At 36.2% G+C, this 101,571-nt stretch overlaps 3 protein-coding genes across 4 annotated transcripts; 2 read left to right on the top strand and 1 right to left on the bottom strand.

The window, feature by feature from the left end:
• Window positions 1-18,558: 18,558 nt before the first annotated feature.
• On the top strand, window positions 18,559-21,629 carry LOC127796881 (protein MIZU-KUSSEI 1-like). Its single transcript, XM_052329285.1, has 2 exons — window positions 18,559-18,620; window positions 20,707-21,629. Exons 1-2 carry the CDS (start codon window positions 18,559-18,561, stop codon window positions 21,482-21,484), a joined length of 840 nt encoding a protein of 279 aa, XP_052185245.1. The 3' UTR covers window positions 21,485-21,629.
• Window positions 21,630-25,428: 3,799 nt separating this feature from the next.
• On the bottom strand, window positions 25,429-26,084 carry LOC127796880 (peroxidase 12-like). Its single transcript, XM_052329284.1, has 3 exons — window positions 25,811-26,084; window positions 25,658-25,757; window positions 25,429-25,612 (listed from the first exon to the last, which is right to left on the bottom strand). Exons 1-3 carry the CDS (start codon window positions 26,082-26,084, stop codon window positions 25,429-25,431), a joined length of 558 nt encoding a protein of 185 aa, XP_052185244.1.
• An 8,745-nt stretch (window positions 26,085-34,829) lies between these two features.
• Window positions 34,830-100,265, top strand: LOC127797114 (phosphoenolpyruvate carboxylase 4). Of its 2 annotated transcripts, none has more exons than XM_052329673.1 (20): window positions 34,830-35,185; window positions 36,034-36,197; window positions 51,740-51,854; window positions 51,986-52,063; window positions 52,174-52,242; window positions 52,326-52,404; window positions 52,481-52,557; window positions 52,648-52,743; window positions 55,332-55,473; window positions 56,461-56,592; window positions 62,061-62,134; window positions 62,297-62,554; window positions 76,886-77,011; window positions 77,130-77,231; window positions 77,306-77,452; window positions 90,756-90,854; window positions 91,010-91,098; window positions 98,148-98,274; window positions 98,361-98,567; window positions 99,203-100,265. In XM_052329673.1, the coding sequence occupies exons 1-20, from the start codon at window positions 35,030-35,032 to the stop codon at window positions 100,025-100,027; spliced, it is 3,162 nt and encodes a 1,053-aa protein (XP_052185633.1). In that variant the 5' UTR covers window positions 34,830-35,029; the 3' UTR covers window positions 100,028-100,265. The 2 variants fall into 2 exon arrangements, with proteins under 2 accessions (XP_052185633.1, XP_052185634.1); XM_052329674.1 differs by lacking the exon at window positions 34,830-35,185 and adding an exon at window positions 44,682-44,726 and having other exon boundaries at window positions 36,050-36,197.
• The last annotated feature ends 1,306 nt before the right edge of the window (window positions 100,266-101,571 follow it).

Genomic DNA, 101,571 nt, shown 5'->3' with positions numbered 1-101,571 from the left:
GGCTTTTGGTTTTGGCGGTGGTTCGATTGTGCCTTCCCATTGGTTTTAGGGTATTTACTTGTTTCCTGTGCTTTTTGATGATGTTGACACCTGTTAGTGCAGATACCCCCGCAGCGATTGATGATCTTCGAAGCTACCAGACCGAACAATTTCCCTCATCAGGTGAGTGTTTTCCTGCCACAAGTGTAGTTTATAAATTTTTAGGGATGCTAGTCCTATTTGATGCGCTTTATTATTTTTTATTTTCTTTGTATCCATCCATCCATCACTCACATATCTAGAGACTAGCAAGAGTGCTACCCCATTGGGGAAGGGAACTACAAATGTTTAGGATAATGATATGTTTAAAACGATGAAGCATGCCGAACCAATTCCCCCATTAGGCAGAAGTACAAGTTTTTTTTATTTTATTTCTTTTCACCTGCAACACCACCTCCTCCAATTAGTTGCCACTCCACCTGTGGGGCCCACAGTGGGGTTTCAATCATCGTTGACACCGCACCCCCACTGGTGATAGAAGAACCTAAGAGCTCTCTAATCTCGGCCAAAAAGATTTAGAAACATGTATTGACAACTTGAGGATGTATATGCAAGGGTAATTAAGTGTATTTCCGACGGACATGATTAGTTAAGCTTATTTGACCAGGGAACAATCCATTAATCTCGAACTTGATAATCTGAGAATCTAAGTGCTTACAAAAACTTGTCAACTGACCCAACTCATAGACAAAATGATGCATTTTGCCACGGTACGACACCACCACCCTGCTCGTTTGATTTTGCGGGCGCGCCAAATATTGTGTCAATCTTATCTGAACGCAGTTGTTTTCCTTTCTTTAAATGCCAATGCTACCAACTCAGAGACAAAATGATGCAGTTGTTTTCCTTTCTTTCATTGGTTGGTGGATTGAGTTAATCCCAACAACAATTTAACTCAAATGGTCTCATTATTTATGTAGCTTTCTCTTTTAATCGGTATCGGCAATCGCTTTTGTAGGGGTGGGGCCGACTTGCTCGAAGAGGAGAAGAGAAGGGAAGCGTTGCGGTTCTCTCTCTCTCTCAACCACCACCTACCACCATTAATTAATTGTCAAAGTTGTTTTTCAGTACAATGAATTTATGATATGAAAAAAAAAAAATCTCCCGTTTCCCCCACACAAATAACTAACTATGTGAAGTTATTTAGATGGACCATGCTAGTGGTCCCCTTTGGGCAATTTTTTGGACTACAAAATGTATGTTAAATGATAAAAATACTTCTTGCGCTTATCGTTTCAATGTCTTAAATGAGAGGTGTTTAGTCATGCGCCTCGTTTCTCCTCATCGCCTCACATCACCGCATTAGTCCAAGGGTATTTTTATCATTTGATACATATTTGGTAGCCCAAGGGCTAGCTATAGCATTTTCCTATGTAGATATACACTATGCACCAACACCACCTTATTAAATTAAGAAGAACAAAGTCTTCTCCAAAACCCTAGCCTGGGCGTGCTTGTCTGTTGTCTCCTGGCTGCCTTAATGTTAATTGCCACCTTCTGATCATTCTTCCAAACCCATGTTCCATTCATGGCTCAATATTCTCATTCTTTGTTCTCCTCTTCCTTGGTTCGAGCATTGCGGCTCAACCAGCGGGCATGGTCATGGTGATGGCGATGGTGATGCCCGATGCTGCTGCTGCTTCCATCAGGTCAGGGACGAGAAGCCGCAATGCTCTCCCTAAATTTGAAAACTAAACGTTTGCTGCTAATGCATCATTTTTAGGTGAACGTTATTAGTTCTTGCTCCTCTTTGCTCTGCTTCTCTTTTTAGTGTAAATGGATGATCAAACTCAAAGTCAAAGAATATATATATATATATATATATAGAGAGAGAGAGAGAGAGAGAGAGAGAGAAGATAAAAGTTTAACTAAGATGACTTTAATGATATTGATACAGGAGGATTCCTCTTTTTGTTCTTTTTAATCTTCTAGCAATAGCAACAAACAGAATCAACTCATTATATATGTAAGTAAATTAATCATTATCTATCTTAATTAGGTATGAGTTGATGGTTGCACTATATAAAAATTGAAAAAGTTAATCTAATTGACCATAAAAGTAAAGAATTTAAGAAAATGTTATTTGGACAGTTACATTTAATTGTGACACTTTTAATAACATTCGTTTATTAATATATATATATTATATTTATATTAATGTGACATAAATCTAATATATTAATACATAAATATTACAAATAAGTATTTAAATAATATTTTTTAAATAAAACAATGTATATATATATATATATAAGTACTGAGATTATAGTAGTGGTAAGTGATAATGTCCATAAATTTGAGATATTAACTTTGAGTCTTATAAGTCGTATTTGTTATTTTACTAAATTTTAAGCGATGTATTATTTTCTTTAATAAAAAAAGGAAAGATGTGTATATGATTGTTGGTTTAATATGGTGGGCGAGGGAAGGGCTCCCACCAAGCTTGGCACTTCTTATGGAAGAAGTCCATTGAACCCTATGATTGAGGTGACACTGCCACGTCAAGGGACTACTACAATTTTTCTTTTTATTAAAATTATTTTGATGACACCTTGCAAAACATAAAATTTGTCACGTATTAGCAACAAACGGTAAATAAAAATAAAGCAAAATTTTAAAGTACATGTAGTTATTTAAATATATGATCTTGATTTTGATAATATTTGATAAAATGAGTAAGATAAAATTATATTTAAATAAAATTAAAATATTTTTTGGATCTAGATACGAAATAATCAAGATAAAATTGAGAAGTTTTTTAAAATTTTTATTAAACTATTTGTTAAATATTTTAGAATATATTAGAGATATATGAGTTATTTTTTATTTATAAAATAAAAATAAATTTATTTAAAGAAAAGAAAAATAAATTTATTTAAATAATTTAAAAAAAATAACGTCACTTCTTTTTTAATAATAAAAATTCTCTCTTTTTGCTTTATTGTCATGGAGAAGTCCCAGGCGTGCACTTCTTCACTTCTCCATCTCTTACACTTGGGCGGCCAGAAATAGTTAAAATTTGATTGAAGTTACCCATCACTTCAAATTTTCTTTTACCAATTTATGAATTTTTATTTGAAAAGTTATCAGAGAAAATTTGAGTTGTGATGAAATCAAATCTTAACCTCTTTAATATATATATATATATATAAGCTCACTAATTATAGATGAACCAGATACACGAATCTCTTCTTGACAAATACTTTTCCTTTTTTTGACCCCCCCCCTCTTAACATCTCAATTTGCCTAACTTTTCTGTTTCCCCTGCACGAACACCTCTCTCTCTCTCTCTCTCTCTCTATATATATATATATATATAAACCAACTGCAACTCTATTGAAACACAATTGTTGTAGCAATTAGTGGCTTTCTTCAATTCCCTAGCCTCACTTGCATGCTAATTATCTCATGGCTTCCTTAATATTATTGTCACCTTCTGCTTCTTCCAAACCCATGTTCCATTCATGGCTCAATAGTCTCATTCTTATGCTGTTCTTGCTTCTCCTTGCTTCAAGCACTGCAGCTCTATCAGTCGGCGGCATGGTGATGCGGCCGGACGATGGTAATTCGATAAAGACGAGGTTTTATGGCCGGAAACTGGAACCAAGTTTCCGGCGGCGCAAAGTCACGTTTCTAAGGATGTCTTTAAAAGGAGTCCCTGTCCCTCCTTCGGGTCCGTCCCATAGGCACAACTTGGTTGTGGACTCTTCACCCTGAAATTTGGAAACTAAGAACTAAAACGACGACGTCTGCCACTATCATTTACAGCTGATCTGTCTTATGTAGTTTTTCCTCCTCTTTTGTTTCTCTCTTTAATTTGAGGTTAATTAATGGACGATCAAACTCGAAGAATTAATATTTGCAGTACTACGTATCTGTCATATTGAGATTGTTCAAATGTAAGCTCGATGTGATCTTTTTGTATTTGATGATTTTGGGATTGATTCTTAGTTAGTTATATGATGATATTTACGTGTATTTATACATACATACATAAATATATATATGTATAAGAAAACTTAGTGTACTTAGTTATAATTTTGTAGAAGCTGTGTGTGTGTGCTAGAGAGATTTTTCTTTCGTACACTCCCGAATAAGAGAAGTACAAACAGAGAAACAGCCCTCCAAACATACCAAACCAAGGGATCCATAAACATACAATAAAAGCACCTAGACAAGAGATCATATGAGGCTTTTGGATGACCTAAAAGGACTATTGTAGTCTGTAAGGCTCAGCAATTCATAGAAATGTTCTTTTTCTTTGTTTCATGAATTGGCTTTCGGAAGGTTGGAAGCTACTGTTTGGCCTACCCTTTTTGATTATTCTTTTCGATCCAAGTTTATCTTCTATTAGGTATTATTAGTTAAGGATCATGGATATTGCCTTATAAGTTAATATAAAGTAGTGACTTGAAGTTGTGCTAAGATTTGTTATTTTTTGAATGATCCCCCCCCCCCCCACACACACACATATATATATATATATGAGTCACAATTGGGAGAATTGATGATAATACTTAAAAATAGTCCCTAATAGATTGAGTATTATAATTAAGTATGATCAAGGTGCACTAGGGTCCCTTCATACCCTTGACAAGATCACCAATAGATCCCTTAATTCATACCCCTTTTATTATTTAAAAAAAAATAAAAAACTAATAATTTATTTGACTAAGATGATATCTATTTGGGGGTAATTATAATACTTCCTTTAGGAAATTGTAAGAATATTTAATACTGATGGGTTAAATAAATGTGTTGTGGTTGAAAGACAATTGAAATAGTTAATTATGTTAATGTTTAAGCATTAAAGTAAGTGCAATGATTGAAATGTTGACCCAATACATTCGGTTATATATGCCGACCCATCATTAATGTTTAATGTTGATATTGGTCTTGATCTTGTTGAGTTTTTCTTTTTCTTTTTGTGTTTTCTCATCTGTCTTGAATTAGGATTTTGATGCCACCAATAACGCAATATACCTCCAACCATTTCCCATCAAATTGATCTCCTATATATTAATTCATAAATAGGTAAATAAGTAATGTTTTCTAATTTTTTAGGAAATGCTACATGAATATATATATATATTTTTTATTACTGTTCGTCATTATTTTTAGAATATATGCACAAGTAAATTTATTGGGGACACACCAAGTAATTAATTTAGGCAATGTGTAGACAGACACTCTCATCTTCAAAGATAAGTAAATTCTGATAATATATATAAGATGTAAACTTCTTAATTACTAAGCACTAAGCCATCCTAAAGTCCTTAGTCCTTAAACGCTATTGAACACAACAAATAAGTATTAAAAGATTTAACAGTAATGTCTTAGAAAAATTCAAAGAAAATTGGTGACATCTTGATCTTATCCTAATTGGGTGTAAAGTATTAATAATCTCGAACTTATTGTTTGCCATCAACATGGGTTATGTGTTTTAAATGGTGGTATATATATATATTCTCAAGTTTGCTAAAACTAGTAACTATAAATAGAAATTCCAATAAACTACCCTTTCTTCCATATATATATATATATATAGTCTCAATATAGAACACTTGAGAGATGAGACATGATGAATTTTATCAAACAGGTAGCATAAATAACTGAAGGAAAGCATGCAATGCACTTGTCACTATATATGCCATGTTCCTTATAAAATAGACAAACTAAACTATTTTAACTCATTCCCATTATTAACTTATACCTAAAACTAAGAAACTTGTATGTTTTGACTCTCTTTCAAATTACGATTCCGTAGAGATTGAAACTCCTAGCTGAAACTCAATTTGATTGACTTTAATTTTAAAGTTGTTGGGTAGAAATGACCTCTTAATTCAGTTATTGATAAGTCATAATAAATTAATTGTTTGAGAAATAATAATAATAATATAGCCTAATTATTTAATTTGTGTGTCTAGAATATGTATCCTGATCATCAATAACTAAATTTCTTAGAATGTTAATTATTTGGAGTTGTGAGGTTTAAGATAGTTTATAGCTCTATTTTTATAAAAATTATGTCTTTTAAGGGGGTTTTATATATAACTTCACTGCACAAAATTGTATAAATTGAGTGGATTTATTCCATATATTAGTGAACATAAGGACCAACCATATTAATTAAATTTTTGATGTTCTTTTGTCTCCTAATTAATTTTCTGCATGTGATGTGTAAAATCTAATTCTATATAAGAATTAGTAGCATAATTTTGATTACATTGTAACGCTAATTAATGTAAAAACAATTAATGATCGATTATATTAAATTCGTTTTTTATTTTCATTAATTATGGTTTTGGTCTATATATATATATATATATATATCATTGCTGGCCTCTGATAACTGTGGGAGAGAGACAAGGGTTGTTTGTTTTGGTGGACTTTCATGCTTAGCTTCTTGGTCTCTGTCTATTTGTCTCTTACTCTGTGTTATAACATTAATTTTACATTTTTAAAAGTCATAGCATTCATTTCTAGAAAATTTAGAAAACATAAAAACTGATATTTTTTAATTCATCTTATAAAGTAAAAAAATTAGAAAACTAAAAAAAAAAAAAAAAATTTCTATAACCCCTAAGTTATTTGTTTTCTAATTAAAGATTGAATCATTTAATTAAAGATTAAAATTAAAACATCTGAGGAGACTCATGGGCCCTGTTTATTTGTGAAAAGCTAGAGTAGTTTTTTAGAAAGTATCTTTATAGATATAGAAAATTGGAAATTATATTCAAAAAAAAAAAATTTAAAATTATACTAGACTTTACAAAATATTTTTAAAAAGTTCTCTATAAAATTTTTACTCTTTTGCTTCTCTTTCTTCCCACAGCCCTCTTTCCTTCATCTTATTTGTTCCCAGATTCACAGCCCTTGTTCATTCCTCCTAGATTCACAGCTCTCGCCCCTTTTATCTCTTTCAATATTCCTAGACTACAGTAATCAATAGCCCTCTTCATCTCCTTCGTTCCTAACTAAATTCATAGCCCTCTTCATCTCATCATTTGTTCCTATATATTGTCTGTCTCTCTGCTCCGATCATCCTCTCCAATTCATCATCTCCTCTTTAAATCAACCAGGTAAGTTTTACCAAATTTCTTCTTGCATACTACTAGATCTATCTGTCTCTTGAAGAATTTACTTATAATGGCTTAAATACTAGACCTATACTCTCTGGTATCAACAAGAAATCACTAAAAGTCTATTATACTAATATATCGGATAGAACAAGCAGTATTGGTACTTATCTCTGTCTTTTTTTTTACTAAGATATTTGTATTAACAAGTTTTATCTGACAGTCTTACTTGTTACTAAAAAAAAAAAAAAAAAATGATTTTAAAGATAGAATTTTAGAGAAGGAATTTTTTTCTGGACGGATTTGAAAAAATAATTTTAGAGATGGATTTAGAGATAGAAGTCAACCACTTCTGATTTAGGGACAAAATCAGCTCTACATGTTTTTTTCAACTAGAGATGAAATTTTTTTGTCTCTAATTTCAAAAATAAAACTAATTCTGTCTCTGCTCTCAACTTAGAAATATAATTGATTTCGTCTCTATTTGTACAAAATTAAAAAAAGATAAAATAAAAATAATTAAAAGTGAAAATAATTGGTGTTTTAGAACATAAAACATGCACACAATAATAATTGGTATTTTAGAATATAAAATAATTATTGTTTATATTTTAAAATATAAATATAAATAATATTTATATTTTAGCATATGAGTTCAGAGACAAAAAAAATTTTCATCTCTAAACTCTATATTAAGGATGTGTTTGGTACAGGAGAAATTTTAAAATTTTTGGGAATGTTAGGTTGAGAATCTATATTCCTATATTTGGTACAACTTTTTCATAAAAAGAATTCTGAAAAATAGGATTCTTAATAATGATTTTTAAGCAACTTTCCCGCAAAATTTTTTTTTTCATGGAGGGGATTGGGAATCCAAGTTTTTCATGAATTTGAAAATGTTTTTAACAAAGAAAAACACTAAAACATCCATTACTCTTTTATAATCCCATATAAACATATTATATATATGTAATATATTATTTATTTATTATAAAATATTATATATATATATATATATTAAAGTAGATATTCATACAAACATATATATATATACATAATGTGTAAAAAATAGCATTTTTTTGACTTCTTAAAGATGTTGTGAGTCTTAATATTTTATATAGTAGAAGGAATTTATTATTTTTAAATAAAAAAATCAAATAAGGGTAATTTTGAAGAAAGAACATGAATTCCCAATAATGATGCATTTAAACCAAACATAGGAATGTAAGATTTCCAGAAAAGAATACTTAATATTCTTGAAAATGTTTAAACCTAACCAAATATAGAATTGTATAAATTCTGCAAATCAAAAATTTCTAAGAGCATTCCTAAGAATCATGAATCATAGGAATTTAAAATTTATCTCGTACCAAATGTCCCCTAAAAGTTTTTTATTTTATAATAAAATATTTGATATTTTTCAAATGCAATAATTTAATTGATCGTTGGTAGAACCAAAGAGTCAAACGAGAAGTTGAGCTTTTATTATAGAGAGCATGAAATAATAGTTTAAATATAAGTTATAGTGAATAAAAAATTGACCGACTCTATAGCCCTATGGCCAAGCAAACCACGTTAAGGCCTTTAGTCACACTAGGATTTAGGTTCGAGTTGTAGGAGAAGCACCGTTTTTCAAGAAAAAAAGAGAAGTCATGCGCGCGAGGCGAGGGTGAGCCTCACCTCGTGTCTAGTGCGCTTGTGTCGCACGTGCCCAACCCATTGGGCGTCAGATGCCCCTTACTTTTGTTATTGCACATGTTATTAGTAATATAATTTTTTCGTGTTTAAGGCTTTTTTTTTCAAAGAAATTTTTAACTTTAGAGACGGATTAAAATTTGTTGCTAATTCCATCACTGAAAACCAATTTTTTTTATAATGTGTTGTTGATAAAGATATTAGAGGTACTATATAAATATATAGAACCGGCCCGCTCCATCTTGTTTGCTTTTTGTTATCTGTGAGTTTATTGTTTTTGGTTTTGGTTGCTGAATTAATGTATAAGTTATATCTTTAGGTTTTAATTACAAATATTTTTCTATATTTGATGAAAGGGAATACCTTTTGCCCATTTTGTTAACACACATATATATATATATATATTTATTTTTCTCTTAGTTGAGAGAGTATATCAAAATTCTGTGCAATTAAATTTTAGTTTGAACTTAATATCTTTATTTTGTATTTGAATCGTACCCCTAGTTTTAAGATGATAGACTGCTGGCAAGAAATTAATGGATGAAGAAGTATTTTTAAAAACGGGGGTGAGATATATATATAATATAATCGTCTTTGAAGAAAGCATCATGATTTATCTGAGTTACCTATGAGATAACTATAAACACAATGTTTGTACGTTGTTGAAACTACATATGGTAGCATTTATATATATATATATATGCGATATGCTATCTTATGTGTACAGTCTTTAGATATTTTAAAAAATAGCCTACTTTATATATTTGACATATGTTTTACTTTGTTTCACAAAGAAGTAAAAATTTCAAGGTATCTAAAAGGTCAAATTACAAGAATTAATTTTGAGCTATAAATTTGGTCAAGTTTTTGGAAAGTCAACAATTAGAGGACACCTTCATCATCGTTCTACTCAACCACCTCCAAAAACTTAGATGAGAAATGAGAGAATGAAGAGGAATTTTTTTTTGTGTTGGGAGTTCCAAAAAAAAAAGAGAAAATAAAGACGAAGGAAAAAATATCTTAAAATAACGAAATAACAAGTTCTATATCTAACTCATATTCTATTATGGCATGCATGGACAAATTGGAGAGCATGAATGATGTTTTTGATGCATCATACAACAAAGATATTGCAATATTTACATCATTAGAATAGAGATAAATTTTCATATCAACGTTAAATGTTAGGAGAAAAGCTTATCTTAATTAAGAGCTTGGAGTGAATCATTTTTATGATTGTTTTATCTTTATGTGTTGAAACTTGTTTGTTTTGAACGTTTATGTGATTTCATTATGGAGTGTTTATTTATTAAATTAATTGTATAACTTGTTCGAACTATTTGGACATGCATGAATTACTTTCTTTATGTGATGTGTATTTCTTTTTAGTGTCTTTGTAATATCTCAAAATTTAGAGATAAATAATAATTATTAATTTTAGTATTTGAAGTTATTAGGGAATATTTGTGGAATTAAGAGAAAATGTTTATTTATGTTATTTTGAGGAAATTGGTAATTAAGGTAATTAATTATTTTATTTGAGATTACTTATGGAAATAGTAAAATAAATTAATTTAGTGAATTTTTAAAAATTTGGGGTGCAAGTGAAATTAGCGAAAAATAGGAGTTTTGGGGTGTATATAGGATTTTCTGAAGCTTTGGGGTGCTGGTGCAATTTTACAATTTTGAGAAATAGGCAGAAGAATGGTTTAAAATTAATGAGAGAGGTATGTATGTTGAGGGAAGCTGTTGGCGCGGATGGGCGTGGGATCCGAGACCATGGAGAAGCAAGCATGCGAGAGGAAGTTTTAGCTGATTTTAATCAGCCCTTGGAGCTCGAAACGACACCGTTTTGATAAGGCGGTGGGGGCGACACGACTGCAGCTGGGCACGCCATGTGACGCGTTGTGGGCCGCCCATCTGCCTTGCTCGCCAAGCCTCTATTTCTGCTTCAAATATAAGGCCAATTTGGCCATTTTAAGGCCGATTTTGGCCATTCTTGCAACGTGAAATAGAAGAAGAAATGGAAGGAAGAAGGGGGAGAAGAAATGGGGCGCAACAGCTGGGAAAATGGGAGGAAAAGTGAGGGAAATAAGAGAGTTTTGAGATTATTTCGCGATTAAAGTGGTCAAGTAAATGGGTAAAATCAGTATAAATGTTATATGTTTAGATTATAAATTTTATACGGTTAGATTATACCGTTTACGCGGTTAGAATTAATTAATGTAAGTCATGATTGTATTAATTATTATGAAATATTTTACTTTGCAACGAGAGCACAAAAAAAGCAGAAATTAGTTGATTACAAACAAGCTCCTAACTCTCTCCTCGTGTTCTTTATTTTCCATGAAAGTCTCCGTAGTTTTTCGTATTTTATTCCCTCCCTTATCATGACTCGGTTCCACGTATTAATAATAATAATCCGTGTGACAACCACCCTATGATTTATATTTTTTTGATCCCTCAAGGTATGACCACTCAAGAGGGGGGATGAATTAAGTAATTAAAATTTTTCTCAATTTTAACGAATATTCTTGATTAATGATTTTATTGAAAAATATATATTTAATAAATATAATAAATTATATTTGAGATTAATAATAAATGTAAGTCACAAGATATAACAAAAATAAATACAATAAGGCACAATACAATTTATAGTGGTTCAGTGTCTTCACACACACCTAGTCTACTCTTCCAAGGTCTAACCACCTTTGGAGTTCCACTAAATCAAAATCACCAAGGTTTCCACACTAGCTCACATTAGAAACTAGATACACACCTAGATTACAATGGATTCTAGGCAACCACTACATCAATGTTTTCTCCCTACCTTAACTTGGAAACTAGATTCACCTAGATTTTAACGGATCTAGAAAACCTATACAATCCTCAATAATAATTTAAATATTACAAATAATTTGCCCACACTTGGACACAAATAAGCGATTAAGAACAAATTATACAAGGTAATAATATTTAAATAAATAAATAAATTTGTAACCTCAAATGGAGAAGTTTGGATTTGTCGTAGAAGACTTGAAGAACTTTTCTCCTTTTGCCTTGTGGCTCTTCGGTAGATGAACAATGAATTTTTGAGAGTTTTGGAATGCTTGAAAATTAGGTTGAGAGCTTTGAATGTGCAGTATGTACAATGGATATTCAAAAAATGAGTTTGGGGGGTATTTATGAGCATTTTATCCACTAAAGAAATGATTAATATGAAATTTGAAATTCAAAAAATATTTAGACTTTATCGAACAATAAGAAAATATGTCTTACCTTTAATTCAAAATAAATTTACTTTTTGCATAAGAAATCAAGATTTGAAAATTCAAATATAAGTTTTTGAGACATAGATGATTAAAACAAGAAAACATGTCTAAAAATAATCTCCTTTAATTCAAAATAAATTTACTTTTGGCATGAATAAGAGAAAACATGTCTAAAACCAGTTCTCTTTAATTCAAAATAAATTTACTTTTTGTATGAGAAAGACAAAACATGTCTAAAAGTAATTCTTTTTTAATTCAAAATAAATATACTTTTTGCATAAGTAATAAAAGCATTTATCAATAAATAAAAATTCAAACATAAACTTTTGATACACAAATGATCAAAAGTAGAAAACATGTGTAAAAATAATTCACTTTTAATTCAAAATAAATTTACTCTTTGTACCCACTTTTAATTCAAAATAAATTTATTTTTTTATATGAGAAAGAAATACATTTATATCATAAAAATATTTTTGTTAATCATCAAAACTTAATTAATATGAGTAAGTTGGCTCAACATATTTTATTAATGAAGTTATTGTTAATGGAATGAGTTAAGCAATGATATCTTGATGTCGTTCATTTCGACCGTTATGAAGCTTCGTGTCGCTCCGCTTTCTTTGGAAATGATGTCGTACCCGTTGGGTTAGGTTCTTAGAAAAGTTGATTATGATTTAATGGGGTTATATTAATAATTTATTATGAATGTGGAGATGGTTTAATGGGATGGGAAAGTGAATGTCATAATGGAGTCTATGTTGACATGGGTTAAGTGTGCAAAATGATAAGCTTAAGTGATTAAGTTTAATGTCGTCTTTGGGTGTCTATGTGTGTCTAAGGGTATGGGGTACAAAGCCACTAACTGTTGATCGTGGGTCGTGGCAGTTGATGGCTGGATGTATGGACGCTAGTCATCGGCTGTTACGATAAGCGCTAAATGAGTCAGAAGAGCTAGTATTGCCAGATTCTTGTCTTGTTTTCTGCATATCATGATGTGTGTGCTGCATAGGGACTGAGTTGCATTCATTTGGGGACATGGTTTGTGTGTGATGAGATGTGTGAGTATTTGCATGACCCGGTTGGTCTAAGAGCTAACTTGGCTTATCTAGATGAGTTGGTGCATTTAGAGCATTTCGCATGTGTGTATTCCTATATGGGCATAGCATGGCCTGATGCTTGGTTTATGGGGGCCTTATCATCACGTTTATGTTGCAAAAATCGTTACATTTCCTAATCGTTGCATTGCATAGTGAGAATGTGTGGTTATAGGTGATGAGTATGGGTGATAAGTGGTGCCCACCATGGAATGTAGGCCGTGGAAGTGGGCCATGAAAAGACCTTGCGAGTGAGACCCACGACGATAGAAAGACCTTGGGAGTGAGACCCACGGTGGCAAAAAGACCTTGGGTGGGTCTCGGCAACAGTAAGACCGGTAAGACCCTAGGGTGAGACCCACGGCAACAGTAAGACCTTGGGGTGAGACCCACAGCAACATATTATGTTGAGAGTGACAGGAAGGGACGCATAAGGGAAATGGTATGGTGGTAGCCTATAAAAGACTGCTAACATGTTTGTATGTTGGACTTGAGCGTCAATGTGTGTTTGATGTGTGCCCTAAGGACCGTTTATGTGGAGTTTACCATATATTTATGCATCTAGGGATAAGGCAGATATTGGGCATGGCATGGTATGACATTGCATTGACATGAATTACATGGGGTGTTACGAGAAGAGTTCTGTCTGTAGCTTACAACCTTTCTTTCTAGAACTTGCTGAGTCTTGTGACTCACGTTTGCTTTCCATCATTCCAGGTAAAAGTATCCTGAGATTGCAGGTGTGTACAATGGATTTGGGTCTAGATCGTCGAGTCAGGATAGTAAGTGCAAAGTGTTATGATTTAATAAAATGAAGGCATAAACGAAAAGGTTACCTCTTGGATGAAATCTTATTTCACTGTTAGATTTCCCGCCGTGTAATCCTCCAAATGTAGGATGCCGAGTCGGTCCACCCAAAATCATTTCTATTCAAGAATATCAAAGAGAAAGATAAGTAGAATAAATTTTTTACAAAAATTTCTAACTTACCTCTTGGATTCAAGAACAATTCTTTCAAAATTCTCTCAACTCTCAAAATGATCCAAGTGCATCTTATGAGAGAAATTAAGGGCTCGGAGCTATTTATAGTTCCAATTAAAAAACCCTTCTCCATTAAATAGGTTGGGCTTCTCAAGCCCATTCCATTTAATGCAATTGGGTCAAGTCCAATCTGATGGAATTTATTTAAATCCAATAGTGCCATTGGGTCAAGCCTAATGTGCTAGCAAAAGGCCCAACCCAATTAATAATCAAATAATTATATTCATAATATAATTATTTAATTATTCTTATTTATCCAATAAATAAATGCACTATTATTAGTAATTATAAAATTACTAATTTATTTATTTTCTCTTTGAAAGTGATTTCTTTTGGGTGAGACTTTTTGGGTTCACAAATAAATCGGCAACAAGAATAATCAATAATTAATTCTTGTAAATCACGAGTGACATCTAGCAATATGTCATGATTACCCAATTTATTGTGAAGCGGGCATTGTGAACCTTTTACTATGTTACCATACAATACGGTCCTTTTATCATCTTATATCTCGACAAGATATGAGATCGTGGTTAGCAGGTCGAATCTCTTAATCTCGTCATATGCCAAATCCAAAATCAATCTTGACTAATTATGACACAACCTTTATGGTACAAATTCCATCGTCATATTACCTCGGCCAAGGATTTATCGTCAAGTGATTACTGGATCACATAGGATATCTTCTTCATAAATCTTGAGGTGATAGATTCCATGTCTGGTGCACACATACCTCATGTATCACTGAATCAGGCACATAGATACGTATGATTATTCTTGATTAGAACAACCACATAATATCGCTGATATCTTAATCCACCAATACACAGATATCCATGTTATCTCAGGTTTAAGGACTAATTACAAAATCGCAGTTAACATTAAATCATTAACCCGTGAGAAATAACCCATGTGATTTAATGTTAACAGTCCCGTTCAGTGAACTCGTTCTTGTAACAAGCATCTACTCATCTTCTTTCTATACCTCATACAGAATGGCACGAGACTCACCAACCTTATCTTTCAGTATCTCATACTAAATAAGGAAGAAGACGATGTGCTGGCCTATACGAGTTGCTATTATCCATATTAGGAATTCTATGGTCAGGAACATGTTTATAGTATAACGAATTGTGAATTATCCGTAACTCGTATTCTTAACACTTAAGAATTGTATCCACTCCTTATTATACTAATGGATATATATTTTATAATTTAAACCATATTACAATTTAAATAAAAACATAAACTTCTTCTTTAAATAATATTTAAAGAATTACAAGATCGAGTCCATTTGTGTCACTAGAATTGGTCTTTAGGGCTCATATCTAACATAGAGTCCTCCCGAGACTAGGTCCTGGGTGTTGTTGTACTTGTGATAGAGTAATGTTTTATATTTTTGGGATAGGTGTATTCTATGAAAGCTAGGTGGGCTCATGCTGTGAAAGATTTTGTAATGATGGCTATTAAATGCTTTGTGATAAAGATTTATGGTTTCTAAAAGGGTTGGGTGTGAATTTTAGTTTATGTTATTGTTCGATATCACTCAAATAATGACCCTTTCACGGATTTTCTATGCTCACGGAGGCTTCAGGAGGCGGCCCGTTACAATCTTATTCATTTTTTGTTAACTTATTAATTATGCAAGTGGTATTATCACCCAATTTGATTACTAGTTCAATATGTTCCTCGTCAAGCATTGAAGTTTCTAGATCTAATGATGATGAGGAGGAAAAATTATTAAATTTTATGATGGTAAGTTATTTAATGGAAAATGAAAAAATATTTGTTGATGGAATTCCTTGTAGGACTTCTATGCTTAGGGCCAAGGAATACATACTTGAAATCTTCTTAGGAAATCCTACAAGATGCTATAAAGGATTTTATAAGAAACCTATCTATTTAGAAATTAGCATGACAGATTAGTAATTTTGTGTCATGGGACTATATAGAGAATTGTAGGTAAAAGGTTTCAACATTCACCTCGTACGGTATATAAATGGTATAAAAAAAGTGATAAGAGCATTTGCATCTTTAGTAATTGATTTAATAAAACATGTTAATAGGGGTGTTGTTCAACAAGAAATTCAAAGCAATCTAAAGTGATTTTTTGTATTTTGAGGTATGAAGTTTTATATTAATGTATGGACTACTATATTTTTACCTATGTTGTTATCTAATACAAAATTACATGTTATAGAAATGCATAAGTGCTATAGATGGTTACTCACATGGCAGCATAGGCCCTAACCTTAAAACATAAAATTTTTCATGATAGAAAAGCAGTATTAGTTACACAAAATGTTATAGTCGTTTATTGTCATATATAATATGATGTTTACTTTTATATTTTGGGAAGGGACTGCTAATGATTTTCGTGTGTGTTTTAGATGCTTTAACAAAAGAAGCAAATAATTTTTTTATTTTCAAATGACGGTACGTAAGAGTTAATATCATATAATATTAGTTGTTGTTTGTTTTTTTTTTTTCTTGCAAAATATGACATTAATAGTATATGTTTATTTTACAGGTTATTATTATATCATTGATTTAAGTTATCCAAATATTCTAGGACTTTTATCTTCATAATAAGAGATACCACTTAAAATGATTTTCGAAGTCGAGAGAAAAAATTCGTGAAAGAAATGAATTATTTAACTATTGACATTCATATTTATATAATGTTATCGAAATAGCCTTTGGTATGTCATTATCAAATTACTACTAGTTAAGGCAACAAAAATTGATTTGTGTTGCATGTTGTGCATTTCATAATTTAATTCGATAAGAATATAGTGTAGACAATTTATTTAGATTTTATGAAAAAAAAAAGATTTGGATATAGTTGATAAGATGGACTATGAAATAGTAAAAGATTTTCTATTTTTCTGATCCATAGAGTGATTGTTGTTATTTTTTTCTTAATTTTTGGTGGTTCGAGATATGCTTTAGTCTTCGTTTATATTCGTTTCGACGTTAGTTTTGTTTTATAAAATTCTTACTTAAAAAAAATAGTACAAGAAGGTTTTTTTTTTTTTTATGGATATGTGCCAACAACAACAAATGAGGATTGCTAGAAAGACCATTGGGGCCAATTATGGAATGATCACAATAATCTGACAACTAAGTAGTCTTAATATTATTTAGTTAAGAAATGCAATTTTTTGAATGACATACTTTATATCATGATGTCTATAATTATGTTATATTTTAATTACCAAATTTTATAATATTTCTTTAATTTTAGAGTTATTATTTACTTAATAAAAATACAATAACTAGTTTTGAAAAATAGACAAGAAAATAAAAATTAAGGATAAATTAATGTTTGTTTATTTTCAATTTTTGTTCAAATTGAAAATAACGTGTTTTCAAACATATTCTCTCATTTTTTAAATTACAAAATTGGTTTCATTTTTAATAAAAATGAATGTGTTTTCTATTTTTTTTAATTTACTGTAGAAATGAAAATCGAGTTGAAAATTAAAGATGAAAAATAAAAAATATTCTCTACCAATAAAACGACTCTTGAATTTTAAATTTTCTCTTTTTCTCGTTATCTCTCCCATCTTGTTTTATTTCTTTATTTTCCTCTTTTGGTATGGTAGTTTTTACAAAAGGCCAAAATAAGACTTTATATAATATAATATATATTATATTATTATCACAATTTTATTTCACAAAGTTAAATAAGCAGCTCAAATTATTAATAATTTATACTTTATTTGGTAAAAAGGATCAAATGTCAAAATTTTCTTAATTAATTAATTTTTTTTTGTAATTTTCTAATAGGTGGGTCAATTAAATATTTATTTTTTATTTTTCAGGTTCAAATTATAATTAATCTCAAATTTTGCATCTATATATATATATATAGTAAAGCAAAAAAAGAAAAAAGAAAATTGCTATGAATTCAATAACCCAACTCGATGTTATTAACTTGGGTTCTCATCATGTAGGTACTGGAAAGCTATATACATATATTATTAATTAATTATAATTAATTCAATAACCCAAATTATAATTAATTCTACGTCCAAAACAAATGATGGTGGGTTTATTTAGGACTACGTTACTTGTTTCGTCTTTCCTCATCCCCTCCAACTCCAAGCTCACCACCTAACCTGACATAGTAGTAATCTGAGTTGTGTTAAATTATTAATTAACTCCTATTTTAATTGTTTTAATTAATTAACCACATTCACATTTACTTCCGAGGTTATTTAAAATTGGATTGCGGTACATGTACTGACATGATGATAGGTCTGATGATCGAATCGAATTTCTAGATTAGATTTCATCATCAATCAGCAAGGCGTTGCGAACGAGAGAATGCCGGTCTTCATGAAGCTCGGGGCTTCATCTAGAAGTGACAACAACGAGGCAATAAGATGGTGCAGCGACGATCGGTGCAAGAATTGCGGCTAGACGATGATATGATACAATAACGATCACGTGAGGTGCCACAGTAGGGCAACGACAGGATGTAACAACTATCGCGACGTTACAACAGGACAATGAGATGATGCACCAACGATCAACGGGATAGCAATAAAGCAAGGCTAGGCAGAGGTTGTTGGAGGCGACCATGGCAAAGGAGAGATGAGACGGCCAAGAGTAGAGGTGATGAATTTAAAAATTAGGTGAGAATATTTTTATCATTTAGCGTCATTAATTATTCTTTAGATAACTTAATTATTTGTATAACTAGCCTTTTCTTTTAAAATTTAAACACTACCCTTAGTTAATTAAGGTAGCTGGGTTTGGGTTCGTTGTCTGGTTGGTGGGGCTGCTCAACCTCTTTTGTCACCTTTCTGCTGTCGGACCCCTCCCCCCAGTCCCACACGCTGACAAAATTCGCCATTACCCAACAATAAATCACCACACAATTACTATATTACAACTACACTAAACCCAATTCCAATCCCAAATCCCAAATCATCTCATCATCTTCCAAACTAGCTAGTTGTCTCCCCGCTAGCTCTCTCGGCTCGGCTACCTAATTTTTTCTTGGATTTTCCCCCCCAGAGACGATGAAGACCATGACTGACAAGCAGGGCCGGTCCTGGGTTTAATAAGGCCCAGGGCAAAATTTATCAAGTGTGCCCTTTTATATAAATTAAATAAAAAATAATAAAATTAATTAATTAATTAATTTTATTAAAGTTATTAAAATTTATAAAAGACAAAGAAGAATACTTTGGGGCCTCATTAAATTTTTTTTTGAGAAAAATTCAATGGGACAAAATTTCAAACGAAAGAAAAAGAGTACCTCGCATTGTAAACAATACATTATTAAACGAAAATTATATATTTGAGTCTACATTCATTTTCATCTAGATTAATATTTATTTTCATCTGTAGGAAAGGTTCATCAATATTTTCATTTTCATCTACATCACCAATTTCTTCATTCACTTCATTCTCATTTTTGACTAATTCTTCAAATTGAATTAGTTATTCACATTCATTTGGTAAATCTTCATCTAAATTTTCAAGTGAAGTATTAGTTTATTTAACAAAATATTTATTCAAATATCCACTTAAACTTTGAGCAATTTCTTCTTCTTTTTTCTTTCTTTGTCTTTTAAGATTTTCGGAAAGTTGTTTCTTAAGAAATATTTTTTTTATTTTTATAATAAACACAATACAATAAAAAAAATAAAACTAATTAACAAAGAACAATAAAACTTGAATTTTTTATATATTTTCTTTCACTTGAAACTTCCAATTATAAAGAATAAGAATCCCAATTAAGTTTTCAGTTGAATCAAATAATAAATAAGAAAAAGTTAATAAAGATATGTATTACAATTTACAAATTTTCAGGGCAAAAAATTCATAAAACAAGAAAAAAATGACAAATTTCTTAATTTGACATAACAGTGTAATATGACTAGAATCCATTATACCCTCAGTATTGTTTTTTATGTAATTGATGTCCCTAACAGTCTAATATAATAGTACATAATTAAAACTTGAAACATATATTATGGATCTGTATTGAAAATTAAAAATAATTACTGAAAATTTTAAAAAACTTACCTTTTTATAGATCGAGACCACTTTCACGGTGAAAATGCGATCAAATCGAAGATCAAACAGTTAGATTTTACAAAATTAATTGTTTATTGATATATTGTTGAGAGAAAATTAAAGGAAGAGAAATAGAGAGAATGAGTTGGGTTTCAAATTTTTGCCGTGAAGGAGAGGGGAAGAGAGAATAGTGAGGGAATAAATAGATTAATTTTGTGAAAGTGGAGGAGGTAGTTAGAGATAAAATATAAAGTATAGGGGACAACTTTTGAGGGGGTTGAGAGAATAGGGGGGCAAAAATAAATATATTATATATTTTATTAAATTTTTTCTGATTATGAAGGATAAAAATAAAAATAATATATATTTTATTAATTTTTTTCTAACTTTTGTGCCCCCCTCAGTTATGGGCCCAGGGCTGTAGCCCTGGCAGCCCTGGGCCAGGGCCGGCTCTGCTGACAAGTCCTCTCAAGACTCTTCCTTCTCCTTCTCCAGGAGATACTTCCACTGGAAGAAGAAAGTGGAGGGCGAAGACGATGATCAGGAACAGGAAGAGATCTTAACCTTCTCCTCCTCCTCCTCCTCTCATCATGATCTCGATATTGTCCCCACTTCGCTTAGGGAACCCTGGAAGAAGCTCCCCGTTGTGGCGGTTTCGAAACTGAAATCGGCTTTTACTGGGTTTGGAAAGAGCAAATCGAGCTTGAACCGACGCCTCGGCACCAAGGTGGTGGGCACCCTGTTTGGCTACAGGCGCGGCCACGTCCACTTCGCGTTCCAGGAGGATCCCAAGCTGAATCCGGCGTTTCTGGTTGAGCTCGCGACGCCGACCAGCGTCCTGGTCAGGGAGATGGCGTCCGGGGTGGTGAGAATCGCGCTGGAATGCGAGAAGGCGGCGGAGAAGAAGAAGAAAGGGCTGAAGCTGCTGGAGGAGCCGCTGTGGAGGACGTACTGTAACGGGAAGAAATATGGGTACGCGACGCGGCGGCGGTGCGCGGAGGAGGACTGGGCGGTGCTGGACGCCGTGGGGCCGGTGACGATGGGGGCGGGAGTGTTGCCGGGAGATGGCGGCGGTGAGGGGGTTGGGGCGGAGGGTGAGGTGATGTATATGAGGGCCAGGTTTGAGAGGGCGGTGGGATCAAAGGACTCGGAGGCTTTCTACATGATGAATCCCGACGGGCATGGGGGCCCTGAACTTAGCATTTATCTGCTCAGAGTTTGATGCCTTTTATCTTTTCGGTTTGGGAACTGTTTCTTAGCTTCATGTTTAGATTGTAGTTCTTACTTAGAACTCAATAGAAGTTTAAGAAATCAATTAAGATTGATAATTATATATCCAGCTTACTAATAATTAATTAAGCTCCTAATTATTGGGTTTTGTGAAATTTTTATTTGTTAGTCGCAATAATATTGGCTTTTAATTTATGAAATCGATACCAAATTAAGTGTAAATCAAAATGCTAAAATTTTAAAAGAGATGAACATTTTCGATGAGCCCAACAACTCTAATTCAAAGGAGTAAATACTTAATATATGCATATTTACCAAAAACATTAGGTATTAATGTAATACTCATAAACTTTCTTCATCATAAATTTAAGGATATAGTATAATTTATGCCAATTAAACAATCTCATGTGTAATAAAATGTAATTGCAAGGCGTTGGTGCACTGAACGAAATTAGAGATCATATACATATTAAACTGAAAATATTAGGTATATGTGCAATAATGCAAATATTTTAGGGTAGAATTGTCACCTATGAAAATTAAAAAGTTCCAAAAAAAATTTCTCTGGCCTCCTCATTCTCCTTCGATATGTCACTTATTGCCTAGCCAAAGCCTTGACCAGCCTTTGACCGCTGTTGCTGTTGCTTGAAACCATCGTCGGCCACCCCTAAGCCGTCGCAAAGCATCAAAGCGCTGCCACTACTAATTTGACATGGAAAAACATCAAAAATCATAGGAATTGCTTAAGTTTCATATAATTTTTTTTTTGTCCTCAAGACATCATACAAGTGATAAATTTCTCAAATTTTCTTAAAAATAAGAGAGTATTAACTTTTGATGGAGATAAAAATATCCTATTAAATAGAGACTGATCGCGTGTCCACTTGAGAGTGTATAAACTTGCGATCATATCATTTATCTAGAAACCGAATCAAGGAAGAATGTTAGTTTCCTCTAAGTTTAGATGGGTAAAACCCGAATATCTACATTATTATTGTTATTATTATTATTATTATTTTTTAACTCTTCTCATTATTTCTCAGTTGTGATCTCAAAACTAAAAGGAAATGACTTGTTATAGGAGATAGTTGGCAACCCAAACACACAATAGTCACTTTGCTAGTCACCTCATCAGTCACTTCCGACAACAACAATGTTTTCCTCCTATCATATCTAGTTTTCAAATTTGTGTACGTGAGTTGCGTGTGCCCATTTTCCCACAACTTTTTGCCAAATTCAGCCGGTTTTCTTAGTATTTTGCAAGATTTTTATTTTATTTCAAGTTTTAGACCGGCCATGAATGATTCCAAGAGATTTTCAAATCAAACATGCCAATTTCTTGAATTGGCTACTGGATTCATTACTCTCCTCTAATTTTCTTCAATCTTGTTTGGTAAATTTTCCATTTTGATATCTTACTCTTCTATAATCAATTTTTTTTTTTGTTGAAATTATTTGTTTGAATTCTTAGCTCAAAGTGATTTACCCAAATTGTTATTGTGTCTTTGATAACTTTTTTGATAATCTTTTGAGCTTGATTATTTTCAATTCAAAGGTCGATTGTGAAATTTTATTATATATTGTGTTTTCAATTATTCTTATTTTGATTCTGATCTTTTAGTTCACTTGAATCTATACTTGTTCGGGTTTTATTTGGGTTCAAAATAAGTTATCTAGCTAACTTATTGTGCACTTTAATCAATTTTGGGCTCGATTAATTTTTAGTTAGTTAGTTAGTTAATTTTTAACAAACTTGCGTCCCATAAATCTATCATAATCTTGTCTACAAGGCCCAATATTAAATTCAATCTAATTTGATTTGGTTTGATTTAATTTTGTGCTAAAACATGTTCTTTAACTTGACAAAATTAACCCAATTTATAATTTTTAACCAATTTCACTTGAGCCAAATTAATGTTAGGCTCCCCTGGATCCCTCCCAAGGCTTGATAATTAGAAAAAATTATCACTAAGCCCTATTTTGAAACATTCATTTCTAAGGAAAATCATTAGAATGGGTTTGATTGACAGGTAATTTAAAAAGTAGGATACTAGTGTAATTATCAACTTTTTTAAGATTATGGGGTATTATTTTTGAAAAAAAAATCATTAAATGGAAATTCTAATAGTTTATTTGAAAATCTAGATATAATTGCTAAAATTCTAAGGAATATTAGAGAATTAATTTTCAAAACAAATGTTCAAAATATGTTTAATTCACAATTACTCAAAACTTTTCAAGTATAATATAATTATTTAAATTATTGGACCATGAAAAATGACATGTAAATTAAAATTTAATTTTCAATCATCGTCACATATTACTTATGTAACACTTGCTTCATTACCACAAGGTGAAACATTGGTCCTTGTTAGGATGAGCCACATAAAGATGACAACCACATGGGGCGGTGGCCTTTTGCCTTTCTGAGTTCTTTCGATCAGAAGTTGTTGGTCCTTTTCTTGCATCCAAACTATTTAAGTTAGTAAAGCGTAACGTCTCGATATTTTGAGAAAAAATAATTTCTATAATTTAGATGTCTTATGTATGAATTATTGGTGATTGATGAATTGAGAATTTAAGTGGAGAAATTAAAAATTTATTGTGAAAAGGAATTAATTGTGATTTGTGAAAATTTTGAAAATTAAGTATAATTTATAATAATAAAGTTAAAACAAGTGGAATTGAGGAGGCATATATAATATATAATATTATTAAAACTTTAAGGAGAAGGAAGTGGAGAAGGCATATATATATACTAGGGATAACCCGTGCCTGAAGGCACGGTACAATTAAAAAAAAATCGAACGTGAAATAATTAAACACTGAACATGGTTATCAAATAATGCATAACACCTCACTTACTTTACAATAAAAAAATTAAAATTAAAATGTACATCAATTAGTGCTACTGACATCAAATTATAACTACATAAGAAAAAAAAAATATCATATTATCATACACCAAAAAGAGTGGGTTAAAACTTTACAAAAAATGGGTTAAATTATAACACCTCACTCAAACTTTAACCCATTTTTTGTAAAATTTTAACCCACTCTTTTTGGTGTATGATAATATGATATTTTTTTTTTCTTATGTAGTTATAATTTGATGTCAGTAGCACTAATTGATGTACATTTTAATTTTAATTTTTTTATTGTAAAGTAAGTGAGGTGTTATGCATTATTTGATAACCATGTTCAGTGTTTAATTATTTCACGTTCGATTTTTTTTTAATTGTACCGTGCCTTCAGGCACGGGTTATCCCTAGTACATAAATATACACACATAATATACACACACAAAACACACACATATACATAATATAAACACACACCCACTGCCATTGCCAAGGTTATATAGATATATACACACACGAAACGCACATATACACATAATATAAACACACACACACACATCATATAAACACACCCACTGCCACACTCTCTCTCTCTCACACCCCCATTTTGACCGTGACACAGAACACACACATATACATAATATAAACACACACACATCATATAAACACGCACCCACTGCCATTGTCAAGGTCGGCCGCCGACCCACCGCCACACACACACACTCTCTCTCTATGTGCGCCTTTAGACACACCCATATTCACACACACACCCATTTTGACCGTCACATAATACAACACACATATACATAATATATACACACAACACACACACCGCACTTGATATTTATAGAACAGACACATATACAAAAATTATGTTAAAGGAAGAATTTGTTTTTTTTTTCTTTGGCTAAATTACAAATTAAGTGGAATATTTCATTATTTATTTTATTTTTTCTTGATTTATGAGTGAATTAATGTATGATTTGATCCTAACTTGAATTTACTTCAATTAATTAATATTGAAGATAGCGTAAGAACTAAGAACTTCATTTTTTTCATCTCCAAGTTAACCCCGTCATGTTTGGAAGAAATTGACCAGGTAAACGGCGTCGCGAGCAGCGAAGGCAGTGATGTCGGCGCAGGAGACGACTTGGCCGCACTTCTTGTGGACGCGCTCTCGAAGATCGTTGATGATCTTGAACGCCTCTGCTCTTAGGCTCAGGTTCGGAGGAGTGTCCTGCTCAGTCTTGGCCCACTGGCTGATCCATCAAGCAATACTGAACCATCGCATCCCTACATCACACAGAGGAAAAGGCAAAGCAAAATTAAGCTTCACAATTATTGTCCTGATGATCCATGCCGAAATCAATGATCCGAAATCAGATCTGCAAAGCGAAGTGAAATCTGAAAGCAGTAGGCAAAGACGCATGAAGCTAGCTAAGAAAATGTGGATGTACAGACCAGAACAAAGCAATCATGGAAGTGGAGGCGGAGGATGCCGGCAGCTTGGCCGATGTCATCATCGAAGACATTATTGAGGCGTTTCTGGATGATGTCTTCGAGCTTAGGACAGCTGGACTCATAGAAGGTCCAGGAAAAGCCGCTCACGATTTGAGCCGAGGACTGAGCTTCTGAAAAGTGCAAGCGAGAGCACACAAGCAGGAGAAAAAGCATGGAGGTGAAGAAGACCGCGAGAGAGCTGAATGAAGCAGCATTCATTTTCCAGGCCATGGCTGGTGGTGAGTTTTAGTAGTTGCAGCAGAAGCCCACACTGCACGCTACTATGAAGTTGTAAAACTATGGAGTTTTAGTAGGTAGGCAGCCAACCTACAGCCTATAGGTGAGCTCATCGCCTCAGCCATAAATTTATACAGATAATTGATTACAAATGACATGAAAGAGCTACACTACTGTGAAGTTGTAAAACCAAATAATGTTAATGTTAAGAGCTACACTACCATCGGACGCGCCTCAACCGCCGCACCCAGCGGCTGCATCGTCCGCCACCGCGAGCCCACCCCGCTCGCTGCTTCAGGCTCCATTGCTTATATATATACAAAGAGAGAAAGGGGGGGACTGGAGACGGGGATGGATTGGTGGGTGGGTGGGAGGGAGAGAGAGAAAGACAGAGGGAGAGGGACACTCAGATGGCTGCTGTGGGCGGGAAAATTTATAATCTGAGCCATCAAATATATTAGAAATGATCTGAGCCATTGAAATGTCTCACTTTTGAGACATTTTCAAAAACAGTTCTGTTTTATTATATAGATGTAGGGATTGGCATGAAGATTGGGGATTGAAAATGGACGCAGTGAGTGCCACTGATGCGCCACTTGTCAGCAAATTAGAAACTCTTACGCTAAACTCATGTGAAAGTTGTGAAGCATTAAATATAGTATTAATTAAATAGATAAGGCAGTACATGGAGAAGAGTAGAATTAAGATGAGATTATACAACAATTGAAGGTAAATTAGAGCCATATAGCCAACAAATGGAATAAAGTCTAAAAGAATTGAGAGATTAAGCAATTAATTGATTAGATGGAGCAAACAGGATAAATGATGATAGTATCTCAAATATCTGACCTAATAGATTTTAAGTATGGGCACAAATGAAGGAAGGATTATAAATATGAGGAGGTGAAAAATAAATCAGAATGTGCAAAAGTGGTAGTTGGGAGAGGCAAACAGTAAACGTGATTAAGGATTCAGGTAGGTGTGAAATAAATTAAAATTTGATGAAAATTGATTTCAATTTATTTATTTAAATAATTTTTTTATTAGATTTATTATAGAAGAATTTTTAGGACATGCCATCGGTGTTATTAACACTTTGAAGAAATACGTTAATTTGAAGAGGCATATTAAGATATTAACAACAAATGGTAAGGGTCAATATATATTTGATATGCAAATTTTGTGGTCATAGCTTGCATGTCAGAATAGGAAAGTGCCTAGGTATGAGGCTATAAATTGTGGAGACTAAACATAGCTCGTGTTAGGGTCCATGAGAATATTATATGGGGCCACCAAGAGTCTAAGATGGATAAGGTGGAAGAGCCTGCATGCATGCATCACTTTATGTTTTATTTTTCATGTTTGTTATGAATTATGATTTGTTATTTTATATATATTGTCTTTACTGGGTCTTAGAACTCACCCCCTTCCCCAACCAACCATACAGATAACTCGGGGTCTATCAAAGGAAATGTGGTGTTGGTGGAGGAATCACCATTGGGAACAAGTGACGAGCCATGAGGAGTTTCTTATTTATTTATTTATAAATTATTTTAAATTACAAATTTTGTGTGATTGTATTAAAATTATGGGACAAATGATATTTTGGGTATTTATTTATTTAGTCATTTGAATGTATGGTTATATTTTCTTACAATTGAAAAAAAATGAGTTTATTTGAACATCCAAATTAATTTCGAGCCCCGGAAGAGGGGCGTCGCAAGGTGGTATATTTTCTAGGTGAAGGATGAGGTCACAGGTGCCAGAATTGTAACCATAAGTTTAGTAGATTGAGTAGACTTGGAATTCGAGAGTTTATAAAAATTCATGATAGAAATTGTGATTTGCATGCATATGTCAAAATAAGTCATAACCATGGATGACATGTTTCTCTGTGTAGGCATGTGTTGTATGGGCTTGCTTACAATGTTTATGTCTTGTAAAAAACAAGTAATGGGACGTGTATCTCCCAAATGTGTTGTTGGTTACTGACTTGGTTCTTGACATTGTATGCAAATTTAGATACCAAATGGATCCCAGTGGATCAAATCATAGTGCATTGATCCTGAATGTAGGCATGGGTGCAACACTAGACTTATTATGGCATGCATGGGAACAAGGATTGAACCATAGCTTGAGAGGGAGACAACAAGATGAAGAGGAAGTAATGAGTTACCTCTATAGGGTAAACTAGGTCTTTCGATTGACTATAGATGATCACATATGGGGCCTTTCGGAAAGACTTGTTCTTTTTGCTAGAAAATATATGAACAGTTTTTGGAGACATTTTACTAATGTGATGATAGAAGATGTTAGTTTTAGGTATCATTATGGGAATTTCAGTAAGGCAATAGAGCAGCAAGCCAAGTTCTGGGAACCCCACTGCATGACAAGAAATGACCCTATAGGAATTAAAAACTTTCCTAGGGAACTACCAGCAAAGGCAACCATATGGAGACTAAATAGTCCAAGAGAGAAGTTACCCAATCCCACCTCCAGTATAGGAGAAAATGAGAACCTAACATACCTAACAAATGAGGCCATATCCCAAGCCAAAGGGGATGAGATTAGTGTTTCTTAAAATATGGTATACTAGGTTTGAAAGTGTCGTCTATGATATATGTACATGTAACTTTAAACTTGTAGTATAATAAATAATGTTGTAAATAAAAATGTGAGTTTTCTTTTCCAAGTGTTAATTTGTGTGAATGATATATACGTGGGAAAATTTATTTTATCATGTATGAAATGAATGGTATGCATATGGCATCACATAACTAGGTACCATGCACTTCTAGAATAGAAGAGATTGATCAAAGCCATTAGGTAGGAGAAGAAATACCGCCCTTACAACGATCAGATATTGAGGCAGCCAATTGGCTTAAAAATTTTATGGATCTACGACCTCCAACATTCAAAGGACAATTGGAGGCTGATCCGAGTGTCACAGAATTTTGGTTAGAAGACATCCACCAGTTATTAGAATACATGGACTATCCAGAAGAGCAGTGGGTGAGGTGTGCCACTTTTTTCCTAACAGAACAAGCTAGACTCTGATGGAAAACAACGGCAAAGATGCTGAGAGAACAAAACTCCCAATTAACAGGGCTTGCAGAACGACCACTCCCGATTGGATGGAATCAATTCAAGGAAGCTTTCAATGAAAAATATTATCCCCATGATTGGCAACTTTAGAAAAAATGAGAGCTCATGGAATTGCGACAATCACCTTATATGACGGTATCACAATACGAAGATAAGTTTATAAAACTACTGAAATGTATTCCAACTTATATGTTAACTGAAACAGACAAGATGGAGAAATTTATTCAGGGATTATGCCCGGAAGTCCATAAGGATTTAATATGTTAGGATTTTTTTATTTTTATATACATCAAACATAAACTGGCAATAAATCCTCAACATAACCTTTATTTAATAACACTCTCAAACATAGTAAAGGAATGATATAATTTAAACATAAACGGAAGTAAGATCAGAACCTGCATGAAACCTCGAAAACATAATTTGGGTTCATAAACATCATTTACCCAACACATTTATTTAAAATCTAAATAATACAGTCGAATGAAATATATGGCCTAGCCCTACATGGGACCCACAAAATTTTTGTCGCGATCAGGCCTCGATCATCTCCTTGCCCTTCTGGCCGCTTGCCTCGCTTGGAATGTGGAATATTTCAGGGACGTAGTCCAATATTAGAAGATGAAATCTTCTAAGTGAGTGTTAAATAAGTATAAATGAATGATGCATGGACATTTATAAACAGATATCCTAGTGTAACTTCCCTGATCCACCAGCTCGACACGGAACCTTAGGCAAAATCCCGAACTTCTATAGGATAACCCTAACGTTGTTCTATTAATTGCCCTAGGGGAATTACAGTTACACTCTTAGGGTGACATCTCAATACCATGCACGAGTTTCAATATGACAGTAATATTATGTCATGCAATTATCACGACTTTCCATACAATATGACAAAATGAACATTGCATTCATAAGTAACATGCATATATAATAATCATATCATAAATATAAGTTCTTGTGAGAAAATCACTCACCTTTCACAAAAATCGAGATACCTCAAAAAGCGCGCAACTATCTTGATTTGCGTGCTAACTTTGAAATTCGTACCAAATGTTTCACCTCAAGTACAAAAGCACCATGGCAAGATATTTATTTAAAAAAAATCAATAAAAACCTATTTTTCTTTAATTTTCTTATCTTTTTCTCTATTTTTCTTTAATTATTTCTCTATAATAAACCAAAATAAATACCTATCTCACTTTTTTTCCAAATCTTTTTTCACAAAAAATCTTAAAATAATTTTCCAAGAATATAAAAAAAAATTCAAAAATTAACAAGGTCCCACGTGCTCTCACGCGCTAGTGCGTGATAGGGTGAGTGAGACTAGCGCGTGAGCTTCACGTGTCGGTCATCTTTCCCGGCGACGGTACACCGAAAAATTGAGATTTTTGTATCTCGATGAAGCCCAAACCAAGTCGATCGTAATGGTACTTGAGATGGCTTGAAAGGAGGTCGGGAAGTGCCTCAACTTGCAGCTCGAATTCTTAGCCAGCGGACCGCTTAGGGTTCCGGTGAAGCTTCGATTCTCCTTCGTTTCTATTCCGTTGCTCACCAAATTCTCAAAAAATGCTCTTTAGCTTATGGGCAACAAAATCCCTTTATCCTTGCCTCTCAATTCGTTTAAAAATGGCTTCGATTTGAGCTTTCATTTTCTAAAAAATTCGGCCATCATTGAGCTCTATTTATAGGCGATGTTGAAGCTCCAAATGGCCTTGGCCGCCTTGCTCATTGCCTTAAGCGTTCACACCACCCCTAGATTGATCTAAAAGCATCGAAGATCGACTGCAAAAGCTAGTTGTAGGGTTCGATTTTTTGACTAGCTTTCTTGGCCAATTTTTTCAAAAATTAGGCCATTCCGGTGGCCCTTGTCGGCTCATTATCACTTCTTGGCCCTCCCTGACCATTGCCCATGCAACCCCAGAAGCTTTCGGCGACTCCTCGTGACTTGGTTGGATTCCATGGCCAAGGTTTTCATTGTTTTGCACTTTGGCCCAAACTATTTTGGTTTTCTCAATTTACCCCTCTTTCTCACAACCTTGGACTTTCCTTAATTGCTATTGAGTCCCTCAAGTTCAAATCTTTCAATTTTTCTTTTGAAATTTTTGAAAAAAATGACATTTTGACCCCTCTCAGGCAATTTTGAAAAATTATACTTAAGCCTATTTCTTCGTTTTGACCCTAACCCTATTCGTTTCTTCCTGAAACCACTGAAGGGTTGTTTTTTATGAAAAACCGAAACCTTCTCAAGCTTCCGTTGACTTCCCGAAAATCTCCTTTAAAGATTCGGTTCTTGTAGCCTAAATGGCAGCTGCATTTTTACTGCACCCGTTGACTTTTCGGAAGTCTCCTTTAAAGATTCGATTCTTGCAACCTAAATGACAGTTACATTTTTACTATACCGAAAATCGTTCCCAATTCGATTTCTTTTGGTCTTAAAAATCCTGCCTCGATATGCTCGTTAAAGGCGTTCATTTTTCCTTACATATTTAAGCTTCAGGGTTCTCCCTTCGGCTGATTCGATAAATTTTTTTGGACTTTTCAGATACTTATTTTTTTCAAATTTTCATTTTTCCTTTAAAATAACACCTCAAACATCTTGAGTATTACAGGGCATCACATAAAGTGTGTTGACGTGTTTGATACAACAGAAAATTTCATTTAGCCCAATTGTTGAAAGAGTTTTTTGTTGGTAAGAAATGGGAATCCCATCGTGATAGTACCATTTGCTTATTGTAATGGCATCACACTCATAGGGAAATAATACGATCACCAATAAGGTTTCCTATTGGCCTAGTCTCTTTAGCTTGATTGTGGTGGCAACAACAGTCGTCTTCTTCGATAATAATGACAATAATGATACAGGTTGTAGGTCAATCTTATCTTTTCCTCTCTCCAATTGAAAATCTATAGTTAGAACTCAATGATTTGGGTTCATCTCCTGAACCTAAGTAGTTGAGCGATTGACGATTGGACACCATTGCTGGCTGCTATCAATTTTTTATTTTTGTTTTTTATTTCATTAAGTTTGGAAGAGATTAGAGAGAACGAGAGGAGTGGGGAGAAAGAACAAAAGAATATTTTAGTTATTATTTCTTATTTTTAAATATTATTATTTTTAAAATATGAGAGATAGTTTCTATAATTAAAGTTAACCTTAAGGTAAGTTTTAAAACAAAGTTGTTCTTACTTTTTAATAAACTATTATTTTTTTATTCTTCTTGAAAAAACCTAACGATAATTCAAAAAAAATCTCAAATAAAACAAACAAAACGCAGTTACACAAGCTAGTTAGACCCATAAACCCAATTTTCTTCCCTCGTTAATGGTAACCTACATTTAATATATATGTGTTTTTAAATCGGAAAAAAACTTATAAATTCCTTTATCAAGAAAAGAAAAATAAAAAATAAAAATATTACTCAAATATTTAAAAATAACACACTTGACATGACACTTTTATATTAATGTATTATATTATATTTTTAATTAATACAAATATATAATATTTTTATATAAAATTGTGCCCCTTTTTAAGGGTTTGGAAATAACATTTTCAAAATAAAATAATAGTAAATTAAAGAAGAACCCAAGATTTATGGGAAGAATGATGGATGGTTGATTAATTAATTGTCGATTCCCATCCATTCAATGTCAATTTCAATTGGGTTGGTTAGCCTTTATTGCATCTTTGCAATCAATCAATCAATGGTTGCATCTTTTTTTATGTATATGTATATATATATAATTTTGATTTTTTCAAATAATATTAGTTAATTTATATTAAATTATTTTAAAATAATAATTTAAATATAATTATTATTTAAATTATCATATTATATTAAATAATGTTACAGATTAAAATTCTATACGTATATATTTATAATTTTAATATTTTTAACTCAACTCAAATTTACTCTTTTATTAAATATTAGTCTCATCACGTGAGGTAGAAATAAAAAATCACCTGATTGAAAATGATGGGCCGCTCTGTACTGAGAAGGCGGAAGGCCTCACCGGTAACCGGTCACCGGTCACCGCGCAATTGCAATTGGCATATCCATAAATAATGGCCAATGGCCACTTTCACTTGTCATTTCTCAATTTTTTTATCATTTGGGATGCATCATCTTCGTGATCACATCATTAGTAAATTCACAGTTTTAACTTATCTTCCTTAGTATTGGTCACTGATTGAGACTCCTCTTTATATTATTTGATTGAGAAGCTGAGTCTATGAGTGGAGTCACTTTAGGAGGGAGTAAAATCCCCTTCATACCCCCCACCTATTTGTCATCCCGGTTATTAATTAGAAAAATATATATTTTTCACTTATGTAGTGTTTGATTGTTATTTTTTTTCAAATAATTCATTTTCTCATTTATGCTCACGTGATGGATTTTTCTTTCAAATCAAGAAAACGAAATTTCTTAGAAGGAGATCTAAGTTTTTAAGCAATTGAAACAGCCAAACACACTGTGCTTGGCGTCTTCACAGTGACGAAACGAGAGAGTGAAAGAGAGAGAACGAGCGAGAAAGACTCATAGTGACGGTGATGCAGCAGCATTAGCGGTGGTGAGGACCTCGTCATTGACGACAACAAACGGAGATGAGCATGTCGAGGTAATAGGCGGCAATGTTGCGACGGTGGCGTTGGAAGAACTAATGGCGAGAATTTAGTTGTTGAGCACGCTGACGATGACGGAGATGTTGGTCTTGGACAAGGCCTTGAGAATCTCATCGTCTGCGTCGTAGAGCTGGACATGGTCGATCTTCTGCACCTTCAAAAATGCCAAGCAACTGCGGTGGCGGGAGGGAGACAGAGAGGGTGAGAGAGTGGGTTTGGGTTCGCGTTTATTTTTATTTTATTGTTATTCTTCATTACAAATTAATAAACAGAGAGTGTTTATTGTTATTTTTAATTTTTTGTGATAAATACAAATGTATAGAAATCAAAAAATTTAAAAATTATAAATCATGTATAAATTAATAAATTTAGAAAATAAAAAAAATTAATTTTATGACTTCATTTTTTTGAGAAAATGATTTAATTAACATAAAATACGTTATTATTTTGATTTTTTTATATAAGATTTAGTGTTTTTTTAATATATTTTCATTATTAAATTTCATGAAAAATGATATATTTTTTATGAAAAATAATGTCTATTAAACACAAAATATCAAAAAAATAATTAAATTCTATAAAAATATTAACAATTAAATATTAAAAAATAAAAAATAACATCATTTTTTAAGTAAAAAATTATACTAATCAAACAGTTTAAATTTTTAATTTTTAAAAATATATTTTTTGTGTAATTTAATTTTTTAAAATTTATTTTTTTTTTCACTCAAATTTTATCCATACAACCAAACACAGTTTTAAAATAAAATGTATTGGTGTGGCAACTGCCAACTGGCAGGAAGTGAGAGTGACACATTACGAGATTACGGGGTCAACCGGTCACCCCCCGCTTCTCCACGTGTCCCACCCAAGGCCAAGCCCCGACCCTTTCATCCCGATGTAACCGCCACGTTTCAGTCTCTCGATGGCTACTTCAACGGTAAATATCCGCCCCACTGCCCCAACAGAAAATATTCTTTCTCTCTCTTTCTCTCTCTCTCTCTCTCTCTCCCACCATATATTTTAATTTCACCGCCTCCAACAGAAAATATTCTCTCTCTATCTCTCCTCCGTTAGCTCCTCTTCGTTCTCCCTTGTCTCTTCCCCTTCCAAACCCACATTCTTTCCTTCTCTTTCTCTCTAACGCACCGAACTTGTTAAGACTGTGTCGTGATACTCTGGTTGGTGCACTCCTTGGGTGAAAATGACGGACATAACGGACGACATAGCAGAGGAAATCTCGTTCCAGAGCTTCGAAGATGACTGTAGGCTTCTGGGAAGCCTTCTCAAAGACGTTTTGCAGAGAGAAGTTGGGTCCCAGTTCATGGAGAAACTCGAGAGAAATCGGGTCCTCGCTCAGGTCTCTTCACCCCTTGGTTCTCGGATTTTTTTTCGCCCGTTTGATGCCTTTTCCAAGGACTTGGTTCTCCCAATCCACTGGCTCTTATACTTCTCTGGGTCCCACTTTAATTTTGTTTTGTGTTGTTTTTGTTTTTTTTCAGGTTCTTGTTGAATCTGGGTTTGTTGATTTGCCAATTGGGTTTTCTTCACTCTGTTTCTATGAGCGAAATGTAATATGTTTTAGTTTTCTAGACTTGCGCATACATGCAATGAATATACACTTACATGAATGTACATGTAAGCCATTCTTCTGCTTGTCGCTTGTTTCTTCCCCTGTTTCTTGCTTCTTGTGAAGGTTACTATCCAATCCCCTGACTCTTATATACCCATGGGATATAGGGTTATGGATATAGATGATTAATGAGTTAAAATTCATGTAGTCAACAGCGCTCTGGCTAGTGGATCAAACCTGCTTGTTCTTGTTTACGGTTCCCTGCTTTTGGAATTTTTTTGTTTGCCTAAAATCTGTTGTTTGTTTGCTATTGCTTTTTCTTGATCACTATTTCCGTGATATGATGGTTTTCTGCACTCGAATTTACATGAAATGAAGTGTTTGGAGGGATCAAGCAAATTGCATTTCGCTAGATTATCACATTCTGATTCTGGTTGATACTGATCTTCCACACAATCGTTTTGTTACATCAAAACTTATGTGCATATTGGTGTGGCATATTATGGTAGAGCGTTTTGGTTTTGATTATCTGGTTTGGCTTCTTAAGGCAAGTGTTTCTCCATATCTTCCTGCACATGCGCTTGTGTAGCCGAAGTAGCTCAGGGAGCATTTTTGATGGGGTTTTGTCGTTTCAGAGTGCTTCTACCATGAGGCTAGCAGGCATAGAGGACACAGCTGAGCTGCTGGAGAATCAGCTCGCATCGGAAATGTCTAAAATGACATTAGAAGAGGCCCAGACGCTTGCTCGAGCATTCAGTCAGTATCTCAATTTGATGAGTATTGCTGAGACCCATCATAGGTAATTCAAATTTACTTGTCTTGTTTGAAATCTTTCCAACTTTATTTTTTAGTGTTTCTTATTTCATTTGGTTGTCAGTTTAGAATTTCTTATTTTTATATGTATTTTACTGTATCTTGTAGCTGACCCCACTTAGTGGGATAAAGGTTTAATATTTTGTTTTTATTTATTTTATTGCACCTCAGGTTCATGTGGTACTGAACAAAAAACAACCTGAGATTGAAATAGAAGTGCTCGGGTACCTGTAAATGTTATACCTGAGAGATTAGAAAAAGTAAGGAGGAAACTTGAATAAAATGAGGACTATTTTCCTGCCATTCATTGATCTCAAGTGGGGTATTTATACATGAGTACATCTTAATCTCTTCCTAAAATACAAGAATACATGATAAATGAAATCAAACAACTTTTAACTTGATTTTTTCTGATAGGATTATCTGTGTAATCTCCTCTTTTCTTGGTGCTTTATCTTCTCATCTCTTTATCTCTTTTAACTTGAAACTTTATCCTCAACAACTTGTTCTCAAACGAAGTTTTATCTTCTTATCTGTTATCTCTTTTAACTTGAAATACCCTAAAAACCCTACCTCTTAATTTTTGGCCATTAAGGACTCATTTTCTCAATTTTTTCAATACTCCCCCTCAAACTGGTGAATAGACATCAATCATTTCCACCTTGCCAACTAAGAACTCAATGCTGGTTTGGATAGGGCCTTGGTAAGAATGTCAGCTTCTTGATCTTTTGTAGAGACATAGGATAGGTCCAACTCATGTTTGATGAAATGTCTGTCAATACGCACATACTTCATCTAATCATATTGTATAGGGTTGTGAACTATGTTTATTGCCGATTTGCTATCACTATATAGCTTCATAGGATCTGTTCTAGGTATATTTAGATCCCTTAGAAATCTCTCAATCCAAATGAACTCACACAAGTCTTGAGCAATTGCTTGTTATTTTGCTTCAACATTGCTTCTAGACACAACTGATTGCTTCTTGCTCCTCCATGCCACAAGATTCCCCCATAACTTGGTGCAGTACCCAGTTGTAGATTTGCTATCTTCCATTGAGTCAGCCCAATTTGCATTTGCATACCTTCTATATCTCTATTGTCACTCTTCTTGAACAAAATTTCCTCATCTGGAGCTCCTTTGAGATACTTTAAAATGCGGCTAGCTACTTCTAGATGTTGCTTTGTAGGCATGCATAAATTGGCTAATAACATTTGCATTAAAAGTAATATCAGGCCTTGTGAGAGATAGATATATTAGCTTACCTACTAGCCATTGGTATTGTTCACGGTTTACTGGTGGATCATTCTCAGTGGCCCTCTACTTCCAATTTCTCTCCAAAGGAGTGCTGGCTAGTTTGCATCCAAGTTTCCTCGTTTCTTTTAGCAAATTTAGTACATACTTCCTTTGAGTAACAAATATTCCATGTTTGCTTCAAGCTATTTCCATATTGAGAAAATATGTAAGAGTACCAAGATCTTTAACTTGAAATTCATCTTTCAAGTGAGCCTTTAATGTTGTAATTTCTTGATAATCATAACCTATAATTACAATGTTATCCAAGTATACAATTAGGATATGTGAACTTAGTAAAAGAGAGAGAGAGGGAGAGAGAAAACCCTAGTTGGAGAAAATTTAAGTCTATTAAACTAATAGACAATACACCTATATATACAAATACTAAACGGGCCATGGTCTTCGGGCCCTGTCATAAAGTTAACCCTAGGTGTAATATACTAACACAACAATCATCTCCATATACAACTCAACACTCCCCCTTAAGCTGGAACATGTATATCATATGCACCAAGCTTGTTACAAATATACCCAATTCGAGAACCCCTGAGAGATTTAGTAAAGATATCCGTAACTGGTCATTTGAATTGACAAAATCAATGGTAATACAGCCAAATATAATCTTCTCTCAGATGAAGTGACAATCTATCTTGATATGTTTGGTGCTCTCATGAAAGACTGGATTGGAGGCAATATGTAACGCATCTTGATTATCGCAAATTAACCTCATCTATGATTTCTCTCCAAACTTGAGCTCCTGAAGTAATTGTTTAACCAGATAAATTCACATGTTGCCAAGGCCATAACATGATATTTTGTTTCTGCTCTCGACTTTGCAGCAACATCCCACTATCTACTTTTCCAAAATACTAGGTTTCCTCCAACCAGAACACAGTATCCTGAAGTAGATCGTCTATCAAATCGAAAACCTGCCCAATCAGCGTTAGAATATCCAACTACTTGAGTATGACCTCTGTCCTCATCTAATAGACCTCTACCTGGAGCTCCCTTAATATACCTGAGAATTCGAACAACTGTATCCCAATGGCTATCACAAGGAGATTGTAAAAACTGATTGACAATATTAACTGAGAAAGAAATGTCAAGCCGAGTGATAGTGAGATAATTAAGTTTTCCAACCAGCTTGTAGTATTTCCCGGATCTACAAGAGGCTTCCCATACTTTCTCTGAGAGATAACTACACCAGAACCAGACTGAACAACTTCTATGCTAAGAAAGTACTTAAGCAACCCTAAGTCCTTAGTTTGAAAATGATGGAAAGATGTTTCTTCAGCTGAACAATACCATCTTTATCATCACCTGTAATGACAATATCATTAACATAAACAACCAATTATATATACCTCCCCTGTAATGTGTGTTTGTAGAAAACCGAATGATCACTCACTGCGAGTTGTATCAAATTCTTAAATAACAGCACTGAAGCGACCGAACCAAGCTCACGAAGACTGTTTCAACCCATATAGTGAGTGATGGAGTCTACAAACCAAACCAGACTCCCTTTGAGCAACGAACCTAGGAGGTTGCTCTATATAAATCTACTCCTGAAGCTCACCATGTAAAATTGCATTCTTAATGTCCAACTGATACAATGATCAGTGGCGATAGAGAGAAACAAATGCACAAAAGACATTTTAGCCATAGGGGAAAAAGTGTCACCATAGTCAAGACCATAAACCTGGGTGTACCCTTTTGCAATCAAACGGGCCTTAAGCTGATCAACCTACCCATTAGGACCAACCTTGATAGTATAGATCTATCGAAAACCGACAAGATTTTCCTGGGGGGTAATGGAACCAAATCCCAAGTACCATTGGAATGCAAAGTAGTCATCTCATCTACCATTACTTGTTGCCACCTCGGATAAAAAAGTGCCTCACTAACAGTCTTGGGAACAGAAATAAAGGATAAGGAAGAAACAAACGCACTAAAAGGGGAAGACAGGCGGTGAAAATTAAGAAAATTACAAATGGGATGAGGATTGCGAGTATAATGGGTACCTTTCCGAATTGCAATGGGAAATTGATCCTCAGGAGATAGGGTCACAATAGATGGAGATGTTGGAGCAAGATGTGAGTCAGTAGGTGTTGTAGGTGCAACAGGAGGAGCTAGAGAATGCTCAGTAACAATGTCAAGACCAGCATGAGACTGAGTTTGAGAGCGTCAATGATAAACCTATAATGGGGCAGAAGAGGGAACAGGTAGAACAGGAACAAGGGGACTATATGGAATAGGTAAGGCCTCGGAAATGGGATGACACTTGGAATGGAGCAAAGAGTAGAAAGGAGATGACTCAAAGAATGTAACATTACCAGAAAGAAAGTAGTGTCGGGTGTCAGGAGAGTAACACTTATAACCTTTTTGAAGCCAGGAGTAACCAAGAAAAATGCACTTGGTGGATTGAGTAGACAATTTATTTGACTAGGAGACATGTTATGGACAAAGCATGTGCAACCAAAGACATAGGGAGAAAGAGCATTATTAGGAAACAAGAGAGAGTGAGGAATCTTGTGCTGGAGAACAGAGGAAGGCATCCTATTAATGAGATATCAAGCAGTGAGGACAACATCAACTCAAAAATGAAAGGGAATGATGGTGAAAAAGAAGGGTGAGAGCAGTTTCAATCAAATGTTTGTTTTTACGCTCAACAACCACATTCTGTTGTGGTGTATAGGCATAAGACGACTAATGTAAGATCCCTTAAGAAGACATAAATGTAGTAAATGGGGCAGAAAAATATTCAAGGGTATTATCACTGCGCAATACTTGAACAGATGTATGAAATTGCGTTTTGATTTCTGCACAAAAAGATTCAAAAATTGAGAATAACTCATAACGATTTTCATTAAATATAACTAAGTGCAACGAGAATAATCATCGATGAATGTTATAAAGTATTGAAAACCCAAAATAGACACGACACGACTAGGACCCCAGGCATCGGAATGAGCTAAAGCAAACGGGGACATAGCCCGATTATTGACACACTTTGGAAAAGAAGTTCTAGACTGCTTTTTAAGGTTGACAAGACTCACAATGAAAAGACGACAAACTAGAGAGATTGGCTAAACTAAGATGTCCCAAATGGTTGTGGAGAAGAGGAGGAGACTCTGTCATTGAGAAAGCAACAGGAGAAGCAGGAATGTTGAGGTGATAGAAACCCTGTGACTCACATTTGACGCCAATCATTTGTCCCGTACTGCGATCCTGGATAGTAACAGAATTGTCATCAAAGGTGATAGAACAATTTAAGGAATGCATAAGTTTACTGACAGATATAAGATTTAAAAGACAATGAGGAAGATAAAGGACAAAATCTAAAGCAAAGAAGGTATGAGTTTGGCAGTGCTGACAACTTTAGCAACCGCTTTGGAACCATTGGCTAAAGTGAGAGAACAACTTTAGAAGGTAAAGATGTAGAACTAGTAAAATGAGAGAACATATGGGGATTTCCAGATATATGGTTAGAAGTACCTGAGTCAAGGACTCACAATCCTAAGGAGGATGATCGAGTGAGACAGGGAGTAGAGTCATTAGAGTGGGCGATAGAGGCAACTATGGATGAAGACTGATGGGATGTCTTATAGTTGAGATACTCTTCGTAGTTAGCCCTAGTGAGAAGTAAAGAGTTCTATGGTTGTCCATCAGAAGACTCAGACCAAGAACCATCAGCAGGAGCAACATTAGCACGAGGAGGGCAGCCATGTGGCTTATAACATTGTTACTTAGTATACCCCCACCTATGACAATAGTTACACTTGGGGCATTTTTCCTGATTACTATCATGATCTCCTCCTTGTTCTCCATTACTCTGAACTTGCGAAGCCATGACTGAATTATCACCTTTGGAAGAGGCAACCACTGTAGGAATAAAGGAAACCCTTTCACTTGCTGGTAAGACTGTTGCAGATGACCTTTCTCATAGAGATAAGTTTTTCATGGTTTGTACTCTTGCTACTATTGGTCTTGAGCTTGATCCTATTCATGACCAGATCCTTACCATTCCCAATGGCGGACGACAAAAGTATCGAGATTGGGATGGAATGAGTGAGATGAGTAGTCCAACGGTAGTGATGGTGTTGTGATCGGAGCACCAGGGAGAGAGGTTGGAGCAAAAAACATCTTGGCGAACTGTTCTAACTAGGGGAGAGTGGCGGCGGGGCTTTGGGGTTGGGCCGATCGGAGGCTAGCGGACACAACAACGGCAGCAGTGGCTGAAGGAGGAGTATCAGAAGCAAAACGGTGTCGATGAGGAGATTTGAAATCGGTCGCAACGAAAGGAGAAACTAGCGGCTATGTAAGCAGACAAAGTGACGAGCAACAACGACGACAACTGGAACTAGGGTTGGGTTAGGGTCATGTGAACTTAGAGAGAGAGAGAGAGAGAGAGAGAGAACCCTAGTTGGAGAAAATTGTTGTCTATTAAACTAATAGACAATACACCTATTTATACAAATATTAAATGGGCCATGGGCCTTAGGTCCTGACATAAAGCTAACCCTAGGTGTAATATACAAACATAGCAATCATCTTTATATAGAACTCAATAGGATAGTTCTTTCCCCATTTGCTAATTGTTTTGTGAACAATGTGTGATCAACTTATCACTGAATATATCCAAAGCCCCTTAATGTAGTGCTGAATCTAGTAAACCATGCTCTAGGAGATTGTTTTAATCCAAAGAATGATTTCTTAAGTTTGCATACCTTGTTATCACCTTTTTCAAATCCAGGGGGCATTCTCTAAAACACTTCTTCCGCTAGGTTTCCATTTAGAAATGCATTCTTGATGGCTATTTGATAAAGTTTCCCAGTTTAGATTAACTGCAAGAGATAAAAGTACCTTAATTGAAATCATCTTGGCTATCGGTGCGAACATTTCTTCATAATCAATCCTATATGTTTGGGTGTATCCTTGAGCTACTAATCTTGCTTTGTATCTCTGAATCTCCCCATCAAGCTTGAACTTTACAGAGAATATTCATTTACAACTCACAATTTTCTTTCCTTGGGGAAAATCAACCACTTCCCGTGTTTTGTTTTCCGAAAGTGTTCTCATCTCTTCATAGCTGCTTTCCACTTGGGATCTTGTAGGGCTTCCTGAATATCCTTTGGAATCTCCACACCATCCATAACTTGCAACAAATGCCCTGTATTGATTAGACATTTTAGTGTAGGTCAAATGATTTGATACAGGATATTGAGTGCATGACCTTACTCATTTCCTAAGAGCAATAGGAAGGTTTAAGTCTTCAACCATCATATCCTTATTTGTGGGTTCTGGACTACGCCCTGGTTCAAACGATTGTATAGCTTCGGGATCTTTTGGTCTCCTCGGATAAACCTTGGTTGGTTTATCAGTACCAGGTTCTCCCCCTCTAGTCAATTCCTAATCATGTGTTAAAACTTCAGAAGTTGGGCCATGGGAAGGTGAAGGTGAACATTGAGGAGGAGGAGAATTTTAGCAGGGAGAAGAGTGAGATGGAAGTGAAATGGGTAGAGATATAGAAGGATCCCAATAGTTATCTTCACTTACGTTCTCCCCTGAAGAGAACTATGGGGAAAAAAGGTTTAGTTTACACAAAAGGTAACATCATATGTAACATAGAATTTGTGTAAGAAAGGGTTGTAGCATTTGTACCCTTTGGTAGTTGGTGAATATCCCATAAACACATTTAACGGCTCTAGGATCAAATTTGCCCTTCTGAGGCTGCTAGTTATAAACATAGACAGTACAACCAAAAATACATGGAGATAATGAGTTATGTAATCGGATGTGAGGGAAGGTATCAAGTAGGCAGCTAAGAGGAGTAGTACGGCGGTTAAGGGTTTTTGAGGGTAATTGGTTGATAAGATAGGCCGTGGTTAGAATTACTTCCCCCCAACATGAATTAGGTACATGGCTAGCAAACATAAGGGATTTGGCTACTTCTAGTAGGTTTCTATTCTTACTTTCAGCCACACCGTTTTGTTGGGGTGTGTGAGGGCAAGAGCTTTGATGAAACATACATTGATCAATAAGGTATTGGTTCAAGTCATTTGTAAAATATTCTCTCCCATTGTCAAGATTTGGATGTTGGTTTGAAAGACATTGATAACATGTTTATGAAATTGCTTGACAATTGTGCTAGCCTCAGATTTTTCTTTGATAAGGTACACCCAACATATACGAGTGTGGTTATCAATAAAGATAATAAACCATTTAGAACTTGTTAGGGATGAAGAACGAGAAGGACCCAAATGTCACTATGTATGAGATGAAATGGTTTTGACATGTAATATGGATGAGAAGGATCTTTATTGCTAAACAACATTGGATACAATGATTTAAGGCAAACAAAATTAGGATGGCCTAGGCATTTGTGTGAAAACATTATTTTTGAATGCGAAGAAACTGACAAGGAAGTGTTTTCAGGTAATGGAATAGAGGTAGAACCAACACCATTGAGAATGTAGAGACTATTTTTCTCTCTCATTGCCAATCATTTGTCTCGAAGATAGGGTCCTAAAACACACAAAGAGAAGGAAAGAAGATTATTGCACAATTTTGGTCACTTGAGAGCTTACTAATAGATACAAGGTTGCAATTCAATTCTGGAAGATAAAGGACGAAATTTAATCTTAAGCCAAATACATCAATTAAACCTCAGCCCACTGCTTTTGAAATTGTGCCATCCGCCACTGTGATTTCAAAATCAGCATCACATTTCTCATAGGATAACAAATTAGTTTGGTTTCCTGTCATATGATCTGATACACCAATATCAATAATCCACCCTTCATCAACATAACCATTTGTAAGACACGAAATTCTGGTGTTACCTTTATGAGCAACTGTTGCCATGGAGGATGCAACATCTACTTCTTTAAGTAGCTGTTGATTGTTCAATAGTGTCTGTAAAACTTTTATCTGTTTAGTAGATAAATTTAGATTACTGGATTTCTCTTTGTTATTGGTTGATTCGGTGGTAAGGGCACGATTGGGCTCACTATTTGTCTCCCATTGGTTACGTGGTTTCTAGTTAGTTGGTTTTCCATGTAGTTTCCAACATGTCTCCTTGATATGGTTGGGCTTATTACAATGACTGCACCATTGTTGTTCCTTTCCAGCCTTCTAATTGTGTTGATGTGATATTGGTGGCCTGTTTTGATAGGTTGTCAAGGCAGATAAAGAGGAGTCCAATTTAGTAGAGGAGTTGGTAAGCATCACTCTTTTCCTACTCTCCTCTCTTCTTACCTTTGCAATGACTTCACGAATACTAGGAAATGGCTTAGTACTTAATAACCTGCCATGTACCTCGTCCAAGTCTTTGTTTAATTCGAGAAGGAATTCTAAAATCCGCTATTTTTCAAGCAGTTGCGTGAACTTATCACCATATTCAGGACAATTCCAATCCATATTGTAAAACAAGTCCATCTCCTGCCATAATTTTGTAAATGAATTATAGTATTCAGTGACTAATTTGTGGCCTTCCATTGTGAAGTGTTTTTCAAGTCGGAGTAGATCTCTTGGACAACCTCCCATGTCTTTGGCTGTTTTGTAAAATAAGTAGGTTCTCTCGATCTTAGGTTCTATGGAGTTGATCAACCATGCCATCACAATGGAATTTTCTACATCCCAAGCCGTCAAAGCTGTTGAGGCAGGCTTTGGAATGGCACCAGTGACATACTTGGCCTTGCCTTTCCCATTGAGCATATGGAAAACAGACTGGAACCATTATTTGAAATTGGTTCCATTGAACTTGTGTTGAGTGACTTGGAGGGAATGATTATCAAGAGAGGAGGGCTGGACAGAGTTTGGAATGGATGAAGGGTTTTCCTCGTGAGATGTGGATGAAGAGGAGTTGGTCACACCAAGATTGGTCGCAACCATTGCCTGCACTGATACCATGAACAAAAACAACATGAGGTTGAAAAAGAAGTGCTCGGGTACCTATAAATGTTATACCTAAGAGCTTAGAAAGAGTACGGAGGAAACTTGAATAAAATGAGGACTGTTTTCTTGCCATTCCTTGATCTCAAGTGGGGTATTTATACATGAGTACATCTTAATCTCTTCCTAAAATACAGGAATACATGATAAATGAAATCAAATAACTTTTTACTTGATTTTTTTTGTTAGGATTATCTGTGTAATCTCCTCATTTCTTAGTGCTTTATCTTCTCATCCCTCATCTCTTTTAACTTTGAACTTTATCCTTAACAACCTAATCCAAATCAAGCTTTATCTTCCCATCTTTTATCTCTTTTAACTTGAAATACCCTAACAACCCTATCTCTTAATTTTCAGCCATCAAGGACTCATTTTCTTGATCTTTCCAAAAGGTACCTTGCCGGAGACAAATCTTCATCCCATACCTTTTAATTGTTCTAATCAAGTATCATGGTTAATGTAATCTTGAATTGGCGCTTATCATTCTCATCATCACAGGCCTTAATCCCTCTAGGTGGGATGGGCTAAATGGAGTTTTCCTCTTCAATCATCCCTATCCATGGCCATCTCTTTTTTAAGGCCATTATATCTCCTATTTTGTCTAAGATGTTTTCACTAAGTTTATTTTTGGTCTTCCTCTACTTATTTTTGCTCTTATTTTTATATATCAAAATTATTTTAATATCTCACACATCTTATTTTCTCAATACGCAGTGCTGTAATCTTATTACAATTAATGCCATTTCTAATTTTTGTTATGCTTGTATTTTGCATATTATCTTAGTTATGCTCGTATCTTGTATGTTAGTACTAATTGTTTAGCATTTTGTGCCATATAAAAAGTTAGTCTTATAGTTGTATGATAAAACTTCCCTTTAGGCATGAAAAGGATTTTATGATTACATGAAATGATAAAGCTTTTATCCATGTTAACTATCTTATTTTAATTTTGTGAGCAACATCTTCAACACTCTTCAATTTTTTGAACAATTGATCTTGAATTACTTTTTCTTTTTTTATTATTGTGAATTGTTAACTGCCATCTCATCTAAAAACTTAAGTTGTTATATAGAGGGTTAACGTTTTTGTTGAGTTGTATGGTTATGTTTATATAATACACCTAGGGTTAATCTTATGTTAGAGCTCGTGGCCCATTGCTAGGGTTTGAATATACCCACAGCTAGGGTTCTCTTTATCTCTAAGTTTCACATGGTATCAAAGCCAAAATACAAACCCTATCCGCCGCCATACAAACCCTAGTCGCTGCCCACCGCATTCCTACTGTTGATCGCAGTGGTTCTCCACTGTTAGACCACCAATCACGCGCACAGCTGCCGCTGTTGCATTTGTTGGCCTTTGATTTGTTAACCCCCGGAGGCTCGTCGTCGTTTCCGCCTCTCTTACACTATTCACGGAGATGTTTTTGCTCTGATCTCTCTCTCTAGTGCTCTGATCGCATCGCCGTCTTCACCGTTGGACTCGCCTCCTTCTGTCTATCCCAGTCTCGGTGGTTTCTTTGCCATCCGTCGCCATCGGTCGTTGGCCTTCGTTATCTGCTGTCGCTCCAGTGCGCCTTTGCTGCTTCATTCTTTGTGCTATTTCTGGATCATCCAGCCTTTCTTTTTGGCTTATTTAACCCCTTTTGTCTTAGATCTATTGATCTTATAGGGCTCCCTTTCATCGAACATGGCTAGTACAAGTAAATCTGGCTCCTTCTCTAGTATTATGTCTCCCTCTCCAACCATTGCAACTAAGAAGTTAATGGGCTGTTCCAATTATATCTCCTGGTTTAAGGCAGTTGAAATATGGTGTATGGGTCAAGGTTTGTTGGATCATCTGACTACCAAGACTGAGAATGTGACCACAGACAAAATTGAGTGGCAGAGAGTTGATGCTCTGTTGTGTAGTCTCCTGTGGTAGTCAATTGATCATTCTCTTCATCTGATCTATACTAACTATACCACGTGCTGTGAATTGTGGACTCAGGCCAAGGCGCTATATACAAATGACATTCAACGCTTGTATTCAGTGGTGTCTAATCTGCTTAGTTTATGACAACAGGGTCTGACTCTGCCTAGTTTTTTTAGTCAGATGGCCTCTATTAAAGCTGAATTTAACTCCTTGTTACCTGCTGGTAAGATTGCTATAAAGGATCTAGTTGAGTGCAAAAAGTTCTTCATGGTGTGTACTCTTGTTGCCATTGGTCCTGAGCTTGCTCCTGTTCGTGATCAAATTCTTAATAGTCCTACTATACCTATTATGGATGAAGTGTATTCTCGTCTTTTTCGAGTTTCATCTGTTTCTCTGCCTTTAGATTCTATCATTTATCTTCCTCCTTGTCCCTTTAATCCTGTCTTTGTTAGTAAACTTACGTGTGCCTTAAATTGTTCTATCACCTTTGATGACTATTCTGTTATTATCCAGGATCACGGTATGGGATAGATGATTAGCTTCAGATGTGAGTCGAAGGTTCTTTATCATCTCAACCTTCCTGCATCTCCTGTTGCTTGCTCGGTAACTGGGTCTCCTTCTCTTCTCCACAATCGTTTGGGACATCCTAGTTTGGCTAAGTTTCAGAAGATGGTCCCCAGTTTGTCTAGTTTGTCATCTTTTTACTATGAGTCTTGTCAACTTGGGAAACAGTCTCGCACTTCTTTTCCAAAGCGTGTCAATAATTGGGCTGTGTCCCCTTTTGCTTTAGTTCATTTCGATGTCTAGGGTTCTAGTCGTGTCGTGTCTATTTTGGGTTTTCAATATTTTGTAACATTCATCGACGATTATTCTCGTTGCACATGGTTACATTTAATGAAAAATCGTTTTGAGTTATTCTCAATTTTTGAATCCTTTTGTTTGAAATCAAAATGCAATTTCATACCTCTGTTCAAGTATTGCAGAATGACAATGCTCCTGAGTATTTTTCTATTCCCTTTACTACCTTTATGTCTTCTCAAGGGATCTTGCATCAGTCGTCTTATGCCTATGCCTATACATCACAACAGAATGGGGTTGCTGAGCGTAAAAATAAACATTTGATTGAAACTGCTCGCACTCTTCTTCTACATCATCATGTCCCCTTTCGCTTTTGGGTTGATGTTGTCCTCAGTGCTTGCTATCTCATTAACAGGTTGCCCTCCTCGATTCTTCAGCACCAGATTCCTCACTCTCTCTTGTTTCCTGATTGACCATTATATGTTTTTCCTCCCCGTGTCTTTGGTTGCACCTGCTTTGTCCATAACTTGTCTCCTGGTCAGGATAAATTGTCTGTTCGGTCCATCAAGTGCATTTTTCTTGGTTACTCTCAGCTTAAGAAGGGTTATCAGTGTTATTCTTCTGACATCTGCTTCTATTTTCTTTCGGCTAATGTTACCTTCTTTGAGTTGTCTTATTTCTACTCTTAGCCTCATTCCGAGTGTCAACCCATTTCTGAGGCAATCCTCTTCCCTCGAGTCCTTCTGCTCCTATTCTCCCTATTCCTTCTTCTACCCCATTGTAGGTTTATCATTGGCGTCATCAGCCTCGTTCTCATCCCGGTGGAGATGTTGTTACTGAGCCTTTTCCAGTGTCTCCTACTACTTCAGCGACTCTTGCTGCCTCACATCCTGCTCCAGTCTCTCCACCTGCTGAGACCTTGTCTTATGAGGATCCACTTCCTATTGCCCTTCGGAAAGATACTCGTTCTTCTCATAATCCTCACCCCATTTATAATTTTTTTAGCTATCATCGTCTCTCGTGTCCTTTTTGTGCTTTTGTGTCTTCTTTATCCTATGTTCCTGTACCTAAGACTGTTAGTGATGCACTTTATGATCCGAGGTGGTGACAAGCAATGGTTGATGAGATGATTGCTTTGCATTCCAATGGTACTTGGGATTTGGTTCCTTTATCCCAGGGAAATCTCTTTTCGGATGTCAGTGGATCTATACTGTCAAGGTGGGTCCTAATGGACAGCTTGATAGCCTTAGGGCCCATTTGGTTGCCAAGGGGTATACTCAGGTTTATAGTCTTGACTATGGTGACACTTTTTCCCCTGTTGCTAAGATGTCCTTTGTGCGTTTGTTTCTCTCTATAGCAACTATGCACCATTGGCCGTTGTATTAGTTGGACATTAAGAATGCCTTCTTACATGGTGAGCTTTAGGAGGAGATTTATATGGAGCAACCTTCCGGGTTTGTTGCTCAGGGGGAGTCTGGGCTGGTTTGTAAACTTCGTCGCTCACTATATGGGTTGAAACAGTCTCCTTGATCCTGGTTTGGTCTCTTCAGTGCTGTCATTTAGGACTTTGGTATGACTAGTAGTGAATCTGATCATTCGATTTTTTATAAACACACATAACAGGGGAGGTGTATATACTTGGTTGTCTATATGGATGATATTGTTATTACAGGTCATGATCAGGATGATACTGTTCAGTTGAAGAAACATCTTTTTCATCATTTTCAGACTAAGGACTTGGGGTTACTTAAGTACTTTATTGGCAAAGAAGTTGTTCAGTCCAGTTCTGGTGTTGTTATCTCTTAGTGAAAGTATGTGTTAAACATTCTGGAAGAAACTGGGATGTTTGATTGTAAACCTATAAATTCTCCTATGGACCCTAATATAAAGCTCTTACCAGGACAGGGGGAGCCTCTTGCAAATCCCATGAGATACTGCAGGTTAGTTGGAAAACTTAATTATTTCACTATCACTCGACCTGATATTTCTTTCTTAGTCAATGTTGTCAGTCAGTTTTTACAGTCTCCTTGCAATAGCTATTGGGATGCGGTAGTTCGGATTCTCAGGTATATTAAGGGAGCCCCAGGTAGAGGACTATTGTATAAGGACAGAGGTCATACTCAAGTAGTTGGATATTCTGACGCTAATTTGGTAGGTTCCCCCTCTAATTGACGGTCTACTTCAGGATATTGTGTTTTGGTTGGAGGAAATTTGTTATCTTGGAAAAGTAAGAAGCAGGAGGTTGTTGCAAGGTCGAGTGCAGAAGCAAAATATCGTGCTATGGCCTTTGCAACGTGTGAATTTATCTGATTAAAACAATTGCTTCAGAAGCTCAAGTTTAGGGAGATATCATAGATGGAATTAATTTGCGACAATCAAGCTGCATTACATTTTGCCTCCAATTCAGTCTTTCATGAGAGGACCAAACTTATCGAGATAGATTGTTACTTCATCTGAGAGAAGATTTTATCTGGTTGTATTACCACAGATTTTGTCAATTCCAATGACCAGTTAGCAGATGTCTTCACTAACTTTTCAAATTAAGTATATTTGTAGCAAGCTTGGTGCATATGATATAGATGCTTCAGTTTGAGGAGTGTTTGAGTTATATGGTTATGTTTATATACTACACCTAGGGTTAATCTTATGTTAGAGCTCGTGGCCTATGATTCGTTTAGTATTTTGTATATATGTAGGTGTATAGTCTATGAGTTTTAATTAATTGAATATACATACCCACAGCTAGGGTTCTCTTTCTCTTTAAGTTTCTGATAGAGCACTGATACATCACACATATCAGCGTAGGGGTAAGAAAGGAAGCAAGAGGGCAATTGAGGAAAAGAATACAGGGGTAAAATTGTCATAGACGATTAGAAATAACAACCTCACGTGGCTGTAATCGTCGGGGGAATCCCTATAAGAGAGAGTGGAAAGAAGAGAGAGGTGTGGAGGATTTTTGAAGAAGATTCTGGGAGAGGAGGCCCTCTCGAATTGGCCTTGTTCTTCATTTTTTTCTGTTATTCTTCTCTTTGATTAGTTTACTAGAGTTGAGCACTGTAAATCAGTTTGTTATCTACTGATTTGGAGAGGGAAGCTGCAGATTGAGTGGGAATTCTATCAGTTTCACGGTTATCTTTTATATTATTGTTTTTACTCTTAACATGCCCCCTCACATGTGGATAAATTTCATTATATAATTGGTCCAAACACATGCAACAATTTAAATTTTGGGTTAGGAGTGAAGTTTGAACTCAAAACATTTGCTTGTCTGGTACCATGTTGAATTGTTAATGTCATCCCATCTAAAAGCCTAAGTTGTTAAATAGAGGGTTAATTTTATTTTTTATATTATTTTTTTTACTCTCAATAATTGTCATGCAGGCATGAACTGTGTTCTTTAATTGAAACCTTAATGTCATTTTCTAATCAGTATTATTATTTTTTTCTGGTTAGATGATAAACTTTTTGTTGCTTTGGTTCTAAATAAGTTCCGAAATATTAAAATTTGCTTTTGATGACATCAATTCTTTTTGGTGTTACAAAAAGCAGACTAATGTTTCCTTCACGCAGAGTACGTAAGATACGGAATGCAGCGTACCTATCAAAATCTTGCGATGACATTTTCAATCAGCTGTTGCAATGTGGAGTTTCCCCGGAGGAGCTCTATGACACTGTCTGCAAGCAGGTTTTTTTTTTGGGTTATTTCTTTTGCCCCTATTCTTTTATTGGAATGCTATGCTTTTGCGGAACATACATAGCTCATAAGTTCTTAGACTGATATATTGTGCTAGTAAGATTGGCTTCCTGTTGCTGCAGGAGGTTGAGATTGTTCTCACTGCACATCCCACACAGATCAATCGGCGTACCTTACAATATAAACACATTAGAATTGCGGTAAGTTGGTGGTGTTTTTGAAAACTTTCAGTTGGCATGTCGAAGTCAAATTATGAAATGTTGTGGTAGTGCTCTTGGCTTCTGATTATGAACCTGACCTTTCCTGGCAGCATCTTTTGGAGATTAATGACCGACCTGATCTTGCCCATGAAGACCGAGACATGCTGATAGAGGATATGGTAGTTATCTTAATAATGATGTTAAAATATTGAAATTGTGATATTGGTTATTTTAAATGGACCATAATTCATTAGCTTCATAGGTGAGAGAGATAACTTCAATATGGCAAACAGATGAACTAAGACGCCACAGACCTACACCAGTAGATGAAGCTAAGGCTGGTAAACCAGTTGAAATGTAAATGTAATCAAGCATTACGATTTCATTTCTGTAAAAAGACATCTTTGTTATTCTCAGGCTTACACATTGTGGAGCAGTCCCTTTGGAAAGCTGTACCCCACTATTTACGTCGTGTCAGCAATGCTCTTAAGAAGGTTTGTCTTAATGCAGTTACCAAACACTTAATTTTATGTAATTATTTCACTGAAATTCTATGATGATTTTTCCACATTTCTTTCTGTCAGCATACTGGGAGGGTACTTCCATTGACTTGCACACCAATCAAATTTGGTGCTTGGATGGGAGGTGATAGGGATGGAAATCCAAATGTCACGGCAAAGGTGAGGGCTACTATCTTGTTCTTGTTCACACATTGATTATTCAAAGCATTAGGAAAAAATATTATCTTGAATTTGGGATGATGTAATTTGCCATTCACAAGGTTTGCTGGCACAACAAATATAGGGAAAAAATGTAATATGATTGATTATCTTGCATGAAAATTTTAAAGCTTTAGAGAAATATTTCCAAAGAATTGGGATTACTTCTAGAAGTTGTTTGTAATCCAGTACTTGGAAAGAAGGAAGATCAAAATCTCTTCTCTCTTGAACAGGTCTTTATATGTTGGTAATTATTTTCTGGCCAGCACTGTCTCTTTATCACTCATGATCTGTAATAGATCATAATCAAGATACAACGGATACAAATTATATTAGTATTATACTCTATGGATGCACTATTTTATGGGCAAATTTGCAGTTCAGTACCAAACAAAAGGAAAATTAGGAGAAATAAAATTCTACTCTTGAATGTATTCTGGAAAAGAAATTTTCTTCTAGAAATTTATTTTTAGTGAGATAAGTGAAGCCATACTGTAATTATAATTAGGCCTATGACTTTCTTGGGGTAAGATATACATTCATTGGTACATTAATATCTTATGAAGGGTAGTTTATACATATCAGTACACCACAGGGAATTTATAGGCGAGCCAAATCATATTTTACAAAGTGATCTCTTTTACATTATGTTTGTAAAATCTTGGTGGAGATTCAATATATGAAATTGCATAGGATCGAAATTCGATCTAAATTTCAATTATGGTTAAGGTCATCATCAACTCTTAAATTTGTTATTAGAAGGAAAGTACAAGGAGACAATAACTATATGTGAAATTCCAAAAGGGTAGGAAAACCATAGGTCTTCTCATTGGACCAAGAAAACCATGTATTATACAAATGATAATACACATTACTTGATTGAGATTCTTTTGATCTAGAATTCCTTGTGCCTTCCTTGCCTCTGCTTGAAAAACATCCATTGTTAGAATCTTACGATTCACGATTTGAATCGTACGATTCAACTCGATTCATATAGAAATCGAGTTGAATCTATAGGGTGAATCTAAAATCCCTTAGAATCATACGATTCACGATTCGAATTATACGATTCGACTAGATTCATATAGAAATCGAGTCGAATTTATAGGGTGAATCGAAAATCCCTTAGAATCAACTATGAATCGGATGAATCGATCTTAAATCGCATGAATAGCACGATTCATCCAACTCATCCAATTTGTGTGACTTCGTTTGCATGTGCGCTTTAATCAAATATTCGTTCGATTTGGCTATCTTTGAAAACAAAGAAGATGATGAAGATGATGATGCTCTTGAACTTGAAGATGAAGATGATTGATAACTAGTGAAGATTGTGGACAATGGAGTTTATTAGTAACCTTATAGTTGTAGGGTTTTTTTTTTTTTTTTTTTCTAGCTTGTTATTTTGAAAGTGGTTTGGTTTGGTGCAATTTGAATTTAAAGGCAACATGAATATGCTTTTGCCTTTTGGTATAATTTTAAACTTGGCAAATATATTTAGAAGTTTATTTATCTATTTATATTTAAAAGAATTGATCATGGTGGGCACATTATTTATTTTCTATGGATATATATTATTTATAGTTGAAATTGAGAATGTGTACCGAATCTTACGATTCAATTCGATTCTTGATTCGAATCTCAATTTAACAACTATGAAAACATCATCTTCCACGGTTAATCCTCTGGTTTAGCGTCCTGATGTATGATCCATCATCTCTATTGCCTTAAAAGATGAAAATACTCAAAAAATGCTTGAGATGAAAACCCAGAGAGAGAAAGCCCAAGATTGCTCTTTCAGTGAAAATTTTAATCAGCCTATTCTCTCTGGAAGTTGTTATGATTGCACAGATGCATGGGAATTGAAGAAGATTGAAATCCAGAATTATCATACTATTTGAAAACAAAGGTCCATGGGTCTGCAACTTGACATGCCTGTGAGCTGCCAATGAAGTCATTCAGATTTGTTGTAGCACTCAGGAACTTCACCGCCCAAGAGATACCTGCAAAGTATCCACAATTTCCTATATTGAGCTCAGATTGCACCAGTAATTTGATCCCTCATGAGTTGACTTCTTGTGATCCAAATACCAGAAGTCAAGTTGAAAATAGGTTATCTGTCTCAGTGCACTATTAGCATAAGATAGGTTTTAAGTCAAGTTGTCAAAGAAACTAGGTAGCTGAGTCTGGTATGAGATTTTTAATTATTAGGCAGACATCATTCCATATATGGTGTTAAATGGAAAAGCTCTTTTTGCATGACATCACTCAAAAACTGTGGCTGTAAAAACTGTATTCACTACATCACTTTGTTGATTGTTCCAAACATCTGTACCTTGTGCTCATTCATCATGCCATCTCATGGAAAAGATATCACTTAGCTTTCTTGATGTGATTGCAAATTTTTTTGTTGTCAATATAAACCATATTGTGCACCTACGTTTAACATCTGTATAATGTTATTGCAAAACTAGTTTTATTTTCATTACAGTGTAATGTCCAGTAAAGTACATGAACTAATCGTCTAGCATGGCCTTCTATTGTCTCAGGTCACAAGAGAGGTCTCTCTTTTATCAAGGTGGATGGCTATCGATCTCTACATCCGGGAGATTGATAACCTCAGATTTGAACTTTCCATGAACTGCTGCAGCGATAGATTGTCAAGACTAGCACAAGAAATTTTAGATAGAGGTTGGTCATGTGCAAGTTTTTTAACAACTTTCTACTACAGAAGATCTTACGATATATACTAGAAAGTTTCTTAGAGAACATCTTGAAAACACTTCGAAAGGATGACTTGTTTCTATGATGTGAGGAGAGAGGATATCAAGACATTATAGGAATATACATGAGAGTAAAAAAACAAATTTAAAGATATATACTAGAAAGTTTGACAAAATATAAGTAGAAGAGAAATATAAAATAGAACAGAAATTGGGCTTATTTATTCTCGTTCTTTGTTATTATGAGTAGGTAACTTTCTATACAATTGTTATCGTCTTTTTTTTTTCTCATATAAACTTTATTCCAAGACCTGTCAAGTACAGATTTGACTTCAAACTTTTAGTATTTTTTATCCTCCATTATATTTTATTCATAATATAGTTACTGATGAAAAACAATTAATTATGTTTCTCTAAGTACCTTCATACATTGAAATATTGTAATATTGGTATACAAATTATTTTTTCATAATTATTGTTATTTTTGTAAGTTTTATTCAGTTGGAATCTTATTCTAATTCAAAGGTGCAGGTAATTATGCAGGTTGAATTTACTTTCAAACCATTTAATTATTACTTTTATAGAAAGATGTATATACGTTCAAAATATTCCAATGATTAATAATTAAACTTATATAAACATTTGTATAAACATTATATTATGTTTCCAAATATTTCTCTAGTTCTCAAATTCTTTTACCATTTTCCTTGTGTTTTTGGAACATTTTGCTAGGATTTTTGTTTCATGGCTAACCTAAAAATCACATCATAAATTATATTTTGATCTGTCATTGCCTGTGAATTTTTATACTTTACAGAATCTACTGCTTACAACAAATAGGTACCAATTGATACACTGTTAAAGGAATACTTTCTTCTGTATTCTGTAGTACTTTTCCAAAATTTTGTGAAGTTTTAACTACCAAACTTCTGACTGTTTTCAAATTCCTCTTTAGAAACTTCGGCAGAGGATCGTCATGAGAATCGAAACCAACTGCAAAATTGGAATCAATTGAAGCATCAGGGCCAACAAGTACCTTGTCTTCCAACACAGCTTCCTGCCGGTGCTGGACTGCCCTCTTGCACAGGTAAACAAATAAATTTAGATCTCAGTATCATTTTCAATCTAAGTTGATTCTTATTTTTTGTGTACAAATAGGAAACCCCACGTTGGCTGCATTCCCAATTTTCCATAACATGTCTTTCAATACAAGCTTTTTTCACTCTGATTATACTTGCAGGGGTGATGCTCCTGAAATGCTTGTTCCTTTTATATTATCTTTCTGCTCCTGGCGTTTAGTTGCAATTTAACAATGGAGTTGACAGGATTGGAATGCTTGCCCAGTTCTTTATCCATGACATATATGCTAAATATTAAGTATTTTTGGTTCCTTTTTCATTTTTTTACCAGAATTTATTATTAAACATAAAAATGACATTATTGAGAACTTCACTAGGTCTGTATGTGTGGTTTTATATCCTGAATAAGTGTTCTTTGATTTGCATGCATTTAAAATAATTTTCTTTTGTTTCTGGAATTCTATGCATGAGAGTTGATTTTAACAATTTGTCCAATTTTCACATTAAAAATGACGGCCTTGCATAAGGATGGCCAATATGTCTGCACTACCATCATGGATGTCTGTATGAATTACTTTTGACTAGTGTATGAAAAAAATATTGAGCTTTATGACTACTTTATTTCTTCATTCCTAATAAGATAGTAATATCTCGAATTTGCATTTCCATTTTAAATTGTAGTATGCAGTGCAATATCTTTTAACTTCCTTTAGTTGTGTCATTGATTAAAATAGCTATCCAGGCTCAAGTTCCTTTATTTAATGAGAAGTAATGGGCTAAGGGACTCATCTAAGAGTTTTCTTTGATTGGTTTCGGAATAGGTAGGCTTAAAGCCTCTAAGTGCCTTGCTGGTAGTTTGTTATTCCTTTTGTCTTGTTTTTCTTTTTGACAAGCAACGGTATATAGAAAAACCAAATAATTCCTTAATGGTGTAGCCACTTTTGCAGCACGAAAACAATCTAATTTATCTATTTACAAAGCTACTTATTCACAAAAGGAACAAAAGAAGATATATGAAAAAGGTCAATCCTTTCAAAAAAGGAAATAGGAAGTGTTGTTCTTGAAAAATATAAAGAGCTCTTTGTCACGACTTGCTAGTTAATTAGGGGCAGTTGTAGTATTTTTATTCAGTTGTTGTATTTTTACAATTATGTTTTAGGAGTAATTGGGTATTATCTACAATTAATTTATAGTTATGGAACAATGGGGAGGTAGTGGAGTGATTTAGTAGTTATTGGTAGTGGAGTGGTAACTGCCATAAATAACTGTTGGTTAGACTTCTATATAAACCTGTAATCCTACAGTGCAGATTATGTTGTGTTATCAAAAATTTATTGAAGTCTCTATGTTCTCCCTCAATTCTGTCTATTTTCCCCGTATTATTCTCTCTGATTTCCCCCCCACTTCTGTAAGTTCTCCTTAATTTTAATCTGTTCACCCTAATATTCTATCTGTTACCCCCTCAATTCTTGCCATTTCCCTCAATTTTCATTTCTATCTTCTAAGGAAGTATCAGTTAGGACTAGGGTCTTGACATTTGGTATCAGAGCAGCAGTTTTTCAGCTGTAATTTAGGGTTCCTACTAGTTGATTTTTTATCATAACAAGGTGGTTATTGCAGCAGTGATACGCAGTAGATTTTGAAGAATTTGGACTGTGCAGATGGCTGAAGGAACTCTTGAGAGAATTCAGTTGCTGGAGAAAGTATTCAAGGAAGACTTAAATAAAAAGTTGGACAACTTAATGATTATGATTTCAAAGAGGTTTTAAGTCAGTCTACCAGTAGAATTTGTTTCAAGTTCTACTATAGAATCGATTCAAGAAGATGCTGGGGTACTTTTTCAGATTTTTAACTTATAGGAAGTTAAGGAACATCCAAAATTGGATGACAAGAAAGGAATGGTAGTTGCAGGAAAAATCACTACAACACCATTGGAACATATATTGGTTGAAGATCGACTACACCAGCAAGCAAGCAACAAAGAATGTTGTGCCGACTTGGCTAATCGTTTAGGCACCATCAAGGGTCCTCGACTGGTATAGACTTGGCTGATCGTTTAGGCACTATCAAGGGTTCTACACCCTACAGTCTAAGAAGGATGAATCGGATAGTAAAAGCAGGGATTGGATGAAGAAGTGAGGCCAGAGGTTAAGATTTCTTGGGGACGAGAAATCTTTTAAGGGGGAGAGAATGTCACGACCTACTAGTTAATTAGGGGCAGTTGTTGTATTTTTATTCAGTTGTAGTATTTTTGCAATTATGTTCTAGGTGTAATTGGGTATTATTTACAATTAATTTACAGTTTTGGAACAATGGGGAGGTAGTGGAGTGATTTAGGAGCAGTTATTAGTAGTGGAGGAGTGGTAATTGCCACAAATAACTGTTGGTTAGCCCTCTATATAAACTTGTAACCCTACAGTGCAGAGTATGTTATGAGTTATCAAGAATTTATTGAAGTCTCTCTGTTCTCCCTTAATCTTGTCTATTTTCCCCCCTTGTTATTCTTTCTGATTTGCCCCTCATTTCTGTCAATTCTCCTTAATTTCAATCTATTCTCCGTAATATTCTATCTGTTTCCCCCTCAATTCTTGCTATTTCTCTCTCAATTTCCAATTTTATCTCCTAAGGAAGCATTAGTTAGGACTAGGGTCTTGACATTCTCAACACTGACCATGGCTTTATTTATTTCTCTCAGGTCACAAGAAGATGCGATGTCCACAACAAGCTCAAACTTCTTTTAGGGCAACTCTTCATCCAAACAAAAAATAATCCAGAACATTCTTAATCATCTCTCAAGTATGCCAAAAAGACCATTGCTGGTACATGGGGCTAAACCTTTTGTGGTACTCTTCTCGGCGTTTTGGACTCAAGGCCATGAGGGCTGCTAAGAAGTGTTTGTCAACCATGGGGATAGAGTGAGCATGGTGTCTGCCTTGTGGCCATAGCTAGTTGAGGAAATCGATTGTGGTTGCATTTCATTGTTTTTGTACATGTGGTCTTACTGAGCATTTTTAGCCCATTAAGGGTTATATATTATATACACAAGTGAGGTTGTCGAAGACCATGACCTGGAGGCAGACTAGAGTCCACCCAAGTGGGGTTCACGACCATATAAGCATGTTACCTTGGTAGACCTTGCATTGATGTTTGATGTGTATATATATATTTCTAAAGCATGTTGTCTATTTTGGTGGTTGAATGTATTACCAGTACATTGAGATATATGTATTGCCTTAGATGATGGGTTTTATATATATAAACTTTTTGGTGGTTGTTTGAATTAGAAACATGATGGTTTTTTGATGTTATATGGATGTTTATTTATGATACATATGTAATGGTAAGCTCGACTAATATAAAGTGGGGGATTCCATGTTCAGGAAGTGAGGTGTGCAAGAAAGGAAGTTGGGAGAAGGATGGTAACAAAGGCTAAAAAGATGCTAAAAGAGGGGTTGATTGCATTCCAACCATGAGGGTTGGGGTCATCCTAGTCAGATAGGGGGAGCAAATCTTGGTAGGAAGACAGGAAGAGCGGGGTGGGGGGGGGACCAGGGAATTAACATATTCGTAGACCTAATGGAGTTGAATGTTAGTCCACCCTTTTCCTGAGTATATGCTAATGGACAAACTATGGGGATTGTGGGTTCCTAACTTCGCTATCCGTTGTGCAATCATCCATAGGGGACGATATCTGGCCCAAAAAAAGTGGTGAGATACATGGTTTGAGGAGATTGTGGTACCATATAATTAGATGAAAATAAAAGAGAAAAGGCTATTTGCCCCCACATTTTTGGCTAAATTAATTAATCTAGCTAGTTGGAGGGGGTTCCCTCACAACTTGAAACTAAAAGAACCTCTTGTCACAGAAGGTGAAGAAGTTTGGACTGTAAAACTCCTTAATCTATTATTTGGATTGAACACACATATATATTACAAATGGTAACTACCCCTATGGAGACCGTTAAAACACAAAAAAAATTGCTTGACTGAGGAAAACAAATAACTGTATAATGAATCAATTAAACTATTCCTATTATTTTGCCTAACTGCCTAACTGTTCCTATATTTTTTGCACATGGTTTTCTACACTTCCCCTTAAGCTGGGTTATAAATATGAAGTAAGCCTAGCTTGGATCTTTACATCTTCAAACTAAGTATTCGATAGGTAATCTCGGGTAGATCCTTGGTATGTAGGAAATCCACCTTCAATTTTTCTTTTTATGAAGTGCTTGTCTATTTAGGTTATTTTGAACATGTTGAGTTGCTGTTAATATCTAGTTAAACGACTAAAATATTGGGTGATTAAGAGGTCTACTTGACAATGCCTCGGCTGTGTCTTTAGTGTCAAAATTCATCTGCTTTGCAACATCCCAGTTTCTTGTGCCATCTCATGGAGGATGATATTTTCTCTGACTTCATTAGTCGTGGAATTGACAAGCCATGACAATACCATATTGTCTTCTTCCTTTCATGTTTTGTATTTCGAATCTATTGAATTCGGTTTGGGGGCTTCTCCATTAAGATAGTCATCTTTTCCTTTGTCACTTGTGAACATCATAACCGAATGTCTATTAGAACTTGGAACAGTGGGAACTTGAGAGGAAGAAGGAAGTAGAGACTGTTGTGGTGAAGGACACCATTGGAACGATGGAGGAATTTTCTAATTAGAAATGCTCTGATACCACGAAGAAGTTTGAATTGTAAAACTCTTTGATCTATTATTCAAATTGGCGCGCGCACACACATATATTACAAATGATAATTGCCTATATGGAGACAAACACAAAAAAAACTGTCTAATTTAGGAAAACAAATAACTGTCTAATGAATCAATTAACTTGTCCCTATTATTTTGCCTAAATGTTCCTATATTTCTGCACATAGTTTTCTACAGAAGGCATTTCACAGAATCTTTAATTAATCTGGCTAGTTGGAGGTGAGAATCCTGCACATTTTTGAGCTTCTTGATGAAATGATCTGCCATTGACAACATTAGGGGGCATCCTTCCTAGTATATGGAAGCCCCTTCACCATCAAAGCCCACTTGTCACTAAGGTAAACTGGGTATAGAGAAAACTGGGATGAGACAACTTCACCTCCAAAAAGGCTCCACCACAGATCTAGCCCCTTGTTGAAACCCAAATTTGGTTCCAGTCAGTTAGGATAGATTTGCTGCAAATGGTTTATAAGCCAATGAGGTTCTTTGCTCCAGAGGACAATCTCTCGTTCTGCAGATGCTTGTGCCGTCACTATGAACTTCCATTGACATGTCATTAACTACCACCTTAGTTGCAAGAGATTTCTCTCTTCTCTCATCTTCTCTCCCATTTGCAATTTCCAACATATTGTTATAGTGCACGTCTCATAGTGTGTTTCCATGTTGATCCAGTGTTTCGTACCTTTTCATGATTCAGTTAATGTTTAGTAAATCCCTACTGGGACAAATTTCTGATTCCTTTGTATATTTGTCTTGTAGAATGCCAGGATGGGGAAGCACATTATCCTAGATTAGAACTTCCAGGGACAAATCACATGCCTTCGAATCGTCAGGTGAAACAAGTTCTAGGACTACCAACTGTGTATATTTTCTTTTCACCAAATTGCTGCTTATGCTAATGTTCTTATGGCAACAATTATAATTTACTTGGTAGCTTTAATTGTTTATTCTGTTGTCAGTTTTGCTTTTTTAACTTTTTTTAGTATGATGTTCAGGGTTCATTAAAACCAGATGCTCCACTCAAGGATTCAAAACTAAATTCTACCAAAAAATTGACAGATGGAGATGTAGCAAATGCACCGGTGACCCTACGTACTGCTTCTTTCAACTCTAGTCAACTACTTGCTCAGAGGAAATTATTTGCAGAATCTCAGATAGGAAGGAGCAGTTTCCAGAAACTTCTAGAGCCAAGCCGGACACAGGGACCTACAATCCCTCCTTATAGAGTTGTTCTCGGGCATATAAAAGACACGGTATTCCTTTTCTATTTATGTAACAACAGTACTAATAGATTTTGCAGTAGTGAGCTGCCTGAACCTTTTAGCAATGCCTCCCATCTTTGCTGGTTTTGGTAGTAAGCAAAGTTACCTTCATCTATAATTATGGAGATGGCTTCTTTTCAGGAAACTTCATTTTTTCCATACCTGAAAATTCATGAGTCACATATTCTCTGCAAATTCAACTCAGGTTGCATTTAAATTTGAGAAGAAAATTCTTTACAAGAATATTAACACTCACCTCCTTCTTGTTATGTTGCAACTGTGAGAGCAAATGTAAAATAAAGGGAAAGTTGCACATCAATACCGTGCATAAAATGATGACTTGTAAGCAAATAGGTTTTGTAACCTGGGTAGAATATGTTTTTGTTATTATTGGTTGATTCTTTCCTTTTTGTTGTGCCTTTGTTTGATACAAACCTAGGAAATGGGATCCCCAATACTAGATTATTGTTGCATTAGGCTCAAAGGAGTCAAGCCTGCTTGCTCTGACCAGATAAAGCTAAGTAAATTGTTGATGGTAATAAAAAATATAGCTGTAAATTGATATCAAGTAACTATTTTCACTTGCAAGTATTCCTTTATTAATGAGGCACACACCTTCAAAGTTTCTTTGATCTTCCTCTCTCTCTCTCTCTATATATATATATATATGTATATATAGAGACATTTTTTGTTCTGTTTATCTATCTTATTTCTTTATCAGTAGTCTGTTATGTTCTTTTGTAAAGTGTTCTCCCCCTTGTGGACTCAAAATTCGCCAGATCAATGTCGAAGATCTTTTTCATTGCATTGTGACTCTTGGTTTCTCTTTGGTTTAAGTAAGAATCAAAATTTTCCAGGTAGTTGGAAACATTTGATATGATGCTTTCCCAAATAAATAAACCACGGAGAACCGCGCACTCAAATAAAGATAGTATGAGTTTTTTGGTTTGAATTTTCAACCTGGTTGAAAATTTATCAACATATGATCCAATTCTTGTTCTTCTTTTCTTCCATTCTCTCTTCTTTCCTGTTCCTTTCTATTGTTTTTTTATTTTTTGCTGGTTTGTTTAATGATAAAAGTCAAAAAACCTAAAAGAAAGCATGAAAAGCTAATTGCCTGGGGAGGACATAGAAGACATTTGGAAAAAATGTATGTAATACAATCTATTTTTTAGTTTGGACAAATTAACTTGAAATATTTGAGTTAAGAGTTATAAAACTTAGAAAAACATACTTCGTAAAAAGGATTAGAAATGTGACGTAAGATCAAAATTATTATTTGGTGATTAAATACAAATACAAACTTTCCTATCTACCTATACAAACTATTTACAAGAACTACCATATGAGAGAGAGACATATTTACACTATTAAGTAAGTTTCCTAAGTTAAACTTAGGAGAGAATCTGAAGATAAATCAAAAGATATACTGCTGCATCTCGCAACATCTTTGATTGATATGAAAGCTCCACATTACCATGGACACATAATCGTCTTGATCTTCAACACCCCCCCCTCTCAAACTGGGGAATGAATGTCAAATCATCCCCAGCTTGTCTACTAGATCTTCAAACCTTGTGATAGGCAGCCATTTGGTAAGAATATCAGCCACTTGATGGATAGATGGTGCATAGGGAATATGGAGGAGACTAGGATCTAACTTTTCCTTAAGAAAATGGCAGTCAATCTCAATATTTTTTGTCTGGTCATGTTGGACCGGATTATGGGCAATACTAATTGTAAAGCTTAGGAAGAAAACCCTAGCTTTTAATATGTATTTACAACCTAATTAAACTCATAGATTATACACCTATATATACAAATACAATGGGCCATGGGCCATGGGCTCTAATATAAGGTTAACCCTAGATTATAACCATATAACTCAACACTAATAACCGATTGATTATCACACCAAAGCACCGGGACCTTTAAATCCTCTAGCAGAATTTGTAACCACAACAGCTCACACACACCAAGGGCCATAGCCCGGAATTTAGCCTTAGCACTTGATCTTGCCACAACCCCTTGCTTCTTGCTTCTCCAAGACACCAAATTTCCTCTTAGGAATACACAATACCTAGTTGTGGACCTTCTATCCACTAGAAGATCCTCCATAGTTAGCATCCGTTTATCCTTGTATCTTCAAATCGACACCTGGTGTAAAGAGAATCCCCTTGCTTGGAGTAGCTTTGAGATAGTTCGAAATTCTCCTTACAACATGCATGCATTCCTCAATGGGACTATGCATAAACTGACTCATGAGACTGACAACAAAGGCTATGTTAGGCCTCATGTGAGAGAGATACATTAGCGTCCTCATTAAGCGTTGAAATCTCCCTTTATCCACAGCTTCTTCACTAGAAGTCCCCTGTAATTTGAGGTTAGGGTCCACTGCTATCCTTGCTTCTTTGCCTCCTAACAGACTTGTTTCAGGAAGCAAGTCAAGAACATGCTTTGTGATATGAAAATCCCAGCCTTTGTATTGGCTACTTCAATGCCTAAAAAATATTTCAGCACCCCAAGGTCCTTAATCTCAAACTCCTTGGCTAACTTCTAAAAGTTGTTACCTTTTCACCCGAATGCTTGATGAAGAGAGTATGATCCGCTCAACTCTGATGATACCCCATAGAAGTTGTATGTATGCCCTTGGCAGAAACAATAGAGTTTCCCTTGATTTAGTGAGATTCAAGGGATTGTAACAGGGTAAATTAGAGAGAGCAGAGGAAGAACAAAGAGTGAGACGAGAGAGAATGTAGATGGAGAGAAATTGAGTTGTTCTGTATTTGATTTTGCATAACCTCTCCCACAAAGTAGGGGGGGTAAATATACTTGAATGGCATGGGTGCGGATGTAGCAGATCATCCCCCTTACCAGCTGCTACAACAACTTCTTTTGTCCTTTTCTATGGCCTCACACGTGGCCATAGTTGTTAAAGGCGCGCCTAGGCTCAAGGATCCTTAAGGCGCTAGTTCAGCGCCTCGCCTGGGCTGAGGCGAGGCGATTTCAGTGAGGTGCACGCCTTGCACGGTGAGGCGCCGAGGTGAGAGGCGCGCCTCATGAAACCTAGGTTTTAATTAAAACCTAGGAAGCCCAATTCCTCCCCTCTTCTCAATTCCAACATGTATACATTATAACATATTTACATTTCTTTAGTTTAAATGTCCACATTTTCTTTTATTTATATTTTACCTTTCATTTACTTTAATACATAAATATAAATAAGAAAGTACCCCCATTTGGATTCAATAAAAATATCTAAAAAATCAAAATCCATAACAATAAGAAAATAAAATTTTGATTTTAGTACAAACTCTGGATTTAGCGATTTTACCACCCCCAAAATACATACCCAAAATACATACCTACTATTTTTTGAAAATTCATTAAAAATTATTTTAATAACAATGAATATTAGCTATCAAAATACCGGGAGATAGTTTTTAAAATGAAAACATTTTCTTATATGTCTCCTTATAATGCGTTAATCTTCCAAACTTAGAAAAATAATATTTTTCAAAATGAAAACATTTTCTTGATTGAAGGGGATGATGAAAATATTGACCTTAATGTTGATGATCTCCTTGATGATGATTGATTAAAACTTCTTTATTGATTGTGGACTTGTAGTATTTATATGTTTGTTTAGAACTTTGTATGATGATTGGTACTTGTTTGAGTTTGAGACTTTAAGTTTGAACTTTGATGATGTTTCTAGTTTAGAATTTACATGATGAATGAATCAACTTTGATGATGTTAGTTTAGAATTTGAAGATAATGAATCATTAATGATATACATGTGTTATTATTGATAATTTGATAGTTTTTTATGATTTTACAAGATTTTGAATTTTTTTCTAAAAGGTGCACCTCGCTTCACAAAGGCATGCCTCGCGCCTCAGGCTCCAGGACCCTTTGTGCCTCGCGCCTTTCAGAACTATGCATATGGCCCTCCTACGCTATTGGAATTGACAACTAGAAATTAAGTATAGTATTTGAAATAAAGGAATTACAACATAATAAGGAAACAAAATAAAGACTGAACCTTAAATCAAAAAATTTAAAATAGCCATAGTCATGACAATTTCCCCTCCCTTAGAAACACTTCTTGTCTTTAAGAAATGCTAAGGAGACTCGCAACCCTAGGAAAACGTTGGAGTAGGCTCAGTAGATACTCCCAAGTGTTACCCTTGGTGTCCCCATGCTCCAATTTCACCAATACTTGGATGAAGGGAATCCCCTAATTGTATACAACTCTCCTGTCCATAATAGCTTCTGGCTCCATCTGGCTATCCTTCTCCTTAGGTAGTGTAGGTAGAGTTGGGTTGACCTTGCTTAGTTCTGGTTGACCTCTTCAAAAGGGTCACATGGAAAACCGGATGTATGTGAGTGCCTTCGGGTAATTGGAGCCGGTAAGCCACCTTGCCTATTTTGTCTATTATGATGAATGGACCAAAGTACTTGGGACTTAACTTGGACACTGGTCCCTAACTGATAGTCTTCAAATGTGTATACCTTAGCCTTAGATACACTTTTTCTCCCACCTCCAATTCTCAGTCACTCTCTTCTTGTCTGCGTATTGCTTCATCAGATTCTAGGCTGAGGCTAACTCCTATTTTAATTGTTGCAAAACTACCCTCCTTTGTTGTAGGTATTCTTCCACTGACATTGACGTAATATGCCCTTCTATGGCGAGCAACAGTGGGGGTTTGTATCCATATTGTGCCTCAAATGGGGACACTTTTAGGGATGTGTGGTAAGTAGAATTATACCACCATTGTGCCAAGGCTAACCACCTATGCCAGTTCTTGGGTTGTTGGATACACATGCACCTTAGATAGGTTTCCAGCACCTCGTTAACCCTCTTAGTTTGCCCATCCGTTTGGGAGTGATAGACTGTTGAGATTTTGAGCTTAATTCCCATAGATCCCATAAGCTCCTGCCAAAAATGACTTGTAAACACCTTGTCACGGTTTGATACAATGGTTCTCGGCACCCTATGCTGTGACACTACCTTATCCATAAATACTCTAGCTACCTCCTTGGCTGTGTGAGGGTGAGCCAACCCTATAACCGAGCAAACTTTGTGAACCTGTCCACCACAACCAATACTGTACTTCCCTTCTGACTTGGGTAGTCCTTCGATAAAATCCATGGTAACACTAATCCAAGCTCGGTCAGGTACTAGTAGGGGTTGTATGAGACCGAGGTAAGCCACATTCTCATGCTTACACCTCTTGCATATGTCACATGCTAGCATAAAGTTCTTTACATCCATTTTCATCTTGGGCCAATAGAATAACTGTTTAACCCTGAGGTAGGCTTTGCATACCCGAATGTCCCCCCACTGGTGACTCATGCAAGGACTGCAAGATTTTTTACTTAAGGTCCCCTTTACCCCCTATGACAATCTTGCCCTTGACCCTCAACATCCCCCTATTAGAGTGTAACCTCCAGCCCCGTTAGACTCCACCACTAGCCTTTCCAGTAGCTTCCTTATCTGTCCATTGTTAGCATAGCTATCAATAACTTCCTAACACCACTCAAGCACAACAGTAGTAATGGCTGCCACACTACCTCTAGGCACCTTGATAATGCATTAGCAGCTACATTTTCCTTGCCTCGCCTATATTGTATTGAATAATCAAGTCCCATCAATCTGGCCATACCCTTTTTTTGCATCTAAGTTTGTAATTTCTGTTGTAGTAAAAACTTTAGACTTTTATGATCTGTTTTAATGATAAATCTACCTCTTTCTAAATAATGCTGCCACTTCTCCACATCCATTAAATTGCTTGGAATTCTTTCTCATAAATGCTCAACCCCAAGTGTTTTGTACTTAAGGCTTGGCTCAAGAATGCTAGTGGCCTCCCTTTTTGTACTAGGACTGCCCCTATGCCTACCCCACAAGCGTCAATCTCGAATACAAAGGGTTCATTGAAGTCTGGCAATCCTAAAGTTGGCTCTGTAGTCATTGCTTCCTTAAGCTTTTGAAAAGCTTCTTCGGCCTCTTTACTCCATTTGAAGTTTCCTTTCTTTAAGAGATCTGTTAGTGGCTTGCTTATAACCCCATACCCCTTAACAAATCTCCTATAATAGGCGGTTAAGCTAAGGAACCCCCTCAAAGCCTTCAAGGTTGTGGGTCCGGGCGAAGTGTCCCCATCTTTCACTGTTCTTGGGTCTGTCCTAAGCCCATCTGTTGATATTAAGTGACCCAAATATTTTACCTGATCCTGACCAAAGGAACACTTGACCTTTTAATGAAAAGCTGGTTAGATCTGTGGACCTCTAGGGTGGTTCTCAAGTGGGTTAAATGTTGATCTAGGGTTAGGCTATAAACAAGAATGTCATCGAAGAATACTAGTATGAACTTTCTCAAATAAGGCTCAAATATTTGGTTTACAAGTGAGTGGAAAGTGGCTGGGGCATTGGTGAGTCCAAAGGGCATCACCAAAAATTCAAAGTGTCCATGATGGGTTCTAAAAACAGTTTTATGGACATCTTCGGTTTTCATTTTGATTTGGTGATTGCCTGATCTAAAGTCTAGCTTGGAAAAAATAGTGGCATTATGTAGCTCATCCATTAGGTCTTCTACTAAGGGCATAGGAAATTTGTCTTTTATAGTTAGGGTGTTTAGTTGTCGGTAATCCACACAGAAATGGCAGGAACCATCATTCTTTTTGACTAGAAGGATTGGTGAGGCAAAAGGGCTGTGGCTAGGTCTTATGAAGGATTGGTTTAACATCTCCTTCACTATTCTTTCAATTTTTGTTTTCTGAGTGGGAGAAAATTGGTAGGCCTTGATGTTCACGGGTTCAAAATTGGGCTTAAGGTTGATAGAATGGTCTATGTCTCGAGTGGGAGGTAGGGTGCCAGGCTTAACAAATAAGTCTTCAAATTCCACCAGCAATTTATCAATAAGGTAATTAGAGTGTACTTGGCCAATATTCCTTTCTCGGTTGTTGATTGACAAGGTTAGTTCCCCAAACATCATCTTTTCGGGTCCTTCTTCCATTGCCACAATTGAAAACAATTGACTCAGCTTGCTCCATTTGCTTCTAATGACTTTATGCAGTCTCTTCCCTGTTATCATCTTACATGTACCGGTTTCTCTTCCCCCTTTTAGTGTCATCCTTTCCCCTCCTTTTTCGAAGGATGTATCCATCCGATTAAAGTCAAAACTTATGGGACTTACTCTCTTCATCTAGTCAACCCTTAGGACCACGTCACATCCTTTCAATTGTAGCAGCCTTTGATCTGCTACAAATTCCTCTCCTTGCATCTCCCAATTGAATCAGTGGCAAGCCGAATTACTTAGTACCCTTCCCCCATTAGCTACTGTCACACTCAGGGGTTGAGTGTCCAAGAGTGAACACTTCAATCTTCTAGCAACAGTGCCTTCATCAAGGAAGCTGTGAGTGCTTCCACTATCTATCAACATCATTAAGCTCTTGTCCTTCACCTTTCCCTCTACTTTGATTATTTTGTTGTTGGTCACCCCTTTCAACGCATGGAGTGAGATTTCTCTATTGTCTTCATCTCTAGACTCCTTACACTCCTCACTTCATTCTCCTCCTTCCATTCCTACCCCTTAGTCTCCCTTTAATAGGTGAATTTGATGCCTACATTAATGCCCTGGGAAATACTTATCCCCACATCTAAAACACAAGCTGGGTTGTTTCCTCTGATCATTGAATTTCCCACTTGAGTGGGGTACCCCCAACTGCCTAGCTCAGGTGTTGTCCCCCGCCCAATCATGGTTGAATCCCTTCCCCCCTTGATGGGAGGTTCCCATTGTCATAACCTTATCTTACTACCTCTGCTTCTTCATCAAAGCCTCAACTACCATCTCTTGTAGTCTAGCACTCTCCACTGCCTGTTTAATTGTTCGAGGTTTGATTATCTTAACCATAGGCCTTCGGTCATCACTTAAGCTACTCAAGAAGCTGGACACGAAATAGGCCTCAACGAGATGAGGGTCTTGGCTGTTCATGAGAGATCGAAGCTCCTCAAATCTCTTTAAGTGGGTTTTTAATTCTCCCACCTGCCTTAGTTTATTAAACTCTTTAACAATATCTGACATACTTCTTTCCCTGAACCTCTCGCATAGTTTCTCAACAAATTCTCCCCAGGTGGGATGATCCCTCACACTAGTCCACCCTCGGTACCAAGCATCTACTACGTCATCAAAATAGGCAGCTGCTAAGGATACTCTTCTCCCTTCTGGTATGTCATACCATTCGAACATCCTCTCACACTCCCTTATCCAACAGCATGGGTTTTCTCCTTCGAAGGCGGTGATCTCTATCCGAGGCATGGGAAACCTCAGCTGTTGACGATGGCCCTGCTCTCCCCGACTCCTATCCAATATTGTTTCTACCTCCTCATTCTGTCCCCCTCCAATGTCAGGAGTTTCAGGCCTACGAATTGTTCCATTGTTTCGTTAGAGAGGCTCTATTCTATCTCTAGGAGGAAATTCAGGGGCTATACTCACCGAGTTTTGGCGTGTGAACATCAACATGAATTGTTGAAGTTGTGTTCCTAACTCCTCCCTCATGTGCGCTATCTCCTCCTGTATTTGCACTTGCGTCCCATCCAACCTTCTTTCCAATCCCCCTATGGAACCTTCCATCTTATGGTTGACTGCCATGATCACCTCATGGTTACGTCCATTCCCCAGCTCCAGCTAATCGACTCAATTCTGGAATTCGGACATGGAAGAGCTGGCTTGCTGCGGCTGGGATTCCATGTTCTTCATGTGGGTTCCTTCTGCAATGAACTTCCACTAATCTTTTGCCGGAATTGAGCTTTGATACCAAATTATCACTGCCCTTGGCATAAATAATAGAGTTTCCCTTGATTCAGTGAGATTCAAGGGATCGTAATAGAGAAAATTACTAAGAGTAGAGAAAGAACAGAGAGAACAAAGAGAAAAGAGTGAGACGAGAGAGAATGTAGATGGAGAGAAATTGAGTTGTTTTGTATTTGATTTTGCATAACCTCCTCTCCCACAGAGTAGGGAGGGTAAATATACTCGCTTTGCATGGGTGTAGATGTAGCAAATCATCCCCCTTACCAGCAGTTACAACTTCTTTTGTCTTTTTCTATGGCCTCACACGTCGCCCTCCTATGCTAATAGAATTGACAACTGAAAATTAAGTATAGTAATTGAAATAAAGGAATTACAGCATAACAAGGAAACAAAATAAAGATTGAACATTAAGGCAAAAAAATTAAAATAGCCATAATCGTGACATCATAGACTTAGAGAACTGTTCAATCCAAGCATGAGGGGACTGCTTGAGTTGAGCCCATACATGGCCTTTTTAAGTCTACATACGTGCCTTGCTCCTCCTTGGTGAAATCAAGGAGGCACCTCCATAAAGACCTCTTCTTCCAAATCCCCATGTAGGAAAACATTTTTAACATTAAGTTGTTGTATCTTCCATCCAAAATTGGCTGCTAAGGATATAAGCACTCGAACTGTGGTCATCTTTGCCACTAGGACAAAGGTCTCAAGGTAGTCTATGCCATAGAACTAGGTATAGCCCTTGGCAACAAGCCGTGCTTTATATCTTTCGAGGGTGCCATTAGCTTTGTACTTCAAATTGAAGATCCACCTGCAACCAATTGGCTTAACTCCTTGGGGTTGAGACACAAATTCCCAGGTCTGATTTTTATTGAGTGCCCTCATTTTCTCTAACATGGCCTCTTTCCACTTTGGGTCCTTTAGAGCCTCCTCCACTGATTTTGGAATAACAATAGCATCCAATGAGGTTAGGAAGCTCTTGTGGCTTTGGGAAAGGCAATGGTAGGATAGATAATTGGCTAATGGGTGCTTGGTACAGGTTCTAATTCCTTTTCGGATTGCAATGGGCAAGTCTAGGTCAGCAGATTCAGGGTGAGGGATAGCTGCATTAGATTCTCTAGGTGAAACATAAGGTGCCAATTCCATGACCGGATCAGGTGCTGATGGTGGTGTAAGCTAGGGACCATCAATAGGCTACCTTCTTTTGTGCACAAAAGGAGAGCCCTTGTATCTAACAGGAGATAGCTGTTATTGTTCTGCTTGTTGCTAGCAGGGGGAATTATGATACTTAGGAGAAGGGTGCTGAGGCAAAGTAGTAAGTGTGAGAGTAGGTATGGGATCAAGTTGACTGGACGTTAATGGTGTTGATTCTAGGGTAGGAAAGAGATGCTCAATGTCGAGATCAACAGTCCTGATAGACTCCCCCTGAGCTCTAACGTGAGAGGGACCAAAGTAGGATTGGGGCTCAACAAAGGTAACATCTTTGGAAACATAAACTTGTGTGAGGCAAGGTTGTAGCATTTATGGCCCTTTTGAGTAGGAGAATACCCTAGGAAGACACATCTATGAGCCCTAGGATCAAGTTTGTTCCAATTGACTTTAGGAATGTGAACAAAACATACACATCCAAACACTCTTAAGAGGCTGGGGAGAATGTAACGTGAGATCAGGGAAAAAGGATGCTAAATGTTGAAAAGTACTTTGGTGGTTAAGAACCCTAGATGGAACCTTATTAATCTCATAAGTTGTTGTTGACACAGCTTCTCCCCAAAAGTGTTTTGGGACATGGTGATGATGAAGGAGAGTGCGGGTCACATTGAGAAGATGTCTCATCTTCCTTTCAGCTACTCCATTCTGTTGTGGAGTATCTATGCAAGAAGATTCATGGACAATTCCTTCTTATTGGAAGAACTAATCCAAGTGATTATTGAAATAATCCCTTGCATTATCAGTTCTAAATTTGTGAATAGATGTGCCAAATTGAGTAGAGATCATTTTGCAAAAATATGGAAGAATAGACCCAATGGAAGCCTTATCCTTTAGAATAAAAACCCAACACATTCTACTACAATCATCAATGAAGTAGAAGAAAGTTTATTGCTAATTGGATAAGATACTCGATGATGCTTAGCCATTACACATGCATCACATTGAAAGCTACTAGGATCTAGATTATTAAATAAAGTAGGAAACATTCTTTTCAACATGATAAAAGGAGGGTGACCTAATCTAAAATGATGAAGCCAAATGAGAAAGATTTGAAACAAATTGAGGGGAACATGCCATCCTTAGCTGTCTCTTGTTAGAACAAACGCTCTCCCCTTGCAAGACATATAGCCCATTGTGCTCCTTAGCCACACCAATCCTCCTCCTCGTGTCCATGGCCTGAAATTTACACATATGTGGAGAAAAAATAGCATGGCAATTTAGGTCTTTAGTCAATTGATGAATGAAAATCAGATTGGCAGTCAAATTAGGAACATGTAGGACATGGTTAATGGACAGTTGAGGGCTAAGATGGACTTTGCCTTTTCCTGCAATAGGAATAGAGATTCCATTTGCGATAGTGATCTGTTTGGTGGTTTCAGGAGGTGCATAAGTCTAAAAAACATGTAGGTTAGGGGTCATGTGATCAGTGGCTCTCGAATCAAGGATCCATATGTTATTCCTATCAGTTTTAGAGGCTAAAAAGGAATTATAGCTTAGGTATTTACCTTGCTGCACAAGAGAGTAGGATACTCCATCTTGGAATGTATGTAGGAAAGCCTTTAGCTTATCAAGCTCTTTTGAATTCAACTAATTAAGATTAATCTCAGTTGGTTCTGGTTCTCCCTTTTCAGTCCGTTCCTCTAGTTCCTTACTTGAGAGATAGCTTTGGTGCTTCATGTTCTTAAAGCCACTAATCTTATTCAAAATTGCCTCTTTCCATGTAGTTTAAAACATGTCTCCCTAGTGTGCCATGGTTTCTTGCAATAGGTACACCATTGACCTTCACGGCTTGTGTTTCTTCTTTGGACTGCTGCCTTTCCAAATTTAATTCCACCTCCTTCTTTGTTGCTGGTCAATAGGGCTGAACCTTCAGGGTTATGCTCATTGAGCATGGCTTCTCTTCAATTTTCCTCACTCCTAACAATGGAAAACACTTCATTTAAAATGGGACGCTTGTCTTTACCAAGAATCTGAATTCTTAGTTGATCGAACCCAGGATTCAGACCTGCCAAGAACTCAACAATTCTATCCCTCTCAAAAATTCAATTCAGGATTGTAGCATCCTCATTGCATACCATCTTTATGGCTTAATAATGGTCTAGCTCCAACCACAATCCCTTCATCCTATTGTAATACTCTGTAAGTGTTAACTGACCTGGCTTAGTAGTGTTGATCTTAGTTTTGACTTCAAAAATCACAAATGCATCCTTGACCCTGGAGTATGTCTACTTCATAGTCTCCCATATCTCCTTTGCTGTGTTTGAGAACATGAAGTTCTTGTTGACATTTGATTGCATTGCATTCCACAGCCAAGACATAATGAGGGAATCCTCTACATCCCAGGCTATGAAGGCTAGATCTGAATCCTTTGGAGGAGGTCCCGTTAGGTGGTTCACTTTCTCCGGCCTTTGAGGAAGGTTTTGATGAGCTGAGCCCACTGCAGATAATTCCTACTGTCTAGGCAGTAGGACTGATGTACATTTGGTAAATCCCCCATACCAATAGGTTGATCAATTGGGGTAAATTCCCCAGTTATAACTGTTGGAACAACATCTGAGGATTCTGACATTTTGACTAGTTAGATTAATTGGATGAGGGGTAAGCAATTAAGGCTTTCTCGAATGCAAAGGGAAGACAGTGCAATGAAGGAACTCGTGAGGGCTAGAGGTGGATAAGGCCAAAATCGAGGGCTCTGATACCATGTAGAGAAAAGGAATAATGTTCTTACTCAATTAAATTCAATGTACACAGTTGCTATCCTCTTATAGAGAAGAGGAGAAACACAAAATAGAAACTACCTATACAAACTTCCTATTTACAAGAACTACCATATAAGAGAGATACATATTTACACCATTAAGTAAGTTTCCTAAGTTAAACTTAGGAAACTTCTTATTCTAGAGTAAGAGAGAATCTGAAGATAAATCAGAAGATATACTGCTGCATCTCGGAAGCATCTTTGATTGATATGAAAGCTCCACATTACTATGCACACACAACCATCGTGATCTTCAACAGTTATTAGGAAACCTTGTTCTTATTTTTTCTGATTTTTGTTTTTGAATGGATTGATTTAGAAAGACAAAATAAGAAACAAGATAATACATGATAAGGTTGGGGTGAAGCATATTGAAAATAAAACAAGGGAGTCATGATTAAGATGGTTTGAATATGTGAGAAGATGACCAATAGAAGAACTTGTAAGGCTAGTGGGTGAAATGGAGGAAATTTGTAGCAAAAGGGGGATAGGAAGACGAAAGGAAACTTGGTTGAAAACCTTAACACGACATGAAATATAATGATCTTATAGAGGATATGGCCATGAATAGAGATGGTTGGAGATCTAGAATTCATGTAGCCAACCCCACATAGTAGGATAAAGCCGTGTGATTGTATTGTGATAGAAACTTAGGAAACACAGCATATGTTATATCTTAAATGTTTTATTGTGACTATGGTTGTCAATTTCAATTTTAAGGACTGTGAACTATGATGGGTTTCGGGCTGTTTGCATTAGTTGCACATAAATATTTTGCTGAAATTTTTGGCCATAAAATATTTTGTTTTAGATGTTAAGAATGACTGAGGATTTTGATGTGGGCTTTTGGAGGAGACAATAAAGAAATTACCAATTATCAGATGAAAAATTAGAAAAAGTTAAGGGTCTACTAAGTTGTAGAGATTATTTTTTAATTTCAACTCAAATTTTACAACTAAACAGGCCCTAGCATTTTGTATTTCAAAAACCAATTGCATTCATTTTCTGAAAATTTAGAGAACATCTTTTTGATGTTCTCCAATTCATATTATAATGTTGAAAAATTAGAAAATTGAGTTTTTTGTTTGCAAATTGGAGATTCAAATAGAAAATTGGAGTTGAAAAATTAGAAAATGTTATTCATTTGCTTTATTAGTAAAGAATTAATGGCTATGTGGAAATTATGGTCTTAGGAAAGGGGTATATTTTATTAACCAAAAGAGTTGTATGACCAAACAAGACAATTAGCCATAGTTTCTGCAGCATAATTGTCTAGTAAGTTTATAAATATAATTGTTTTACAAATGAAAGATGCTGAAGCCAATGGGAGTTGACAAGTGGAGGTTGCCTCGAGCATCCTAAAAGAGAAGGTAGAGTACCTTTCTTTGAAAGGCAGAGCATTAGTTGAATTAAATGTGAAGAGGTTTCCTTTTTATACCTAAAGTAATTAATTCCTCTAATTTTATATCTACTACTGTTATTTCTTTAACTGATTCCCTTTGGTTATACAAATAGGTAAATGTGTTCGTTTTCCTTTGAGTCCAGCTTTTAAATACAAGAAGGCGGTTAGAGCTTCTTCTTGAGGGCCTTCCTTGTGAATACGATCCTTGGGATTACTACGAGACATCAGATCAACTTTTGGAACCACTACTTCTATGCTATGAATCACTGGTATGAGATCAACCGAGTAGTCCTCACATTCACACATTGACGCTCAAAAAGGGAAGAACAGAACATAAATTCTTTTCTGATTTAGCATGCATTCATTATGCACTGTTAATGTTTGCAGCAATCTTGTGGATCTGGTGTGCTCGCTGATGGTCGGCTTGCAGACTTAATCCGACGAGTGGCTACCTTCCAGATGACTTTAATGAAGCTGGATTTGCGTCAGGTTTGTTACGTGTTGGATATTATGGTACAAGCATAGTTGGTTGATTTATTTGACTTAATTTTCTAATGTACCAGGAATCTGGTAGGCACTCTGATACACTTGATGCAATTACCAGCTACTTGGATATGGGTACATATAGTGAGTGGGATGAAGAGAAAAGACTGGAATTCCTGTCAAGAGAGCTAAAAGGGAAGCGGCCTCTAGTTCCTCCATCTATAGAGGTATGTTAATCATTTAATGTTAGCATGTGAGGTAATCATGTTTTTGTTTTGAAGTGATAATAACTATGTTACATGGACACTTTTAAAGCTGTGGAGGTGACACTACCAAACATGCATGTGCCCTTAGGATGTTCTCATATAAATAATGTGGTCATAGAGTGTCACAACACAGAAGAAAGCAACAGATGTATAGTTTTCAGTTTAAGCATCCTAGAATACCTTTAACCCTACCATCATATCATCTTTGTTGCAAAATGAAAAAATCCAATTTCTAGCAATTTCATTACAGAAAAGTGAGCCTTGCCCTTAACCTACAAGATACATGCCACATGCCTTCCCCATATGTAACATCAAGAATAAAAAAATTTCTTTGGTGTACAGTTCCAATTTTCTTGGAAATGGAAACATTACAGAAGTACAAGGGAAATGATAAAAAAATTAATTGGAAACAAAAACTAAAGCATGTATAAATGATTAGACTGAATAGTTAAGTGATCAAACGTGTTAGATTTATGTCAGATTCTGGATGTACATAGCTTCTTACAGGTAAATTCTAATGAAGATTATAAAAATGTCATTATCTTCTCATTTTACTTCTCTAACAAATTTATACTCTCCTTGTAAACAAATTTTCTTTTAGCAAAAAGAGGCAAATCAAATACATTTTTCTAAATTTCTTAACATATGTTGAAACAACTGCTTATTTCGAAAACTGTTTCAATGTGTATTCTCTGTCCAGAGGAAAGATTGGGATTATCTCCACTAATATTTTATGTTGATTTCTTCTCCATCATTAGCCCAGATAGTAGAAATTATTCAAGAGATGAATTAAGATATAAAAGCCTAATTTGCATCTTTGACAAAGTTAAGACTTAGACTGGAAGTTTTTTGAACAAGAATGAATAGGAGAAATATATCAGGTGTTTTGGAGGCTGAATAAAAGAAATGTTCTCCTCACTTTGCATTGATCTATAGATTGAAATATATACACAAGATACCCTAGAATATCTCCTAAAATATAGGGATAAGATACAACAAATTTAAACAACACTACATTACAAATTAGAAGAAATTTGAACTTGACTCCTCGTCTGTTTTGAAACTGCTTCATCCCTTCTTCCATTTATATTTTTAGTTTGAAATTCTCCCATCTTTTCTCTCATAACAACCTCATCCCTTATTCTTCTCTTCTTTTCTCCTACATTTTTATTAAATTAGCATTTTTTAATGCACCTAGCACTGGTTTTATGATTTTTACTAAATGGCTTCTGAGCCTGAGCCGAGAGAGACTTGTCAACTCGGGATCATTCTTCTCTTATTTTCTCCGACATTTTTATTAAATTAGCATTTTTTTATGCACCTAGCACTGGTTTTATTATTTTTACTAAATGGCTTTTGAGCCTGAGTCGAGAGAGACTTATCAAGTCTTTTCCTATGCCAACACTTCATCAAGGCAAAGCAAACTCACCAGTTACATCTTTTCTATGCTAAACACATGGCATTTTTTGCCATAGTGTTGGCAAAGAGAAGCTACAAAGACCCACCGGTTAGATTGGTGTGTCTCTCTTGGCCTAGGCTCAGATAATATTCAATGCTACTTTCATAAAAATCTCAAATATGATGCTAGTTGCATGAAAAAAAAAATGTTATTTCAATAAAAAATTCTGGACTATCTGACCATTCGTGCATCACTCAATGAGTTTTTTTTTTTTAATTAATTTAGTCTTAGGTCCAAAACCAGATTTGGACCGGACACCAGAATGTAGCATTTCAGTCTTGGACCGGAATTGTTTCTTTCATTCAGTCTGGTCTGGTTTTCCAATCCGTTTCAAAATTTGAACACCCATACAACTAGGGCTTTAGCACTTGAAATGGGCAGTCATTAGAATGGGAGCAAGGCTAGGTTGCCTCACATGGGTCATAATAGGTATAAGGATAACTATTTTCCTATGAACCATACTTTTGTTGTGAGCCACGAGTCAATGCCAGGCCATCTTTGTCTAGCACGCTCAATCCTAATCTTCCTGATTAATATTAGGAAATGCTTTGAACATGTTGAGTTAGGAAAAAGCAATCAACAAACTCAACAACACCCTTCTATTCCTTTCAATAAACCTCTCGGTGATGCATTATGTTCCTTCCTCCCAAGTCCCACCAACTTGAGTCCAGGTACAATTACCTTTCTTCCTTGCACACAAATATAAAATTAATATTATTTTGTGAACAGTATTTTTGCAGGGGATAGACATATTCAATGTTTTTTTATTCATTGGGTGAATCCTCTAGATTGAGCATAGATCATATACAAAACTCGAGGACAAGTTTTTTTCTTTTTTGTGACACTGGGAGAATGATAGGAAATATGATCTTGTTTTTATTGATTTAGAATTCAGCATTTTAGTAAGATTTGATTAGGATCCAGATTTGTTGTTATTAACAAGATTTTATTACGTTCAATTTTAGTATGATTTGTCTTTGGCCTATAAATAGTTGTTATGGATATAATCAGAACAGATTGATTGAGGATATTTATTGAGATTTCTTTCTCAAGACCCTAGATAGAGAGAAGAACAAAGAGAAACAAAGAATAGATAGAGAGAAAATTAGAGAACTTCAATAAAATTGCTTGATAATCTCAGCACACTATGGCTATCCTAGCAGTTATTTACAACAGTTACTAATCAGTTTTGTCATTAACACAACAATTATCTAACTATATTATAACCACTATTGCACAACTGTAAAAAAATAACTCACTACGCACAACTGCTCTGTTTAACTCCTAATTCCTCTCCTAATCCTCTAATCCCCGACATTTCCCTTCCCTTCAAAATTTTCTTGTTCTCAAGAAAATCAAAGAAACTGAGCAACTCGAGGAAATTAAGCTAGGAGATCTGACAAAAATTCCAAGTATTGTTATCTAACCGCATCTTCAAGGAAATTTTTATCAACTACTTCAATTTCTTCAGTAATTTCCTCTTCAGCTTCATTTCTGCCTTCCAATTGTAACAATTGCCTCTTACACTGATGCCTAGGAATAAACTTTTCTCCACATTTAACACAATCTAGACTGTCTTCTCTGATCCACATTGGAAGTTTTGGCTGCATTTGGTTGGTAAAATCCTGAGAAAGTTTGACCTTGGGAAATCATTGGAAAAGGATGTCTTACTCTCTTCAAAAGTAACATTTCAGATATAGGTTGAAGTCTAGTTACTGCTAAGCCCAATTCTCCTAAACAGAATACTATGATTTGTCGGGAACCCGAGCTTGGCTTGTGATTATCTTGAAGATAAAATCGAGAGAATAGGAGAAATAGGGAGAAATGGGGAAGGATTAGATAGAATAAGGGAGAATAACAGGGAGAGAGAGATGAAGAATTAGACAAGGAAAATAGAGATAGAGATAGAGAGAGAGAGAGAGAGAGAGAATTGGAGAGAGAAACCGAGAGAAGGGAATAACTTTTTAATTCATCCAAAGCATAATCGACACTGTGGGTTACAACTTTATATAGAAAGCTAACCAACAGTTATTTGTGGCAGTTTCCACTCCTCCACTAGAATAACTGCTCTTAAACACTACACAATTGTCAATAATCTGTAAATTACTAACGCTTCTGAAGACTAATACAATTTACAAAAATAAAAATGAAATATAACTAGTCTGAATCTTGACATTCCCTCCCCCTTAAAGATTTATTGTCCTTAAGAAATCTCAGCATCTGGCCCATTACTTTTTCCAATAACTGCAACATCTTTCCCTTCTTCACCTTTATCCAATTCTTTCATATAACAACAAATGCCTTTTGCACTAGTGGCTTGAACTGAATTTCTCTCCACACCTGTAGCACAACCCTAGCTACCTCCTCTAATCTATGGGCGGGGATTTTGCTGAAGTATTAACCCTAGGATTCCATCTTGATGTTGCAGTCCCCAAATTTCCTTCCAACTGCTGACCTGTTGAAGGTTGAATTTCCGCTGGGATGTGATGCCTTTTAAAGATTGCTTCCAAGGCCACTGGCCTCAATTCATCATTTAATTTGCTAATGAAACTAAAAACAAAATAATCTTCAGTCAAGGCAGGATATGAATTCATCATTTAATTTGTTGTCATAGGTTTCTCACCGAACCTTACACAAAAGTCCTCCACAAAGTCTGTCCAATTTGTCTCATCCCTCACTTTGTTCCAACCTTGAAACCATGCATCAGCCATGTCATTGAAGTAGGCTGTTGCAAGGTTTATCCTCTTAACTGATGATAATATTGGAAAAACCTCTCACACCTCCTAACGCACCACCTAGGTTTAGCACCTTCAAACATGGGAATTTCTAGCCTAGGTAGAGGTGTGTGTTGGTGATTTGGGTAGGATCCCCTTACTTAGATGGCCTAGTCTATTACTGGTTGTTCCTCATCTTCTTGTGACATGGAAGTGTGAGGGAGAATGCCCACTTGTGTCAAGATCGAGTCCGACATGCTCTTAGAGGGAAATCTTCCGATAGGATGGCCTAAGGTATCCGGGAAAACATCTTCAAGAGCCTATCCAACCTCTGGCTGATGTTAGCCACTTCCCTTTCCAGCGATTGCACCACTTCTCTGGTGGCAGCGTTGGTGGTAATGTTCTCTTCCCGACAGTGGCTCAATTCTTCCTAGGTCTACGGTAAACCCAACTCTATGGTGTCCAACTTTGCTTCCGTTTGCTTCATGTCGATTCCCTCTGCCATTACCTCAGTCAATTTTCTTCTAACCACACCCTAAACTACCGATGTAACCACCTCCTAATCTCGGTAACTACCTTTAAACTACTTTCAAAACCCTGCTAATCCAATTTGCCTTCAAGTCTTGAATGAAAACACCTAGATCTACCCAATAACTGAATTGCTCTAATACCAATTTGTCAGGAACCCGAGCCTAGCTTGTGGTTATCTTGAAGATAGAATTGAGAGAATAGGAGAAATAGGGAGAAATGGGGAAGGATAAAACAGAATAAGGGAGAATAACAGAGAAAGAGAGAGAGAGAGAGAGAGGAGATGGGGAAAATTAGAGAGAAACCGAGAGAGAGGGAGAATTTCAAAGAGAAGGAAATAACTTTTTAATTCATCCAAAGCATAATCAACACTAGAGGGTTACAACTTTATATAGAAAGCTAGCTGTTGAATAACTGAGCGTCCCACACACAAAACCACACTCTCAAGAACACACCACTCGTGCACAGTACAAATAGAATAGGAATAGAGATGAATGAAAACAGAACACACACACACACACACACGAGGCCAAGGATTTTATCTTGGTTCGAATCACCTATTGATTGGTGAACCTACATCCAGATTGAAATTAGAGGGCACAATCTTCCACTATCTTGAAAAACAATCGATACACAATCACTCGAAGACTACAAAGTCTTAAGTTCTCTCTAGGCTTTTCTCTCTAGTACACGATTTTAGAAGATATCGAAAATAACTCAACCAGTCATCTATTGTTAAAGGATAGAGGCGGTTATTACAAGACAAAACCAAATCGGTAGTTACCGTTAAGGTAGTTACTATTACAAGTACTAACTACCTTGTGTTTTCGGGTTTCCTTTGGCTTAAACTCCTTTCTTCTGTAATATTATGTGCTACTATAGGACTAACTTAGTGCAAACTTTAACAAATTTCTCCACCATTTGTACATGTTTAGTCTTCACCAAGGGTAGAAACCTACCCTTTCCCAAATCTTCTTTGCTATTTTGCCTAGGCATTTGGAACTATCTGGTGTAGCTCCAAATAGTGCTTCAACTTTGCTATAGGAACTGCCTTAGTGAACATGTTTGTGGCATTTTCATCACCTGAAACCTTTACCAGATTTACCTTTTTCTTATCTAAGACTTTCCTGATAAAATGGTGCTACACATTAATATGTTTAGTCCTTTCATGATGTGTCGGATTCTTTGATAGGTGTATGGCACTACTATCACACATCAAAGTAGCTTCAACAGAAGTCCTAAGTAGCTCACTTGTCAAACCTTTTAACCATAGAGCCTCTTTTATTGCCTCTGAAACAACTATGTATTCAACCTTAGTTGTTGACAAAGCCACCACATGTTGTAGGCTTGCTTTCCAACTGACTATTGAGTTCTATAACTTGAACACATATCCTGTTCTGGACTTCCTTTTATCCAGATCCGTTGCATAGTTGGCATCTAAATAACCCAAAATACTTGCTACCTCCTCTGTTTTAGCTCCACTATAGGACAAAACTATGTCACTAGTTCCCTTACGATATCTAAACACCCATTTGACTACATTCCAGTGTGCCTTACCCGGATTTTCCATAAATCTACTAACAACACTCATAGCGTGAGCCAAATGAGGCATAGTACACACCATGTTGTACATTAGACTACCCACAGCACTAGAGAAAGGTATATCCTTCATTTTCTCAATACTTTCTTCATCTTTAGGAGATTGATTAAAGGACAACTTAAAATGCTGAGCAAATGGTACATTTACTGCCTTTGCTTCTAACATAACAAACTTTCTAATTAGCTTCTCTAGATAAGTTTTCTATGACAGATAAAGCCTTCTTTGTTGTTTATTCCTTGTGATTTCTATCCCCAATATTTTCCTTGCTTCGCCTAACTCCTTCATCTCAAATGTTGATTTTAACTTCAACTTTAATTGTTGAATCTCTTTATTAGATTGACTTGCTATCAACATGTCATCCACATATAGAAGTAGGTAAATTGAAATACTATTGGACACATGTTTGAAATATACACAACAATCATAGGAACTCCTAGCATATCCCTGATTCAACATAACAATATCGAACTTCTTATACCATTGTCTTGGGGATTGCTTAAGTCCATAGAGGGAGTTTCTTAGTAAACATATCTGCTTCACCTTTCCTCTAGATTCAAAACCTTTTGGTTGTTCCATTAGGATCCTTTCATCTAGGTTAGCAAGCAGCATTCAGATAGAGGTATGTCTCACCGCTGGAGAGAACACCTCATTAAAATCTATTCTAGGGACTTGAGTGAACCCTCTTGCCACCAACCTAGCCTTATACCTAGGTTTAGCATTACTTCCAACCCCTTCTTTTATCTTGTATAACCATTTACAACCCACAATCCCTCTATCCTTGAGGTCTATCTATCAGAGTCCAGGTTTGATTCTTCCTTAAGGATTCGATTTCTGACTTCATGGCTTCCATCCACTTATGTGACTCCTTAGACTGCACTGCCTCCTCAAATGTTAGTGGTTCATCCCCTACTACTTTTGATGCACTTGTTAGTGCATATAAAACAAGATCTGAAATCCATATCTATGTGGAGGTCTGCAACTCCTCCGTTACCTATCCCTAGCCATGTTATATCTTTGAAGTTATAATTGATCATCTGCATTAGAGATACCATCACTATCCTCCTCACTCTCCTCTTGTTGAGCAGTATCCTGATCATGGGGAGTGTCTAGTTCATTTTCATGAATTCTTCCCTACAACTCAACATCTATTGACTTAGTTTTTCTTTCTAAGTCATGTTGATCATTTATTTTAACATCCTTCATAGTAGAACCTTCATCAAAGGTAACATCCTTACTCACAATAGTCCTTGGTAATCCAGTCTCCAAATTCCACAGTTTGTAACCTTTTACTCCAGTAGAATAACCTATGAATAGGTTAGCTTTCCTTGCTTTACATGAGCATAGGCTAAGCATCCAAATACTCGTAAATGATCTAAGCTTGGCTTGTGACTTGTCCACATTTCATAGGAGGTTTTAAACTCAATAGCAGCAAATGGTGTGACTTATTTATCACATATGCTATAGTTGACACTTCTTCCCCCCAAAATGCCTTAGGTAGGTTTGCATGAAATAGCGTTCATCTTATTCTTTCAAGTAGAGTCTTATTCATCCTTTCAGCCAGGCCATTTTGTTTTGGATTTTCAAGGGCAGTTAAGTGTCTTACTATCCCACTCTCATTTCATAATTGTGTAAATTCCCTATTGCAGAATTCAAGGCTATTGTCAATCCTAATGGTCTTAATACTTCTTCCTATTTGATTTTCAACCATAGTTTTCCATATTTTAAATGCCTCGAATATATGGTCCTTTGATTGTAAAACATACACCCAAACCATTATTGAATAATCATCAATAATAGAAAGAAAGTATAGCCTCCATGAGATGAGGTCTAAGCAGGTCCCCAAAGATCTGAATGAATTTAATCTAATGGCGCCTTAGAGGAATGTATTGCCTTCCTACTAAACTTGACCTTAGTAGCTTTGCGAAAAAGATCTGAATGAATTTAATCTAATGGCCCCTTAGAGGAATGTATTGCCTTCCTACTAAACTTGACCTTAGCAGCTTTGCTAATAATGCAAGACTCACACTTATCAAGTCCTGCTACCTGATCATTTCCTAGGATGTCTTGCTTTGATAGCTCTCTTAATCCTTGTTCACTGATGTGTGACATCCTAAGATGCCACAATCTAGATTGCATAAGAGCTTTGCTTCCTGCCATTGCTACTTCTCCATTCAAAGTAGTGGCTTGCAAAATGTATATACCATTTTGCAGTGAAACTCTCATACATGATCATTTCCTAGCAGTACTTTTCCTCCATTAATTTCCTAATAGTTTAAGAACCAATGCTTCTTTGGTGTGATGTGATATGAACAACCCAAATCCATTATCCTCACCTCATTTTCTGCTTTTCCAGATACCACCAATGCATTTGCACTATCATACCCGAATTCACATATTGAAACTCCACCGTCAGAATTACTTCTTTCTTGAAAATCCTTTTTCTTCTTAGGACATTTTTTCTTAATGTGTCCTTCCTCATGGCAGTAATAACATTTTATTACTTTCTTGCCATTTCTAGACCTTGATCTTAACCTACCTCTTCCCCTAGGGTCTCTTTTATTTGATCTTAATTTCACTGTAAGGGCATCTCCCTAATAATGTTTTCCTTCTACTTTATACTGCAATTCCTTAGAGTTTGGGGCCCTTATCACATCATCCAGTGACAAAGTATCTCTACAATACTTTAGGATATCAACAAAGGCTTCATATGATCTTGGCAAAGAATGGAGCAAGACCAATGCCTTGTCCTCATCTTCATACTTAACATCTATATTCTCAAGATCTAAATAGAGTTTATTAAACTCATCAATATGATTTTGTAACCTTTGTCCATCATTCATTTTAAAAGTAAAAAATCTTGCCTTTAGATATAACTTGCTTGACAAAGATTTTGTCATGTATATGCTCTCCAATTTGAGCCATATCTTTGCGGCCATCTTCATCTTGGACACCTCCCTTAGCACCTTGTCGCCCAAACTTATAATTAGTGTGTTGTAGGCCTTCTTCAAGATTTCTTTCTTTTGATCTGTCGTATAGGACTTTGACATCTTGGCTTCCCCTTCTAGTGCTTCCTCTAGACCAATATTTCTGAGGAGAGCACGCATTTTCATCTTCCGAAGGGAAAAATCATTTTTCCCATTGAATTTTTCAATATCGTACCTTGCGGTAGACGAAGATGATGCCATGTCTTTTGATTGGAATTGTACTTCTTCACCTTGAGATGATTCTTGACTTTTTGATTGTGTAAACCTCGCTTTGATACCAAATTGTTGAATAATTGAGCGTCCCACACACAAAACAACACTCTCAAGAACACACCACTCGTGCACAGTATGAAGAGAATAGGAAATAGAACTGAAAGAAAATAGAACACACACACAAGAGGCCAAGGATTTTATCCTGGTTCGGATCACCTATTGATTGGTGAACCTACGTCCAGATTGAAATTAAAGGGCACGATCTTCCACTATCTTGGAAAACAATCGGTACACAATCACTCGGAGATTACAAAGTTTAAGTTCTCTCTAGGCTTTTCTCTCTAGTACATGATTTCAGAAGATGCTGAAAATAACTCAATCAGCCGTCTATTTATAAAGGATAGAGACAGTTATTATAAGACAAAACCAAACCGATAGTTACCGTTAAGGTAGGTACTGTTACAAGTACTAACTACCTTGTGTTTCTAGGTTTCCTTTGGCTTGAACTCTTTTCTTCTATAATATTATATGTTGTAGAATTAACTTAGTGCAAACTTTAACACTAACCAACAGTTATTTGTGGCAGTTTCCACTCCTCCACTAGAGGTAACTGCTCCTAAACACTACACAACTATCAATAATCTGTAAATAACTAACTCTTTGCCAGACTAATACAATTTGCAAAAATAAAAATAAAATATAACTAGCCTAAATCATGACAGTTTTTTGTATAGAGCTTCCACTACCAATTCCTATAATTTTTCCTTTTCTGCCACCTATTTGACTGTTGCAGTTTGCAGCATTTTAACTATCGGTCTCAGCTCTTCACTTAGGCCACTAATGAAACTAGAAACAAAATAGGCTTCAGATAAGATAGGGTTAGTAATGACTATTAAAGACTTCAACTCCTTAAATTTTGTTTGATATTCAAGTATCGACCCAACCTGCTTCAATTTATTAAATTCCTCTATAATATTGGTCACATTTTTATCCCCAAACCTTTCACAGAATTCATCCATGAAATCTTTCCATATGCATTCAACCCTAAGTCTTGCCCATCCTTGATACCAGGCATCAGTAGTATCATTTAGATAAGTTGAAGCCAAGTTGACCTTCTGCAATTCTGTATGTAATAAAACTGGAAGAACTTTTGGCATCTTCTTGCCCAAGGCCTAGGGTTTTTTCCATCAAACAAAGGAATTTCTAGTTTTGGCATAGGAACATTGTTTTGAACATATGGAGTACTAGAGGAATTATTTTCCAATCTCCTATCAACCCGGATCTATCAAATTTTCTTGCTCATAGATATTTTCAATCTCTAACCCTAGCAATCTAAGATGGTCTAGGGTTAGGATTGCTAGGGTTAGGACCATTACCTTCTAGAATTGGATCAGCATTCTCCTTTTAGGGAAAAGTCCCCTGGCAAGTTGATTTGTAGAATTCTGGAAAACATATGCAAGAACCCATCGAGTCTTTGAAGCATCTAACTTGTTCTCCAATGATTGAATGGCCTCGTTATGCTTACTTGATCCTTCTTCCAAGGCCTCTGTTCGGGTTTGCAGATTTGTCACCAGGGAGTTAACCTGGTTGACCTATGCCTCCAATTGTTTCATTCTAGTTTCGTCGACCATTATAGATCCAAACTATCAAATTAGCAGTCCAAGAAATCACTATTTTGATACCAATTGTTAAGACCCTAGTCTTAAATCTAGGATTTTTAAGAACATAATTGAGAAGGAAGAATAAAAGAAAGAAAAGGGGAGAGAATAGAGAGAAAGTAGAGGAAAACATAGAGACTTTAGGGAGAAAATAGAGAGAAGAACAAAGGGAATCATAGAATAGATAGAAAGAGAATGACAGAACTTCAATAGAATTGCTTGATAATCTTGGCACACTGTGGCAGAGCTTTATATATGGCTATCCCAACAGTTACTTACAACAGTTACTAGGTAGTTTTGTCATTAAGACAACAGTTATCTGACTATGTTATAGCCACCACTACATAACTTTTTAAAAATAACAACTCTACTCCACACAACTGTTCTGTTTAACTCCTAATTCCTCTTCTAATCCTCTGATTCCCGACATCCTTCTCCTACTTCCCTCTGAATTCTCTCCCCTTCTCCAGCTCTTCTGCACTTTTTCCCTTGTTGTCCCACATCAATAGTTAAGCATTTTCCTAATATAAATACACTTGCAATATAGACAATTTTTTTAGTCTCATAAAAAATGAGTATTTGGTTAGTTGATAAGCCATTTTTATGTGGCCAAGTGTTCATCCCATTTTTTTTAACGTAGTTAGTAGTTTTGTTAAGCTTTTATGCCTTTGCAAATTCAAGGTTGCTTTAGCTTCATTATTTCTTTCTTTAAATCCATAACCTCCATATACATATCTATACCAATTCACTTCAGCATGACTATTTAAGTCGTCTCATATAATGATATCCTCTCCTTTAGGAATTCCTTGCACCAACCCTTCTAAATCGTTCCAAAATTTTGTCTTTATCTATTCTCATAGGACAACTTTAAATAAGACAAACACCCAAAAATATATAAATTTTATAATTAAAAGTTATACGTAATCTATAACAACATAGCCAGCCTTTATCCCACTATATGGGGTCGGCTACATGAATTCTAGACCAACCTTCATATCCAGCCTTTATCCCTCTAGGTCCTCCTAGAGTTTTGCTTTTATCTCCTCACCTAATCCCGCTTGTAGTGCATATGTACTAAAGATATTTATAGTCATTCTTCCTAGACCAACCTTCACCATAATAATCGTATTCCCTATTCTCTTTACATCCACTACCTCATCTACTAAGCTTTTATCCATAATAATTCCCACTCCATTTTTCGCTCGATCATTTCCTATGTACCATATTTTATACCCAGTTTCTGATCAAGTTTTTGTTTTTTTCCCTACCCATCTTGTCTCTTGAAGGCACATAATATTAATCTTTCTCCTAATTATCACATCTACCATTTCCATAGCTTTGCCTGTTAATGTTCCTATGTTCCATGACCCAATCCTTAATCTATGATTTTGATTTTGGCTTTGGCTTTGAATTTGATTTTGTTTTTGTTTTTTTATTTTGGTTTTGATTTTGGACTAGCTTATTTACCCGCATCCATCCAAGCAAATGCGAGGACCCTTGCTCATTTGTCACTACATTCGGGCTTATACGTAATTTATAAAATAAAAAATTCTTAAAAATCATTTTTATGTCCAAATAGTGTTAGCTATAAAAGCACTGATGACATCATTTGATAGTTAAAACCACTTTTTCCAATCATTGACCAAACATGCATAACAATACTAAAAGTGCTGATTGTATTATATGACCAAATGCTAAATTATCTTTTTCCAGTGATTCTCATAAAAGTATTTTTAATAGAAATGATTCTCATTTTTCTTAGGCATCCTTAGTACATGAGGTTTCTCTCACTTTGTGAGGATCAAGGGAGCTTCGTCTTTGTATACAACATTTCACTTACTTTTTACACAGAGGTTGTTTTCACAACTTGTGACTTTTCAATCAAAAAAGAGTAACCTTACTATTTACCAAGGCAATAAATAGGCACTTAAGAGTATGTTTCGGGCTTATCTTTAATGACATTGAATGGTTGTCGGCTCATCAAATAATATGTACATTTTTCTTTATTTTTTTTACTATATTTTATGGACAGGCTTTTTTAGTCTATATCTCAACTCTTAGTTGCTTTATATATATTTTCCTCATTTTCTCTGAATTGGGGTTTTTAGGTTCCACCAGATGTTAAAGAAGTCTTGGACACCTTCCGTGTTGCTGCTGAGTTGGGAAATGGTTCACTAGGAGCATATGTGATTTCCATGGCTTCAAATGTATGTCACTAATATTACCAAATTGTATGCTCCTTTGGGAGAGCTTTCACTATTAGATATTGTGCTTTTGCAGTTCCTCAAAAGCACTGTTTATTCTCAGTCTTCTTGTCCCTATGTGCAATGGATAGTAATGACAATGTCTTGAAAAATGGCAGGCGAGTGATGTCCTTGCAGTGGAGCTTTTGCAGAAAGATGCTAGACTTGCTGTTACTGGGGAGCTTGGAAGGCCATGCCCTGGTGGAACGTAAGATTATACCTCTTATATGTTCTCATATCAACCATAAAAATAGTCTTATTTGAACTCTAACTGGCATTTCTGTTATTTCCAATGGTCCTATTAGAGAGGAAGGTGTCCACACAACAAATATAACAAGAATACATCTTGTAAAACAGTGTTCATAATGGATTATATGTCTCATACTTAATATTGAGTTTATAGAATTGTTCATATGTTGCTGAAAGATTCTGTTCCTTTCTTCTAATCTATTAAATGTGAACCTAGTGCACGAGGCTCCCGCTTTTGCCGGTTCTGGGGAAGGTCAATTGTACCTTTTCCTAGCAAAGAGCCTGTTTCCTGACTTGGAACACGTGACCTCCAGGTCGCAATGGAGCAACCTTACAGTTACTGCAACTGGAAGTTGCTGCAACATTTCCAGAAAGAGTGGGAGAGAGTAGGTAGAAAGCTGCTGCATCTGGGTTGTGGTAATCCATCAATCTGTCCTTGAAATACCAGGGGTAGGAGGTTGGTGTACAAGTCATCCAAAGAGGGGGTGGAAGAAGAGACCCGGTCCTTTTGTTTACGGGACCAAGGTAACCTATGTTGAGAGTTAAAATAGTAGTGAGAAAGATGACCCTTCCTGTCTTTTTAACAACTTAAGCTTTTATATAAGTTAGCGGTCAATAATTTTTAGGATAAATTACACTAACCACTCCAGAGGTTTAGCATAATTATAAGGACCAGCCCTATAGTTTAAGAAATTACATAGTGTTCCCTTGAGATTTACAACTTGTATCAACCAACATCCCTTGAGTTTTCAACTTGACAGTTAAATTTTTTAAATGCTAAAAAATGCCCTCCAATTTCATCTCTCTCCATCTTCTTTCTCCCCTTTCACTTTGTCTCTATTCCCTTCTCTCCCTCTCCAGCATAGGCAGTGGGTCTGGCACCCATGATCTCTCTCTCTCTCTCTCTCCCCCCCTCCCCCCTCAAGCAACTATGGCAACCAGCTTCTAGAATGTATTATTTTCCAGGGGAATATCTTTTTCCACACATAGCTTGTGTTTATACATCTCCTCACACACATATACATTCAGCTGGATCAACTCTATTCGGTTATTTGAAATGTAAGCCCACTTTCATTTGGGCTTTATTTATTTTGGGACCTTATGGCATCATACACCTCTAATAATTTGAAGTCTACACAGTATCTTAAGCCCACATCAGTAAATCTCAAATTAAATTCTAGCTTTCTAAGATATTTAAGATTAAACCCTAATGTTTTTGCCCTCTTTTTCGAGATTTTTATGTAACTTTTATAAATACCCCTCAGGTGTCCAATTCACTCAAATTTACCTAATTACCCTTGTTTTGGGTTTAGAATTCTTTGGGCCATCACAATGGCGCTCTTCAATGAAAGGCATGAGATGCTTTGGAACATGACGCTTGCAGCCGGGACTCTACTTTTAAAGAGTTCCTCAGCTAAAAGATTAGGTGCCAATATCAGTTACAACATTACACCGAACTACCGCCCCATTTACTATCTTACCCTTACAATATCTTCTTTATTACAATCTGGTAGCCTAAGTACATGATAATTATTCCCCCCTTCGAATGATTTCTTGTCCTCAAGAAATAGGCAGTAGGTTGGCTGAGCTGAGAAACTGTCTGAGGAGATATGGGAGATACTCATAGGTATTGTTATCCGGATGAAGTGTCAACCATTGCACTAACACTTGGGTTAAGGGCATTCCTTGTTGATAGAGGATCCGCTTATCCAAGATAGATATCGGGGCAACTGCAGGTTCTTCATCTTCTGTCATAAATGGCACAAAAATGCCCTTACCCAGGGGCTGAGTTGCAAGTACCCAAGGGCTGTAGGAGTCCAAACCGTGCGATTGTTTCATGTTTACACCGTTTGCAGATATCACAATTAAGGACAAATTCCATGACAAATTTCTTCAAGTTAGGCCAGTAGAATACCTGTTTCACCTTCCTATAAGTGTTCTGAATGCCCGAGTGCCCCCTAATAGGTGATTCATGCAAGGTTTGGAGAATTCTTTTCTTTAGTGTGTCACATTCCCCAATCACCAATTGGCCTTGGTATCTCAGTAACCCGTTAGTCATAGTATATCCTGGTCTGTTGTTCCCATCTATGCTTAGTTGCTCCACTAGTTGCCGTATCGAATCCCCCATTCCGTAACTAGCAGCTACTTCTTGATACCAATCCGGTACCATTGCCGTTAGGGCTGCAGTTGATCCTTCTTCAAAGCAGCGTGAGAGGGCATCAGCTGCTACATTTTCCTTTCCCTTTCTAAATTGTATCACATAATTGAGGCCCATCAGCTTGGCCATGCCCTTTCTTTGGAGGTGTGTATGCAACCGTTGCTACAAAGGGAACTTAAGGCTTTTATAATCCATTTTAATAATAAATTGTTATCCTTCTAAGTAATGTCTCAACTTCTCAACTGCCATAAGCACAGCTAGTAATTCCTTGTCGTAGACGTTGAGGCCTTGGGGGGCTAATGCTTGACTTAGAAACGCTAATGGCCTGCCATCTTGAACTAGAACTGCTCCCACCCTTGAGTTGCTAGCATCTGTTTTTAGAGTAAACGTCTTGTTAAAATCAGGAAGTCCTAGGGTAGGTACCTCACTGACGGCCTTCTTTAGTTGTTCAAAGGCTCTGCCAGCCCTGTCATCCCACTTGAATCCATCTTTCTTCAACAATTCTGTGAGAGGCTTGCTTATGACTCCATAATTTTGCACAAAACGTCTGTAGTATTGTGTTAAACACAAGAAGCCTCTCAAGGCCTTGACACTAGTGGGTTTCGGCCAAGCAATCATTGCATCTATTTTCTTTGGATCTGTATTAACTCTAGCAGCAGAAATAATATGCCTCAAATACTCTATCTGTTGTTGGGCAAAGGCACATTTGGATCCTTTGATGTATAACTGATTGAATTGAAGGTCTTGAAATGCAACCCTAAGGTGGTCCAGGTGTTTAGAAAATGTTGGGCTATAGGTTAAGATGTCATCGAAGAATACCAATACAATTATTCTAAGATAGGGTTCAAATATGTAGTTCATTAAAGCTTGGAATGTGGCTGAGGCGTTGGTTAAGCCAAAAGGCATGACTGTAAATTCATAATGGTTGTGGTGGGTTTGGAGTGTTGTTTTGTGGATGTCGTTTGGATCCAACCAGATTTGATGATAATTGGATCTTAAATCAAATTTAGAGAAAACCATGGCACATCTAAGTTCATCTAATAGATCTTCAATAATGGGGATGGAAAATTTGTCTTTAATAGTGATTGTATTAAGCTGTCGATGATCAATGCAAAAGCGCCATGTGCCGTCTTCTTTTTAACTAGAAGGATGAGTGATGCAAAAGGGCTTTTGCTGGGTCTAATGATAGAATTGGCTAGCATTTCTTTCACCATTTTCTCAATTTCAGATTTGAGCTTTGGTGGGTATCGGTAAGATCTAATATTAATAGGTGTTGAGTTGGGTTGGAGGTTTATAGGATGGTCAAAGGGTCTGGTAGGAGGTAGTTCCTTAGGTTCTGCAAATAAGTCCTGGAATTCAATCAGCAATAAATCTAGTGATTCCAATTTATGTACCTGCCATGGCGATGGACTCATATTATTGTTGGTCATCATGTATTTTCCTCCCAGTGCTTCCTGGTTCTCTTCTTCGCCGTGGGTCTCAATCGAGAATAGTTGGGCTACTTGGGCTATTTTATACTTGAACAACTTATGAAGTTTCTTGCCCTTGATCATCTTGCAAATTCCATTCTCCACATTCCCCTGCAATGTCATTCTCCGACCTTCCTTCTCCAACGTTACCTCCATTTTGTTGAAATCAAAACTTATCGGGGCTCACTCCTTTTATCCAATTGACCCCCAGAACTATGTGGCACCCCCCAAGTTTAAGCAATCTCAAATCAGCCCTAAGGGCTTCCCCCTACATCATCCAACAAATCCCCAAACAAGCTGATCTGCTTAGGACCTTACTTCCATTAACAACTATTACCGAGAGTGGTTGAGTATTGGAGAGTTCACATTTCAACTTCCTTGCAATTCCCTCATCAATAAAACTGTGGGTACTCCCACTATCAATCAGTACCATAAGAGTACTATCTTAAGACTTCCCTTCCACCTTAATGATCTTGCTGCCTGTCATCCCCTTAATTGCATGCAGCGAAATAGCCCCATTATCTTCCTCTTCTAATTCCTCGGCTACAGCTATTGTGTCTCCTTTATCATCCTCATCCACATCCCCTCCTTCCAATAAGAGGAGTTGTCTCTTGCGTCCCAAAGTGTATTTATCTCCACACTGGTAGCATAGCCCCGTCAGCCTCCGGTGCTCCCACTGTCTAACTCCTTGCTGTCCCGGGGAAAAGCTTGCTGGAAACTTAGATCTCACCTCCGATCTAACCATTTCCTTCCCCTGCACCTTCCCTCCTAGGGAATTTACTCTGTAGACATTCCCTCTTCCTTGGGTTCTCTGTTTCCTCATCAAGGCCTTAACTGTTAATTCCTGCAGCAATGCATCCTCCGCAGCCTCTTGTACTATCCGAGGCCGCATCATCTTCGCCATAGATCTAATATCATCATTCAGACCACTGATGAAACTAGATACGAAATATTCCTCCGTTGTGTACGGATTTTGACTGAGCATTAATGATTTCAGCTCCTCAAACCGGAGCTTTGATATTCCTGCACCGTACCTCTCTGCTTCAACTTATTAAATTCTTCTACGATATCCACCGTTCTTCATTCGCCAAGCCTTTTGCATAATCCTCTCGCAAATTCCTCCCAATTGTGGTCACCTCTCATGCCCAACCATCCTTGGAACCAAATATCTCCCACATCGTTCAAGAAATAGCTAGAGTGACTCTCTAGTCGTCAGCTACCCAATGGATGTTGAACAATTTCTCACACCTTTTGATCAACCATTGTGGCTTCAATTCATCGAAAACAGGCAATTCCAACTTTGGTATCGAAAAATGCATATGTTCGAAATTGGCCGGAGCTTATGGTCTCCTTTCTACTCCAATTTCTCCTGCACCTGTCGGATCGCCCCCCAATTCCGATGACTCAACCACTCTCTGGCTCACTCCAATACCTGGAAGTATTGGATCCAAGTGTTCTCGAGGAGGAAAATCGGGGGATATTTGTACCTAAGTTTGGTTCGAGAACTTCAGCATGAATTGCTGCATTTGTTCTCAAACCATATTACTCTGCGTTCGCATTTCCGTGTGAATCTGATTGCGCATGTCTCCTTGCAATCGATCCGCCACCACCTCCAGTCTCTTATCCACAATGGTTCCAATTGTATCCTCCATGGATCCCATCCGTTGTTGCACCTCCATCACCGTCGTTGACACTTGCTGTAGTTTCAGTTCCATCTACTTCATGCGAGTACCGTCTGCCATCGTAAGGGTACTGGGGATTGGCCAGGAAGGAGCTTTGATACCACTTTGTCAGATCACCAATTTGATCAAGAGAATTTTAGGCGAGAGGAAGGGAATTGAAGAATTAGAATGAAGACGAGATAGAAGAGAGAGAGAGAGAGAGAGAGAGAAGCAATTCAAATCTCATTAGATGCCTTTCAAATGAGCCAGGACTCTACTTTTAAAGAGTTCCTCAGCTAAAAGATTAGGCGCCAATATCAGTTACAGCATTACACTTGCTCGCACCTAACTATCGCCCCATTTACTATCTTACCCTTACAATATCTTCTTTATTACAATCTGGTAGCCTAAGTACATGACAGTGTGGATGATGTATTGGTAAAACTTGAAGATCAGGTCATTCTAAGAAAAAATCAATCCAGATATCTTGGATCAATCATACAAAAAGATGGACAGATTAACAAGGACAGTACCTATAGGATTATCCAGGATGGTGAAATTGAAAAATTGCATCTAGCGTTTTATGAGATAGTAAGGGGCTGTTTAGTTGTGGAAAATTATTCTAGTTTTCTATCTCCAATTTTCTATAATCTCTAGTTTTCATTTTCTATAGAAATTTGGAAATGCATTCAGAAATATAGTTTCTAATTTTTTATCTAGAAAATTAGTACATATGTTTAAAAAAATAGATAATTTCATTTCTTTTGTGTAACTTGTGTTAGAGAAGAAGATAAAGATGATTTGTGAACATTTTTTGGAAAACCACAGTTTCCAAATCTCCATTTTCCATTTGAAAATTTTTTGTATTTGAACAAGTTTTCTAATTTTTCGTTTTTTGTAGGGTAATTTTCCGAAGAACTGGTACTGTTTTCTACAACTAAACAAATCCTAAGGTTTTGTTAAAGCTGAAAGGATATAGAGAAGATAAAGTTAAAAGTGAGATTATTTGTAACAAGGTGAGAGTGACTAAAATGCATGAGACATGAGAAGATGTCAAATAGAGGCTCTTCTAAGGAGAGAGGATGTAACGGAAAAGGTTGGAGGAAGACCAAGAAAAACTACTTGTTAAACTCTTAGGTATGATATTTGTAAGGGCTTCATATAAGATAGTCACAAAAAATGATTAAGAAGCTGGAATTCACTTAGCTGACCCCACATAGTGGGATTAAGGCTTGATATTTGTTATATTTTCTTTGTTTGCCTTGTTTGTTGGTGAGATTACCTTTTAGATAGGCCGTTTTTGTGTACAAGTTGGCCCATTCAGTTTCTTGTAAAATTCCATACAAACGACTTTAGGTAACAGCCAGGGTTTTACATTAATGGGTCCAGAGTTTATACTGTAGAACTGTTGCTCAAAAAACATCAATTCTTTCTCAAGTATTAGTTTTGGTTGCCTAAATCATATGACTAACTAATCATAACTTCAGATAATTCTGCGAAAACCATACAACTGGTGGCATGACTCCTGCAGTTTAAGACTTGATTTAATGTGTTTATGGCTTGCTTTACTAGGAAGTGAATGTTAAAAGCTGGCATCATATGATTATCTACATAAGGGAACCTGCTATCTGAAAATTAGCTTCTTTTACCTTTCAAATTGTCTCAAGGTTGCATATGTGAGATATATTCTCATTTAGTTCTGTTCTTGCTTTTGGAATAGGCTGCGGGTTGTTCCTCTGTTTGAAACTGTGAAGGATTTGAGAAGTGCGGGTTCAGTGATCAGGAAATTATTATCAATTGATTGGTATCGGGAGCATATTATTAAGAACCATAATGGGCATCAGGAGGTAGTGTAGTTATGACAAATGGAACACATTATGAATGTTTTTGTAAATATCCATGAAACTTATGGAGCTTATCAAGTTGTGGACAGGTGATGGTTGGCTATTCTGATTCCGGTAAAGATGCTGGCCGCTTCACTGCTGCATGGGAGCTTTATAAAGCTCAAGAGGATGTTGTAGCTGCATGCAATGAGTATGGTATCAAAGTTACGCTGTTCCATGGGCGTGGAGGGAGCATCGGGCGTGGGGGTGGGCCCACTTATCTTGCTATTCAATCTCAACCACCTGGTTCAGTTATGGTAAAGAAATTTGATTAATTCTGCATTTTATTCTTTGTCTTGGGAGTTGGGCAGAAAGGCTTGACTGAGGTCTTAGCCTCATTAAACCAAAAAGATAAAAGGAAAATAACTCTTTATTTTCTATCTTCATGTAATGGTGAGATATATCTTAAAGCATCACTTTGACCGAGGAAAATCCACCTCCAGCTTGTCAAGTCTGTTTTAGGGGCAAAAACTCAGTTCAGTTGAGAAATTATAGCACCCTGATCTAGTTTTTCTGATATGTTCCAACAAAAAAATGTGGATGCCATTCCATTGGACTTAAATGTCTAGTTCCTTGTGGTGTTAACTTTTGAGAATCATGTAAATTTTGTTCATATTCTTCTAAATTTCTCACGGAATCTTTTTGAGTCTCTAGGAACTTCCAGCATGAATAATAAGGAACAACCCATAGATATTGTTTGAGGAAGATGTCTTAAATATTTCATCTGGTTATGTGGAAGTATTTAATGTTCAGTACTGGCAAAGGTTTTTGTTTTGTGTTTTTTGCCACCATGATACCAATTGCCTGATGTTCGTTCATATGCAGCAATTCTTATTTATAATGATCTTTGGTCTATGATCTAGTAACGGCATTGGGTTTGTCTGGAAAATAGGGCACTCTTCGGTCAACTGAACAGGGAGAAATGGTGCAGGCGAAGTTTGGGCTACCACAGACAGCTGTTCGACAATTAGAAATATACACTACAGCCGTGCTGCTTGCCACGCTACGACCTCCACTCCCTCCTAGAGAGTTAAAATGGCGAAATCTCATGGAGGAGATGTCAAAAATCAGCTGCACTAGTTACCGAAGCACAGTGTATGAGAACCCCGAATTTCTAACCTACTTTAATGAAGCTACTCCACAGGCTGAGCTTGGCTTCCTCAACATAGGAAGCCGTCCCACAAGAAGAAAGAGTACTGGAGGGATAGGCAATCTTCGTGCAATTCCCTGGGTGTTTGCGTGGACCCAAACCCGATTTGTTCTTCCAGCCTGGCTTGGAGTTGGAGCAGGCTTGAAGGGTGTTTGTGAGAAGGGACATACCGAGGATATTAAGGCAATGTACAGAGAATGGCCTTTCTTCCAGTCTACAATAGACCTCATAGAGATGGTCCTGGGAAAGGCTGACGTTCATATCGCCAAGCGTTATGATGAAGTGCTCGTCTCCAAGAGTCGGCTAGAGCTCGGTGCTGATCTAAGGAAGGAACTTATGATGACGGAGAAGTATGTATTGGTCGTCTCTGGGCACGAGAGACTATCACAGAATAATAGGAGCTTGCAGAGGCTCATCGAAAGTCGGCTTCCTTTTCTCAACCCAATTAACATGCTGCAGGTGGAGATATTGGGGAGGCTGAGACGCGATGACCATAACCGTAAGCTCAGAGATGCGTTGCTTATTACCATAAATGGCATTGCTGCTGGGATGAGGAACACAGGTTGAGTGTCACCAACTCTTATTCAAAGCAAGGATATGCTGAAAGAATTCAAGGTTGTGTGCTTGAAAAATTTTGGTTGATGATGATGCTAAAAGTGGTCTGGTCTGGTCTGCTCATTTTGATTAGATTTGCTTGCTTGCAAGTATTTACTCGATTGTTGGAGTTTGTTTGAATTTTTGTCCGGAAATACACACTTAATTTGATTGTATAATAATAATGCATGATTTCTGCTTTGTATAGTTAGGTTGCAATCCTCTCATCCTATCTCTTGTATTGCTATTGTGTATTGTTGTTACCTGAGTGAGAGAGACTGCCAAAACTAAGAAAAATTCTAGAAAGCCCGACGGATGTACTGACGAGGTTACTGAAAGGGGGCAAAATCTTTTTGCTCCCATGCCCTGCTCTTTCTTTCCCTTTCCATGGATTTGTCCCACCCTTGTTGCTCTCGCCTCCCCTATCATGGACGTTATCGTTGTCGTCGCCTTGCCGCCACGCCTCGCCTCGCAGCCATGCTTTGCTGTCGTCACCTCCTCGTCTCGTTGACAGTCGATGTAATGATTGTTGGCGAGGCGAGATGGTGATGACAGAGAGGCGATGAAGGCAAGGCGTAGCGACGGTAGCGGCCATGGTAGGGGAGGCGAGAGCAGCAGGGCGAGGGCAGTGGTCCGCTTTGCAAATTTGCAAAACGAGCGAGGGCAAAATTGTCTTTTTGCCCTCTTTCTGTGAGTCGCTCAGTGGGACCGTCGAGCCTTGTAGAACAACTCAAACTAAGAATGGTTTTGGGATAAGGAGTTGAAAGAGAGAGAGAAGTAAGAATGGCTCACGATTGGACCCTTTAATAAACGGGTCGGGTTGACGTCCAACCCAGCAGCAGGCCACAACTCACCAGCCTTGATGGGCACAACTCTTTTTATTTATAAAAAAATATTATAATTTTGTATTCTTTCACTCTTAAGTTTTAAACATTATTTTAATTTTCATATTTTGAAGTTTCAAATGCCTTATTAATTAGATCACGAAATATTTATATATAAAAAAAGAATCTTATTGAAAGGATTGTTTATTTATAGTTTAAATATATAAAAAAAATTCTATTATTAAAAGTAGTTAATAATGGAATTATATGTGTATAATTGCTTAAGATTAATTAAGCATTATGATGATCTTTTTTTTCAACATTTAAATATAATATCTTTGACTTGAAAATAATATTAAACGAAGGTATCGGTCAAAAGTAAAATTATAAGAGGATTAAATGTCACAAATTATAAATTTTGAGAAAGTTTAATGAACTTTAACTTTATTAAAAAAAAAAACTAAATAACTAATGTTAATTTTCAAACTAACATTTTTTAACCAATTCAACTCGTAAGCTTGACAGGCCAAGCCCCTTAGGTGGCGGGCAAGGCCGTAGGGCTAGAATCCCTTAGCCAACCAATTTCTCTGGAACTGAGTTTTGGTCTTATTTACATTTTCTATATAAACTTTCTATAACCATTTAAAAGACAAAAGTGTAGTAATTCTGTGGTGACAATATTGAGGGTGAACC

The sequence above is a fragment of the Diospyros lotus genome, chromosome 3 (assembly GCF_014633365.1).
Source record: "Diospyros lotus cultivar Yz01 chromosome 3, ASM1463336v1, whole genome shotgun sequence".
NCBI lineage: Eukaryota > Viridiplantae > Streptophyta > Magnoliopsida > Ericales > Ebenaceae > Diospyros > Diospyros lotus.
The sequence above is the reverse complement of the archived record's forward strand: the minus strand, read 5'-3'. Positions and strand labels throughout refer to the sequence as shown.

Excerpts from the sequence above, each read along its gene's own strand:
- LOC127796880 (XM_052329284.1), bottom strand. The coding sequence starts at position 26,084 with ATGGCCTGGAAAATGAATGCTGCTTCATTCAGCTCTCTCGCGGTCTTC. Across the intron at positions 25,758-25,810 it reads TGATTGCTTTGTTCTGGTCT|ATTTCACTTCGCTTTGCAGA; the intron begins GTACATCCACAT and ends TACTGCTTTCAG. Across the intron at positions 25,613-25,657 it reads TTTGCTTTGCCTTTTCCTCT|CCAGTGGGCCAAGACTGAGC; the intron begins GTGTGATGTAGG and ends TTGATGGATCAG.
- LOC127796881 (XM_052329285.1), top strand. The coding sequence starts at position 18,559 with ATGCCGGTCTTCATGAAGCTCGGGGCTTCATCTAGAAGTGACAACAAC. Across the intron at positions 18,621-20,706 it reads AACAACGAGGCAATAAGATG|GGCCGGCTCTGCTGACAAGT; the intron begins GTGCAGCGACGA and ends GCCCTGGGCCAG.
- LOC127797114 (XM_052329673.1), top strand. The coding sequence starts at position 35,030 with ATGACGGACATAACGGACGACATAGCAGAGGAAATCTCGTTCCAGAGC. Across the intron at positions 52,243-52,325 it reads ACATGCTGATAGAGGATATG|GTGAGAGAGATAACTTCAAT; the intron begins GTAGTTATCTTA and ends TTAGCTTCATAG. Across the intron at positions 98,568-99,202 it reads AACCACCTGGTTCAGTTATG|GGCACTCTTCGGTCAACTGA; the intron begins GTAAAGAAATTT and ends TCTGGAAAATAG.